The sequence below is a fragment of the Moschus berezovskii genome, chromosome 1, assembly GCF_049115385.1.
Source record: "Moschus berezovskii isolate FMDL1 chromosome 1, NW_MosBer_1.0, whole genome shotgun sequence".
Classification (NCBI taxonomy): domain Eukaryota; kingdom Metazoa; phylum Chordata; class Mammalia; order Artiodactyla; family Moschidae; genus Moschus; species Moschus berezovskii.
This window is the reverse complement of record NC_142460.1, coordinates 3,249,646-3,390,186: the sequence shown is the minus strand read 5'-3', so window position 1 is coordinate 3,390,186 and position 140,541 is coordinate 3,249,646. Positions and strand designations below refer to the sequence as shown.

At 56.6% G+C, this 140,541-nt stretch overlaps 2 protein-coding genes and 1 long non-coding RNA gene across 11 annotated transcripts; 1 reads left to right on the top strand and 2 right to left on the bottom strand.

Moving 5' to 3' along the window:
* Nucleotides 1-4,459: 4,459 nt before the first annotated feature.
* Nucleotides 4,460-13,254, bottom strand: LOC148778646 (uncharacterized). Its single transcript, XR_016035405.1, has 3 exons — nt 12,157-13,254; nt 6,365-6,650; nt 4,460-4,692 (listed from the first exon to the last, which is right to left on the bottom strand). It is a non-coding gene; the product is annotated as an uncharacterized LOC148778646 (long non-coding RNA).
* A 15,326-nt stretch (nt 13,255-28,580) lies between these two features.
* SLC19A1 (solute carrier family 19 member 1) lies at nt 28,581-50,816 on the top strand. 8 transcript variants are annotated; one of them, XM_088834864.1, is made up of 8 exons: nt 28,581-28,720; nt 29,105-29,258; nt 31,329-31,443; nt 32,774-32,991; nt 36,951-37,719; nt 37,788-37,980; nt 40,737-40,878; nt 49,984-50,816. In XM_088834864.1, exons 4-8 carry the CDS (start codon nt 32,803-32,805, stop codon nt 50,215-50,217), a joined length of 1,527 nt encoding a protein of 508 aa, XP_088690990.1. In that variant the 5' UTR covers nt 28,581-28,720; nt 29,105-29,258; nt 31,329-31,443; nt 32,774-32,802; the 3' UTR covers nt 50,218-50,816. The 8 variants fall into 8 exon arrangements, with proteins under 8 accessions (XP_088690990.1, XP_088690982.1, XP_055271328.2 ...); XM_088834856.1 differs by lacking the exon at nt 31,329-31,443; XM_088834858.1 differs by lacking the exon at nt 31,329-31,443 and having other exon boundaries at nt 28,666-28,720; nt 29,112-29,258.
* Nucleotides 50,817-53,930: 3,114 nt separating this feature from the next.
* COL18A1 (collagen type XVIII alpha 1 chain) lies at nt 53,931-105,154 on the bottom strand. 2 transcript variants are annotated; one of them, XM_088834852.1, is made up of 41 exons: nt 104,335-105,154; nt 91,688-92,235; nt 84,352-84,441; nt 83,463-83,522; nt 81,293-81,422; nt 76,957-77,033; nt 76,255-76,440; nt 75,926-75,952; nt 74,749-74,811; nt 74,561-74,647; nt 74,192-74,245; nt 73,893-74,051; nt 72,967-73,029; nt 72,139-72,165; nt 70,686-70,817; nt 70,279-70,341; nt 69,074-69,100; nt 68,320-68,355; nt 67,902-67,973; nt 67,558-67,593; nt 67,176-67,265; nt 66,715-66,744; nt 66,614-66,640; nt 66,362-66,424; nt 66,054-66,128; nt 65,227-65,253; nt 64,971-65,024; nt 64,606-64,680; nt 63,200-63,268; nt 62,575-62,617; nt 62,014-62,076; nt 59,616-59,659; nt 59,230-59,352; nt 58,600-58,753; nt 58,443-58,516; nt 57,954-58,085; nt 57,476-57,508; nt 56,142-56,387; nt 55,800-55,997; nt 55,251-55,366; nt 53,931-54,377 (listed from the first exon to the last, which is right to left on the bottom strand). In XM_088834852.1, the coding sequence occupies exons 1-41, from the start codon at nt 105,152-105,154 to the stop codon at nt 54,164-54,166; spliced, it is 4,707 nt and encodes a 1,568-aa protein (XP_088690978.1). In that variant the 3' UTR covers nt 53,931-54,163. The 2 variants fall into 2 exon arrangements, with proteins under 2 accessions (XP_088690978.1, XP_088690979.1); XM_088834853.1 differs by having other exon boundaries at nt 57,954-58,082.
* Between the last annotated feature and the right edge of the window lie 35,387 nt (nt 105,155-140,541).

The following is a 140,541-nucleotide window of genomic DNA, read 5'->3' as shown; positions in this document are numbered from 1 at the left end:
ACAGGGTGGAGATTCCTTAAAAAACTAGAAATAGAACTGCCATACGACCTATCAATCCCACTCCTGGGCATACACACCAAGGAAACCAGAATTGAAAGAGACACATGTACTCCAATGTTCATCGCGGCACTGTTTATAATAGCCAGGACATGGAAGCAACCTAGACGTCCATCAGCAGACTAATGGATAAAAAAGCTGTGGTACATATACACAATGGAATATTACTCAGCCATTAAAAAGAATACATTTGAATCAGTTCTAATGAGGTGGATGAAACTGGAGCCTATTATACAGAGTGAAGTAAGCCAGAAAGAAAAACACCAATACAGTATACTAACGCATATGTATGAAATTTAGAAAGATGGTAATGATAACCCTGTATGCGAGACAGCAAAAGAGACACAGATGTATAGAACAGTCTTCTGGACTCTGTTTGAGAGGGCAAGGGTGAGATGATTTGGAAGAATGTCATTGAAACATGTATATTATCATATGTGAAACGAATCAACAGTCCAGGTTTGTCACCTGATACAGGATGCTTGGGGCTGGTGCACGGGGATGACCCAGAGGGATGGTATGGGGAGCGAGGTGGGATAGGGGTTCAGGATGGGGAACACATGTACACCCGTGGTGGATTCATGTCAATGTATGGCAAAACCAATACAATATTGTAAAGTAATTAGCCTCCAATTAAAATAAATTTATATTAAAAAAATATTAGCGCGACCTTTAGCCTACAGGCTGTTTTTCTCCTCTACTGAGGCAAACCTGTCTGGATACTCCTCTCAGTGCCCCATGAACTAAGAGGTGTCCCCTCTGGCTGGAGGAAGCAGGCACCATTCCTGGTGCCATGTGCTCTGAGGACTGGCTTCTCATCTGCACTGCTGGTTCTCCCTGTCCCTGGGCACTTTCCTTGCACACACACACATTAATTGGTTGTGTTCACTTGACTTCTGGATGGGGATCCTCTTCAGATTTCTGGAATTTCCTCTATGCAATTCTTTTCAAAATAAGACTGTCCTGTGGTTCCTACCCACATTTTCCTCTTGAACATGAAAGTATTAGTCAGTCATGTCTGACTCTTTGCAACCCCATGGACTGTAGCCCTCCATGATCCTCTGTCCATGGAATTCTCCATGCAAGGATATTGGAGTGGGTAGATATTCCCTTCTCCAGGGGAATCTTCATGACATCAAACCTGGGTCTCTTGCATTGCAGGCAGATTCTTTACCATCTGAGCCATCAGGAAAATCCAGTTTTTTTCCTCAGTTGGGAAACCAGCAGGCTTTGCTTGGACTTCCCTTTCCTGTGCTGCAGCAGGAACTCTCCAGCCCCGAGCTCAGGCACTTAGGGGACTCACCTCAGGAAATACTCCTTATGCCTCATGTTTTCCAATGTCTGAAAACTGTTGCTTCCTAGATGTGACTGTTTTTTCCATTGTTTCATGTAGGAGAGTAAGTCTAGGCTCTGCTAGTCCCTCTGAGCTGAAACTGGAAGTTGTCAGAGCTAGATTCTTAAAAACCTTCTGAGAGGCCATCCTAAGTCTTACATGGTTACGGGGTTTCCCTTTAACGTGTGCGTGTACACATGATAAGAGTGTGTGTGTGTGGTGTGTGAGTGATGAGGGCCGACTGGATGTCATTTTCCACAAAAATGACTTTTGGTTCAGGCTTGATCTGTCATTGGTAATTTGCTTTACAGTCAGGGGGAAACCCTGCTGATTTAGTTCACGTTTCTGGAAGTTTCATCTTCCTCAGCTGCACAGGTGCTCCCACCCCTGGCCCTAGCACAGAGTCCTGCAGCTGTAGCTCATGTCCACTGGGCAGTGCCGAGGAAGGGGAGAGCGTCCATGTTTCAGACATGCCATGTGCAATCCTGGTTAAAAGGACCCCCTAAGACCAACATCCCAGTGTCATCAGGAAGGACAAATGTGACTATCCTACCCCAGCAGAAATGCGTTTCATACAAATAGATGGCAAGCTATTAAAACAGAAGTTTTTACATTTTTATTTTATACTTTGTTATTTTCAGCACATATATGAGGTCATTATTTGTTACTTGTTTTTACCTCAACTATGATTATCAGAAGCCATCTGCCCAAAACTGTGTGCTATTCAGACCTCACACTTCCTCTGGCTGACAAATACCATGGGGCTCATGTGGCCGTCCACACTTTGGGCAGATTAACTGCTGCAGGGCCCCACTGTGAGTGCCCAGCACGTCCTTGTTCAGGTGATAACATGAGCCAGTCCCATGCCCGTGGTCCCATCGTGCTGTGGTCTGTGTCCAGTGTGGCTCTGGGCAAGGAGGCTCAGGACGCAGTGACCCCAGAGCTCCAGCTGATCATCAGTGCCAGGTCTTTCTGCAGGATGCTGCCCACTTCACACTGCACCCCACCAAGGGCTCCTGGCCCACATCCCAGCCTGTGTCCCATGTTGCTAGTCAGCCAGGTGAAACGTCCTATTATTAACCTGCACCCTGATCCTCCTGGTCCCCCTTACTGGTCAGTTAACACACATCCCTGGCCATCGATCGGGGCTGCACCCTCTCCACAACTGTGTGGGTGTTCTCACACCAGTAAGCGCCAGTGCTCTCTGCCCAGAACTGGGTGTCATGGTTAAAACAAACCTCTCCACACACCCCCAATCCCTACCCCCACTGGGGCCCCTTTGACAGCAAACTTTTATGTCCAGGAAAGGGTCTTATAAATATCCTTCTGTACCAGCAACAAGAGACCTCTTCAAGAAAATTAGAGATTCCAAGGGAACATTTCATGCAAAGATGGGCTCGATAAAGGACAGAAATGGTATGGACCTAACAGAAGCAGAAGATATTAAGAAGAGGTGGCAAGAATACACAGAAGAACTGTACAAAAAAGATCTTCCTGACCAAGATAGTCACGATAACGTGATCACTGACCTAGAGCCAGACATCTTGGAATGTGAAGTCAAGTGGGCCTTAGAAAGCATCACTACTAACAAAGCTAGCGGAGGTGATGGAATTCCAGTTGAGCTATTACAAGTCTTGAAAGATGATGCTGTGAAAGTGCTGCACTCAATATGCCAGCAGATTTGGAAAACTCAGCAGTGGCCACAGGACTGGAAGAGGTCAGTCTTCATTCCAATCCCAAAGAAAGGCAATGCCAAAGAATGCTCAAACTACCGCACAATTGCCCTCATCTCACACGCTAGCAAAGTCATGCTCAAAATTCTCCAAGCCAGGCTTCAGCAATATGTAAACCGTGAACTCCCAGATGTTCAAGCAGGTTTTAGAAAAGGCAGAGGCACCAGAGATCAAATTGCCAACATCCGCTGGATCATGGAGAAAGCAAGAGAGTTTCAGAAAAACATCTATTTCTGCTTCATTGACTATGCCAAAGCCTTTGACTGTGTGGATCACAATAAACTGTGGAACATTCTGAAAGAGATGGGAATCCCAGACCACCTGACCTGCCTCTTGAGAAACCTGTATGCAGGTCAGGAAGCAACAGTTAGAACTGGACATGGAACAACAGACTGGTTCCAAATAGGAAAAGGTGTACGTCAAGGTTGTATATTGTCACCTTGCTTATTTAACTTATATGCAGAGTACATCATGAGGAACGCTGGGCTGGAAGAAGCACAAGCTGGAATCAAGATTGCTGGGAGAAATATCAATAACCTCAGATATGCAGATGACACTACCCTTATGGCAGAAAGTGAAGAGGAACTCAAAAGCCTCTTGATGAAAGTGAAAGAGGAGAGTGGAAAGGTTGGTTTGAAGCTCAACATTCAGAAAACAAAGATCATGGCATCTGGTCCCATCACTTCATGGGAAATAGATGGAAAAACAGTGGAAACAGTGTCAGACTTTGTTTTTTTGGGCTCCAAAATCACTGCAGATGCTGATTGCAGCCACGAAATTAAAAGACACTTGCTCCTTGGAAGGAAAGTTATGACCAACCTTGATACTATATTAAAAAGCAGAGACATTACTTTGCCAACCAAGGTCCGTCTAGTCAAGGCAATGGTTTTTCCCGTGGTCATGTATGGATGTGAGAGTTGGACTGTGAAGAAGGCTGATCGCCGAAGAATCGATGCTTTTGAACTGTGGTGTTGGAGAAGACTCTTGAGAGTCCCTTATACTGCAAGGAGATCCAACCAGTCCATTCTAAAGGAGATCAATCCTGGATGTTCATTGGAGGGACTGATGCTAAAGCTGAAACTGCAATACTTTGGCCACCTCATGCGACGAGTTGACTCACTGGAAAAGACTCTGATGCTGGGAAAGGTTGGGGGCGGGAGGAGAAGGGGACGACGGAGAAGGAGATGGCTGGATGGCATCACCGACTCTGTGGACATGAGTTTGAGTGTACTCCGGGAGTTGGTGATGGACAGGGAGGCCTGGCGTGCTGTGATTCATGGGGTCGCGGAGAGTCGGACACGACTGAGCGACTGAACTGAACTGAACTGAACTGAACCAGCACAATGGTGACTGTTCAAGGTGATTAGCTCTTCGCCGCCACTCAGAAGAGAACCTGAAGCTCCGGTGTACGGGTTTAGAGCCGTCTCCAAGATTTATCCAGAAAAGGGGGAAGTGTGCCCAGTCCACGCAGAAGAGAGGGGATGTGGACACGTGTGCTGCTGCGTGTTTGGTGTGGGTTCTCCCCTGGATGGAAGCTGCCTGTTGGGGGTGGGGTGGGGATGGCAGGACCTGCATGGAGAGGGGATGGGCATATAATTGCATCACTTTTTATACTTTTTGACATTTGAATCATGCAAATATACTACCCATTCAAAAAAAGAAAGACAACAAACCCTGAAAAAATAGGGTAAGTTTTTTTAAAAACCTTTGCAAGCTGTCAAACAGCACTCTCATGACTTCAGCATGTCTATTTTTAATTCTTATTTTGAGTAGTCATCAGCTCTATAGCTTGCCCATCTTTCATAGTGCATGTTCCTCTTTTCCTTGTTGGTCCAATAACCTCATCAAACATAGGATCATGCAAATATGTGCACACACACCCATTGCCTGAAGACACCAGCCCAACCTGGCAGGTCCGAGCAGATGTGTTCGCAGTGAGGCTTGGGGTTGTGGTCCCTTGTGGAGCTCTCTGACCTAAAGGTGTTTTCAGTTGAACAAGGACCCTGATACTGGGAAAGACTGAAGGCAGGAGAACACGGCGGGCAGCAGAGGATGAGATGGTTAGATGGCACCACTGACTCGGTGGACATGAGTTTGAGCAAACTCCAGGAGATGGTGAAGGACAGGGAAGCCTGGAGTGCTGCAGTCCATGGGGTCTTAGAGTCAGACACAACTGAGCAACTGAGCAACAAAGGCATGCCCTGCAGTCCTTCCCTTTGTGATTCCTGCCTTCGGCAGCCCCAGATCTCTGTGGTTATTGATGTTTATGTTAAACTTTGACTTACCTGGAACTGTTCCTCTGATGTGAGTCTACCTTCGTTTTATCCCCAGTGGCCATGTGTGCCAGCCCTGCCCCTTTGCCATGGACGTGGCCCTGTGCAAGCAGCCTCCACCCAGCCCGTCCCAGCTCCTCAAGTCAGCGCCACTCTCTGCAAACAAAAGTAATCCCATCATACATGCGTATCATAGAGGCGAGCTTTAGAGACAAATGTGCTCCTTGTATTTTGATGAACTTCCTGCTATTTCTACAGATCCATCCTGGGGAATCGACTCAGCAACATGGAGCCATCCCTGAGGCTCCGGGTACATTTTCCCTTATTGAGATATCCATCCGAAAATATCTTTTGTTTCCCTATGTATGCTCTGTATGTTTCTTGCTGTGTATTCCTAGATATCTTATACCTTATTCTACATACATCCATGTGCTGTGTGTGCTAAGTCGCTTCAGTTGTGTCTGACTCTGTGTGACCCCATGGACTGTAGCCCATCAGGCTCCTCTGTCCGTGGAATTCTCCAGGCAAGAATACTGGAGTGGGTTGCCATGCCCTCCTCCAGGGGATCTTCCAGACCCAGGGATCGAACCCAAGTCTCTTGTGTCTCCTGCATTGGCAGGCAGGTTCTTTACCACTAGTGCCACCTGGGAAGCCCCACATATGCCCATACATATACATATCATATACATAATTTTTTAGCCAATTACTTTACTTAATTCTCTTATAATGCTAACATTTTTCCATGTTTCACTTGGCTTTAGTGGGTGGTCTAAATCCGCAGCCAAAGGCAGGAGTAACTCCAGTGTGGGTCACGGGACCTTTGGACACTTCCTGGTATTCCCGTCCAGCCACACGTTGGGGCGCCCGTCAGAGCCTCTGCTTACCCACCTTGGTAGCTATCTTCTCCTACCCAAGAGGAGAAGCCACAACCCAAGCATAGGGCAGAGGCAAGACTTCCAGACACTGACCTCTGGGCTCATGTGCTGCACCTTGAAAGCCAGGGTCCAGCTCCTTGACCCTGTGTCCCTGTGGTCACCTCCTGCATGGTGTCCATTCTCATCTCTTCTGCTGCAAGAAGCTGGGTGAGGGTGGGTCCAGATCTCGGGCATAGGGAGGGCTGGTGGCTCAAGCCTCAAGGGAGCGTTCTGGGCAGCCTGTTGGGGGGGCACGCTGTAGTCAGTGATGCCCACAGAGCTCTCCACAGCGATATAATCGGCCCACACCTGCACTGTCCATTCACAGGTGACCAAGGGCCTGAAATAGAGGAACTGGGTTTCAAATTCTGCTTAATTTATTTGTCAGGACACGGTTAGTGGCCACTGCGGTGGAGAGAGCAGGTGTGATGACAGGAAGCCTTAGACGCCAGGCTGGTCCAGGCAGGACCGCAGTTGATGCAGCCTGGCTGCAGCTGGGTTTGGGCGGAAGGAAGAACTTGTGAATGCAGAATTTCTCAAGAGGCGGAGGGGGCGGGGCCCTGCGGAGGGGCGGGGCCATGCATCTAGGCACTGCACGCTTCTCTTCTCTGACTCTGGCCACATCTAGGGCCCCAGGAAGCGTACAGGCCAGCCTCCTGGATGTCACAGCTGGTCCTTGGGGTCCCCTCTGTGATCTCAGGTCTCTGATGACCGTGTCACAGCCCTCATGTGAAGTGTGGGGTTTGGAGACCACCTCGGGACTCAGCGGGTTCCCTATCTGAACTGACGGGAAGGCCGTGTCACCTGCCAGGGCTACAGTGGGGCCCCGGGGCACAAAGCCTGAGGCTGGAAGAGGGGACACGGGTCCCAGCTGCTGGTCCATGGTCTGCTCCTCTGCACTGTTTGAAGATGTGAGAGTCACTTCTCCAAGTTGAAGATGCAACTGTTACCTTGATAAAACTGCACAAAAGGTTCCAGAGAGTCAAAACAGCATGGTTGGGGCAGTGGCTTCATCCTCTAGTCTGAGGGGAAGCTAGCCGGGGTACCCCACTAACGGGAGGTGGGCACGGGACTGGGTGGCCACCCCCACCTGCTCCTGCCCCCTGCCTCACTTCCTTGCGTCCAGCCGGCAGACCCTAGAGGCAGAGGCTGAGAAAGGATGGGGCCATCTGTGCCCCACAGCTGGATCCTCTCAGTTCCTGTTGACCAAGGGCTGGGCAAACAGGACACAGCCACGGCCAGCTCTGCTCAGAAGGAGCCATGCAGGCCAGGCAGGCCACTCCATGCTAGGTGTCAATTGCTTAGAGAGGTCTTTGTACCTGAGAGCACCCTGTGGTGGGAAGACCCTCCCCCAGTTTCCACCCCTACTCCCTACCCCCAGGAGGAATCTAGTGATGTCCCCCTCCACGCAGATGGCCCTTGACCTGCAGCCGGGCTTACAGACCTCAGCTTGTCACTGACCCGCGGCTGTGTAGGTGGGCCCTTCCAGGATAGGAGACAGTGCCCCAGCTTCTCCCACAGGTGCCCCAGCTGGCAGGGTGGAGCCAGCACCCAGGCAAGACACTCATGCCCACTCTGACCAGGTAGAGGGGCAGAGAACTGGGTGCCAGACACTGCCCTTGGTGTGCACAGGCCTAAGGGAATAGCCAGCACTGTTTCCCTCCATGCCCAGGGTCCCTGGAGATGAGAGGCCCAGGGAGGTCAGAGCTTCTGAAGGGGACTCTGGGCCAGCCTGGGACCATCTTCAGTGGTCACATTATGCCCTAAATAAGCCCAGTCAGCATCCCATCCATGTGCTCTGTGGGCCTCCGGCTGGCTGTCCAGCACCCCACTGCCCCCCAGGGCTCTGGGGGCTGCACTGTGGAGAGACTGCTGGGGTATCCTTCCCACCCTTCCCTGCGGACCCAGTCCAGGATTTCTCGGCACTGGAGCTGGATGCCAGGGGCTGTCACCCGGCTGAGATGGGCCTCCCTACCCTCTGGAGTTTGCAGAGCCCAGCTTGTAAGCCATCCACCTTCCCAGCAGTAATGAGCACTGGACACACTCATGGAACAAGGGCGTACTGGTTGTTTACCAACCCACTGGCAGCCTCACTTTAGAGGTGCAGCTCTAATTATACCCTGAATAGGTGTCCCCAGGGTGTGCCCGCCAAGGGTAAAGCTACTGCTGAAACAGTGGAGAACCCTGCTTCTCAGAGGTGGGAGGCAGCTCCCCGCCCCAACCCTGTCCACCACCTCACTCTCCAGGGATGGAAACCCAGGGCAGTGGGGTACGGTTACAGATATACCCACCTTCCCATGGGCACTGCTTTCTGTTCACGCTAAGGGCTGGTGTTGTCGCCTAGACCACCAGCTCCTCATCTGAGCTGGACATGCTCACCCTTCTTGTCACCAGTGGATCATCAGATTCTCCCAAGACAGAAGGGCAGAGGGCAACTAGGACAGAGGTCACGAGGGCCCTGGCACCTATCAGGGTGAGTGGCACTAGCCTGTCCCCACCTACCCCAGGTAAGTCACCTGAGGGGGAGAGGCCCTCACACAGCTCCATCTACATCTGTGACCTCACTAGCCCTGTGGGCCCCACCAGACAATCAGCCAAGAGACCTAGTCTGAGTCAGCTCGGGACATGAAATGTGCCCCCCAGCTCTGCCCCAGCGCAGAGCACCCCTCCGCCTGCTTCTGCAAGTGACCACAGGTGGTCTCTGCACCCCAACCCCCAGCTCCTCTGCTGGGGCTACACCCCTCTCAGGACTAAGACCAGCGCTGGTCACTTTCTGCACATGATCCTATGCCACTGGCCCCCCAAACCCCCCCACCTGTCTTTATGCTGTTGCTTTCCCTCCCCTGTGAGTGAGCAGAGACCAAAAGGTCATCCCTGTTTCCAATGGAGCCAGGGGACTTGAACTGGTGACAGGACCAAGTGGACAACAAGGCTGCCGACCAGTGCCTGCTGGGACTCACCCCATGAGAGGCCTGGGGACTGTGGAGGGGGACACACAGAGCCCTAGGGGGTTAGGAGGCCCAGGGGCCCTGAAAGGGTGAGGGACTTTGAGTGGGCAGTGGCCCAGAGACCAGACTGACCCCCAGGAGACTATGTGGAAGGGACCAACCTCACTCAACCAGCCAGCAACTCCAAGATGACCCCCATTTCCCATCCAGGAAGGACTGGGGAACCTGGCCGTGACAACCAGTTCAAGACTTGGGCAATGTCATGAGACTTATCGGCTGCAACTGGACCCAGATCATCTCTCTCCTACTGTCTGGGATCAGGCCCTTCGCACTGCCATCCATCTGCTGCCCACCTGCTGCCCACCTGCCAGCAGATGTGTGTTGGTGTGTCAGGTGCTTTAGTCAGCTCAGGGCTTTGAAGAGAATTCAATTAGTTTTAATTAGTACAGATTTAATCAATTTTAATTAGTTTTAACTAATTTAAAATTTTTAATTAGTTAAAAATCAGGGCTTTCACATAAAACATCAGACAGTAGACCCTTGGCACCTCTTCCACATCTCTCTGCCCACCTCCCTACCAGCTTCTTCTTACTCTGAGGCTCTGACCTGTGACCCAGGCAGCCTTGGGCACTGGGCTCCCGTCCACACAGAGCAGAAGTGTCAGGGAGACCACCAGGTGCCTCTGCTGTAGGCCCTGCCCTCTGACCCCAAAACAACAGGTAACCAGCAGAGAGATGGCAACCCTGTCTGGGCCAAGATTTGAGGCATCACCTGGGACAGGTGAGGTGAGGCGTCACCTGGAGACACTGGGTCCCTGCCTGGCTCTCTCCCCGGCCCTGTCCCCTGCCCCCTGCCCCTGCCTGGCCACTCAGAGTCCAAAGAAAGAGGTGGTTTCAGGAGTCAGTAGGTGGTCTGGCCCCTGGGGACACCCCATCCTCAGGCCACCTCACTGCCCAGCCACCCACAGTCAGGTCCTAGGGCCCCAAGGCCAGGAGCCGGGAGAGCGAGGGGCCCAGAGCCAGGAGGGCAGTGAGGACCATGAAGACACGTGAGGGAAGGTGAGCGCCAGTGACAGCAAGTGTATACAGGTGAGGGCACAGGCCGGCGAGGACAGTTATAAGCAGGTAGGGGCAGGTGTGGGCAAGGGAGGATGGGTGAGGGTTCGGTGAGGGGCAGAGAGGACAGGTATCGGCAGGTGAGAGCAGATGAATGCCAGTGAGGACAGGTATGAGCAAGTGAGGGCAGGTGTGGGCCTCTGAGAGCAGGTGAGGTGGAGGAGGGCAGGAGTGAGCAGGTGAGCAGATTAGGGCCAATGGGTACACAGTACGGGCGGTGGAGACAGTGGGAACAGGTATGAGCAAGTGAGGGGAGGCAAGAACCTGTGAGAGCAGGTGAGGTGGAGGCAAGGGCCTGTCAGAGCAGGTGAGAGGGAGGAGGGCAGGCGTGAGCGGGTGAGGGGGAAGAGGGCGGGCGGGTGAGGGGGAGGAGGGCAGGCGTGAGCGGGTGAGGGGAGGAGGGCAGGCGTGAGCGGATGAGGGGAGGAGGGCAGGCGTGAGCGGGTGAGGGGGAGGGCAGGTGTGAGCAGGTGAGGGGGAGGAGGCCAGGTGTGAGCAGGTGAGGGGGAGGAGGCCAGGCGTGAGAGGGTGAGGGGGAGGAGGGCAGGCGTGAGCGGGTGAGGGGGGAGGAGGGGAGGAGGGCAGGCGTGAGTGGGTGAGGAGGAGGGCAGGCGTGATCGGGGGAGGAGGGCAGGTGTGAGCGGGTGAGGGGTGGAGGGCAGGCGTGAGCGGGTGAGGGGGAGGAGACCAGGTGTGATCGGGTTAGGTGGAGGAGGCCAGGTGTGAACAGGTGAGGATCAGTTTGGACTCCCAACCTGTGCTCTTCCACAGCCATGTCTTCCTCAAACCCTGCTTCTGAGGTTCTGAGTGCCACTCCTGCCCGTGGGCTTTTCTGTGGGTATCGTCTCAGTCCACTGAGCACCAACCGCCTCTGCTGGCCGACTGTCCTACAGTGACCACTGGGCTGGGTCCCAGCCTCCAGGTCTGTGCTGCCCCCGCCACCAGCATTGCCATGTGCAGAGCCCACAGGGACCTGTGACAGCTGTGCCTCTAGGCAGCAGCCTATCATGGGGGGTGGACCCTGTCCACTCTCCTTCCTACAGGCAGGAAAGAGCCCCTCACTGGGCCCCTCGGCTTGAGGAGTACGCCCAGGTGGCCACTACCCTTGAGTGGAGCACCCCTGAAATGTAGGTTGCGGTCACATGCCCCTGGCGCCCTGCACCCCGTTCGGCGGCCACTGGTGTCCCTGCATCTGCTCAGGGTTGGGGGGCTGCTGCTTGTGAAGGGAGCTGGTGTCTGCACCCCACCCACGTGGGGGTGCTCTGCCCACTCTCCTCTTCCCACTGCCACACGCCACCTTCTCCTGATCCCCCAGGGCCGCTGGTTCCAGGGCCAGCAGGGTGGGCATGCCTGGCACTGCGCCCAGCCTGACTCTTAGGCTCCAAAGCACATCTCTTGTGCCTGGTTGCCCACGAAGCCGGGCCGCAAGGCCAGCAGCCACCTGCCACCTGGTGGTCAAATCCTGACAGGGCACATCTCAACAGCCTCGCCATCAGAAAAGGCAATGGAAGATAAGCCAGTTCCAGGGCTGTTTATGTAAAGGTTTAAATGGGTCCAGTAACAGGGTCAAGGATTTGCAGACATGAACCCGTGGATGAGACTGTAAGTCCTGAATGCACGACAGGGTCCTTGGTGGGGGAACAAGAGGGGTGAGGTTAGGGAAAGTTGGCTCCCTGGGTTTTCTAGTAAAAATGGAAGGTGAGGCAGGAGATGGATGGACTCTAGGCCTCCTGCTTACATTTCTGGGGACAATAAAGAGATGGACTTCAGGCCAGACACTTACATGTAATCTCCTGCTTGCATAGCTTGAGACAGGTAGGCTCCAGGTTTGGCATTTACAATCAGGTTCCTGTTTGCTCTCCGAAAGGGAAGTAACACCAGAAATAGGGTAAACAGCAAGGTTTTGTCTCTTGCAGACACCTTGATTCAACAGGAACAGAGAGGGGCTGTCTGAGCAAAGGATTAGGAGGTCGCATATTTCGCATCCTCGGGGAACAAGGGAGACATTGCACAAGCGCAGAAAGGCTCCTTGGGGGTCAAAATGAGGAGGCACCACCCCATAATATGTGATGCTAATCTGTGATCCCATAGGCCTCGGGGCTGGACTCCATCATGCACACACAAGTTGGGGAGGGCCCTAGGGTAGGTCAGGCATGGAGAATGAAACCACATAATTAGCCAAGGTTGAAAAAAGACCCAGAGAACCGTCCTGTATAATTGACTTAACCACCTCTGTACTGCGTTCCTCCTCACTGTGGGGAGGCCCACAGCCTTTCTCTCCCAGTGCACATCTCTGCCTTGCTTCTGTCTGAACTACACTCGCTGTTTCTCTGGGAGCTGTCCCACTTGCTGTTGTGCTATGTCTCTGATAATAAACTTCCCCAAGGGCGACCTCAAGACCCTGTCACAGAGCGCACTCATGCGTCTTTCCGCAGGTACTCTGTTTTTTTCCAACAAACGTGTTACTTTTCTCTCTTATCGTCTGCCTCCAAGTCAGATTTCCTTCTTGTCCAGACAGGTGAGGACTGGAAATTTAGGCCTTACCTACTGGGCTCTGTGGTCCAGTAGCTAGTAATCCTGGGCAGGAAATTAATGTTTCTCTTCCAGCCTCTGCTCACTGCTGCGTGTGTACAAAATCATAGCCAGCACGAGTGCTCAGTCATGTCAGACTCTTTGCGACGTATGGACTATAGCCGAGTAGGCTCCTCTGTCCATGAAATTCTCCAGGCAGCAATACTAGAGTGGGTTGCCATGCCCTCCTCCAGGGCATCTTCCTGACCCAGGGATCCATCTTACATCTCCTGAGTCTCCTGCATTGCAGGCGGATTCTTTACTGCTGAATCACCAGGGAAGCCTGTTCAAAATCATTCAGTTCAGTTCAGTTCAGTCACTCCGTTGCGTCCAACTCTTTGCGACCCCATGAATCACAGCACGCTAGGCCTCCCTGTCCATCACCAACTCCCGGGGTTCACTCAAACTCACCTCCATCGAGTAAATCTGGTCAGTGGGTTAATAGTAAAATAAGAGTAATAAAAGTTTTAAAATGTATATAAAAGTAAACTAAGGTAGCGAATTGATGCTTTTGAACTGTGGTGCTGGAGAAGACTCTTGAGAGTCCCTTGGACTGCAAGGAGATCCAACCAGTCCATTCTAAAAGAGATCAGTCCTGGGTGTTCATTGGAAGGACTGATGCTGAAGCTGAAACTCCAATACTTTGGCCACCTCATGCGAAGAGTTGACTCATTGGAAAAGACCCTGATGCTGGGAGGGATTGGGGGCAGGAGGGGAAGTGGACGACAGAGGATGAGATGGCTGGATGGTATCACCGACTCGATGGACTTGAGTTTGGGTAGACTCCAGGAGTCGGTGATGGACAGGGAGGCCTGGCGTGCTGCTATTCACGGGGTCACAAAAAGTCAGACTCTACTGAGCGACTGAACTGAACTGAACTGAAAGTAGGGAAAATCCCAAACCCCAACAAAAATGTTTGACTTCAATTTGTCAATGGCAATAACGGCATAGCAGCTGGACAGTCAGAAAGTGGAAGCGACCTGAGCGCCCCCTGGAGGATGACGGACAAGCAGAACATGGTCCATTCACTCGATGGAGTATTGTTCAGCCTCAGAAGGCAGGACACGCTGACCCCTGCTGTGACACAAGGGAACCCCAGTGTGATACTCTAAACCAGTCACAGAAGGCCAGACGCTGAATGACCCCCTGATACAAGGTTCCTGGAGGAGTCAGATCCATAGAGACAGAAGGGACATGGTGGGGGAGGGGGAGTGTTTCATGGGGGTAGAGTATCCATTTGGAAGATGGAAAGTTCTAGAGACAGACAGTGGCAATGCTTGCTCAACAGTGTGATTAACTTAATCACCCTAAGCTGTGCACTTAAAATCAGTTACAATGGTACATTTCATGTTATGTATGTTTTAAACACAGTAAAATAGTAATAATAAGGACTTCCTTGGTGGTCCGGTGGCTAAGACTCCACGCTCTCAGCGTGGGGCGCCCAGGTTGGATCCCTGGTCAGGGAACTAGATCCCACATGCTGCAACTAAGATCCAGCCACGGTCAAATAAAGATTTTTTTTTTTAAGTAATAATAATCGCCAGGGCTAGTGATGTTGGTGCCATGGGGACCCAGTGGGGGTGAGTGGAGACAGGAGATATGAAAGCACAGCCCCCAGTGGTGACTTCTCTGGGACTGCATCCTGGGGTTCAGGGGAGGTCCTCCAATGTGGTCACTACAGGTAACAAGGGGCTTGTCACTCAGCAGCGTCTCTGCTCCCTGGGGTGGGGGGCCGGAGGCTCACAGTGTGCAGTGCCTGCCCCCAGGACCCCCTGCCCTCTGACAAGGCTGCACTGGTCCTGATCATCGGGATCTGGGTCTGGTCACCAGCCTCACAGCTCGGGAGGGCCAGTGTTTATCACCTCTTAGGTGGGCTCCCCCTCTGAGGCAATGTGAGGTAGTGAGATTCGAGTGCTGAGAATATGCGTGCTTTAACATGAGAGAATCTGTTGGCTCCGCATTGCTGAGAGAAAGAGTTCCTCGTGCCCCAGCTCTGTGCAAAAGCCATGAGGCAGGGGTACATATCGTCCCACCATCACTTGGGCATGGGGCATGGCGCACAGGCAGGCAGGTAGGCCCTGGGTCCAGCAAAGCCTCCACAGGAGTGTTCTCAGCCCAGGCCTGGCCTGAGGACAATGGGGGTGGGTACCCACAAGGGGCTCAGCTGGAGGGATTGCTGAGGAAGTGCTGGGGCCCTGGGACTGCTCCAGGCAAGGTGCCTCCTCCTGACCCGGTCCAGGCACAACAGTGACACGCCTGTCCCTCCACCCAGGGACCCCCTCAGTGTCCCCAGGCCAGACGCATTACACAGCTACATGCAGAGCCGCATTGCCCCCTTGTGGCCGGCCACTGGCCCGAAGCTCTTTCCAGCATGGGTTCTTCTGGTTCCTTGCTCTCACTGGACAGAGGAGCAGAGAACAGCACCACAGAACACCGGGCCTAATCCGAGGGCCCTGCTCACTTGTTCCATGCTCCTCCCTCTTCTGGGTCCTGGGACCCCCAGAGAGGACAGTCTCTGCCTCCTGAGCTGCAAGAGGGCCTGGGGGGACCAGCAGCTGACACACACAGAGACGGACAAGGGAGAGAACCAGAGTGTGTTCCTTGAAGCAGGGGGAGGGCTGGAGGGGAGAGACAGGGAGGGGAGGGGTGGGGAGTGGAGAAGCGGGGAGGGGAGCGGAGGGGTGGGGAGGGGTGGGGATGTGGAGTAAGCATTACTGACCCACCTGACCCTGCAGTCTCTACGGGCTGGGCCTGAGATCATTGAGTCCTCTCAGTGTCTTTACACACTCCCACTCTTGCACACGTGTTTACACACACCCTGCACACACAGAGAGGTAAGATCAGAGCAGTGACACGTGATCAGTGATTACTGCAGCGGTTGCTGCGCACGTGTCGGGATGTGGTTCTGTAGCCTGTGTTGTCTCGCTGCAGCACCCTTCCAACTTGTGCAGCCCAGTCAGGTCCTCTGAGTGGCTCCAGGGTTTGCTTTTTAAACAGCAGTCCTTCACAGCTTTGTGGAGGTGTGATTCACCCGATGACAAGGTCTTCCATTGTTAGCATGGGCCAGCAGTGAGGGGTGGTTCTCAATTGTTTACCCGCAGCCTGGAAATGGGCCTTTCCCCTTATCTTGTCACCACCTCAGGCCCACAGGTTGAGGCCACCCCCAGCTCTGCAGAGGCCATGCCTGGGTCTCTCTACCACCCCTGCCCCCAGCAGCCTTCAGTTGGATGGTTTGAAATCAGCTGGGCCCGTGGCAGTGTGGGGGAGGGGGGAGTGCGGACGTCAGGTCCTGGCACAAGGATGGGTGGCAGCAAGCCCCAGAGGTCTGGAAAGGGGGCAGGGGAGCACTGATGACATGGGGCATGTCCCTGTCCCCACCCTGGGCTTTTGAGCTCATCAGGCACAGCCCCCCTACCAGCCACCCCCCCCCGCCCTGGCCCTCAGGAGAGATACAGGGGTCAACTCTGGGAGGCTGAGCCAGGTCCAGCAGCCTTACCGCCTCTCCATGAAGCTCTGAAGTCAGTGGTGGCTGAGCTGGTCATCCACCCTCCCAGTGAGCCACAAACTGAGGGCCATCCCTGTCCCTTCCTTGCATGGTGTGTCCTCCACCCTGGCCTGCCACTGCCTCCACCCCCTTCCCCGACCCAGAGCAGAGCACAACTACAGCATTCTTATAGTGTCCCCCTGGGGGACCAGGCCCTGTGGACAAGTCCTGGCCCAGCAGGTCCAAAGGGTCGACCCCAGCCTGTTCACATGGACCCCTCCTCCAAGTCTCCCAACAGTCACTATTATAAATTCGTGGCTGAAAGACCCATCTAATGAGAGATGAGAAGTATTTAGACCTCTCTGGAAACATAAAGAACCTGCTAAGAATAATAATACTAAAATCAAATAACAATAAGAAAGTGCTCAAAAGACATTAAAATAACCAGTGGGAAAAGGGCCAGTGCAAGGTAGAATTTGCCTGTTTGAATTTGCTTCCTGCTTAACACAGAAGAAGCCTCCTCACCCCCAGGAGCATCAGCATCCTTAGCCTTCTCTCCCACATGGAGTTACACCAACTATGTGAAGCATTTGGGGTTAGAGGGGTTTTCCATCCAGCAGCCCTGAGATCACTGGCAGTGGACACTGGGCACAAGCTATTTTTAAAATGTCCACATAACATCCTTCTTAGTGGCGAGAGACTAGATGCTCCGAGGCTGGGAGCAAGGCAAGGATATTGTCTCTCACAAGAGAGTCAACGTGATAAGGTAAGAAAAAGAAATAGAGGCAGAACAATCGGAAAAGAAGACGTGAAATCTGTACTAACAGATAGTATGATTGTGAGTGCAGTAAAGTCTAAGGAATCAATCCAAAAATACTAACATCAATAAGTGAATTTACCAAGGTAACAGGGCAGAAAGTTCATACAAAAAAGTGTTTCTATACATTAGCAACAAATAATAGGTAAATAAAAATTGGAAAACACACTACAGTCACAATAAAATCATACGTGCTAAGTTGCTACAGTCGTGTCTGACTCTGCAACCCTATGGACTGTAGTCTACCAGGCTCCTGTCCATGTAATTCTCCAGGCAAGAATACTGGAATGGGTTGCTATACCCTCCTCTAGGGGATCTTCCCAACCCAGGGATAGAACCTGCCTCTCTTGAGTCTCCTGCATTGGCAGGTGGATTCTTTACCATTATCACCACCTGGGGAGCCACATTAAAATCATAAAATGCCTTCAATTTCTCACAGCAATGTTTTGCAGTTTTCAGGATAAAGAACATGAAAGTTTTCAGTAAGTTAATTATTTTCTTCTTCTTCATAAAATACATAATTTAATGAAAAATTTCAGGTTCTTTAACTGAGAATGACAAAGCACTGCTTTGAGAAATTGAAGAATATCTAAAAATTGGGGCGATGTACCACGTTCATGGATTGAGAGGCTCATTGCTTGGGTGAAAATTCTCTCAGAGTTGGTGTATAGATTCAATACAACCCAATCAAAATCTCAATAGGCTTTTTGTTTTGTAGAAATTGAGAAGTTGATACAAAACTCACATGGCAATGTAAGGAACATTCAATAGCCAGAACGATTTTGAGAAAGAAGAGGGAAGTGGGAGGGCTTGTACACAGAGAAACCAAAGGGCATGGATAGAGTCCAGAAAGAGACCTACATGTACGTAGACAACTGACTTTCAACTAAGGTGTCAGAAGAATTCAGCTGGGGGAAGACCAGCCAAGGACAGCTGGATATCCACTGGGTACCTGCATTCACAAACATTCATCTGAAAGGGGCATGAACCTGATGGCTGAAGGGCCTGTTGCCATCTAGTACCGTGAGCATCTCGTCACCGGCCACGGCAGTCTTGACCTTTAACACACCCTGAAAGAAGTTCAGGGTGGAGATGAGGAATGAGGCACTCTGGGTGAAAAGCTCTGGGAAAACTGGAAGAACAGGACTTCAGAGAGTTAGATACTTTCAGGAGAAAATGTTATGAACACAATTTCTTGCATCTTCTCAGATCTAGAAAGCACGAACGCCACTAACAGAGGCATCTGCCCCTGGTGACCAGTGGGGACCTTCTACTTCATGGCACAGGTACCTTCGCCAAAATCACGTATGTACTGATCCTCCCCCGTTACCCCTGCAGAGCAGGTCCTCAGAACTGAGAGGCTGTCCCCTGGGCTCCAGTCCTCCACAAGTCTCCAAATAAAGCTGAACGCACGGCTCTCACATGGCGCTTTTATTTTTTGGTTGACAAACCTCAGTTTAAAACTTAATCTGTAAAACTTCTAGACCCGTGTTGTCCATTTGGGGAGCCACTAGCTGTATGTCATATTTAAATTTAAAGTAAATAGATGGGGGGAAAATTGAAACAGTGACAGACTTTATTTTCTTGGACTCCAAAATCACTTCAGACAGTGACTGAAGCCATGAAATTAGAAGATGCTTGCTCCTTGGAAGAAAAGTTATGACAAACAGACGGCGTATTAAAAAAGCAGGGACATTTTGCTGACAAAGGCCCGCTAGTCAAAGCTATGGTTTTTCCAGTAGTCATGTATGGAATGTGAGAGCCGGACCATAAAGAAGGCTGAGCACCAAAGAATTGATGCTTTTGAAATGTGGTGCTAGAGAAGACCCTTGAGAGTCCCTTGGATAGCAAGGAGATCAAACCAGTCAATTCTTTTTTAAAAAATTTGTTTATTTGTTTTAGTTGGAGGCTACTTACTTTATAATATTGTGGTGGTTTTTGCCACACATTGACATGAATCAGCCATGGGTGCACATGTGTCCCCCAGTCCCAAACCCCCCTCCCACTTCCCTCCCCATCCCATCCCTCTGGGTTGTCCCAGTGCACTGGCTTTGACTGCCCTGTTTCATGCATTGAACTTGGACTGGTCATCTATTTCACATATGGTAATATACATGTTTCAATGCTATTCTCTCAAATCATCCCACCCTCGCCTTCTCCCACAGAGTCCAAAAGTCTGTTCTTTGTGTCTCTTTTGCTGTCTCGTATATAGGGTCATCATTACCATCTTTCTGAATTCCACATATATGAATTAATATACTGTATTGGTGTTTTTCTTTCTGACTTACTTCACTCTGTATAATAGGCTCCAGTTTCATCCACCTCATTAGAACTGACTCAAATGCCAAACCAGTCAATTCTAAAGGAAATAAATTCTGAATATTCATTGGAAGGACTGATGCTGAAGCTGAAGCTCCAATACTTTGGCCACCTGATGCAAAGAGCAGACTCATTAGAAAAGACTGATGCTGGGAAAGGTTGAGGGTAGGAGCAGAAGGGAGTGACAGAGGATGAGATGGTTGAATGGCATCACCGACTCAATGGACATGAGTTTGAGGAAGCTCCGGGAGTTGGTGAAGGACGGGGAGGCCTGGCACTCTGCAGTTGATGGGATTGCAAAGAGTCAGACATGACTGAGAGACTAAAAAACAACTACAATACCTGGAGGAGAATATTAATATTCCATGTATCTAACATAGAACTGGTAACCAGAATACACAGTAACCTTTACAACTCACCAAAGAGAAGACAAATATCCTATTTTTAAAATACACAGAAGGTTTTGATTTTGGAAGCCCACAGCAGTAAATGGCAGCTTGCAGCAAGCAGCAGTGTGCGGTAGGTGGAAGCAAGGTCTCAGTTTTCCAGATGGGGAGTCCTAACCACTGGACCACAGGAGCCAGCAGTTAGGGCTGAGTCCCTAGTCCTTGCCTAGTCAAGAACGAATTCAGGCAAGGAGGCAGAGGGTAAAGAGTAAAGTAAGACATTTATTGAAAAGAAAAGTACATACAGAAAGGTGCATGGGCAAGCTCAGAGAGAAAGTCATGCCTTTGGTAAGTTTAAATCCTTTATAAGGAGGCAGTTTTCCAGATCTGTCTTCCCTCAGGCCAATCATCTTGCTTTGTTCCCCCCACCACCACCCTGGTTAATCTGTCTCAGGACCCTCCCCTGGGGAGCACACATTCTTGAGCCAAGATGGATCTCGAAGTGAAGGCTTCTGGGAGGAGCAAGACTCATTATGGCCTGGAATTATCCTCTGATTTTTTTACCCCAAGGAGCCTTTCTGCACATGTGTAGTGTCTCCTTTATCCTAAAATGGGGAGGCGGAGAGCTCTTAATCCCTTACTCAGACAAGGTTTTGCCTCCCTTTGTCCTTGCCATTGGCTTCCCTGGTGGCTCAGAGGTTAAAGCGTCTGCCCGTGTTCAGTCCCTGGGTCAGGAAGATCCCCTGCAGAAGGATATGGCAACCCACTCCAGTATTCTTGCCTGGAGAATTCCAGGGACAGAGGAGCCTGGTAGGCTACAGTCCATGGGGTCACAAAGAGTCAGACACGACTGAGAGACTTCAGATTATTTCCTTGAGATGTTTACAAGGGACAAAGACTATTTACCCTGCTTTGGTTGTTACTTCCATTTTGGAGGGCAAGCAGGAGACCGATTGTAATTTTCTCAACTAGAGCCCACCTATCTCTTGTCTCAGGAAATGCGAAGAGGAAACTGGCTGATTACAAACGTCCAACATGGAGGCTATCAATCTGCTACCTCAATTTGAACAGCACTTAACAAAGATACACACAAACAACTAATGAGGACATGGGAACATGCTCCAGGTGAGAAAGGCTGACATTTAAGGAGTTGACAGCACTCAGCGTTGACGAGGCTGTGAAAAAACAATGGTACCATCTTGGAACACAGCCAGGCAGTTTATCGCAGAGTTAGATGTGCACCTTCAGTAAGACCCCCCAGTCCACTCTTGTGCATCTGCTCACATATTCACCAAAAAACTGGTGCACAGATGTTTGCAGCATTTTATCTATAATCCTTAAAACTGTCAACCACCCAAACAGCCACTAAGGAGTGGAGGGTGAGCACGGGAGGCGTGTCTGTGTATGCAATCTACTCAGAGCCCCAGGGAGGAGCCTCTGAGTGGGTCCCAGAAGCACTACCGAGCGCACAGCCCAGCTCGATAAACCCTCAGCCCTCAAAACCGTCCCAAGGGGAGTCGCTCAGTGCCCACCTGCATCCGGGGTGGGGACAGTGGCTGAGAGGGGGCTGGGGTCTCTCTGGGTGGATGCACAGCGCTATTTATGGGGTGGCTGGAGAGGTGGGAGCTGAGCTGTCAGAATGCACTGAACTCCATACTTCCCAGTATGATTAATTCATGTAACTTGCATCTCAATGAACTTGATTCTGTAAACCTTGTCCTGCTTAAGTGAGTTAAAGACCATGGGACCCCCGATCCCAACCCCACCCCGTCGTCTCCCTCATCTCCTGGGGGTCCAGCCCCGGCTGGTGGTGACAGGGAAACAGGCAGCTGGAGAAGAGGGTGGTGGGCAACAGGGTCTGAGGGAGCAAGAGGAGAGCCAGGGGAAATGCCGTGGGTGATGGCAACTGGGGCTGTGAAGTGGACGGGGTGCCGGCAGCCTGGCCCTCAGTCACAGGTCAGTCCCCTTGCCCTGGAGCCTTGAGCTGCGTGGAAGGAAGGTCAGGTGTGCGCTGGGTTGGGACACACTCTCAGCCTCACAGCCTCCAAGTGACTTCACACCCATCTCCCACGGCGACCATTCCCTGCCCCCCACCCCCCACCTTCTCAGCCCCCAAGGCCGCCCTCCCAGACCAAACCCCTCCTGTGCTTTGGGGTTGGTCTCTCCCCACAATGCAGGTTGATGCGCTCAGATTTTCCAGGGGGATCACCGGTGGTCGGGGTGGAACCCTGCCCAGCGCCTGGCCTCACCTCTCCATCCTCCCGTCCCGGTCTCCTCATCGTTCCAACTGCATCCCCCCAACCCCCCTCCAGCCCGCCTTGCATCCAAGTCTCCCCCCTGGTGTGGGTCTCCCACCTCCCCAAGTGCCCCACGGTTGATGCGGGCCGGCTCAGGGGACCCCTCCCCCCGCAGCAGCCAGTGGTCCTTGCCCATCCCTCCCTCCGGGTGCCGGACTAACACCACGGAAGAGGGAGTTCCTCGGCTGTCCCGTCTCATCTAGTCTCAGAGGTGAACTGCAACTGTAATTTGCCAAGTTTCATAGAACAGACAGCTCCTCCTGAGACATGAGCGGGACTGCATTAAATGAAGAGGCAGTCGAGTCTCTGTAGATGGAGGTTCTGACAAAGGTGAAACGAGGTCGGGGTGGGGGCAGCCAGTGCTCCGTGTCCATTTTCCTGGACATCACAGTCGTCCTCGGGGAAGGGAGCTGTGCACAGACCCCGCAAACTGTAAGCCCTGTCAGTACCGTTCGTTTTGGGGGATATCTGCTTTTACTCTGCTTCTTGGTCAAATTGACCAGAGCATTCATTATGCCGTGTTATTTTAATCTTTTGAGGAACTACCTTTTGGATTTTTTTTTTAAAAAAGTTGTTTGTGCTTTCCAGTTAATGAATTTCTGTTTTTCTCCTTACTTCCTTCTTTCCGTACTTTGCTTGTCCATTTGGTCCCATTTCTGAGTTAACTGCTGTTTCTTTCATTTCAGTAGTAGAGGAAATGAACAAGCTCTCACAGGGAATTCTCCTTGGGCCCTTTCTCGGGGCCCCGCCCACTCTGGTGAGGGGTGTTTACCCCCAGAAGCCTGACTTCCTCTTTGACCCGTGACTCCTTGGGAAGAACAACTGAAAATTTTCAACCAGTCAGGTTTGACTGCACTGTTTTGTATCATTGAGTTTTAAGGAGTTAAGATCCAAGAACCTGGCCTAAGCGATTTTTCTTGTCTTCAAATTGGTTTGAACTTTGATTTGCAGCTTGATTTGGTGTCATCTTTTAATCTTTTCTACTAAATTTTTTGGGGAAAAATGTCTGTTCTTTCTATGCATACTGCATTTTATATAAAAATAGTATCAAAAGCGCTCATCGTGGGATTTAAGTCTTCTACACACTCATGCATGTTCCATGGATCTCTCAAATATTGCCACAAGAGTCAGCATTCCCTCGTGGCTGGACGTGACCACGTCACCCTGCACATTTCTGTATTCCAGTGCAAAACCATGTGACTGTCAGAACCTCTCCACCAGGCCACGTCTGAGAGGCAGGAGTGCGCTGGGCAAGTCTTGCACGACTCAAACCTCCCCGTTATCTCCTGTTCTGGGTCAAAGTCAAGGGGTAACCCCACCACTGCTCTCCACCCCCACCCCAGGCCATGCACACCTTCAAACAGAGCTGTGCTCCAGACAGCTGACTCCTGCCTGCACTGACAAGGCTCAGCTTGTTTGCACCTGCCCTAACACAACCTCGCCAGCCCAAGGCTCCGTGGCCCTGGGGTGGAGCTGAGGGCACTCAAGCCTCCGTTTCACCCTGGGAGAGGACGAGGCCCCTTACCTGACACCCTGAACCCCCAGCACAGACTCCTACGCTCTGAAAGCAATGCTGCGTGACTGTGTGCTCTGAGCCCAGGAGGTGCCCTGTCCCCACGTCCCTCTCCCCGTGCAGTCACCTCAATTCTCCTAAGACCTTTGTCTGAGTCTTCTAGGCACAGAGACCCCAGCACACGCTCCCGGGGGGCAGGACCCTTGGGGCTGCTCCACCGCAGAGCAGTGCTTCAGAGCTGGCCCCTGGCCTGACCGCGTGCTGGGTGGCTTCCTGGGCACCTTGGAGGTACCCTTCCTAGAAGGTGCACGTTGTGTGCCTGTGTGTGCATTGGGTGTCTGTGTATGTTGGCACCTGGTCTCAGCCTTGCTTCCAGAGGTGACATGTCACCAAGGTTGAGGTTTGGGGGAATGCACTGTCCATCCCACTCACCTTCCAGGCCAGATGCCATAGGTTCCCCAAGGGGTGGCCAAGGTGTGCGGAGCAGGTCCATGGCCCTGTGCCCCTTCTGTGCTGAGCACTGCCACCTGGCCTGCACCCCCCGCGTCTGTCTTCCTCCCTCCTTCTTGCTTCCCCCCCACCCAGCACATCTCTCTGTCTCTCCATCTCTCCCCCTCCTTCTTGCTTTGCTCCTGTCCCTCAGTCTCGTCCCATTCAGCAGAGATCTCCTTGGCTCCTGTCCCCTCCCCGCCCGCCTTGCTGGGCATTTGCAGTTGAGATGGTCAGCCCCTCTGGTCTGTGTGATGATAACATTTGAGGAATGGAGTATCAGTAAACAAGGATGTCACAGTTATTTGGGACTGTATCCCTCCAACCTGAGTAGGTGAGCCCTGAGGGAACTCAGGAAGGAAAGAAGGCCTGCCATCTATCAGCCATCAGACTGCAGCCACGCCCCCACGGTGAGCCCTGGGGAAACTCAGGGTGTGAAAACATGGGGTGCTGGCCCCACACAGCTGAGATGCACATCAAAGGGATGAGGTCAGTGAACCCAGACTCTTGCATCACCCATCCACAGAAAAGCACTGAATTCCTTGACTGGGGCTATCTTGTTTCCTTTAATTATCAAACATCTTTTGATGTTCTGACTACCTGCCCTTTGTTGCAAAACTTCTGCAGAAACTGGCTCTTTTCCCGCTCCACCCACCTCCTCGGAGCTGTTCTATTAGGGTTACTTGAGATGCTGCCTCCCAGGCTTAAGTCTTAAGAATTCCCACAGAATAGAATAAAACACAACCCTCAGCTTTTAGGTTGTGAATATTTTTTAAGTCTACAACACGTCCTTCCCCACTCTCTCCTCGGAGCAGTTCAAGGTCTCCTACAAACCCCATCCCTGGGCCCTCCTTTTGGGAATGCACTGGCTCCTTGGGTTAGGCTATGGTGTTCCCACAGAGCCTGAGAGGCCTGGGCAGGAGCTAGCAGCTGGGAGAAGTCCTTCACCCACTCACAAATCCTGGGAGAAGTCCACCACCCACCCACCCACAAAGCCTGAGAGAAGTCCATCACCCACCCGCCAAGTCTGGGAGAAGTCTACCACCCGCCCGCGAAGTCTGGGAGAAGTCCACCACCAGCCCGCGAAGCCTGGGAGAAGTCTTTTGGAATAGCCATCCCAAACCTTTTCGACACCAGGGACCAGTCCTGTAGGAGACAACTTTTCCATGGGTGATGTGTGGGGGGGATGGTTTCAGGATGATTCAGGAGCAATACAGTCGTGTGCACTTTATTATTATATCAGCTCCACCTTACATTATCAGGCATTAGATCCTAGAGGTCCCCTGCTTTGGCAGACTGGGTGCCATGGATCCCTAAGGATGAGCCTCCCTCTAAGTCCCCTCTAAATCCTCCTGAAGGAGCAAACAGATAAAACAGGCTCCATCTTGAAAGCAGGACTTCATCTTGGGCCAGACTGTGGACTTTGAGCTATATGCTCAGTATCTATGGAAATGACATACCAACTGGAAAATCCAACTGGACATATGAACTGGACAACCACCCCTGGATGGAAGAGCCCAAGGGCTCATACCTAGCCTCTCCGTTGCCTAAAAGAATACCCTAACTATCTGTGTAACCGAATAGAATCATAAATTCTATTATGCTTATTGGGGTATGACCACAGGCCTATTGATAATTGTCCACTGTTAACTACCTAGGCTTAAGGCATATGAATCACGGGTTAACTTTGATTGTATCTTTCTTTTCCTTTATTCAGATTAGTTTCAAGGAATTTGGGGAGGTGAGTTTGGGCATGTACACTTAAGAGTATATAAGGTTTTCACAAAAATTGGTTGGGGTTCTTGGCTAAAAGGAGACTCTGCCTTGGGCCTGCTGGTGTAATGAACTGCACTCCACTATCTGCGTTGTCCTTCTGAGTGAGTTTGTTTCCTGGAACATGTGGCTACAACACTCCTAGGAGGAGCTGTGTTCCAGAGGTGGACAGGCAGGCTGGTCGACACGGCCATGGGCAGGCCCTTAGCTGTCTCAACCTGGACGTCGAGTATCGGGCTCTACCGGGTTCTGGGGAGGGAAGGGGACAGAAGGGGGATGGGATATATTTGGGAGGGGGGTCGCAGGAGGTGGTGAGCTGCGGACGCCTGGAGTTGACAGACTGGGGCACCACACTGCAGGGGAGACAGGGCTGGGTGGGCCAGGTATGGGCTGGGGGCAGCCGTTCACTACAATGCTGAACCCTCCTGAACACCCCTTCTGGAGGGGAGGGCTCTTACAGGGCTATAGACCCTGGCCATCTCTGGGCAGACATAACTGGAGCCTACGGACTGGTGAAACTGTGGTTCAGTGCTGTGGGCCCATCCTGATCCTCCAGGTAAGGGTCCACCTGGGGACCCACTCCCACTCCCTCTGCACCCCCCACAGCAGCTGCCTTGACCCTGTGCAGAGCAGGTACATAAAAATCTGACACAGACTGTTAAAGCCAAGAGCATCCCTTACAGCCATGATGACTGGAGCATAAGACCCATCCCCCAAAATGAGCTGGCCCCCAAACCATCTGCTTTTGCACATCTCTCTGCCTGACACTGGGAAAGTCTGAGGGCAGGAGAAGGGGGCGACAGAAGATGAAATGGTTGGATGGCATCACTGACTCAACGGACATGAACTTGAGCAAACTCTGCACTGCCATCCATGAGGTTGCAAAAGTCAGATAAGCCTGAGCAACTGAACAATGAACACCAACTGTTTGGCAGCCTCACTTTCCAGCCTGCTGCACCTGAAGGGCCTTAGCGAGCCATGGTCCGGTGCCCAGGCCACTCCTGGCAGCAGAATCACATCCTGGACTCCAGAAGCCCTTCCCTCTTCCTGCCAAGTAGCTGCCCACCCCCACCCAGTGACAATGCTCACGGCCCAGCAAGACACGGCAGCCCTGGCCAGATCTTGGGTGGTGGGTGGCAGTGGTGAGCGTGACCCCTCCATCCACCCAGAGCCCAGCTCCGGCCAGCTCCCTGGGCTTTGTGTGGCCAGGGACCAGAATGAGGCAAGGCATGGGCTCCACACACGCCCAAGTGCCAGAGAGGGACCACCAGGTGAGGGACATGGGAGAGAAGCTCTGATCCCACCTAAGGGGGAAGCCACTTTCTGCACACCTGCGCACACCAGGTCCCCGGGTGCTGTCTGTCCTGCTCTCTGAAGGGCTGCACTACCCTTCTGGGCTGGCCCAGTTCCCAAACTTGACCAATTGTGATGGCTGACTAATGCTGGGTGCCCGATGGCTATGCTCCTTGGTGCCAGCTTTTTGGGCAGAGAGAGGGAGCAGCCACTTTCTGAGGTTGTGAGGCGCCTCCCACAGGAGCTGCTTCTCATTGCTCCGGGCTGAGGGTCACAGCCTGGGCACCTGAACCTCCCTGCTCCTCACTCACAAGTATCCTCCCTGCCAGCGTCCTTCACTGTCAAAGATTGCACAGCACAAGACAGGCCACATCCAGGGGGATGGTCTTGCTGTGATCAGGGTCGGGGAGGCACTGGCCAGGAGGCTGTGAAGCCAGACGCCAGGACTGGATGTTCCCTTCCTTGGATCCCTCCAGGGACCTTCTGCTTGGTCCAACTGGGCCTCTGGGCCACTCCTTTGTCTTTGCACCCCTCCCCCAATCTGCTCTGCCTCCGGGCGTTGTGGGGGGCGGGGAGGGGAGGGGGAACAGAGCCTGTACTTGCTGGAGTCCCACATGATTGATAGAAGGAGCTGATGGAATCCAGAGTCACCTACCAGACCAAATGTGGGGCAGGATGAGCCACACAGACATCTATCTGCAACAGGGTGCAGGGGCTCCTTCCAACCCCAAAGTGCTGTGCTGCCGGGCTCAGTGACCAGTGCCCCTGGCTGGAGTTTGTGGGTTGGCGAGGGCAGGCACGTCTCAGGATAAATGAACCTAAAAGACAAAGCTCGAGAACTTCTTGCTGGGGTGTCTGCGCGACACGCGGTACACAAGTCAGGGGGCGGCCCTCGTCCAAGGGGCACTTGCAGCCAGGTGTTGGCGGGGCGGGCGGCGGGGTGGGGACGCCTCTTTCCAGGCCCGGTGCGGAGATGTCCGGCACAGCCGCGAGCTGTGACCAGTGTGACGGGAGTCCGGCTCTGGGTGGGTAGGCACGAAGGACGCGCGAGGAGCTGCGGGGTGGGAGGCGGGGGCTGCGGCCGGGGGCGGGGTGGACGCACGGGGAGCAGCCAGCACTGGGTGACCAGGGGCGCGTGACCAGGGGCCGGCCACTGGGTGGGCTGAGTAGGGGTTGTGTTCCGAATTGCCGCAGGCCGTGCGCGCGGGACCTCCGAGACCGCTGGGTTCGGATCCCGGGTAGACTGTGAGAAGCGTGTCGCAGACCTTGCAGCTGGTGTCCGGGCAACGCGTGGCGGGGCGGGGCCAGGTGCGCCCCCTCCCCCAGCCGGCCGGAAGCGAGCTGCCGCGGGGCATTGTGGGCACTGTGGTCCCCCGCCCCTAACCCGGAGGCCGCGAGCGTGCAGGTACTGGGGCTGCCGCGGTCCGAGAGGGTTGTGAGGGTGCGGGCCGGGCTGCAGGGAGCGCGCGGCGGTCACACGCTTCCAATGCCGTAGAGCGCGCAGGCCGGGCTTTGGGCCTCGGGGAAAGCACTAGGTGCAGGAGCTGCGGGTGCTGGGGTGGGCGCGGAGACACGAGCAGGGGGCTCCTGGTCCCGGGATGGGGTTGGGCGTGGGGGCGCTGGAGATGAGTGCGGGGGCAGTGAGCCCCACGTGCAGCCTCGCCCCACGTGGCAACCCCGGCGCACTCTCCGAGTCTCTGTTACCTTACGCGCGGGCTCCGGGCAAGAGGGGGAGCAGGGCTGAGCGTCTGGTCTCCAGCCAAGCCATTGTCGTTTCCTGCGCCCCGAGTCTGTAGGTGTGAACAACTTCCCCTTGGAGCAGCTCCTGGCGCGGTTGGAGCCGGCGCTGGAGAGTGTCCAGGGCCGTGGGACACTCTGCACCTCTCCGGAAGGCACGCTTTCCCCCGACCTGTGCTGGAGAGCCTCGGGAATGCCCATCACACGTGTGTTCATGGGATTCCTCGCCACTGGGGTGTCCGGGCCGCAGGTCTCAGAAGACCAGTGGGAATCTGGAAGCAGCTATCTTCCAGGCCACCCACAGCGTGCAGATTCCATAGTCCTTGGAGCTCCCTGCTGGGGCCCCCCCCCCCACTAGCCCAGACCGAATCAGCAGAACTGCCTCCCCCTGCAGGTTTGGGAGCCAGGTGCCCAGGCCCGCGGGGTTTGGGTGGGCAGCCCACCCAGCGGCCTCTGCTGGACTGCAAGAACTCACACTGCCAGGATGCTTACTTTCAGAGGGTGCATCGGTGGGTTTAATGACCCCAAGTTACAGCTATCTGTGCTAGGCAAAGATGACCAGCGTGTCCAGGGGTTTTCAACTTGTGGGTTTGATGTCCACAGTAGGGATCGCCAGATGGTTTTCCTTTTTACTCTTTGGAACACAGACTGTCATGTGATGTGGGAGGGCACAAGGCTTTTCTCTGTTCAGTGAGCAGATGGCAGCCTGAGACAGTGGTGGCTCTCCTGAAGCGCCAGATGAGAGCCATGGTGTTTGGTTTGTCTTGGTCTTGGGTCTCCATCCTTCCCAGGTGCTGGGAGCACAGAACTGGTGGGAGCAGACGGGAGCATGGGCTGTCAGAAGGGGCCTTCCAGGGCGACGGTCAGCTCCTTCTCCTGAAGGTCTTCGTCCTCCCTGCGGCCTGCCCAGGTGTCGGGCAGTGCTTCCTTCAGTGGCCCACCTACCCCCTTGCCCTGAGCTCGGGCACCTCCCTTGCCCTGGGTACCCTGTTTCTGTGGCCGTGGGTACACGACGGGTCCCTCCAGTTCAACTTCCTGGGCCTGAGTGTTTGGAAGAGGTCTTTAATCTTAGCCATGGCAGTGCCCTCATGTGGGTCTAATAAATGAACAGGGTGGGTAATCCTTGAGGCCTCCCAAGGCTGCCAGGAACACACGCAGCGCCAAGCCCCCTGGGGAGAGCCCAGCTCTGCATCCATTCTTTCTTCTGCACCCCTGTCCCGGCCCCACACAGGGGTCCTGTGCTCTGGTATGGCTGCCTGTGTTCCCTGGATGGGCCCAAGCCCTCCCCGTAACCCTGCAGTCCAGCCATGGGTGCATGTGCTGGCTGCCCTCCGCCTGCTTTGGAATCTTTGGGAAGTGCATGGGCGGTGCATGGGGGGACACGTGTTCCAAAATGGGCTCAGCCTCCTGGCCCCTCCAGTGCAAATCAGTGCCGTCGCTTATGGCCCTGGGTGGTGGTCTCACAGCAGCCAGGACGGACGCCAGCCCCTTGAGCCTAGCACTCTGTCTTTAGTAAGTCCTGTGATGAGTCACAGGTCAGCCTGCCTCAAGGCCCGCTCCCCACAGCTCTGACCTGGGTGCCTCTGCAAGGCCTCTTACACGAGGAGTCACCAGAGGTGCTGGCACAGGACAGGCCAGGACTGTGACCCCCACCCCCCCAAAGTTGGAGGAGGGCCTCGTGTGGGTGCCAGGGGCAGATCTTTAAGCTACACTCAGGAGAAAACATAAAGCAGAAATGAAAGTGACCCACCAGCCAGTAGGCCGCAGCCCAGAGGGACGGGCCACAGCTGACCCTGGGCCCTCCTCATCCTGTGGTCCAGGAGCTGAGGAGCCCAGGCTTCTGTCGCTGGCTAGGGGAGGAAGGTGAGGGACTCCAGCAGCGAGCTCAGCCCTCCAGATTGCAGGGATGGGGTGGGCTGGAGGGGAGCAGCTGGTGGGACACTCCCAGAGGCCCCATGTAAACTCTAGGGGTCTGCAGACCTGCCCCCAACCCCCTCACCAGCTCCCTGGCCATCACAGAGTGTGGACTCTTGCAGAGCTGTGCTCCTGGGGAGGGCAGTGGTCCACCATTGTGTTGTGACCCTGAGATCACTTGGGACCCTCAGGGCTGGGCGCGGGGGTATCTGAGCACTGGGGGTTGTGGTGCTGGCCTCAGATACTGGGGGTGGAGCTGTCATCAACTCCTGTTGTTTGGGAGTGTGGGGGAGGGGGGGCGTGTCAGGGAGCAGAGTCCTGCCTGCCCCAGACCTACTGACATGCTCTCACGGGACTCTCAGAAGCACCGCCTTGGGGCTTCAGAAGCTGTGGGAGTCAAGGAAGTAGAAATGAAGAAGCCGGTGTGCTCTGGAGTCTGAGATTTCTGCCCTGGGATTCGGGATTCGGGGGCACCAGGTAGGGAATCTCTGTCATCTCTGGAGACAGCACCTTTCAGAGCAGGGGCCCCTGAGCCCCTGGGGACAGGGAGCATGGGGGCTCCTGAGCTTTTGAGCCTGGGGACTGGGAGCATGGTGGCCTGTGGGGGACCGCTCCTGGGATCCCTGGGGACAGGGAGCATGGTGGCCTGTGGGAACCTGCTCCCGGGGACCCTGGGGACAGAGAGTGTGGGAACTGCTCCTGGGGGCCCTGTGCTTTGTAAGTTCCTGGCTGTTCACCCCATGCTGGGTGCTCAGCTGACTGAGGGTCTCTGTTTTCCTGGCACTCAGGCAGCAGTGGCCCAGGAGTCGTGAGTGAGCTTGAGGGGAGTCCTGGGGCTGGAGTGGGGGCCGTGTGCCCGCCTCAGAGTCTTTCTGCTGGGGCCATTTGGCCTGTGTGCTCTCCAGGAAGCCGCATCTCCCGGGGGCTTCTGGCTGCCTTCTTGGCTGGTGCTTCACTTAGCTCTTGAGAAGGCTGGGACCAGGTTCTGGGACCCAGTAACCCCCGGGCTGCTGCTGCCCCTCCCTGTAGCCTCATGAACAAACCCGCCAACCCCAGCTTCTCCAGGGGGTTACTGCTGTGACACCCCTGCCCCGTTTTCCGTGAGTCACGGAAATGAACGAGAGAGGAAGGAGGAACCTGCTCGTCGGACCGTAGCTCCCCTGCTGAGCGTGGCCCAGGCCTGCCCCGGGTGGTGGGGGGTCTTCCTGCCCCCATCATGGACCCCAGTGCTGTTCCCCGGGTGTGTGCCTGGCCTCCCTGAGGGGCTGTGTGCCCGGCAGGGCCTCTTCCTACCCGGTCCCTGGCTGTCTCGGGACTGCTCCTCTGCTGTGCCTGGCATGTGGACATGCCTGGTGCTGTGACATTGAGACTCCAGCCACAGGAGCAGTCGTCAGACCTTGCGGTGGGAGGTCCGGCAGAGGGGTCGTGTCTGCCTCGGGCCTCTGGGGCAGGGCTCAGGGGTTCTGCCCGCCCCCTGGCCCACAGTGGGTGGCACTGTGAGAGCATGACTAGAGCCTGGGGTTCCTGGGGACCTGGATCTTAAATTGCATTTACTTTCAGTTATTTAGCATTTATGGGCCCCATGTGGTTCCCGCCACCCTACGGAGCTGCGGCCCTGGAGCCCCCAGAGGTGGTTGGGTTGTCACAAGCTCCAGGTTGGGTGTGCAGGGCTGGGGGCCCCCTCCTCCGTGTGATGTGAGTTCTGGTTGAATGGCTGGTGTGGTGGGAAGCCCATCGCTGCAGAGCATTTGGGGGAGGCGGCCGCAGTTGCCTGCTGAGCTACCCTGACTCTGGCTCCCCCCTTCAGGTGCGAAGTCCTGTCCGTTTCCTGGCAGCATGGCGCTCTCTGGCTCGGAGGTGGAGAAGCAGGCGCCGGTAGAGCCCCAGCCCGGCCGTGAGCAGCAGTCCTGGTGGTGCCTGGTATTCTTCCTCTGCTTCTATGGCTTCATGGCCCAGATGCGGCCTGGGGAGAGCTTCATCACGCCTTACCTCCTGGGCCCCGACAAGAACTTCACACAGACGCAGGCATGTTGGGTGCGCATGCGGGTGGGACGGGCTGGAGCACGGGGGCTGCATGGCTGCAGGCGCAGGCAGCCACCAGTTTCCCGTGGGGTGGTGGCAGGTCTGGTGGAGGGGTCCTGACCACTGTGGGCCTCTAGGGCAGGGCCCAGGGGCCTCGCCTGCCTGCCCACCCACCTGTGGAGCCCTTGCTTCCAGCAGAGACCTGTTTGCGGAGAGGGATTACAGAAGGAATTTGCCTTTTGCTCAGCAACAAGGACAAAGGATCTCATTGGAACCCAACTAATAAGCTTATACCCCATGGGAGTCTTGCTTCAGACACAGAGTAAAAGCAGCAGCAGGCAATGTCCCTGCCGGTTTCTGTCGCCATAAAATAAAGCAAATCAAGAGGACTCAGAGTCCGTTGGTTGATGAAACATATGGTCGGGGTCTGTTCACCACACCTCCTTGTCCTGCCTTAGGACCACCTGCCACCGCAGAGCCTGACCCCAACCCTGTCTGTCCCCTGCATGGTGACCTTCGCGTCCACACCCCTTGCTGCTGGTGCTGGACCCCACTGGGTCCCACGGGGATTTCCCACTTGATTTCTTCAGGGAGCTCCTGCCTCCCTCTGGTCCCAGGCTTGGCCCCCACCCCTCAGTGACCCCAGGATTAAGCCATGTGGAATCACCTTGCACACGAGCCTGCCCCCTCAAAGTAGCCCTCTTGGAAAACAGACACACCCGTGTGCCCCGGCGTCATGCATGGGCTCAAAGCCATGTGTGTGTGAGGGCTCCAACCCACAGCCAGAGTGGTGACTTCCCAGGTGAGTTTGGGGTGGGGGGCCTTGCCTCCCTCCAGCACTGGGTGTGGCATGTCCCTCATTCGCTGACTGGCCAGTTTCCCGGATGCCAGTCTGTTCCTTAAGGGCCCATCGTCCGCTGCCAAGATGACTTGGGAGTGAGCCCCCGTGGGACGCGCCCTTAAAATAACTATAAGGAAAACCTCTGTACTAAACTCCCACTTGCCTGCCCTCTCAGGTCACAAGTTAGCCCTTAAATAGTAGGTTCCAGAAATTAAGCCGCCCACCAGGCCTTGGATGTGACCCGAGATTGGCAGAGGCCTGTTCGGGGACAACCCAGCAGGTCAGTGGCCACGGTCACTTCTCCCACATAGACACAGGGTGATACTGCCCAACTCGCACCCAGGGCCTCAAACCACCAAGAACCGCCCCCCGCCTTGCTCCAAGGGTCTCTGAGGTCTCCAGCTCATCCCATCCCCCAGGGGAAACACTGCCGCAGTCACGTCCACCCTCTGCAGTGCGAGGCCGGGCCCTGACTCCGTTTCATCAGCACCCACCAGGCGCTGTTGGGTTTAAGCCCATCTGATAGACAAAGGGCTTGCTGCCAGGCTTGGATTTCCTTGCTTTCTGCTGTGGTATCTTGTGTTCCTTGCTGTCCCCAAGCCTGGCCTTGCCAGCTTCCCCCTCTGCGGGCGTCTGCCTTCCTGTGCCTGGTGGGCTTCTGGTGCTGGGGGCCTGGTGTCTCCTGTCCACCAGCTTCTTCCCCACTTGCTGCGTCCTCTGGGCTGCAGTTTCACTGTGAACTCAGCCCCATTCTTCCCGGTTTATGCTGAGTGTTGCCTGCACACACATTCGACCCACCCTCGCCCTTTGGTTCATGAAGCACTTCCTGGCGGGTATGAGGTTTGCTTTGCACCTTGGGGCCTGTGACTTCTCTGTATCTGAGCTGCCTAGGTTGGGTCCTGCAGCCCCCACCCCAGCTCCATGATGACCCCGGCCCAGGACATTTTACACAGCAATCCTTGCTGGCCTGCGGCTGACCCTGCCTGTCGCTGGTGTGACAGCCCCTGTCCTGCCCTTGCTCCCTGTGCCCCTTTGGGTGCAGCCAGGTGTAAGCTGTTGAAGAATTGGAATTCTGGTCACCTATGCCCCTACCCTGCCCGCCTCGTCCCATGGTCCTCAGAGCCCATGGCATCCTGTTCTTGTCCTGCCTGCCATGGGGCCCTGGCTAAGCCTCCTGTTGGCTGCCGTGAGGCCACCTGGATCCTGGTGTGGGCATGGCTTCCTCGTCCTGCCTATCAGTCTGGATCTAGCCTGTCCACACCGAGGTGCTGGGAACGTAGCCCAGCAACAGTGGCTGGGCCAGGATGAGGCAGCCCTCATGTCAACTGCCACAGGGACTTTGTGGGTGCTGTGCTCCCCATAGTGCCCAAATATGACATGGGTCCGCCCCCCTGGCCTGCATGCCTGCCCAGCAGGAGAAAGCGGATCTGGGGCATGGGCAGCAGTGAGGGGACAAGAAAGAAACGGCTGGCCTCCCGCGGTTCTGACCCCATGGCCCCGCAGCTGTGCAAGCCGCCTGCCAAGAGGGCTCGACCACTAACTGAGAGGTTGTTTGATGTTCCCGGAATTTTCCATAAACAAGGCTCTGACCCTGCAGCCGGCCCCCATGGCTCTGGGACCAGCACTGGTTTTGCAGCGCCCCTGAGAACAGACTTGCACCAAGACTGTCTTGGACTGTCCCGAGGCTCTAGTGCTCAGTACTGGGTGGCTTCCAGTGGGCAGGGGAGCCCTGGAGGCAGTGGGTGTGTGGCCAGCTTGGAGTCCTGAGCACAGACTCAGAAGCAGTGCCCGGGTCTAGCCAGTTAGGCTGCAAGTTCTGGGTGGACAGACATGACAGCTGCAGAAAACCATGGGTGAGCCTCCAGGAAACAGTGGGCTCAGCTGGGCCCTGCATGCTGACCTGGGCTCAGCTCTGGGCCCTTGGTGCATCTGTGAAGTGGGCCTTGGTGTTAGCAGGCGGTCAGGTGCAGTCAGGGTTAGCGCCCTGAGTCGGGTGGGAACTAAGGGAGGCCGAAGCCTCTGACAGCCTAACAAGGCCAGAGGCTCACCTGTTGCTGCCCCTGGATGATCTGAGCCATGGCTAGGCCCTGGGAGGGTCAGTTGGGGTCAGGTGGAACTCCTGGGAGGGTCATTTGGGGTCAGATGAAGCCACTAGGAGGGTCAGGTGGGGTCATTTGGATTCCTGTAGGAGACCACCTGCTAAACACCCAGCTGGGCCTCGGGAGAGGCTCCGAGCACAGGCTGCCTCCCGTGTGCATCCCCCAGGAAGGGCGGGGGGGCGGGGGCGAGGCCAAAGACTTGGGTCTCTCAAAAGCTGGGACCTCTTCTTGGGGGACAGGCCCAGGGTGGCCCTTCCTGGGCAGTGGGAGGACGTCTGGCTTGCATCCCAAGGGGGTCTGTGGCTGTGGCCTTGCCCTGCGTGCCCAGGAGGGAGTGTCCTGCTGGGTCGGCCCTGTCTGAGTGGACAGCTGAACGGCCAAGGCCATAGACAGCTCCCTTGGTGAAGCTGGGAGTCCTGGCTCCAATGGAGGCAGCTCCTAGTCCTGCCTGACAGGCGGGGGTGAGGGCCCAGCTTTGCTCTTGTGAGTGGCTGGTGTGAGGGTGGCTGCAGCGTCCCCTGTGCCCTGGGACCGAGTGAGACCTGCCCACTGAAGGCCTTCCTCGGCTGCTGGCAAGAGTGTAGATTAGTCACAGCTCTGTTTTCTATATCGTTAGATTTAAGGTGAAATCCTATCATGTTGTTATTTCATTAGAGACAAGCCTGGATCAACTGCTTAGCATGCAGTTACTGATTATTTTTCAGCATCCTTACCAGCACTCTGCAGGTGTCAATACCAAACAGCTTCCTGAGGAGCACGCCCTTGGGGTTGGGGTCAGAGAGGAACACGTTTGGGGGTCTGGTTGTGCTTCTCTCTGTTTCCTCGGATGCCCTGGGCAGCCCTCAGGGCTGCACGTGTTTGGAGGACAATACTCGCCACCTAGTCCTGGTGGGGCACTGTGGTAAAGGGGCACAGGAGACGGGGTGACTTGGGGGTGCGTGGGGCCCATGTGCTCGCAGGTGCTAGGCCCAGCCCAGGGACCGCGCTCTGGGGCTGGGAGTCACGCATGTGCTGTCCTGCAGGTCACCAACGAGATCACGCCGGTGCTGTCCTACTCGTACCTGGCCGTGCTGGTGCCCATCTTCTTGCTGACCGACTACCTACGCTACAAGCCGGTGCTGCTGCTGCAGGGCCTGAGCTACGTGTCTGTGTGGCTCCTGCTGCTGTTTGGCTCGACCGTGCTGCACATGCAATTCATGGAGTTCTTCTTCAGTATCACCATGGCGGCCCGCATCGCCTACTCCTCCTACATCTTCTCGCTGGTGCCCCCTGCCCGCTACCAGCGCATGGCCAGCTACTCGCGGGCCTCGGTGCTGCTGGGCGTCTTCACCAGCTCGGTGCTGGGCCAGCTGCTGGTCACCCTGGGCAGGGTCCCCTTCTCCACGCTCAACTACATCTCGCTGGCCTTCCTCACCTTCAGCCTGGTGCTGGCGCTGTTCCTGAAGCGCCCCAAGCGCAGCCTCTTCTTCAACCGCGGGGCGCCCGTGCGAGCCGGGGCCGCGCCCTCCGAGCTGGACCAGATGGACCCGGGCCGGGCGCAGGCCGCGGGCGCGAGGCCGGGCTGGCCGCCGGCCGCCTGGCGGGACGCGACGTTCGTGCGCGTGCTCGGGGAGCTGGGCCGCGCGCTGCGGCTGCCGCAGCTGCGCCTCTGGTCACTCTGGTGGGTCTTCAACTCGGCCGGCTACTACCTGATCGTCTACTACGTGCACATCCTGTGGAACGTGGTCTACCCCACCACGGACACCGCCAGGGTCTACAACGGCGGGGCGGACGCCGCCTCCACGCTGCTAGGTACGCCCCGCCCCGCGCGGCGGCGACCGCGACGCCGGGGACGGCCGTGACGCGACTTGTCTCCCCAGGTGCCCTCACCTCCTTCGCCGCGGGCTTCGTGAGGATCCGTTGGGCGCTGTGGGCCAGGCTGGTCATCGCGGTGGTGACGGCGCTGCAGGCGGGGCTGGTGTTCCTCATGCACAAGACCCGCGACATTTGGCTGTGCTACGCGGCCTTTGTGCTCTTCCGCGGCTCCTACCAGTTCCTGGTGCCCATCGCCACGTGAGTCGGGCTGGGGCTGGCGGGTGGCCTGAGAAACTGGAAGAGGTGTGGGAGTGGGTGGCTGGAGGGCCATGGACGGTATGTAGCAGAAGGCCTCCTTCCAGAAGGTTCCATGGGGAGCAGCAGGGTATGTACTGCTCATGTCGGAGCGTGAGCCCCAAGTACCTTTAGCCGGGAGCCCCCTTGCCCACAGCATGCCCTGTCCCAGCTGCCAGGACCCTAAGGCTGGGCGAGGAGCCTGGCCTGTGTGGGCATCCCCTGTGTGCCCGCCTTGAGCCTCTGGTGTCCACAAGATTGGACCTCTGAAGTCCTGCCTCCCGGCCCTGAGGTCCTGTCATGGGTGACTCTGAGGCCTGTCATGGGCCACTTTGAGGCCCTCTCCTGCTTCTGGGCAGGGCAGCTCACGGCAGTAACTGGGTGACCCAGCTGGTGACCCAGCTGGCCTTCTGCCCAAGGGAGACTTTCCCTGATACCCTTGCGTTCCTCACACCCCTGGTGACGCTCCTGTACCCGCCCGGAGGTGTCCCAAGAACTGCCTGCTGACCCATTGTGCCTTCCAGAACCTTCCCCAGCCACGTCCTGCTGGGTGGGTCTGGCTCCTGACCCCCAGTGCACCCTCTGAACTGGACCTCTCCCACCATGTGTTCACCCCAGACACACGTGTTCACACCGCATGTGTGACACACAGCACATACCCAACACCCGTACCTGGCATTGTCCCCAGCTGTTTGGCTCCAGTTCCCCACTGCGCCCTGTCTCCCCCAGGGCACCTCCGTCCAGACCATCCACTCCAGTCACAACCATGTGAGAACATCTGCCCCCTCCTTCTGCTGAGCTTGGATGGCGCCCCAGACTCCTACCCCTCTGCAGCCTGCAGCCCTCCCCCCTGCCCACAGCATGGTGGCCGGGCTCCCCTGCACCGTCTCACAGTCCCCCTGCACGTCAGACCCATTCCTGCCTTGGTCTGTGGGAGTGAGCCCGGATCAGACCCAGTCCTTGCCTTTCCCGGGCCAGTGCTGCCCAGGTGCCCAGACCACACCCTGGCCCTGCTGGCACGGTTTATGCTCCGCCGCCCTCTTGCCCCTGTGGCCATGTCCCCATTCCCCAACTGCCTATGGACGTGGCCCCAGGCCTGGCCTCCCACACAGCGGGACGCTGCATCCTCCCGTCCTGACCTGCTCTCAGCCTGTAAGCCCCACCTCTCCCGCTGCCGCCAGCATTGTGGAACGGGCGCCAGGGCCCTTGGTGTCTTCCCCTCACTTCTCTCAGGACACCTAGTGTCTCATGTGTCAATTGTAAAAGCCATGGGTGTTTGTAGCAGAAAAATACGATGCAGAAAAGGTCAAATATAAGACACAAATGTGAGAAGGAGACAGCAGACCCCCCCTAGGCGCCGTGGCTGACATGGGGTGTCAGGCTGCTGGGGTCATCACTCCTGCACCTCATAAGCCTGAGGCTCTGTGTCCAGAGGGCATTGTTTTTGGTCTTCCTGGTGACAAGGCCACCGTCTCCAGTATCTCCCTGAGACGCCTAGCTCAGAAGCCTCACCCTCTCACCTACATTTTTCTTCTGAAGTTCTGATAATGGCTTCAGGTGGTTCCGGAAGTGGGCCAGCCAGGTCAGAGTTCATGTGCTTTAGGAAAGGGTTTAAGAGATGCTGCAGACACGGCCAGGCAGGCGCACGGCTAGGCAGGCACAGAGCCTGCACAGCGGGTGGAGGGCAGCTCGTGGGCCAGTGGCCTATCCCTGGTGTCCTGGCCAGTTCGCAGCTGAGGGCAGCCCAAGGGCCAGTGGCCCTTCTTGCCGTCCTGGCCAGTTCACACCCACGGGTTCTTTTCCCGCTGGGATTTCCTGTTCCCCGGTCGTCTGCAGCCCACGTGTGGGTGTGGTGGCAGGGCCCTTTCACGGTGTGTGTAACCGTGTTACCGTTGACTATAATCCCACTTGTGGAGCTCTGGCAGCATCATCTCCACCAGTCATACAGGTGGCATTTTGTTCTGCCTGTACCGGTGGGACCTGGCTGGGCTCCTGTTTCCCAGGAGTTAATCTATTGCTCGAGTTACTGTGCACCTGCCCACCCTGGCACTTCATGTATTTCTTGTCATCCCAACCCTCCCGCACCCCCAGCAGAAGCTCCCCAGCCTTTGTCATTCTCTGGAAGCCTTCTTGGCTATATTTGTTCACTCATTCTTCAGAACTTGAGAATGTTTCCTGTCTAGTTTCTTTTAAGGCACTTTGGGGCTTTTAATGGAAAGTGTGTTCAAATGTTAATTTCTGTGCAGAGCGCTGGAAGCACTGAGCATATTAATTCCTCTTGCTTCTTTGTTTTATGGGTCTTTTTCTAATTTACTGACTTACTTAACGGCAAAGGACTTTAAATCCGTAATTTTCCCCGTGCCCACCTGTGCCTGTGGTTGTAACACCCTGCTTTCAGGGGGACGGTCTTCTGAGAGCCCTGTAGTGACGACAACTTACTTTGCCCTGGGGTTTCCAGGAGACTTTGTCTCCCAGGGCTGCCTTCTGTGCCTGGCTCTGCGCTTCCTTTATGGGTCATCAAGGGAGGATGTGCAGCTCAGAGCACAGGCCCAGGGCGGTGGGCAGCCCAGGCGCTGCGTGGGTCTCATGGTCGCCCTGCAGCCTCGGTGGACCCGCGGCTGTTCCTAGCTGCCTAAGAGCACTGCCACCTAGCTGGGTCCTCTGCACCTGTGGGCACATCTTGCCCTGGCTGTCTGACCTCAGCCCGCTTCCCTGTTAAGTTTTCAGATCGCGGCTTCTCTTTCTCAAGAGCTCCGTGCCCTGGTCTTCGGCATCAACACGTTCCTCGCCACCGTTCTGAAGACCATCATCATCCTCATCGTCTCCGACAAGCGGGGCCTGGGCCTCCCGGTCCACTCTCAGGTTAGCTCCGCTTTTGGGCTCACTTCCTGGAGGAGGGATGCCTCAGGGTGCAGGCCTCCTGGTGCCCGTCCAGCCAGCAGTGCCACCCCTCCCGGCACCCAGACCATAGACACGCTGCAGGCAGGGGCATGTCTAGCCAGACTCTCTGGACTGAGTGGGAACAGGGAGGGAAGGGTCAGAGGGCAGGGAGTCTGAGGGCCACAGTCTGGCTGCCTGCTACCAACCTGTGCAGCTCCCTTGCAGGGTTCAGGTTGGGGCAGCGAATGCTGCCCACATTGGGCAGTGCAGTAGGCATGTGCAGTCAAGTTCACTGAGACCTCTGGGGTCTCCGAGGCCAGCCTGGGTGCCGGTCACTTCTGCAGGAGCTCTCAGGGCCCTGGATACCCCCTACACTGGCTGAGGTCCTGGGAAAGCTAGAGGCATGGTTCTGAGCATTCCCTGTGCCCTCCTACAGGCCTTCTTGCAATGGGTCCTGTTCATGGGACAGCTGTCTATGGGGCAGACGAGAGCAGAGCTCCAGGGTTGATTGACCTTGGTGCCTGTCAGTCCCTTTCCTGACCCCTCCCTCCATCCAGTCTTCTGTCTCCCAAGAAGAACGTGAGACCCAGGACACGCTCAGGCTGGACTCCCGGTACCTTGGCCAGGGCAGGACCTTTGAGTGAGCTGGACTAGCCAAAGAATGGGCCTGCGGGAGGGTTGTCACCGGGCTCCTCAGTGCAGCCTCCACCTGCTGGGAGCTGGGCCTCCCTGGGGTGTGGCAGCTCCACGGAGAAGTCCAGCCCTCTGTCCAAGGGTGCCGTGTCACCCTTGCCCTGGTGACTCCCTTGCCAGAGCTGACCAGGGAGAAGGTTCCAGGCATAAGAGACCCTCATGTTCAGAAATGGGATTTTTGGCTGGGGTCCAGGAAGGACATAAGAGCCTGTGGCCGTTTGTGTCCATCCGAGCAGGCAGGTTTTGGCCTTGCTTCCCCAGGAGGGCCCCCCAGGCTGAACACTGGGGACTGTGGCTGAGCAGGGTGGCCGAGCTGGACTTGGGTCCACGGGGCGTGTGTGACTGTGCCTACAACTGGGCGGGAGGGGCAGTCCAGAGGCACCAGACCTCCGTCCAGAAGTGGTGGGTTGGACCCTCCTTCACTGGGACCCTCTGGTGAGACCCCCTCCCCTCCGGAGCGGCAGCCTCCGCAGGGAGCACGTTGCCTCCTGGCTTGTTTGTGGGCCTTGCTGGCAGCCGTCCACATGGCCTGCGTGGGGCCTCCACACCCAGGTGTGTTCCCCCTCCCTGGAGCCCAGGTCATCCCAGCTCTGGGCGGTGGGGCTTCTCGGGGGCTCCAGGCTGGGGACAGGGCTGGACTTTCCTCCCGTGTCTCAGCCCAACCCCACCACGTGGCACTTTATGGCCTTGCCTGGTCAAGCTGACGTTATATTGATTTTTGTCTGGCTGCTTTAATTTCCTGGTTAAAAGGGAGCTCTACAGGCTTGCTTGTAATTAGAAATTACTGATCCTGGTGGTGTCCGGCAGGAGAGTCATCCCTGCTCCTCTCACCCACTGTTTGCACGTGCAGTGCACTGGGGGCCCATCCTTCCATCGTGGGTAGTGAGAGCTGGGGTGGGGAACGGAGCTGGTGGTGGGAACCAGCCCAGAGCATGTGGGGAGCTGGCTTTTAAGTTAAACAGTATTTCTGGGTTACCACACACTCACTCGCGGAGTAACAGGTAATGCAGAGACTCACATACCCAGCCTCCCCATTGGCCACATCCTGCAGTTCTGGGGTGCAGGCACTAGGGGGATGTGGACCCCACAGTCGAGATGGGAGCATGCCTGCTCATCCCCTGCGGCCACACTGGGCCCCACTCCACCTCCGCCCCAACCCCAGCAGCCCCAGTTTACCCCCATTTCTGTAGTGGTGTAGTCTCGAGAGTGCCCTTACGTGAACCCTGGGAGTCAGGATTGACTTTGAACCACTCGTCCCGGCTCCTGGAGACAAAGAGTTACTCCTGTCGGGTCCTGTGCTGTGTGAGTTCCCTGGTGACCAGACCCAGGCTCTTGCCTGCTTACTGCCAGGAGCCCCAGCCTGGTCCACTTGGCGGCTGCTCTAAACATTGGTGTCTAGCTTTCTGTGTGAACCTGGATTTCCGTTTCTCTGGACAAACACCCCGAAGTGCAGGCATTGAGTCCTCGGGTGGCTGCCAGACTGTTCTGCAGCGTTTTTTCATTCTCACCAGCCATGCCTGAGGAAGCCGGTTTCTCCAAATTCTCACCAGCCTTTGATGGGGTCACCATTTGTTAGCCATTCTGAATGGTGTGGAGAGCTGATCCCTGTGGTTTTAATTTGCATTTCCCTGATGACTATGATGGGCTTCCCTGATGGCTCAGACACTAAAGAATCTGCCTGTAATGCAGGAGACCTGGGTTCTATCCCTGGATCAGGAAGATCCTCTGGAGAAGGGAATGGCTACCTACTCCAGTATTCTTGCCTGGAAAATTCCTAGGACTGAGGAGCCTGGCAGCTACAGACCATAGGTCGCCAAGAGTGCAACACAGCTGAGCATGCACACACTCGCTCCCTGATGACTGTGAGGCTTCTCTTCTCATGTGCAGCTGCGTCTGTACATCCTCCTGGGTGAAGCGTTTCTGCCTTTTCCTGCCCATTTCCTGGCTGGGGCCTTTGTCTTTTTATTCTTGAGTTTGAGCATGTCTGCTTATTCTAGATACCAGTCCTTTGTTGGACGTGTGCTTTGCAGGCATCCTCCAGTCTATAGCAGACCATCTCGTCTTCTTAATGGGGCTATTTGCAGAGTAAAAGTTTTTAATTTTGATGAGGTCTGATTCATTCCTCTGTCCTTTTGTGGATCTTAGTTTTGGTATTACGTATAATAATTCTGGGCTTCCCAGGTGGCACTAGTGGTAAAGGACCCACCTGCCAATGCAAGAGACACAGGAATCCTGGGTCGGGAAGATCCCCTGGAGAAGTAAATGGCAATCCACTGCAGTATTCTTGCCTGGAGAACCCCATAGACTGAGGAACCGGGTGGACTGTAGTCCGCAGGGTCACAGAGTCAGACAGGACTGAAGTCACTTAGCACATAACATATAATGACTCTGTCTGGTCCTGGGTCCCCAAGATTTTCCCCAGCTTCTTATTAAAGTGTTATAGTTCTGCACCTAAGTCTGTGACTTGTTTTAACTTTCGTGTAAGGTGTGACATTTGTGTTGTTTGATTCCTTTGTCTGTGGATGTCTAGTCGCTCCAGCACCATTTGTTGAAAGACTGAATTGCTTTTTCACCACTTGTATGAGCTTGCTTCTGGGTTCTCTGTTGGTTCTGTTGGACTGTGCGGCCACCCTTCCGCCACCACCACACGTCCTGCTTGTGTAGCTATGTGGTAAGTTTTAAAATTGGGTACACTGATTCCTCCAACTTTGAAATTTTTTTCAGAATTCTTTTAGCTATTAGAGTTTCTTTGCCTTTCCCTCTACATTTTAGAGTAATCTTGTCTATATCTACAAAAATTTTTGTTGTGATTTTGCTAGGAATTGCATTAAGCTTGTTTATCAGTATTGGGAGAATTGACATCTTTTACTCTGTTGAGTCTTCAACCTGTGAACACGGTATGCCTCTCCATTTACTTGGAACTTCTTTGGTTTCTTTCAGCATTTTGTAGTTTTTGATATGCATGCAAGTACTGTAGTGCTGTGCATCTTTTCTTAGGTTTATTCCTAGGTATTTCAGTGTTTTGTGAGCAATTGTTATGTGATATTTTTAGTTTTGGTGTCTGCATTAATCTACAAGGGCTGCCATAACAAAATATCACAGGCTGGGCAGTTTGTGCAACAGCAATCTATTCTCTAACAATCTGGAGGCTGGAAGTGTGAGATCAGAGTGTTTGCAGGTTTGGTTTCTCCCAAGGCCGCTCTCCTCACTTGGTCTTTCTTCTGTGTGCACTCCTGGTGTCTCTGTCTCTTGGAAGGCAGCAGTCATACTGGATCAGAGTTCTACCCTCATGACCTCATTTAAACTTAATCACTCCTGAAAGGTCTTATCTCCACATACAGTCATACTGGAGGTTAGGGCTTCAACAATGAATTTTGAAGGGAGACAGTTCAGTCTATAGCAGTGTCCTGATGTTCGTTGCTAGTTCAAGAAAGAAAGAAAAAAGAAAGTGAAGTTGCTCAGTTGTATCCGACTCTTTGCAACCCCATGGACTGTAGCCTACCAGGCTCCTTCATCTGTCCATAGGTTTTTCCAGGCAAGAGTACTGGAGTGGGTTGCCATTTCCTTCTCCAGGGGATTTTCCCAACCCAGGGATCGAACCCAGGTCTCCCACATTGTAGGCAGTCGCTTTTACTGTCTGAGCCACCAGGGAAGTCAGGCAGACCTCATTTTATTGTACTTCACTTTACCATGCTTCGAAGATACTGACATTTTTACAAGTTGAAGATTTGTGGCAACCCTGCATTGTCAGATGGCAGTTAGCATTTTTTAGCAATAAAATATTTTTATTAAGGTATGTACACTGTGTTTTTAGACATAATGCTATTTATTACACACTTAATAGACTATAGTATAGTGTAAACATAATTTTTATGTGTACTGGGAAACCAAAAAATTTGTGTGAGTTGCTTTATTGCAATATTTAGGGGGGTGGTCTGGAACTGAGCAATATCTCTGAGGTCTGCCTGTATAAGAAATACATTGACTTGTGTGTGTTAATGTTGTGTAATCTTGTTGAGGTCACTTATTTGTTCTGGGAGGTCTTTTCTTAAATGTTTTTAATTTACTTTCTTGTCTTATTGTACTGGCTAGAACTTTTGCTTTAACTGTTTCCTTTGTTTTACTTGCTTTGGATTTATTTTGCTCATCTTTTTCTGGGTTCTTGAGATGGAAGCTTAGATTAATGATTAATGATTTGAGACTTCTTCTTTTCTAATATTTGCATTTATTGCTGTAGATTTCCCTCTGAGCCTGCTTTAGCTACATCCTACAGATTTTGATATGTTGTATGTATTTTTGTCTCTTTTCATACTTTTTCTTTGACCTATGATTATTTTGAAATGTTTTGTTAATTTCCAAGTGTTTTGTTTTCCTGTTTCTCCTGTTTTTTGGTTATTGATTTGTATTTTTGATTCTATTTTTTTGTGATCAGAGAACACAATCTGCATTATGTCGAGGTTTGTTTCATGGCCCAGGACGTGGTCTGGGACCGGTGCATGGACACTTGAAAGGAATGTGAATTCTGCTGTTTGTGGGTGGAGTAGTCTATAAATACCAATTACATCCTATTGTTGATGGTGGTATTGAATTTTTCTGTATCCTTATGCATTTTTTGTCTGGCCTATTGTTGAGAAAGGAATGTTGAAGTTTTCATTTATAATTGTGAATTTGTCTATTTTTTTCTTTCAATTAATCATGTTTTTCCTTCACATTTTTTACAGCTATTTGTTGTATACACATGCACGGTGTGTCTTGGTGGGTTGAGTCTTTTAACGTTATATAATGTCCTTCTGTGCCTGTGGTCATTTTCTTTTCTCTGAAGTCTACTTTACATGATATTTATATAGCCATTCTGCTTTCCTTTGGCTTTCTTCCCCCAATTTTTATTTATTTATTGGCTGTGCTGGGCCTTCATTGCTGTGCAAGCTTCCTCTCGTTGCGGTGCATGGATTTCTCATTGCGATGGCTTCTCCTGTTGCTGAGCACAGGCTCTAGGGCACATGGGCTTCAGTAGTTGCATCACGTGGGCTCAGCAGTTGCAATTCCTGGGCTCTAGAGCACAGGCTCATCCGTTATGGCACACAGGCTTAATTGCTCTGTGGCATATGGGATCATCCCAGATCAGGGGTTGAACCTATGTCTCCTGCAGGTAGATTTTTTTTCACCACGGAGCCACCAGGGAAGCCTCTGTCTTTTTATTTTTAAACTGACTATATTGTTATACTTGAGTTTCTTGTAGATAGCATATGGTTGTCATGTTTTTTTAACTTACCCTGCCAATCTGTTTTTTTGATTGGTTTATTTAGACCATTTATGTTTAGTGTAATTGTGCTGTCTTAGAACTTGCACCTGTCATTTCATTTTTATTTTCATTTTATTCTCTGCGTTTTGTTTCTGTTTTCTTTTCCCTTGCCTTTTCATATGTTATTTACAGATTCTTCAGAACTTCATTTTGGGTTATCTGTTGTATAATTTGAGTGTATCTCTTGTGATAACTTTTTTGATAGTTGCTTTGTGTATTCAATGGCCAGTTGTAGTTAGTATTGAAACCTCACCTCCTTTAAGTCACTTTTCTTTCTGCTGTTTATAGTACAAGTGCCTTATTTATTTCCTCTGTATATCATTAGAGCTGCCTAAGATGGGGTTATAAGTTTTACTTCAGCTATCAAACATTTAGGAAACTGGAGAGAAAAGTTTGTTTACCCATAATTTTGATCACTGTTGTTTCTCCTTTTTGATGTCACAGGTTTCTTATCATTTACTTTCTGTTTAGAGAACCTTCTTCAGGCATTCTTTCAGGGGGGGTCTGCTGGTGACAAATTGTTCTCTTAGTTTTTCTTGACCTGAGAGTATCTTGATTTATTTTTCATTTCTGAAGGATGTTTTCAGTGGAATAGGTTTCTGGGTTAACAGTTGTTTTGTTCACCCTGTGAAAAATTTGTCATTTCCTTGTGACCTTCCTAGTTTCTGATGAAAACTCCACTGTCATTCTAATTATTTTTCCCTTACAGTGTCATTTTTTTTCTGGCTGCTTTCAAGATTTTTTCCTTTTTCTTTGTCTTTAGCTTTCAAAAATTTGACTATGATCTGTGTTGGTCTGATTTGGGGTAGGTGTTTTGTTTTGGGCTGCCGTCTATGGTGTCACACAGAGTCGGACACGACTGAAGTGACTTAGCAGCAGCAGCAGCAGCACACTCTAAGGGGCTTCCAAGGTGGCTCAGTGGTAAAGAATCTGCCTGCCCATGCAGGAGATAGGAGATGCAAGCACAATCCCTGGGTTGGGAAGATGCCCTGTAGGGGGAAATAGCAACTCACTCCAGGATTCTTGCCTGGAAAATTCCATGGACAGAGGAGCCTTGTGGGCTGCAGTCTGTGGGGTCGCAAAGAGTTGGACGTGACTGAGCAACTGAACGTGATATACGTGCACCCTCTTAAATCCGTAGGTTTGTGGCCCTTGCCAGATTTGAGACATTGTCACAGCCGTTATTTCCTCAAGTACTTTTTCAGTTCCGTCCTTTTTCTTTCTTCTGGTTTTACTCCCGTAACAGTGTTTTATCCCCTAGAGAATGAGGCTCTGTTCTTTCCCGTCTGTTTTGTTGTTTCGATTTGCTCGTTTCTATTGTTGCATCTTCCAGTATGCCGATTCTTTTCTCTGTCCCCTCATTCTGTTGTCAGCACCATTTGTTAGGTGTTTGTATTGGTTACTGTGTTTTTCTTCTTTTCCTGTAACTTCACTGTAACTTTTCTTCTTTATCTCTTTCATTTCTGCAAAGCTTTATCATCCTTGTCATCTTGGTAACCGTGTCTGTTGATTGTATTTCATTCATTTAGATAACTTTTTCTAAGTTTGCTGAGTGATTTTTTTAAAGTGAAACCTGTACATTTTGGCCATTATGTTATGAGATTCTAGATCTTATTTTTAAAAAATACTTATTTATTTGGCTGCTTTGGGTCTTAGTTGCAGTACTTGGACTTAGTTACTCTGAGGCAAGTGAGATCTTGGTGCCCTGACCTGGGATTGAACCTGCATCCCCTGCATTGCATGGTGAATTCTTAACCACTGGACCACCAGGCAAGTCCCTCTGGATTTTATTTAATCCTCTATTTTAGTTGGCTTTTCCTGACACCACCCTCGCAGAGGACTAGGAGCTTGTACCTCTTTACAGCCAGGTGGGGTGGGTGTCCAGACTCCCCACTCAGCCCTCCTCACACTGAGGGGTGTGTGGGGGCAAGGATGGGAGTGCCAGCTCCCCACGTGGCCACCAGTGATTGGGAGGGGCCTGGGTGCCTCATTACCACTCCCTCTGTGGCCTCCAGTGATCCTGGTAGGGCCAGAGCATTCTTGCCACTGCTGGGTGGGCTGAAAGTCCTGACTCTTCAGCAAGTGGGGGGCACCACCTGGTAAGAGCGATAGTCCAGGCTTTCCGTGTGGTCTCTGGAGGGGTGAACATTCCAGCTCCCCACCGGGCCCTGACCAACACCCCCTGACCAGACTGGGGGCGTCACAGCCTAGGTCATGAGGGTGAGGTCTGGCTGGAGTAGAGTGGTTCCTATTCTTCAGTGTCCCGTCCTGCTGGGCTGGTGGTCCCTCTCCTGATCCTTCGTTTGGAGCAGCTTTTGTTAGTGTTAGTTTTTTCCCATGTGTTTTGGGATTTCTGGTTTGCTGGCTTCTTTGGTTCCTTTAAGAATACAGGCAGCAGAAAGAAGGAAAAAACCAGAGAACACATTGCCGTGTTGCTTCTCGGATTCCAAGGTCGAGGCGGGTCTGCCCGTCCAGCTTTCAGCCACCTTCTGAGTGCTCTCTGTGCAGCGTCCAGGGCTTCACTCACTCAGAGAAACAGGCACGACATGCCAGCCCCAGGTTCCTGGAAGTGAAGTCTCTGATGGTTCACTTGCTGGTTTTGCTTCTGAAAATGAGCTTTCCTAGGAGGGCTGAGTGTGCTGGTGCCAAAGGGGGTCTTAGGGAGTCCCCCTGGGGGAGTAGAGCTCCGGGGCCTTGGGCCACAGATGAGGGAGACACCCTGGCCCCTTGCCCCCAGTGATCTGAGATTCAGGTGGGAGGTTCCCCTGTGCTGGGCCCAGGTCCCTGTGCATCACTGCTGGGCAGCTTCACTGGTCGCCAGGTTCAGGGCTGCCCAGGCCTTAGGGCTGTGGGGGCTGCCCTGGGCGACTGGATGGTCTGTTCCCCTCCACTAGGCTCCACCCACACACGTGTGAAGACTTGGCCCCAGAGCCAAGCGCACATTTGCTGTCACACCAAGTGATCAGAATGCCTCAGGCAGGATCGCAGAGGCTCAGAAGTGCTGGGTGTGCTGCTGCTTGGCTGGGAGGTGGAGGCTTGGGTGCCCCCTCCCCCCAGGTGCTCCCGTGACCTCGCCTGCTCCTCTCTTCCAGTTCCTTGTCTACTTCGTGTACTTCCTGGTGCTCTTCGCTGCCTACTTCCTTGCCGCTGTGCTGGTGGGCCTGCGCCACTTCCAACAGAGCCGCCACCAGCCCCTGCCACTGGCCCAGGAGCTGGTGAGTCCCATGCAAGAGAAGGCCACACAGGATGGAGCCCCGCTCCCAGCCTCGGAGGATGGTGTGTTTGCCTTGGGGGAGCCGAGCCCACAGTCTGAGGCCACGGCCTGACCTCACCTGACCTGCTGCCCCACCTGGTGGGCAGTCAGATTCCTGACACCGCAGGCCGCAAGCCAGGCCTCGACCTCAGGGCTCCCTGTCTTCTCTGTGTCAGCAGCCAGGTCTCTGGCATCGTGTCCACATCGTCACCTTGTGGCAGCTGTGACTGAGGCCCTGGTGGTCTGTCCTTGGGACCCACGGTCTGAGGGCCAGTGGCCTCCACGAGGGGTCCTTGACTTGTGTTATGGCACCCAGAGCATGGCACCCCTCAGCCCTACTTCATGCCCTTGCTGTGACCCCCAGCCTGCAGGGCATCCTGGCCACAGGGGGCTGGTTTGCTCTTCCTGCCTACACGGGACCAGTGGTGGGGGTCCAGGTGCCCATCAGGCCTCCCTGCTTTCTCCTTGGGAGGCAGGTCCCACTTGTCCCAGGGAACCAGCAAAGTGGTCCCAGATGCCAGTGTAGGGCACCCGGCCCCCACGGGATATTCTGGGCTGTGGGAGCCATGTTCCTGGGCCCGTAGCTAAACTGTGACATTTGCAGTTGTCCAGGTGATTTCATTTTCAGTGATGTTCTGTACCTTTTTTTAAAAAAACAGACATAAGTGCAAATCCTTGTCTGGCTTGTTTCTGGGGGAGAAGCAGGGCACTGGGGTGGTGGTTCTGTCCAGTGGAAGCACCTCAGTTCCAGACTTCATCCCAGATCCTCTCCCTCCTTTGCTCAGAGCTGGGTTGATGCTGTCCCCATCCTGGGGGCCGCTCACGCATCTGCCCCAAGGGTACTTGCCTGTGCCACCCTGGGTGCTGCCCTGGCGCTTGAGAGCCAGTCATACATCCTCTGAGATGTGATGCCCAGACACGTGATGTGGACACACAACCCACATGAGGGGGCACCTGACTCCATGTGTCCACCAGGCCAACGGAGGGACCCAGCCCTGCCCCCAGCCACAGGCATGGACCCGACCCTGACCTGAGCTGATCCCGGCTTCTCCTGTGGTCTCATCCAAGGCCTTCATCCAAGGTCCACAGAAAAGGCCGCAGAGCAGGGTGCCTGCTGGAGGCAGGGCTTCCAGAACTGGCTGCCCGTGAGGTCCCCGAGGTTGACTTGGGTGAACGGTTGAGGAAGAGGCTGGACCTGCGGTAAGTCACAGCCAACAGGTCAGTCAGGACGGATGGTCCCCTGGTGGTTCCGCAGGAGATGCCACAGCCGCCCCCAGAACCCTGCCGGGAAGAGGCAGCAGCCAGCACAGGTTCCTCCATCCTCAGGGAACCAGTGGGGCTTGAGGGAAGAAGGCTCACCTCTGCTACTGACCCAGGAGGCAGGGCTCTGCTCCAGGCCCCCACGACCTGCTCCTGGACGCCAGGAGCGCCCTCCTGGTGTGGCTGGCCCAGTGGCCTGGTCCTCCTCCTCCCCCTGCAGCCTCCCACAGGCGCTGGCCCCCTGCTCGGTCTCTGCCACCCCCAGTGCTAAGCTCCTGTTCAGTGCAGCGTGCATGCCCCTCGGGGGTCAGACACCTACAGCAGCCGTGGGACACAGGGCCGGGTCAGGAGCCCAGGGCACAGACCACCTGCACGGCTCTGAGGGGCTTGTGAGGCTGCTGGCCGCCCCCACGGAGACCTGAGAGAAGATGGGTGTGTGGGACCTGTGGCTTCCGCCAACGACCGTCACATGCACGCATCTGTACCTCACATCTGTGTACACCTCCGTGTATTTGCTCACATCCGTGTGCCTCTTGTGTCTATGCACACCTGTGCACACCTGCACACGTGTGTGTGTCCATGCGCACCAGCGCACACCCGTGGCAGCTCTATATCCTTGCACATCTGAGGATTCAACTGTGGATTGAAAATTTTCTCTTTTTTAATGCAGAAAGTTTCAGAAAGCAAAATACAATTTGCCATTTTCCAGCCTCTATTACCATGGTGTTTACATCGAATTTACAACTGTTTCTATAGCATTTTTGGGGGGCTACCCTGATGACTCAGCTGGTGAAGAATCCATCTGCAATTCAAGAGACCTGGGTTTGATCCCTGGGTTGGGAAGATCCCCTGGAGAAGGGAATGGCCAATATTCTGGCCTAGAGAATTCCATGGACTCTATAGTCATAGGGTCGCAGTATTAGGTATTAGAAGTAATCTGAGATAATTTATGGAGAAGGAAACGGTAACCCACTCCAGTATTCTTGCCTGGAGAATCCCATGGACGGAGAAGCCTGGTAGGCTACAGGCCACGGGGTCGCAAAGAGTCGGACACGACTGAGCGACGGAATGGAACGGAGATAATTTAGAATATGCAGGGGGATGTGCATAGGTTACATGCAAATATCACACCATTTTACATAAGAATTCCTGAGCAGGTTTTGCTATCTGTAGGATTGTCGGGAGCAATCCCCGTGGGGCTGAGGGACAACCATACATCTGAAAACCCTTGTGTATCCATGTGCATCCGTGTACATCTGTACACCTGTGTATGGGTGTGCACACCTGTATGCACCTGTGCATACCTATGCATATCCGTGTGTGTCTGCACAACTGCGTATACCCCTTTGGCAGGATCAGCCAGCTGGGCGGTCCAAGATAAGGACTCGCCTCCTGACAGTGAAAGTGAGAACAAAAGTCAGTCGCTTAGACGTGTCTGACTGTGTGACCCCCTGAACTGTAGCCCACAAGGCTCCTCTGCCCATAGGCTTCTCGAGGCAGGAGGAGGGCTCCTGCAGACCCAGCATCCGTGTGAATGACCGCTTTTATTTGGAGGCTGTGGGGCTCCCAGGACCAGTCCCTCCCAGGTTTACTGCCACAGTGCTCGGACAGCAGGCCCTGGGGCAGCTGGGCTCCGGCCTGCAAACCCCATCAGCTCCCCCAGAGATGCCCGTGTCCACCCCCAGATGTCCCCGCCTCTCCTCCCACAAGGAGGGCCACGCCACGCGTTTCCCCAGAGATGTGCTGGTGCAGATCGTACTGAGCAGGGACCAAGCACACATGGCCGTCACCGGTCCAGGGCTGGCCCCACTCCTCCATGTAGCCTTGCCCATCTCGGAGCTGGCTGGGTAGGCGTGTGTGGCCATCCCCTTTGCCTCCAAGTGTTTCTGCCTTCATGTCCAGCAAAGGTGGACCCGGAACCTTGGTGCCAAGCTCAACCAGAGGCAGTTCTGGCCAGGACTTGAAGGGGCCTGGATCTGGGCCCAGATAGGTCCTGGACATGCTCCTGGGCAGAGCTGGGCTGGAGCTGGAATCGGTGATCCTCACCCTGGTGAAGGGACGCTAGTGCTGAGTCCAGGTCCAGGGACTGAGTGCTGGGTTTATGGACCCCTCAACAAGTACATCTTGGACCAGGGCCAGGCTCTGTGCCTTAGGGGTCACTTACTGTAGACGATCCCCACCCACCGTGGCAGGACTGGCCACACACAGCAGAAGCAGGAGGAGATGGGGGCCAGAGCCCAGGGAGGAGGGGCTGAGGAGCCCGGGTCAGCGGTGGGGCGTCAAGCTTGGAAACTTCCACAGGATGGCTGCTGGGAGGAAAGGTGGTGAAGCCCCAGCGCCCCCTCGTGGTTTCTCTGTAGATGGCCCGGTGTTGGCAGGACAAGGGTTTCTGGGAAAGAGAGTAGCTGGGGCAGTTCAAACACCACTCCCCACCCTGCCCCAAGGTACCCAGGAGGTCTGGACCTCACTGGGCAGAAGTTTCCAGAGCTGGCCTCTTGCCAAAACAAGGCCAAAAGGAAATCTGAGCACCAAGCAGTTTTAAACTTTTTAAAAAATACACTCTTTGGCTTCCTTTTATTTCTTGAGGATTACATGAAACGTGAACCATACAGGCAAGTGTCCCAGCCAGATCCCCTCCCTGGGGTGCCGGCAGAGGCTCTCTGCCCAGGCTGAGAGCATTCTGCTCCTCCTGCCTGGTGCCTGGCTCCTCTCTGGCACTCTGTTCGCCAGTCCACCTGTCCACGGTGCCCGCAGAGGCCCTACTTGGAGGAGGAGGTCATGAAGCTGTTCTCGATGCAGAGGACGATGAAGGCGTTGTGGCACCCAGCGGCTTTCTGCTCCAGCAGCCGGCCCGCCAGCAGCGAGGAGGCCTGACCCGTGGCCGCCCTGGTGTCCGTCCGCCATGTCTCACAGTAGCTCTCGGTCAGCCGGCGCCCGCTGGGGTCTGAGCCATGCCACACGCTCTTCTGGGGCCTGCAAGATGCAGCAGCTGTCAGTCTCACTGGGCCCGCCTCTTCCAGGCTGTAGCCACCCCAAGCAGAAGAGGGTGTCTCCCGCTGGTGGAGGTTTGCTGGGGTGTGGGGGCCGCTGGGGAGCAAACACTCGGGCTGCCGGCACTCAGGCCCACCCAGTCTTGGGGCTTTAGCCCCCAGATCACACCCTGTACTGCTGTTGCTTTGGGGGGCACTGCCTGGTGAGCAGGCCTGGCAACATAGACGGCTGGCCCTTTGGGGTGGGTGGACTTGGCATCAAGTGGCCATGCCTGATAAAGGCTGCCAGCTTCCTCACTAGTAACTAGGTGTAGCCCCTTGGCCGGTGGAGCCCACAGGGGCCAGGTCACAGTCCTGGGCGGTGCTCCCTGATGAAGGCCGATGAAGTCATGTGACACCTTGAGCCCCCTAAGTGTCCGCGAACAGGAGTCCTCACACCTGCCAGCAGAGCACGATGGGCATGGGGCCAGCCTGAGGGCCACCCGGTGACTTCTGCAAGCATGTTGGACACACATGTTCTCCAACCCAGAAATTACACTTTGAGGAATCTACATAAGTAATTCACTGTGATGATTAGGTGACAGACTGGGGCCAGAGCCTGTGGTCTCCCAGACCCGCCTCCCCAGCAGGACGTGGGGGGCACTTGCTGGGAAAGCAGGCCAGATGAAGGCGTTTCAGGTAACATCACAAACAACCACCTTTACCACTCCTCCTGTGATCTTGCATTTTGTGGATTTTAAGCTGCAAGCGTGTGTCAGGACTGGGTCAGCCTGCAGGCTCGGAGCCGGAGCGTCCCCCTTTGCTCAGGACTCTCAGATCCAGAGGACCTGAGCCGCTGGCCCACATGGAGACCTACCAGGCAGGATGCTGGAGGACATCTCTGCCATCGAAGGAGAAGATGCGGGCGCCAGGCTTCAGCTGGCCCTCGGAGCCTGAGAACAAGGCTTCCCAGCTAGGAAACAACACCTCGTCCTGCGGAGGAGAGGGGGTCAGCCAGTGTCTGGTCACCATCCGCCAGGGGCAAGGGCAGCTGGGTGGTCTCAGTGGTCTCCGAAATACTCACCCATCCAAGGGTAGGTTGGTCCCAGGCCTCTTGCTCCCCAGGATGGCAGGCACCCACCCCCGGCCCTGGACCCTGAACTGGACCAAGTCTACCACCTCTGGGCCTGAGGGACGTGGGCACTCAGAGGATAAAACTCGGAATATCTAGGAAGCACACTGTTCCCTTGGGGAAGGAGCCACCAACACAGCCCGGTAAAGGGCACTGTGCGGGGGCGGGATCCACAGCAGAGCATAACGGCCTGGGGGGACCCGGCTACCTCCCCCAGCTGGTGAGGCAACAGCGCCCCTGGCAGATGCGGGCAGGGCCCCCAGAGGTGAGCCCCGAGCAGGGCCGCGCACGCACCCTGAGGTTGACGACGGGCAGGGCGGCGCGGTCGGCTCGGCGCACGATGCTGTACAGGTCCTGCAACCGCGAGGACAGGAAGGCGCGGAAGGTGCCGGCCAGCCCCGCGGCGCGCGCCTGCTGGAAGCACTGGAAGTCGGCGCCGCGGATGCCACGCAGGCCGCCTGACTGCGGGCTGTTGAGCGCCACCAGGTGTAGCTGCGGGGGAGCCTCGGGTCAGCGCGGCCGGCCGGGGTCGTTGGTGGGTCTGCGCGGGTCCCCGTCCGCCCTCTCCCCAGCACCCTACCCGCCCCGGCCCGCCGCCCACGGCTCCGGAATCTCCAGCGCGCCGGCGTCACTCACCACCGGCTGGAAGTCGTGGTGGGTGTGGGAGGGCGAGGCCGTGGGGGGCAGCGGCCGGAGGTGCGCGTAGGCTCCGTGGTGCGGGGCGCCGGGGTAGGGCTGGGGGTGCGGCAGGCGCGGGGGGCTGGCCAGGATGTCGTCCGCCCGCCAGGACCGCGCTGTCGGGTGGGGGGCCTCCCGGCGTGGGTAGGGATTACCCTCATGCAGCTGCACCAGCGGGGGCTGCAAGACGGCCACCTCGTTGTCCTGCAGGGGGGAGAGGCGGTCTGCGTGGGGCCGGGCCTGCTGCGCCCGCGTGGACCCCGTGGTGAGGCCTGTGGGGTTGGCCGGGCTGGGGCGGGGGCGGGGGGTGGGGTGGGGGGGGTGGGGGGAAGTGAGGGAGCGGGTGTGGGTCTGCTGCGCGCCGTTCATCTGCACCCAGCTGTGTTCTTGGGCAGCCGGGGCTGGACTGGAGGTGGTGAGCTGGGCGCTGCACCCAGACCTGGGGGCATCTAGCCTGTCCGGAGGGAGCTGGCCTGCTGGTGGCCCTCTGCCCAAGCCCCCAGCCCTCACCCTCAGAAGCCAGCTTCTCCCCCGGCCCAGGGAGGGACTACCCTGCCCCCACAGCCTCCCTGCCCTCCCACCACAGCAGCGGAGGCACCAACAGCTCCTCAGAGTGGGACCTGGACCACCAAATCCTAGCGTGCCCCTCCCCCTTCCCGACTCTGCCCTTCCCCCAGCACCCAAGCCTCTGACACCTGCCCACTGGTGCCTGGCGGTAATCTCTAGGGCAGTCGCACTGCTGTAACCGCCTCACGTGTCCACATGAGGCATGTCTATCTACATTACCATGTGATTGCCCATCGCTGACTACCTTGGTGCCTGTCTCCCTGAACAATGCCACCTGGGGCCGGGCGCCAAGCCTGCTCAGGCGCAGCTGTCCCCTGGAACAGCGCCCAGCAAGTGGGAGGGAGGGGCACAGCTCGGTGCTGAGTGGTAGTAGGGACTCCCAGGCCCCCGCGGGAGCACACAGACCCACACAGAACCCCACGCCCACAACCCAGGACAGAGCCCACTCCTGAACCATTTGAGAAACCGTGACTTCTACTCAGAGGAGCCGCCGCGGGTGACACAGCCCCTACTTAGGGAAACTGGACTATCCACCCCCCACACCTCTCCCCCTCCCCCCACTCGCACCCCTGAAGGGTCTGTTCCTGTGCCGGCCCCGTGGACGAGGGCAGACAGACCAGAACTCAAAGGAGCCTCGCTCCTGGGAGGGCAGTGAGTATGGTCTGAGCACCTAGCTCCGGCCCTCCAGCCCTGAGCTGGTTGTGGGAAGAAGGGGCGCTCCTTACCGTCCCACGGGGGAGGGGTGCGTGGGCCTCCAGCTGGAAGAAAATGGGAGGGGGGTCACCTCAGTACCTCTGACCCAGCTGGCTCCGCTCACCCAGGCCACCCCACCCCTCAGTGGAAGCCGGCGTGGCTGCGTCCTGGCGTCCCCCCCACCCCGTCCCCCTCCCTCGCCCCGTGCCCGGCACACAGTAAGGACATCTGTCAGTTTAAAAAAAAACAGCAACTTGTCTATGAACCTAAAACTGCTACAAAACAGCTTCTAATAAAAGATGGAGAGGGGCAAGCAAGGATGGGGGCTCACTGACTGTCACCCCCATACCCAAGGGGACCCCATCTGGCTTGTGTGGTGCCTTCACCCAGGCCTCACCAGGCCTCAACACCAAGCCTCCACCTCCCATCAACCCAGAGCGAGGCAGGAAGGCTGCCCCGCCACCCCCCGCCCCCACCACCATGTGCAAGGAGAGCGCGTGCAGGACTCACCAGAACCTTCCGGAACCCATTCCGGACCCGGACATACAACTCCTCCCTGTCCGCCACGTAGATGAGCCAGCCCTCTGGCACCTGCGGCACCTGGTCCACCAGCATCTGGTACGTGGCCCAGACCCTCACCTGCTGGAAGCCCAGCCCAGTGGATCCCTGCGGAGGGGCCTCAGGGCTCACAGGGAGGGGTGGGGCTGGGACATCTGAAGACCTAGGTCGCCCCTCCTCCCTAGGCTGGCCCCAAGAGCACTCTGGGAAGATGTCAGCCCCCGAGGCCCTGGGTCACACAGCCTCTGCACAGCAGAGGGACCTTCTCAGTGGCTCCCATTCGCCCCTGCCCATCTCTGACCCCAGCCACACCTGGGCCCCCACTTCTGCTTTGGAAACCATGTCTCGGGGCCCTCGGTGCTGGGGTCCCCTGACAGCCTCTAAAGGGAAGGGCAGCCGGGCAGTGAGGGTCCCATAAATCAGGAGCAGGGCGGTGCTTACCCCTGAAGAAGTGCCCATGGATCCAGGGGGCCCTGGGGGCCCAGGTGGGCCTGGCGGGCCAGGAACACTGATGGCTGCAAGAGAGAAGCCAGAGGTAGGGAACACTGGCCCCGCCTAGAGTGGGCCGGAGCCCAGGGCCACTCCTCACCCTACTTACTCTGCCTGTAGGGGCCAGGAAAGGAAGGGGGTCCCGGGGGCCCTGGGGGTCCGGGGGGCCCAGGAGGCCCCTGGCGTCCCTCGTAGCCAATGCCAGGAGGTCCCTGAGGTCCCGGAGGGCCGGGTTGGCCGCGGATGCTCTCTCCCTTGGGGCCCTGGGGGGAGACAGAACACGGGGCCTTGTCACCCGTGTCCCCAGGTCGGGGACAGGCAAGCCTGAGGGGCTGGGCTACATCTGCCACGAGCCCATGGTCCCCAAACCACTGTCCCCTCCCTGTTCCCGTCCTGTGCACCCTCTGCTGGGAGGGGACCCTGGGATGCAGGCAAGGGCAGCCCCACACAGAGGCACAGTCCCAGGGCCCCCAGACGCTTTCAGGACAGAGGGTCTCCCTGAGGGGATTCGGCGGAGGACAGCACCAGCAGGAGAGGAGGTGCCCCCAGGTTAGGGCCCGATTGGGAGGGTGGCCGCTGTGAGCCCACCAGGCCTGACTCATGGGTGCCCCTCATGTGGGTACCCCCACTGGGGCAAAGGACCAAGGTGGGTGCTCAGGGCCCAGCCCGCAGCGGGGACCTCCCTCAGCTCCAGGCTCCTGTATGTGGGCAGCTGTGGGCGACCTGGGGCCACACTCACCGGAATCCCCGGGTAGCCGGGCGGGCCGGGGGGGCCAGGCACACCGGAGCTGAAGAATCCTCCGCCCCCGGGCTCACCCCTTTCTCCTTTCTGCCCAGCGGCCCCTCGGTCCCCCTTCTCCCCCTGTGGATGGAAATGCTTGTGGGTGACAGGCCAGCTCCTAGTGGCGACCAGCGTGGGGAGGGGTGGGCACAGCGGCCCCAGGCCCAGGCGAGGCAGCCAGATGCTTTGCAGCCCAGGCCTGGCCAGCCTGCAGAACGGGACTCAGCCTCCCAACCTCCCACTGCGTCCATCAAGTTCCCGAAAAGTGGAGCCAGGGATGGCAGGTCCTGGGTGCCCTCTGGGGCCCCGTGGGGGGCAGTGTGAAGATGAGGGGTGTTACCCACCTTCATCTCGGCACCCAGCTGGAGGAGGTCGAACGGGAACTGCCCTACGGAGGGATTTGGGGGGGTTGCTTGGTGAGAGGAGGCCTTCCTCCCTTATCCCCCGGCCCTCAAACGTACCCAGGTCTCCTTCTCTTTCTATAACTTCGTTATTTCTGTGCAGAGATCTCCTGCATGTTTTGTTACACTTATTCCCAATTACTTGATACTTTTTGGTGTTTTTGTTCAGTTTTATTGCTGACACACAGCACTGTGGATGCAACGGACTGATGTTTACTGTGAAATGACCACCGTGGGATGTGCAGTTAACAGCCACCATCTCTCTCTCTCACACACACACAGGAGAAAGCGCGGTTGTCCACGCTGTGGCTGTACACGATATGGTGTCTTCCACACTGACTCCTGGTCGCTCCCTTCAGGACAGACACACCGCGGGGACTGGCCATGCACGGACAAGGGCCTGGGGGCCCCAGTGCCGGTGGGGGCCGCTGTCACGGCTGTGCCGCTTCTCCACCGCGGGCCGGCCCGGCCTCTCATCTGCAGCCTCCCTCACTTACACATCCCCCGCTCTGATGACTGATTGTGTGTTTTTCCATTCAGATCTGTTGCTTTTTGCTTTCTGTATCTTGAAGTTATGTTGTTAGGGGCACAGAAATTTAGAATTGCTGTGCTTTCCTGGTGGATTTACCCTTGATTATTATAAACTTTTCAAATAAATTTCGGGGAGTTTTTCCTGCCCTCACATAACTTGTCTAACTCCTCGCAAGCACGCACAGGCATGCGCACATACCCACAGCTCCCTTCTCACCAGACCACGACCCGCTTTCCCTCAGCTCTCACATCCTTGCATTTGGGAGTGTCTCTTGTAAGCAGCCTAGTTTTGTTTTTGTCCCGTTGACGACGTTTGTCCTTAAACAGGAGAGGACCCACTCTCTGAACGTACACGCCGATGGATCTGGGTTGACTCCATCTTCACTGTGTTCTGTGCCTCCACAGTTCCAGGCTCCTCTCCTCTCGCGCTAACTCTGAGTCGAATGTTTCCTATGCTTCTCTACCTTCCCGCTGCACCATCAGGGGCATGTTCCTTCTGTTCTTGGTTGGTCCTAAGGTGTGCCCACTGTGGGGCTCGTGTCCTGGGCTGGCCTCGCTGCCCGCTTCCTCTTCCTATAGGATGTCTTCACCGGATGCAGAATTCTAGTGAGAGTGTTAGTCCCTCAGTCATGTCCAACTCTTTGCAACCCCATGGGCTGTAGCCCACCACACTCTTCTGTCCGTGGAATTCTCCAGGCAAGAATACTGGAGTGGGTAACCATTCCTTTCTCCAGGGGATCTTCCCAACCCAGGGATCGAACCTGGGTCTTTGAATTCTAGGCGAGCTGCTAATTTCTTCCAATGTCTTGAAACCTTTGCACCCTCTGGCTCCTCCCGTCCTCATGAGGGATCAGCCGTGGGTCGTGTGGACTCTCTGCGTGAACACGACCTTGAAGCCTTCCCTGGTCTGGAAGCTCAGCCATGACGCCTTCAAATGCTCTTCTGCACCCCGTCTGCCCCTTGCCTGAGCCGCGCGTCCTCACCCACACGTCTGACCTCCCTCGGCTTGTCCAACTTCCCAGCATGTCGGCCAAGTTCTGTGCCAACCCCTCCCCTCACCATCTGGGTCCCAGCTGCTGAAGTCACACAGGATCTTCACATCCAGAGGCTGTGGTTTTTCAGCCCGACAGTTAAACCCTACTCTCGTCCACGGCTCCACTCTGCGCTGGCATCGCCTCCCCTCGGCGTCCAGGCACCATCATCATATTAAATCCAAGCCTGGAAACTCCTGTCCATGTTGCCCACTTCTTCCTCAAGAAACCCAGGCCCTCGACGAGCTCACCTTTCTCAAGAGTAAGGTTAGTTTCTGCTTCGGACAGCTTGAAGGGCAAACTTGAGCTTGCCCTTCCCCCAGATCCCTGCCCTCGGTCACCCTTTGTCTGACAGTGCCCAGGGGTCCAGCTGTCCCGGCTTTTGACCCTGCTCCCAGAGCCTACTTGATCTGATTTCACCCACCTGAAGATGCAGGATTCAGCTGGGGATTCTTACCATCTTAGGGGACATTGAGATGCTGGGGCTTTACCCCCTTGGAGGACCCCAGCCGACAAGGTTCCTGCAGTGCACTGGGGATAATGGGTCTCCCCAGGAGGCTCACATGGGGGCCCAGCCCCACTCCTCAAAGGCTGGGTGCGGGGACACCCTGCCTGGCCGTCACCTCAGCCCTGAGATCCTTTCCCCCTAGCCCTGCCCCGGGGCTGTTCAGGAAACCAGGCATCCCATCAGGGCCCGAGCCCGGGAGGGAACCCTCGCCTCCAGGAGGCGGGCGGGCGGGCGACCACACACGCAGCCCCCCAGCTCAGAGCACTCTCACCTGGTGGTCCGGGCGGGCCCACGTCTCCTTTGTCACCCTTGGGTCCAGAAGGCCCCTGGTGCCCTGGAGAGACAGAGACCCCAGTGCTTGTTACTGAACGTGTACAGAGGCTGCTAGGACACCCTCCTGCCCACATACAGCCTGACCCTGGGGGGCGCCAAGTGCACTGCAGGCCCAGGCCAGGGAGGGGGCAGTGTGTCAACCTGGAGACCCTCAGAGCAAGAGCCTGTGAGCAGCCAGTGCCTGGTGGTCATGGCCCATGGGCCGCAGCCTTTGCTCCCAGAGGCCACATCACCCCTGCCAGGAGGGGCTGGGATGAGGAGCTGGAGCTGGGCTGTGGACAGCCAGCGGGTGGCCACTCAGTGTCCACTCCTGTCCACAGCTGGACCTCCTGGAAGGCTGTACACGTCGGACCCTGGAGCCCAATAAACGGGCCGTGGTCAACTGGGGCTGGCGGTCCCAGATTATCCAGCTCCCCCGTGAGGGCCGCCCCACAAGAGCTGCTCTGAGTTGTGGCCGGAGGGGCCGACCTGCCCTCCCTGAGACCCCAAGACCCCTCACCTGGCAATCCTGGGGGTCCAGGGCGGCCAGAGTCCACAAATGCCTATGAAGAATGGGCCGAAGCTGGCCATCGAGGAAGGCGCCCTGGATTTTGAGGGCACCACCCACCCAAGGTCTCTGCCCAGATTCCCTGGAAGCCCCTGTGAGGTCACACAGGCCCCATCCCTCACACCCGTCTCCCCAGGAAAGAGAAGCAGGGAGGTGGGGAGAGGGTACAAGACTTGGGGTTGGAGCCCTGGTCGTGACATGACTGCCCCACTCACTGAACCTTCTGAAATGGGGGTGTCCACCCCCCAGGACCACAGGGCTCATGCTCAGGAGCCCAGATCCAGAGAGGACTCCCTTCCCCCACTTTCACCTCCCCCCATGGGCAGGGGGCTTGTCTTCTAACTGACTGCCCACCAGGTGCAGCCTACAAGGCGGATGGAGCTGGGTCCCACTGCCCTGGCCCCTCCCAGGAGGACCCCCAGCATGGACTCAGAGGTCATGGCTTGGCCTGCTCCTGCCTGGGGCTCAGACCCTCTCCAGGGCTCAGATCCTCTCTGGGAGTCAACCTCCCTGGGGTCAGGGAGGCCAATGTAGAGAGGAGTGTGGGGAGGAGTGTGTAGAGAAGGGTCTGACTCACATTGCTGTCGTAGACAGGAGTTCCGGGAAGGCCTGGGGGCCCCGGAGGCCCAGGTGGGCCAGGTGGACCCTGCGTCGGGGGAAGAGAAAGATCTGGTCAGTCACGCTCCCAGCCAGGCCACCGACACTGGACAGGATGGCAGACATGGGCGGGAGCTTTTCTGAAAATCACAGTAAAGCCAGAAAACGTCTAATCAAGAAGGCACCCAGTTTACTCTGGTCATGGCTGTGCCCTTCCCATCCCCAGAAGATAGTCCTCCTCAAACCGTCCCACGGGAGGCGTGCGGGCGGCCATCTGAGCTGGACATGACCTCAGACATAGCTCGTGTGGTACTGCCAGCTTGAAGGTCGGCCATGTGTCTCCAAGGTCAGAGGGAGCCCACGAGGCCAGCGCCTGCGGGTTTCACTCGTGGTGCATGAACGTGCCTCTCGTCCGTTCACCCACTCTCGGAAAGAGGAAAGACAGCCCATTCATGCAGCATCCGAGTGCCTGTTCCGAAAGGGCTCGTCTGACAAAGGACCAGCCTGAGTGAGGAAGGAACCGGGCACACGATCCCGGGACCTCATGTGCACCCTCTCTCAGCCCCTGGGCACCTCTGCCCCTGCCCTGAGGCTGAGGAGGGAGGGCTGAAGCAGAACAGAAGCACGAGCTCAGGTCCATGAAGCAGCCGGTCCCACTGGACTCTCTGACCAGGGCAAGCGCACAGCGGCTGAATTCTGCCTTGGGGACTCAGAACCGCAGAAAGGATTGGACAGCCCCCGACCTCCTCCTGGACAGAAGTGACCGTCCCCCTCCATCACGGAGCTCCACAGGTCGCTGCCCTGCATTCTGAGTCTTCATGAAATGTCCACCGAGGTTTGGTCCATGAGGAGGTGGTGACAGGATGAAGACACGGTGGTGACAGAGACACCAGAAGAGCAGAGGCCTCAACCGCCGCCCCCAGGACCCCGTGCTGCTCGGCCAGGCTGGGACCGGGGTGGGAGGGAGGCGGTCCGGGGAAAAAGGCACCGAGTGGCCACGGGTTCACTAGGAGCCCAGATGGGTCCCAGAGGAGTCTTGCATCTCGCTGCATCGCAGATGGAGATGACACAGGGCCTAACTGGCGACCTTACTGAGCCGTGACCCTGGGCTCAAAAATCGGCAGAAACTGGAGCCCCACAGGCAGGAGGTGCCCACCCCAGAGCCCACGCGGCCTGCAGGCCCTTTCAAGAAAACCACGTTGTTCCGTGGCCTTGGCTCATGCATGTGTATGCATGTATGTGTGTGCTTGAGGCTCTGCATGTCCGTGGTCACACGTCGGGGCCACTCAGAAGCCTCTCAGGGTTGAGCTCTGAGACCCAAGCCCTGAGACCAGGCCCCCTGGCCTGGTTGCCCCATCCCTTCTCGCACGCCCCATCCTCACTCACCCTCATGCCGAATCCCACGCTGGCGTCCCCTGGCTCCCCCTTCTCTCCTTTCAGTCCATTCATCCCGGGACGCCCCTGCGGCAGAGCACAGTGGGTGGGGGGCTGCAGGGCTCTGGCCAGCACTGCTGCCGTGGGCCCTGGGGTGCTGACCCAGCAGCTCCTGTCCCCACCCAGGCCCTCCTCGGGGTGTCTGTCCCTCTGAGGCCTGAGCTGCCTGTGAGCAGGGCTGGAGAGAGCCATGCTTGAGGGGTGGGTGGTCTCCAGGGGAAGGGCAGCAATGGGGCTGTAGTCCACTCCCCTCTGGGTCCACTCTCCGCACGGGCCTGGGCTGACACCCGCACCTGGCATCAGACCCAGGGACCTACCGGCCGTCCAGGAAATCCAATCTCTCCTTTGTGCCCGGGCCGCCCGTATGGACCCTGTGCGGGGGAGGGGAAGACCAGGTTTCAGATGGGCAAGAACCAGACTCCTGTCTGGGGTCTCCCTCCTAACACCCGCCCCCATTCAGAGGTGCAGCTGGATGTCAGCTCAGTTCCCCGCCCACCCAGCAGTCAGGCAGGCAGCAGTGCCCTCCGCAGCCTCCCGTGTGCTTTCACACCCAGCACAAATGTGTCTACTCACCGGGGGTCCTCGGAAGCCGGGCTCACCCTGAACAGAAAATCAGAGGCACCGTTAAGTGGCTTCAGGTCACCCCCCAGCAGGCAGCCCCGAGGGGTCCCTGTGTCCATCTGAATGCCTGCAGTGGAGCCCAGGAAGGGAAGGAAAGAACTAGAGGGAGGGGCCTGTGGGCTGGGGGTTGTGTCCTGGGCACGTGCACGGGGCACACGCCAGGGGTCCTGAAGCTTGGGGGGCCGGCCCTGCAGTCCAGGCTGGGGTTTGCAGGCCCCCCTGTAGGCCTGTCCCCAATAGCCTGCTGGTCTGGGTCCAGCTCTCCCCAGGGCTGGGGGTCACCTGCTGGGAGTTGGAGACCCAGGGCACAGGCTCCCCAAGGGACCCACTCCTGAGCTCAGCCATTCTTGGCTCCCTCCTGAGGAAGGAAAGCTGGACCCCAGCCCTAGTGGTGATGCCTCCAGAAGCTGAGGGCCCGCTGGGCACTGCAGGGGGTACAGCTCTCGGGTGAGGCCCAGGCCAAGAAAAAAGGCCCCCGAGAACCCCCAGCCCCTCTGCAAGGTGGGTTCAGCTGACGGGCAGAAGACAAAGGGCCAGCCAGGCCAAGGCTGAACTGAGGTTTAGGCTTTGGGGGCCCTCCCAGCAGGTTTGTGGGAGAGGAGCAAATGGGTGGGCGAAGGACCCTGGCTGCAGAACTTTCTGGAAGCTGACCTGGAGAGACTCCCACACACGGGCAGGACCTGCCCCCTTAGGAGGACACTCCTCTGTGCCATCTCCATGGCCCCAGCCCACTGCCCCCAGCCTGGACAAAGCCTCGCGCTCACCCAGACACCCCTCACCTTGGCTCCTTTCTGGGCAGGGGTCAGTGCTCTGCCATCGGGGCCAAAGAACGTGCCCGGCTCTCCTTTCTCACCCTGGAATGGAGCAGCAGCTCAGAAGGCCAGCTCAGGGAAGAATGGGCTTGGCAACCCCCTGGAGACTCCTCTCGGCACCACTCGACACCCAAGAACAGGAAGCCATGAGTGGGGTCTCCACTGGTCCAGGGAAACAACCAGAGGGAATCCACCAGGCACAGCCCCCCATCCCCAGACCCCCTCCCCCCGAGCAGTCACCCAGTGACCCCAGACAGCCCCTTGGGGCTCCTCACCTTGGGTCCCGGGATGCCCTGCTGGCCTTTGGTGCCCAGTTCTCCCTTTGGCCCGGCTGGTCCCTGTGGGGAGACACAGAAAGTTGCCCGGAACTCCCCTGCTCTGGACCAGTGACCCACGTCCCAGCCCCAGACGCCTGCCTGAGACCCCTGGCCAGACAGGGGCTCCTGCTCCAGGTCCTTGGCCTCATGAGCTCCCCCAACCCCCAGTGCTGGGAGGCCCCACGGCCGCCCCCCCCCAGAGGTACTCACGGGGAAGCCAGCGAAGCCCGCACGGCCCTGTGGAGAGAGGACAGTCAGGACTGCCCCCTGGAGAGGCTGCCCATGCCCAGCCCATCCCGGGGTGCATGTACCTCGGGACCTGGCACACTCGCCAGCACTCTCTGTCCAGGGGTCAGCAGAGCCATGGAGAAAGAAGAGTACCACGTTTACTAGGACGTTAGCCACAGAGACCCACAGAAATTCAGCATAAAGGAAATCCTCCCGAGGTCCCTGAGATGAGAAGCGAAGCCCCTTCCACCTCCAGGAGCCTGCCTCCCACACCAAAGAAACTGCCTGGGACCCTGGGACTGGGTGACAGTGCCCCGCCCTGGGGGGACATGTCACAGCAGAAGCAGGTGACATGCAGACAAACTGCACGAGTTGGGGGCAGCTCTGGAAGGCCCGACCTCCACCCGAGAAGCCCCTCGGAACCAGCAGAATGGGGCCCCGTGTCTCTGGAGGTTGTCCCACGGGGGAGGACCGGCGGCCCTAATGACCGCAACCAGCCCTGGGGGCCCAGGCAGAGCGTGTGCCCACCCATGCAGGTCCTTACGTCCTGCTCCGACACGTAGACGACAGGCCCTGGGGGTCCAGGGGGTCCTGGGAGTCCTGGCTGCCCCACTCCATCCTTCCCTGGGTCTCCCTGGAAGAAAAAGCCAGTGATGCACACTTGCGTTTCCTGTGGGGGGTGAACTGCAGTCCAGCTGGCACTTGGGAGGGCTCCCGGTGCCCACGGGGTGTGAGGAGGTGCCTGGGGGCTGAGCACAGTGGTCTCGAGAGCGCCCCCCCACCCCAGGCAGGGCAGGCTCTGAGCCTGGATCCCAGCCCCAAGTCTCCAAGGTCACATGGGTGGGCCTGGGGCAGAGGACAGCAGCCCTGGTCCTGCCATGCACCGGCCAACCCGTCCATCAATTCCCACAACCCCCCACACTCACTTTCTCTCCCTGAGTCCCTTTTTCTCCTTTTGGTCCCTGTGGAGACAGAAAAGAAACAGTTTCTCATACACAGAACATGAGCCCCGCTTCCTGGAGACCCCAGGCCTCTGGGACTGGCCTTGAGTGAAGACGTGGGGTTTTTCTTCACTGACCATGTGGGGCCAGGAGTGGGGTGTTAGCTATGCAGGAAACCCCTCTGGTAGCCTGGAGCCCCAACTCATGTCCCACAGAGCTGGGGTCTCTGGTCCCTGAGGGGACACTGAGATACACGCTGGGGCGCCAGGTCTCATCCCTGTGTGGCAACCTTGGGGATTTCGGCCCTACAGTCCTGGGCGGTCACTTACCTGGGGTCCAGCTACACCCTCTTTGCCTGGGAGGCCGGGGAAGCCAGGTGCTCCGTCTGCTCCAACTTCTCCCTGCAGGGACACAAGGACAGCACACATGTCAGCCACGGCCCAGTGGACACTATTTCTGGGAGCCACAGTGTCTGGGAGCTGGCCAGGCCATGGTTTCTAGGGGTGATTCAACCTGATCAGCCTCCTTGGGGGCACCATGGGGGGAGGGGTCAGAGGCCTCTATGGCAGAGCTGAGATGGGAGGGAAAACCTGGGGGACCGGAAGGGGGTGGGGATGGGGGTGGTGGGAGGACAATGCTGGGCCTGGTGTGGACCAGTCAAGCCCTGACCTCAGCCTGGGGGCCCCTCCCTGTCCCAGACCAGGGCTGCTCACTGTGGATTTCCTGATCCCAAGGAAACATTCTTACCTTGGTTCCTGGTGGCCCCACAGCTCCAGGATCCCCCTGAAGTGGACAAAGGGTTTTGTGGGGTTGCGAGCACTGTCCACCCACCCTTCCTCCAGGGAACCACTCAGGTGGCCCCAGACCGCAGCCTCAGCTCAGATCTGAGGGCTGGGACCCTATGCCCCCACACGAGGAGCCCCAGCCTGGATGGTGCGTCAAGCCAAGCCACTGCACCCCTCTGAAGAGTAGCTGCACTCAGGGGACTGTCACAGCTTTAGAAAGGCAAGAATTGCAGCCTCCTTAAAAAGCAGTTCTTTGAACTGTCCCAAAGTCTTGCAAATCAAAGCAGAATGCTCCAAGGGACTGTGTGGCAGTGACACTCAGTGGACCCTGCACAGCCGGGGAGGCTTGAGTTGGGGGTGGGGTGGGGGGCCACTGTCCTCCAGGGACAGAGAGAGGGGACAGAGCCAAGTGAGGATGACCGAGAGAAGCAGCCAGGTTCTGCCCAGCACCACCCACTGCCCTGGGCTGGGGCTCCTTCCCTGAGCCCCACTCCCTATCCTGTCCATCGGCACAGACCTTGGACATGTGGAGCAAAGGATCCGGATCCCCGCAGTCAGAAAGATGGCAGGGCCACCGCCCCCAACCCCAGCCCTGTGCACCACTTCCCTATTAGATTTTCTTGTGTTTTGCAAATTCCCCACAAGGAACACCAGGCCACTGAGCAGCAGCTCCTGGCAGCAGCGAGCACCCCCAGGCTAACAGATCTCTCACTGACCTTGACTCCGGGCGTGCCAGGCAGTCCCTGTGGGTGACAGAGAAGGAACAGGGCCCAGTCAGGGCTGCTCCTGCCCCTGAGGGTGAGCCATTCCCCATAAGAAAACCAGCCCCGCCTGTGCTCAGGACTTTTAACAAACATGGGGGAAAACAGCATTTGTCAACAGGGACCTGCACACCCCCATACTCCCAGAAGTGGTCTGTTCTTGGCACCACCCTGCAGATGACGAGCATTGAGTCACCCCAACACAAAGAGACTTGCACTTTATTAACGAGAAACAACGCTGCCACCCAACTGGCTAGTTCAACCTCACTCGAGGGTCTCCATCACTGAGGCCATGGAAGAGCCCATGGACCCGTCCAGGGTCAAGGGGCACTGCAGCTCTGTCCCTGGACCTAAAGAGGGGACCCCAGCCCCCACAACCCTGCCTGGTCACCTCACATTTCACCTGATGCCAAGGCAGCCAACCACTAACCCCAAACTAAGCCTCTCTGCCGCATAAAGGGGAATGTGCCAACTTAAAGGGCAACACTGCTCCACTCTCCAGTTAGCTTCTGTCCAAGTGAGGACCCTCAAGCAATAGTGCCCAGCACAGGAGGCCTGATCCGCCACCCCCTCGCTGGGCTGAGACTCCAAGGGCCCAGCTGGACACCGGTTCCAGGCCCCCCAAGCATCCCCAGTGGGGTCTGTGTTGGCTCCTTGGGCTCCTGAGGGAAGGGAGCCCCTTCTCTGCCCATCCCAGGTGTCCTGTCCCCTGAACAAGCCCCTTGCACATCCGTCTGGTCTAGGCCCCGGTTATCTCTGGATACCAGGCTCTCAGCTGATCCTGACCAGTGCACACGCTGATGGCACAGCGCAGTGGAATAGCATAGGACTGGCCCCATCTTCATTTAATTAAGGTTCTGCTCAGGTCAAAAACCTGCAGCAGTTAGAGCCGTAAGGAGACATGGGTGGGCAGTCCTAGGAAGAAACACCTCTAGGGTCCAGCCTGCCATGCGGTCATTCAGCTCCACCCCCAGTGGCGCTTCTCACACTGGAGACTTGACTCCCTCCCCAGTGGCCTGAGGTGGACACTGTCCTGGACGCAGGCAGCTCGCCACCCTTCACGGGGCTGCTCCTGGTCCCCACCAGAGGCCAGTCCCAGGGACGCCCTGCCCCCAGGAAGTCCCGTCCCCAAGCTGACCAAGCCCAGCGCTGGCGCTTACCTGCAGCCCGTCAGCACCTCGGGCTGTTGACCAGAAAGGGCTCCCAGAGCCTTCCATGTCGTCCTAGAGGAGAACAGAGGGACCCTCAGGTCTGTGTTTTTCTCACAGGCCTCAGAGACGTGCAACCCCGAAGAGGGTGGATTCTCAGGGCAGGGGTCACCTGTTGTAGGGCTCCTACTGGGTGGGGTCCCAGGACCCCAGACACACTGGGCTGTAAATGCCCCCCATTCCGCTCTCTGAGGCCGACCCGCCCGTCCTGGGTGACACGGCCAGGGGCTCCCCTGTGAAGAGTCCGCCCCCCGCCAGCTGAGACAAGCCCAGGAAGGGGTGGCGCCACTGTGGCTCCAGCAGTGCCAGTCAGTATGGGTGTCCGACGGCATGGGGAGCCAGGAGCAGCGGGTACTCACAAACCCTGCGGCGAATCCTGGGCCTGGGGGCCCGGGGGGGCCAGGGGGCCCTGGCGGGCCTGCAGGTCCGGGGGCTCCTGCCAGGCCATGCTCCCCAGGAGCGCCGATGGGGCCAGGGTCTCCCTTGCTTCCCTGTGCAGGTGGAGAAAGTTGTCACCCTCAGCTCCGGGTGTCGCTAAACTCCAGGCACCCCAGCATTCTGGGTGCCCCGGCCTCATCCTGCATATGGTTTCCTCTGAAAAGCCAGGGAACAAACAGCCCAGCAGGGGCTGTGCAAATCCCATGGCACCTTTGTGCTGGCCCCACGAGACCCTGCCCACTGAACATGGAACCACCGAGTGAGTCCCAGACGGTGCCTGAGATGCTCCTCCAGGCCCTCGGAGCTCAGCGCGCAAGAAGGGGACGCTCCACTAGGAGGAGCAGGCAGGGAGGCTGGGGGGGAGCCTTGGGAGCTCCTGCATCTCGCTCTAGATGCTTGCTCGCGTGAGCTCTCAAGTCCGAGTGGCCCCCGCACCTGATCAGCGTCTAGTTCTAGGGCCTGGGGTCTCAGCTACAGTGGACCCGACCTCACCCCTGCTGAATTTCACCCCTGGCTGTGCCTCTTCCCTCCCTGGAAACCTCACTAGCTTTTCCTGGTTATCACTGAAGCCTGTGAGTGTGCAAGCATGTGTGTGTGTGTGTGTGTGTTTACACACCTGCATTTCCATTTTGAAACCCGTCCCTCCCTCCAGGCTCCTCCTGACCGTCTGTCTAATCTCTTCCCAATCCCACTGCCATCCTCCCCTGCTCCCCACAGGTCTCCCCAGTGGACGGGCCTGGAGCTTCATCACCTAAGCAGCATCCTGGGGACAGGCGCTCACACCTGGGGAGGTTGGGGGTCAGTGCCTGCCCGTCCACCTCACACCTGGGGAGGCTTCAGGTCAGCGCCCGCTGGTCCAGTCCATGGATGGGCTGGGGCCTCGGGGAGGGGGGCACAGACGTGGCCATGGGGGTGTGGAACCCCCACGACCAGCTGTGTGTGAGAGCACTAGGGACCTGCTCCGGACCCACTGGGGTCCCAGCAGCAGCCCCCTCTCCCTGGCAGCCCCTCCCCACGCAGGCTCCATCCCCCCTGCAACCCCTCCCCCTGCAGCTCCTCCCCCATTCCCGCAGTCCCCCTCCCCCCTCAGTCCCCCTCCTCCCTGCAGCCTCCTTCTCCCCTGCAACCCCCATCTCGTGGGTTTGGCTAAGTTACCAGCTCCTGAGCACATCTACTCTCACGCCATCCCTAGACTAGAGCTTAGGTGGAAACAGCCTTACAGGGCAAACATGGCACCTACTGCCGGGCAGTTCAGGACTGGACCCCACGATCAGCGCCTGGGGGTTGACTCTCCTGGCTTCCATGCCCCCAGCCCGCACCCTTCCTGGGTCCACCCCACTCAGGTAGAACAGCAGCACCGGGCTTCATCTGTACCTTGGGTCCTGGGGCGCCCGCCTCGCCCTGCAGGAGGAGAGAGCAGTTACTCCACAGTCAGACCGGGAGCTTCATCCCAGCCCACCGACTTTCTCTAAAACTTCCAGGGTCTCCTCGTTGTCCTCGAGCAACCCTGGCTCTTCCTGACATTGTCCGCCCCACTCCTCCATTTCAGATGGGAATGGAGGCTCCAGGGGAGGCTCAGTCGTGGGGGGGGCAGAGGTAACCTGGCTGCCCATTGGTGAACACCACGCCCTCCCACACACACCCAGGAGGAGAGTCCTTCTAGCTCAGTAGCTGCACAACTCTGAGCACAGAGGGTTTCCCTAACACCAGCTCCTCTGCTGAGCCTCAGATGGCCAGGTTCTCAGGAAGGATCGTGGGGAGCATTGTCTCCATATGACTGTGTGGGCTCCTCCCCAGATCCACCTGCCAAAGCCATGTGGAAACCACAGGCCCAGTTACAGGTTTGTGCAGCCTTTAGTTTCTCTGTTACTAATGCAACCAAAATACAAACTGGAAATAAAATGTTCAAACCAAGTAAAGCGTCAATATTCTTCAAAACTCTTAGGCCAATCACTGTTGTGAATACATAACATGAACAAGGTCCTGGGTTTTTACAGGAGCCCCAGCAGCTGGTTCTCAGCCAGTGTGAAAACCCAGGGGTCCCCGGCTGTCAGGCTGTGATAACCACAGCTCCCAGGCGGACTGAATCCTACAGCCCCTGGCCTGCCATTTCTCCTCCCTGCTGACCTGGGGCATTGCCATCCAAACACCCACACGCTATGGAGCTGGGTCAGCACCCCGGGCGCTGGGGGAGGGACTTACGAGGCTGCCTTTCTGTCCAGTCAGTCCTGGTTGTCCGTCTTTTCCTGGAGTACCTGGGGGTCCCTGGCGAGAGAAGAACAGAGTGTGGGCAGATGGAATTCAGTCACCGAAAAGAATTCACGGGTCAGCAGATGACCATCTGTGTGTCCACAGGTTTCCTGGACAACACCAGAGACGCTCCTGGCCACGCCCTTGGGAGACCCGCCTACGGAGCACAGTTGAGGGCGCTTGAATAACTTTAATCAGGTTTTTATTTATTTCTTCCACGTTTTTAGTTTAATTTGACCTGACAAATTGTGGGGGATAAGCAGGGTGGCCAGCCCCACAGGGAGGGGGCAGCCTCACGGGCTGAGGTTGGGCTGCTTGTGGAATCTGGGCAAAAGGTCCTCAGGCCTTCTACAGGACAACCGTAAGACACTGTGAACTCTGTCCCTGAGCACGTTTCTGGTGACAATCAGGCTGCACACACCCGGTTCCTGTGACCCAGCCTCAACAGCGACGCCCCCAGGCCCCTGCCTGGCCACAGCACAGTGTCCCCTGTGCTGGGGGCTGGGGCAGCGGAATCCTGAGGGCCCTGTGCACAGCGAGTCGGCCAAACATGGGCCCCTCTGGGCCCCCTGTTCTCCGGGCAGCAGGGCCCACTCATGCCCCATGAGAGTAACCCCTGGAAACGGCCTCTGCCAGGCCAGCTGACCTGCATGTGGCCAGGGAGGTGAATGGCCTTGCATACAGTCACCTGCAGCTCGGCACCCAGGACCACAGGGCTGCCCACTCAGGCGCCTCACACCCAGGGGGGCCCAGAGAGAGGAGCCCCCCAGGAGGATGTGGGGGGTGGGGAGTACAGAGCTGTTGAAGGGGACGTGCGCCCACATTTAGTGTCCCTCGCAGGCCTGGACATGAACAAGGGCGGGCGAGAGCAGGCTTACCGGGGGCCCTGGAAGCCCAGGCAGCCCATCCCTCCCAGGCACGCCGGGCAGGCCTGCGGGTCCAGGGACGTCCGAGCTGTTCATCCCGAAGCGGCCTGGCTCTCCTGGCAGGCCTGGAACGCCAGGGGGTCCCGGGGGGCCGGGGAAGCCGCGAGGGCCCTGGACATGGAATAACACAGCACGGTCACTGCACACAGCACCGGCTGCAGGGTGCCCCACCAGGCCTCACACCGCACCACAGGTTCCCCTGGCGCTTGGGGACAGCAGAGTCACAGCCACCACAGCCAAGGGACACTCACACGGAGGCTCTCCAGGTCGCCGCCAAAACCGGATCCCTCCATGTCGATGAAGGTCTGAGGAGGGAGACCAAGTCAGAAGGGGCCCTGGCCGTCCACCTCCAGTCACTGGTGAGGCAGCAGCCTGGCCAGCGCTGGGCTTCCCTGAGCATAGCCCCTCACTGACGGCCACGCAGGACTTTCCTGGTGACCCCCAGCACCACTGCATAACAACCCCCACAGGGGCAGGAGCTGAGTCTCCGGGCCTGGACGCCCCAGGGAGGCCAGGTCTGGACTGAGCAGCACGGCCTCAGAAAGCTGAGGTCTGCAGGTGGGCAGGTGGCCCCTCTGCTGGGACCGGGCCGACCCTGAGGTGGGAGAAGCAGGACTCACCAGCCTGTCGGGTTTGAAGGAGGGCCCTGGGGGCCCCGGAGGCCCCTGGGGTCCTGGGGGTCCCCTTGGTCCAACTCCAGGATCCCCCTGTGAACAGATGGCTCAGTTATACCAGGGTGCATGCCCCCACATTGGATCAGGCTGGAGAACAACACACGCCCCCCACACCCATCCTGGTTACCACTCACCTTCTCGCCCTTGGGGCCCACATCTCCTGGGGTTCCTGGGAAGCCCTGTGGCCCAGTGTCCCCCTGGAAGACAGAGGCCAGGCGGCTCGGTCAGCAGAAGGCCCTGGGCCTTGTCCCCAGCCGAGCCACCACCAATATGTGGCTTTGTGCCCACAAAGCAGTGCAGAGCAGACGGGGTAGGATCCCCAGGGGTGGTGGGGACGTCATGGGGGCTGCAGGTGGGCACCACCGACCTCGGAGATGTGAGCCCCTCCAGGGAGAGGCGCCCCACAGAGGTGGCCACAGCGTCCCGTGCACCCCAGTCTGGAGCGCAGCACCCTGCCCGTCACGCGCGTGCTGTGGGGGCACCGAGGACAGGAGAGCCGCGTGCGCACTGCCCGGGTGAGCGGGCTGAGGTCGGGCGGCCTAAATTGCCCTCTGTGTGACTAAGTGTCCATGCCCAGGGCTCTTCTGACGCGAGGCCCAACGCACCCTGATCTGGGAGCTAGCTAATCCAGTCATTGGACCCTGGATTACACACACACACACACGAATCCCGCTCTGCCGAGGCCCCCACCACGACTGAGCTGAGCTCCGGTCTCAGGTGGAAAGAGGCTCCTGCAGGACGTCCCCCCGCCCCATCCCTGCTGAGTCTCTCCCGAGGCTGTGAGTCTCCCTTAATCCCACGCGCCTCCCCAGGCCTCCTCGTCACCGTTCGCTGGTCTGTTGTTTCCTAAATCTTTATCTGAACCTTCATGAGTCATACTCTGCTTCTTGGAAATGGCATTCCATCATCTGTAAATTCCAAACAAACTCTGACCCATGAGTAGGCTGACGAGCCCGCCATTCCTGCTGCGAGAGCGCCTCGTCTTCTCCACGTGCCGTGTCCCCAGCCACACCCAGGCTGCTCCTCTGCCACCTGCCGTCTCCTCTAGGATCGGAAGCTTTACCTTTCATCTCTTTCCTTCTCTTTGTTCCTAGTAGTCTGCGTGTCTCAATACACCTGCTTAACTTTATGTTTCTCTATCAACAGTTAAACTTACATTTTGTTAACAAAAGGTAAGTTTCATTTTCAAAATATTTTGAAATCTCTCCAGTAGGCTGAATTCAAAGAATCCCAGGGGTGGGGAACCAGAGAGCCAAAGGCCTCCTTCAAACATCGCAGATAACACAGGTTCTGAACGAAAAGGCAACTTACGGGCTTCCCATCTTCACCAGGATCACCCTGGAAGGCAGGAGAGAACCATTAGTGACAGAAAATTACAGCCCTGACCCTACCCTGAGCTGAACATTGGAATGGACTCCAGCCCCGCAACCAGCCCCCAGTGCGCTGACTCCCACAGGGCTGGGAATTTTCCGTCTGTCCAGGGCACTGTGTCCATGCCCCCTGGCCCCACCCCTGCTCCAGCCACCCTCCCACTCCAGCCAGGGAAGGAAGCCGCAGTCTGGGCCCAGGACCCGGCGCCACCCCAGTCCTGACCTGCCCAAGCCCCACCCCCAGCTAGACAAAGGGGAGACAGTACTCACGGGTTCACCGTCCCTTCCAGGGGTGCCGTCCTTTCCTGGGGGTCCCGGGGGCCCAGGGGGTCCCTGTGGTCCGGAAACAGGCTGTGCCTCATGGCTGTCTGTGGCTGGGCCTGCAGGACCCTGGGGGCCGATGGGGCCGGGGGGGCCCTGAGCGCCAGGCTCTCCCTTCTGCCCCTTCAGGCCTCGCTGAGGACAAAAAACAGAGGGAACAGGCTGGGGAGGCAGGTGCAGACACACTCACCTGCATCCCTGGCGTGGCCCAGGCCACACAGAGCGCACAGACAGGCACAGTGGACAGGCAAGGGGGCCTGAAGAGTGGACATGCTTATGGACACACATGGGGCACTGCCACGGTGGTGCAGTCGCCGACACAGGTCTGCCAGTCATCACCCACCCCGCCCACATGCTCTGACTGGGGGCCTCCCCAGCTGTGGATGTACTGCTAGAGACCCCGAGCGCAGGTACAGGAGAGGGCACAGGGGGCAGGCGGGAGCCAAGAGCTCCACCAGGGTCCCCAGGGAGTTGGACCTCAAGGAGCGGTGTCCCAAGCAGCAGGACCCCAGGGAGCAGGGTCCCCAGGGAGCAGGACCCCAGTGAGCAGGGTCCCAAGGAGCAGGACCCCAGGGAGCGGGGTCCCCTGGGAACAGGTCAGGGGCACTGACTGCACTGGGGCCCTGTGGTTCTGGGTCAAGGAAGCCTCACCTCTTTCATGCTGCTCCCAGGGTTCCAAACACTCTCGTCCCACGAGCCGACTGTGCCCAAGCTGGAGAGGGTCTGAGCTGGGGAAGGCAGAGGTGGCCTTCAGACCCTCTCCAGGGCTGCCCACCCACCTGGCGCTCAGCCCCAATTGGGTTCCCCGAGGATACACTCTTCTCCAGATGAACCATCTGAGGGCTGGTGGCACCCCACGACCCTCCTCCCCTGAGCGCCAGGCCTCTCCTGGGAGCTAGGGCCTCTGAGAACCTGACCCATGTGCGGGAAGTCAGCACTGTTCTGTGAGGTGACCTAACCCAGGTCTCCACGGGCCCAGCCTTGTCCTTGTGGCTTCTTTGGGGAGATGGTGATGGTGGGCGTCCCAGGACCTATCGGGGGTCTGCCCACAGGCCAGATCTGGTCAAATCCAGCCTCGGCCCGAGCCAGGGACGGTTCCGACAGAACCCATCAAAATACACAGAAGAGTGGATGTGGAGTGAGCACCCGCAGCTGTGATGGACAGCACTTTTGGGGTGAACTTTGAGGTTGTTCCCCTAAAGTTGTCACCCGATATGTCAGCATCATGGAGTCAGCCAGAAAATAGGATTCAAGCTGCGCTCTGATGTCCTGCCTCCTGAGGGTCTGCCCTCGCCGAGTCCTGATCACGTTCTGACAGAGTTGGATGCTGAGCCTGGGGCTGGATGGGACCTGGGGCCTGTGAGCTGACCGTGGACCGGCCCACTCAGGAACGGCTTGCCTTTCTAGGGTCCCACAGCGCTGAGGGCCACCTGTGCCCTTCCCAGAAGAAACTGGGGTCACGATCTCTGTGCCCACGACCCCTGGGCCCACCTGCCGCCACCTCTGGGTTTGCCTTGCTCAGTAAGGGAGCCAGCCAGTGCCTGCTGAGGGCCCCGTTACCCTAACCAACCCCACCCCACTCCCAGGGACTCACCAAGTCAGCAGTTGACCACTAGAGGGCCCCCACACTGCCCAGGATGGCCCAGGGAGGAGCCCTCCCAGGTGTCTACTGGTGACAGCATGGTTGAAGGCAAAATTAAAATCCCCGCCTCAGAAAACATTTAAAAGCGGCTAAACATCGCTCAGAGAAAGTAAAGACCTAAATAAGCCAAAGGAGACAGATCCCTGAGCGCAGGGCCAGAAAACTGGACATTAGCTGATGTCCAGGCCTACACTGGCCTGCACTGTCAGTGAGGATCTAAAATTCATACAAGGTCCAAAGCACACAGAACACCCAAGTGGATTCATGAAGGAAGAGCAAGGCTGGAGGATCTGCACCACCTGGTCCAGGGTTATCCTAAAGTGGTCAGCCCCATGTGAAACGACTGTGAAGACGCTGAATAGGGTCCCTACAGAGCAGAGTCCACACACGCGCACGCATGCGCACGGCTGTGCTCAGCAAAGGCCCCGGGGGTGATGCAGAGGCGGGGAGACGGTCCTTCCAGCAAACGTGCTGGAGCCACCTGCAGAGCCGCATCCGTGGGTCACAGCCCCAAGTGAAAATCTGAAACTGTGCCAGCCTCTCAGATGTGACGCCAGCACTGAGACCCATAAAGACAGACTGATACAGGGGCTTCCCTGGAGGTCCAGTGGTTCGGACTTGCACTTCCACTGCAGGGGCACACGTTCAGTCCCTGGTCAGGGAACTAAGATCCCACAAGCCGTGCGTGCATGCTGAGTCGCTTCAGTACTGTCCGACTCTTTGCGACCCTATGGACTGTAGCCCATCAGGCTCCCCTGCCCATGAAATTCTCCAGAAAAGAATACTGGAGTGGGTTGCCATTTCCTCCTCCATGGAATCTTCCTGACCCAGGGATCGATCCTACATCTCCTGCAATTCCTGCAATGCAGGCAGATTCTTTACCGCTGTGCCACTGGGGAAGCCCCACAAACCAAGAGATGGGGCAAAAAAAAAAAAAAAAGAACAAACAGATAAATCTAATCTCATCAAAGTTACAAGCTCACACTCTTCTAAATCACTTAACAAAATGAGAAGGGGAGCCCCGGACTGAGAGACTCTCCAGCAGAGGAGGCGTGTCCAGAGTACATGAACTCTCAGGAGCAGTGCGCCCAGTAAAATGAAGGCATGAGGATAGGACAGATTCCTCACAAAGGAAGACAGAGGAACAGCAGGTGCGCCCACAAGAAGATGCTCCACGGTGCCCATCATGAGCAGGATGCAAACTAAAGCCAAGGAGATACGGCCACACCACCGTCGGGACAGGTACAGCAAAAGGGCCGAGGTGCCAGGCACAGGGCAGACCAGGGAGGTTACATGGGGCAGCTGCCATGGCAATGTGTGGCAGTTCCCTGTGACACACACTCCTGCCACTCCACCCAGGTGCTGACCCATGGCAAATGGAAGCACGTGGCCAGGGACCCTGCACACAAACCCCACAGCCACCTTTCTGTGACAGCCCCAAGTGCCCACCTACCCAGAGAAGCTCTACTTGGCCACAAGATGGTGACTCTCAAAATACTGATGCTGAGTAAATGGATCAGACAAAGTCCTGGATTCCCTTTAAGTCAAATTCTAAGAAGTGACAACACCTGCAGCAACAGAGCAGGTCAGTGGCTGCCCGGGAACGGGGGTGTGGAGTCGGGGGCCTGCAAAGGGGCTGACAGAGCCTTCACGTCTTGCCTGAGGCGATGGTTTCAGGGGTGGACACGTAGGTTGAAACTTCTCAAATTGTGTGTTTCAAATATGTGCAATTTCACACACTACCATGTACAAAATAGATGACTAACAAGGACCTACTGTATAGCACAGGGAACTCCACTCAACATTCTGCGATAACCTATACGAGAAAAGCATCTGAAAAAGAATGAATAAAAGGGACACACATAACTGAGTCACTGTGCTTTGTACCTGGAATTAACCTAACAACGCACATCAACTCTACTTCAACACAATTTTAAAAATGTGCAGTTTATCATATGTCGATTATACTTTGAAGCAAAGGCAAACCAAAAAATAAAGCCAGACCCATCATGGAGCTACCAAGGGGTCTGGGATGGCCCTGACTGGGGCCCCAGGAAGCAGAGCAGAGCAAAGCAGGGGTGGGGCATGTACCTCACTTGCAATGCTGGGGCTCTGGCAGTACCCTAAGTGGCTCTGTGACAAATGTAACATGCACGCGTGCCCTGAACACGGGGTATGAACACTGGGACCTGACCACAGTGGTCACTTCTCTTATCTGTTCTTTCCTGCTTCTAAGTTGGCTGCATCAAACATGTAATAGTTCAGTAATTTTTAAAAGTGATAAATGCTCTTCTCCAAAAAAAAAAAAAACTATACAATTTTCTAGACCTACTAAGTGTTGCAAACAGAGCTCTACAGGTGTCTCCCTAAGACCTCGGTTACCCATCAGACACTGACCTGGGCACCGGTGTGAGGGACTTTGGAGATGCTGGTAACTAAGGAGCTGACGTTAAGGTGGGGAGAGTGTCCTGGGTTATCGAGGTGGAACTCACTCATCACACGAGGCCCCCAAACAGACGAGCAGGCAGAAGGACCCCCCCGACAGGGCTGGGCCAGGACCAGAGGAACACAGTGGTCTCTGGAACCTGAGGACGACCCCTGGCTGGCAGCGGTGAGGACCCAGAGCTGTGGTCCTGCAGCCGCCAGGAGTGGGATCCTGCCAGCTGACTGAGTGAGAGGAAGCCAGTCTTCCCGGAAGGAACGCAGCCATGGGCATGGTGCAGGACGAGCTTCCCCCCGAGACAGTGAGGGAGCCACCGGCCCTGCCACAAGAACTAACTCCGGGGGCGCCCGTCACACCGCGATGGGCAGCTGTGCACGGGCACACGGCCCACTTCCCAGTGTGTCCCGGGCGCCCGGCCTGAGCACACTCTGGGCCCAAATGCTGCCCAGCTTCACAGAGGGCCAGTCAGAGGCACCTTTGCCCCTCCTCAAAACCAGCTCCTGTGTTCTCCTGGTGACCCCCCTGGCCCCAGGCTGGGGACTGGCAGCACCCTCAGGATGGTTCTGTGACCCCCAGGAAAGCAGGAAATGAGAAACAACACAGGGAAGACCATGTCCATGGGGCAGCAAGGGGGCAGGGTGGGTGCGGAGCCCCCAGCAGTGGGGCATCCATGTGACAGACGGGAGCCCCTCACCTTCCACGCACATGGGCCCACATACTGCCTGCACATGCACACACCGGGGACACGCACACACCAGGGACACGCACACTCTGGGGACGTGCATAGACCAGTAACACACATACCACTAACATGCACACACCAGCTACACACACCAACAAGACACACAGCCACGAACATGCACACACCACTAATACACACACACCACCTCGGCAGGCTTTACCTCCTAACGAAGACACCGTGGTTGACTCCTCTACTTCCTCAGTTCTCAAATCCTCCTCATTGCCGACTCCGGCCAAGGGTGGAGAAGTGACTGGAGGAGCCTCGGGGAGCCTGGGCCCCAGGGATGCGCCCTGGTAAGAGTGGGAAGCAGCTCCATTACTCAGCGACACGTGTGGCCCGCACGCTGTCAGGTTTACACACGTTTGGTTGTAAAATGAGATTTTACAAAAGTTAAGAAGAAACCATCAGGGACTCCATCTTAGAAAAGAAGAAGCTCCAGGCCCCTCCAGGGCCGTTTTCTTCTGAGCAGCTCACGCAGTGAGGGTCTCCTCGCCCTGAAGCCCCCATATGGTATCTGGAGGGATGGACGAGAGCCTACCCTCCCTCATCCCCCATTCAGAGCCCAGGACGACCCCTTGGAACTCAGGGAGCCTTGGCTCCTGCCTGTGGTCTTGACAGTGACGGGCACGTGGCCATCACCATGCACCAGAGGAGGGATGGTCGCACGTGTCCTCGGCGAGGGTCCTGACCCGGCACCCAAGGCCCAGTGATTCCACCTGCTCCCCACCCCAACCCCAAGGGACGAGGCCGACTCTGCCCTGAAAACTCTATTCCCTGTCCCCAGAGAACCTGGGGCTTCAAGGGCTCTGCCCTGAAAACTCACTTCCCTGTCCCTGGGGCCCTCGGGGTTTTAGGGCTCTGCCCTGAAAACCCACTCCAGTATTCTTGCCTAGAGAATCCTGTGGACAGAGGAGACTGTTGGGCTGCTGTCCATGGGGTTGCACAGAGTTGGACACAACTGAAGCGACTTAGCATGCATGCATGCATTGGAGAAGGAAATGGCAACCCACTCCAGTATTCTTGCCTGGAGAATCCCAGGGGCAGAGGAGCCTGGTTGGCTGCCGTCTGTGGGGTCGCAGAGTCGGACACAACTGAAGCGACTTAGCAGCAGCAGCCCTGAAAACTCACTTCCCTGCCCCGGGGCCCTCAGGGCTTCGAGGGTGAGTGCACAGGCACAGGTAAGCCACTTCCTGCACTCCCTGTCCGTGCTCAGCACATGCTCCCTGGGCATACTGCTCCCGAGGCGGTGCTGTCCATGTGCCCGGAACCAGTGTCCCCATGAGGCTCGTCCAGTGGGCGAGCGGCCCCTGGGGCAGACACAAGGCCTCCCTTGCAGCCAGAACCCTCTGGTGTGGGCGAGGTCCTCAGGGACCCCGCGTCAGTCGGTCACGCTGACACCCCAGACCCTCTGAGTGTGGGAGAGCGGAGCCCCAAAAAACCACGAGGGCGCACAGAGGGTGCTGAGAGACTGAGCAAGCCCAGGACCAGGCCAGGCCTGCACAGCGGCTTCCGCATGGCCCCTCCGACTCCTCCCCGCGGCCTCGGCCGGGTTATGTGGAGCTGGAGCTGGCAGGGGCAGCCAGCTAGTTAGCGCACTTCAGGCTGGATGACTCCCTCTCTGACCACCCCGCTCCCCTAATCTGTTGAGAGGTTGCATGGCTGCAGCACTTGACGCCTTGGCACCAGCATGGTGGGGACACTGCTGTCTCCGTGGTTTGTGCCCAGGGCCGCTGGGCAGAGAGCTGAGAGGACAGGCCACGTGACAGGCAGGGATGCTGTGGGTACCACCCACTGACACTGTCCAGGGGTCTGCCAGGCACCAGAGCCAGCGCTGGTCTAGCAAGTGCAAAGCCAGGGAGGCCTCAGTGGCCCTGGAATCAGGGGGTCCACTGACCACTCACCCCAGGGCAGCTCATCACTCCACCTTGTCATGGCCCCATGACGCCCGAGCTCTGGAGATAACACTAGGGGTGGGGTGGGGGTGGGACACACAGTGGGTCCAGGCGGGAGAAGGGGGCATCCTTGTCAATCCTGAGATGCCCCAGCCTGCGTGCTATTCCAGGCAGTGGGGGATACACAGCAGAGTCACCCCTGGGTCCCCTATGGCCCCGCGAGCTGACAGGAGATGCAAACACAGACACCTGAGGAAGGCCTGGACCAGGCCCCAGGCTGGAAAGGACATTCCCTCCCAGGAGGGAGCACAGATGGGAAGGTGCAGCCCTGATACAGCCTGAGTCTGGTACCCCACCTCCAGCGGGAATGTCCTGAGAAGTCGCACACACACGTGCACAGGTGTGCCCAACACCTCATGCGCAGGCCCCAGCACTCACCAACTCCTCCCGGAGACGCTCCTGGGTCTCCACGAGCCCACTGCCCAGGTCTCCGGACGCCTGCAGGGTTGACAGGAAACAAGTTGATGGCTGAAACCCCCAGCCCCCGGGAGCTCAGGGTCAGGGGGAGGGCAGGCCATGAGGAGGTCAGCCGGTCATCGACAAGGCTCGTGTCCATCAGACTTCTTAGGATGAATGGCTTTTAGGAAATCAGTGTGGCCCCTGGCCGGACACCCAAAGACCTGCTTGGAGGGTATCCCTTCCTCTCCTGTCCCGGGACACTATCCTGGGAAATGGTCTGGAGCGGAGGCCCCACACAGGGACCCTCGGGGCTGGGACATGGCTGCAGGCCCCACCCCCTGGACCAGTCACTGCATGCGGCTGGACAGTCTCCCAGTTCACAGTGCTGGGCTCACAGGAGCTGCTGGGACCTGGGGCCACCCTGGGGACACAGGTCTTCTGCCCATCTGTCCTTCACACAGAGAACCAGTGTGTCTTCTGCCTTAGGCCCCAGGGACCGTGTGCATGCATACACGTGACCGCACACACACACACTTTTTGCTCTGGCAACTACCAGTGATGCTATCACCCAGTGGGCGCCCCAGGCATGATTTTTAACTTTTATGTTCCATGCATGTTTCTATGTGGAAAGTTCCAGGCAAGGGAGGCTCATCTGGAGTCCCCAGGGTGATGTTATGGGGCAGATAGAAACGTGATCATGGGTAACATCCACCCAAATTGGCAACTGTCAAAGACCTCTCTGGTCCCAATCATTTTGGGGCTTCCAGGAAAGGCCCATCGCACCCTGGCCCGGGCCCCTCCTCCCACAGAGCAAAGGAGAGGGAGGAGGAGGGGGGCCCCCCGCCCGAGCCCGGCAGTGGCCACTCACCCCATCATCATCGTCATCCTCGTCCTCGTCCTGACACTGCCGGGGGCTCACCCGAGGATCCCTGCGCAACCTCAGCTCTGAGATCAGACCCTGAACACAGAGGGAGGGGAGGGTCACCAGGGCTCCTGGACAGAAGACCCTGACTCAGGCTGGGCCCAGCTCAGAGCCAGGCACGTCTGAGGTCGGGTCCAACGGAGACACCTCAGGGGGCGATGTCGCAGCAGGTGACACCACCCACTCGCTCTCTCTTCCCAAGTATGCTCATCACCCAGAGGGTGCCACGCACTCCCTCATGTGGTCCCAGCGCTGCATCGGGCGGCTGGACACAGCACGAGCAGAGAAGAGGTCATCAGAGTGCAGCGTTCCCGGAGGCAGTGTCCCCTCGGGGTGTGAGGTGAACGGCACTGGGCAGGGGGAGGTCGGGGGCAGCAGGCACCTGCTGGGCAGTGTCCTGAACCATGAGTGTGGATAACAGCCTGTGGAGAGGACTGGGATCCCCACTCCGACAGGAAGCCTGAGGCAGGGCAGGGCCACGGCCAACTGGGATAGCATGATGGCCAAGTACCTCAGCCCGGCCGCACCGGGGCCTCCACTGCAAGGCGTCCTGCTCCCAGAGGCCAATGCGACCGCAGGTTCTGAATCGTGGTTGAGATCTCAGGCCTATGTACGAGGCCACAGGATCCAGGCCTTCAGTGTCCTTTCTAGAAACTTTCCTGCCTGGAGGTCCTGAGTGTTCACAACGTTTTTCTGGTATTTCTTTTGTTTTCTACTTAACATCTTCATCCATGGGGATGGATCACTGCATCTTCTAAACAGAGACCACACTGCATCGCTTCGAAGAGGCACATTTTCACAGCTCTTAAACGGGCCAGCTAGGTCAGGAGCTGGTACATTTCCTGCGTCAAGGGCCAGATAGCAGCTGTTTTCAGGTCTTTGTCGCTGCTGCTCTGCGGCTATGTTGGGACGTGAACCAGCCTGTGGACACTGGATGCGGCTGCTCCAACCAGACTGCGCGACACTGAAACGTTCCTGCATCACAAAGTAGTCTTCTTCTTCGGTTTTTTTGAACCACTGGAACTCGTAAAAGCCTTTTGAGGTCGTGGCTGTACAGAGACAGGCAGCAGGCGGGATGTCCTGGGGCCACATGCTCACACGACCAGGATACGGTTTTTCCTCTAAGTGCCCTTCAGACTCCCTTTATCACTGACCTCCGCCTCATGGCCCTCCTGCTCCCACATGACAACAAGCAACTGACAACCCGAGGGTCCCCATGAGCCCTCGCCTGAGGGCTCCACTCTTCTCTCCAGGCTCAGCTCAGGCCACCTCCTCCAAGAAGCCCTCTTGGACTCTCTCCCAAGGATCAGCACCTCCAAGGGCCAGGTCTGCCCAGTTCCATATTCCCCCCTGCATCTCTCCTTCCACTGATAGTGAGGTCTGTGTGTGTACACGTCATGCTTGTGGCATGTGTGCAAACGGATGTGCGTGTGTGTGTATGAGTGTATAAATATATCATGCAGGTATGCACGTAGTTGTGCGTGCACCTGCATCCATGAGCTCGTGCGTATGTGCACATGTGTGTGTGTGCATGTTCAGGCGTAAACACCTGCTCCTGGAAGGCGAATGAGGTCAGCTGGCCCAGGGATGGGGCTGAGGGAGACCCCCGCATCCCCCAGCTACCATGGGGGTAAGTCATCATGTCCCCAGTACAACTCCCAGCCAGGCCTGTGAGGAGAGGAGGCCTGAGGGCACAGGTTGGGGGGCAGGCAGGCAACTTCAGCATCACAGCGCACTACAACAGCCCTTTTCTCAAGCAATCTCGACAGCTGACCCGGGGTAACTTTGGTAGTCCACTGCTGGGCTTCCCAAAGCTGCCCTTGCCTCACCAGCCGACAGGGGAGGGGGTGCCGAGTCACCAACGATGGTTTCCTATTGCTCCTCAGTCTCCGCAGGCAGCGAGAACAGTGCCCACTGGTGGGACCACAGGCCATCTTTATTGTTTTTTCCACTTGACCACAGCTCATTCCAGAAGCTCAAGGGCAAAAGTGCCTGTGGCTTCGTGGTCAAGGCCCATCTTGCCTGGGGAGCCCGCAGCTCTGACCCCAATGCCACGGCAGGAGGTGGCTCGGTTCTCAGATGCAGGACACCCAGAGGTTCCAGAAGGTTAGGCAGGATGGCCTGGCGGGGCCTCCAGGGGAAGCTGATAGCCCAGGGGGCGTGGGCTGGTGCAGCGTGGGACAGGGTCAGCCCTGCTGTCCACGGCCTGTCCCCTGGCTGGTGGGTGATCGCACTGCAGGAGCGAGGCGGCCGTGTCTTCCTGGACGTGACCGGGCACAGAAGCGCCAGCTCCATCTGAGGTCAGCCCATGGCTCCAGCTGAACCAGAGCAGATGCCGCGTCCACAGCTGGGCCCAGCTGCTTCTGCCCCTTCAAATCCAACTCCACCCCTGCTTCCCTCAGTCCCCTGTCACTGCCCCCAGGACAGAATGCCACTGTCTTTCTTGGGATCTTGAACCATCCGGCAGATCCCTGGAAGGTCCACAGTTAAGAGTAGGGCTGGCCCCTCACAGTGTCTGTTGGGGAGCCCAGGCTGTGTCCAGGGCTGAGGTCACTGGAGGGGACACAGGACAGCCTGATGGCTCAGGACAGTGCAGAGGGCTCAGGCAGCAGGTATCGGGGTCCCTGGCCCCGTGCAGTCCATGGAACCCAGGGGCAGAACCCAGCTGAGGGTGCGGGAGGCTGAAAGGGGCCAGTGGCAAGCAGCCCAACCATGGCTGGAGCTCCGGTCTGAAGACGGACGGGCCACCTGGCTGTGAGGAGGGGATGTGGCGGGAGCGGTGTTTGGTCTGCTCCATGGAGGATTGTCCTCCCGGCCCGCCCCCTGAATCCAGAGATGCTCCAACCACTATGGAGGGCAGTGAGCTGCCAGGAGTGTCGTGTGGAGGGCCTGTTTGCGGGAGGGCACATGTGTGTGTGCTCAGAGCATGTGTGTAAGGGGGCACAGGCCAGGAGTAGGAACACAGTGATTACACCTGCTGTCCTGCGTGGGCAGCACACACAGGCGCCCCCACTCTCGGCGCCAGCACACCACCGCCTGTGGGAAGCACGAGCCTTTCTGGGCTTAAAAAGGCAGGGGGTTGGCCCCGGGGCTCGGGGCAGAGGCAGCAGTGTGTTAGGGATGGAAATTCTCAGCCTGCACAGCTGAGGGTGGTGCTGAAGGGGGAACAGGCATCCCCAGATGACAGTCATCAAGATTGAGCATCCGGGGGAGGCACAGAGGTTAAGAGTCCAGAAAGCCACACTCTGAACACCCCGGGAGACACTGTGAGGCAGCAGTAGGGGGATGGGCCACAAGGCTCCCGCAGGTACAGGTCGGGGCACTGGACATCTGGTGACCGTCCCCACACTGATACTGTCCCGTGAGGCCAGGCTGCCACAAATGCAGGCCAGCAGGGTCCTGGCCCCCACACTGCCAGCCATCAGGGTGGTCGCTCAGTAAGAGGCCGCCAGACTCAGCTGGAATGGGGACTAGAGGAGCCAGGCGGCCCGCCCACTGGGGCTTGAGCCATGGTCAGTAGCCCAAAGGTCACCGGGCCCACTGCAAACGCTGGATGGACCTGACAGATGTTATGAAATCCAGACCATTTGAAATCTGTCCTGTCACTGCCTCACGAGGGCTCCTGGTCTTAGAGCTGTGTGCAGACAACCACAGCCCCATGCCATGAAAGCATGTCCCTCGTCACCAGTGCTCGGGCTGCCTCCCTGGGACCACCCTCTGGCAGTCCAGGGTTCTCTGGGTCCCCTGACTCACCCCTTCTGCTCCTTCTGGAAGGGCCGTGTCCTGGCCCCAGGCCATGGGGCTGAATGTACCTGTACAGGGGTGGGTGAACTGCAGCCCCCAGGGACCTGACTGCCCCATCTCACCTTCCTCTCCTTCCTCTGCTGGCTGACCCCCAGGCCGCCCACTCCCTTGTCGCCTACCCCAGCTGTCACTGTGACTGGGCCACACCACGACTGTCCCATTCTCCACACGTCCCGGACCAAGTGGCGTCTCACTGGTTTCCTGTATGAAGCCCCAGCTCCTGGACTATTTGCATGAAATTCTATTAAAAGCATCTCTTTCAGGGCATGGCGTGACTACTGCAGGACTATGAACAGCTATATTACCCGTTCAGGTCACTTCGGATGATTGACAGACGGGTACGAAGCTGGTGACCATGACCTTGAGTGCCCCGAGCTGCCCTCAGTCAGCAGCAGCACGTTTGGTGTGGCTGGACTTGGGGGCCACAGCAGGAGAACTGGGGGTGTCAGAGGCCACCAGCACTTTCCTTGCCTGCTCTGCTACCATCCTGTGCTCTAAGTCTGCCCAAACCTAGTGTGGCCAGTGGGCATCTCTTCGCTTCAGTGGATCAATCATTTCTGAAGATCAAACCAGTTCATCCTAAAGGAAATCAACCCTGAATATTCATTGGAAGGACTGATGCTGAAACTGAAGCTTCAATACTTTCACCACCTGATGTGAAGAGCTGACTCATTGGAAAAGACCCTGATGCTGGGAAAGATTGAGAACAAGAGGAGAAGGGGACGACAGAGGATCAGATGGTTGAATGGCATCACTGATTTGATGGACATGAGTTTGAGCAAGCTCCGGGAGACAGTGAAGGACAGGGAAGCCTGGCGTGCTGCAGTCCATGGGGTCGCCAAGAGTCAGACATGACTCAGCAACTGAACAACACTGTTTATATAATGTGGCCAGCACAGCCATCTGCTGAGGCAAATTCACAGCCTCCAGCACCATCGTCACACAACAGAAGCAGTAAATGTTCCACACGAGGAGCACAGCTGGAGCACCACCCAGGAAGCCCAGGCCAGTCCTATCCTGGCCCAGTGTGAGTTTCGGACGAGCGCCCCGGGGTCTGAACAGACACGTGACTAAACCTCCACGGAAGCCTGGGTAAAGAGGAAGGTGGCTTCATACAGAGAAAAGCAGACAGGAATGAGAAAACAGGGACACCTCCAACAAAGAGAAACTAAGTCAAGAAAACCTGACCAGAGTAGCTGAAATAGTTAAGAAAAAGAAAGGATGAGGTAGATAAATACTGAAAAAGCGCTGAGTTAATGTTTTAAGCAAAACACTATAATAGCTGGGTGGAATCAGGAATTTCCTAACAGATATTTATTACCATTTAAGCTCCAGGAGAAGAATGAACCTGAAAACACCAAGGACGCTCATAATTTGGGGGCAAAAACCACAAAGACTCCGCGAGCATCTTCAAAATAGGTGACAGGCTGGGCGTGGGGGTCAGCAAGGGGCTGAGCACCTGCTCGAGACCACTGGCTGGTGGTGACACTCTGGCTCGTCCCACCCTCTGAGCTCTGTGCTCACCTACGCCAAGTCCTGCCTGTCACACACGTGAGTGGTTCTTTCCCAAGAGTCTCAGTTCAGAAGAACCAACAAACCCTATCCTAAGCGGACCTATCGACTCCTTCCCAGACAACACGCTTCACCTCTCGCCCGGCTGGAGGCTGATCAAACACCCACAGAGAGAGTCCTGGAACTGGAGTCTGAGGAACAAAGGCGCCACACCGCACTGGACTTCTCTGGAAGTGACCAGGCAACATCAGGGGGGACAGCAACTTCACGGTAAGCAGGGCCCCAGACAGAGCCAGATGGAATGACCTTACAGTCCCCTCTGCTCTGTCTCTCTAACCTTCAAAGATTTTTCTGGGTGTCTTCTACAGGCCAGATTTAACCACATAAACAATTTAAATATCCCAATGGTGGGGAAAAAAAAGACTAGATGAAAAGGCAAAAGAAAAACTGGGGAATAAAACTTACAGTGTATAAAACAAATGATCAGTATCTTAAATATATAAAGAGTTCACACAAACTAATAAACAATTGAAACCATTAAAACAAAAATGCAAAGGACACGAACAGACACACAAGAAGAAATACAGATAACCAGCAAACATGTGAAATAGTACAGTTTGTTTTCACTAACAACGAAGAAATGCAAATTAAAACACCCAGACACTGTTAGTCTACATATATGACCAGCAAGTGTGTTTTAAAGAGATGAGCACAGCCTGGCAGGGCTGAGGGAAGAGGCATCTGAGTGTCCTTGCTGCAGAAAGGTGGTGACCTCCGTTAGCACCAGGAGACAGGCAACCCCTGTCCCCACCTGCACATGAGCAACTTTTCAATTGTTAAGAAATATAGAACGCATGGCAGGGAGTTCCAATCTAGAAAAGCCCAGGAATTCTCACAACCAATCACCAGTAATCACAGCCCCTCTCCCATGGCACGGCTCCCTCTGACTTATCTCCACTTCATCCAGTTTGAGGATCAAAATGAAAACACAAAGAGGCTCAGTTTGGTATCAAAGTCTTACTGGCTGCCAGACCCCTCGGGTGAAAGTCCCTGCCAAAGGTGAAAGGTCAGCTTTCAGAAGCGAGTCACCAGGACTCAGGACAACGTTAACCAAGCAGCCTTTGTCTGGGCAATAATTAACGTTCTGTCCCTTGTGGACACATCCCCCACTAGCACACACAGGGCACCCTGTCTGAACTGCTGGGTGGGTGTGCCAATTGCAGTGTTTGAATTCAAGGACCTGCTAAGGTCTCAGGGTGGCCATGCACTGTTTCCAGGAGGCAGGATTCCGCTAAAAGTTCTGAAAAGTGTGGTCACCGAGGACCCAGGAGAAGGACTCCACTAGCATCTGGGACCCGCCTTCCCCAGAAATGAAGGTTGGGTCCGGGCCTGAAGGAGGGGCTTCCCAGGGGACACGACAGGGACCATCTCTCGCCAGTCACCACCGGGGAAATTCTGCCCCTGCTGTCCTGAGGAGGAGGCCTGCCCTGGGGCTCACCAGCCATGAGGCCACTGCACAGTTTGGCCAAAAACAACCAGCCTGAAGCCTCTGGTCCGGCCAGGGTGGTGTGCAGACGACCCCCAGACAGGCGCCCACTCTGCACTCCATTGCTGTTCTGAAATTCTTTCACTGTGCGTGGTCTGTTGACAGGAGAATAAAGCCCCTGCTCACTGATGGGGTGGGGTGGGGCCCGGAGCCAAGGGTCACCACAGGGCACCACGCACCCATGTGGATAGGTATATGCACACACATGGTGGGGGCCTGGACGTGGCAGACATGGGCATCCCATGAAGGCCGTGGTCTCAGAGCAGCAGGGAGTGAACGCCCAGAGGGAGCAAGGTGGGCCGAGGGTCCTGATGGCTGTGTAACCCGGGCTTTGCCTGCCGCAGCAGCAGGCAGCAGTAGCCATCATCCATCCCCAGCTCCCTGGCCCCTGGCCCCGAGCATGGAGGCCATCATAGTTACCTGGAACTTTTCAGGGTCTGCTCCGCCGGCCTGGGCCACGAAGAGGCGGGCGTCCGGCTCCAGCTGCAGGTCGTGCAGCGAGTGCGCCAGGGGCTGGCCCTGGATCTCCTTACAGTCCATGAAGAGCCTGGCATGCGGGCCATCCACGCTGAGCGCCAGGCGCGTCCAGCGACCATCCAGTGCTGGCAGTTCGAAGCTGGCGGCAGTGCGCGTGTGGGTGGCTCCGGGCTCCGTGTACAGCAGCTGCACGTGCTGCCTCCCCCCACGCACCGCCGTCAGCTTCACGCCCACCGAGACCACTGCCTGCGCCGGGTCTGTGACTGCAAAGAGCACACCCGCGCGCGCCGAGGCCGGCCGCACACGCACCAGCAGAGAGAAGTCCTGGAAGAATGCGCCGGGCAGGAGGCTCCGGGCCGCCTGGCCTCCACCGCTGCCGTCCTCGCCGAACTCATAGGCGGGCCCCACCTCGGGGTCGTGCACCACGGCCACCTGCCAGGGCGGGGGCTCCCCGAGCAGCTGCTGGAGCCCCACCTCCACGACCTCACCGTCTGCAGAGAGAAAGAGAGCAGTAAGGCCGCGCCCACTGGGGAAACCAAGGCCCAGGCCATCTCGTGCCTGCCCCCATCACTGCCCCAGTGGGGACGGACAGCCACCTGTTCCTTCAGGCACCACGCCCTCCTCAGGAGTCAATGTCACAGGCACACGTTCTCCAGTGATACCCGACCATACAGAGCCCCCTTGGTGGCACGGGCTAGGGCTGGGACACAGCGCTGGTGCCTGGACCTGCCCAAATGGGGCTGCTTCCCAGGTGTGCAGGTGCCATCAGCAGCCTGGACTGGTGACCTCTGGGACCAGGGCCATCAAGGCTGGGGGAAAGCAGGGCCTACCTCTCTGTCCAGGGGCTATGGTTGCGACCCGACACAGGACGGTAAACACCAGCTCTGGGAGAGGCCCGCTCACCAGTGACTTCCCTGGACATTGCCAAGCAGAGGGGCAAGGAGTCTCCAGGCTTTTCCTCTCAAGGCCCTCCCCCCACAACCTGGGTAGGCTCTGCCCCCCAAATGTGGTGCACAGAGCTCTTCTGGGAGGCAGCTGCTGGTGTGTGGGTGTCCTAACTAAGATGAGTATGCACACGGCTGTGTATGCAGGTGACACTGTGGCCCTGTCAGTGTGTCCGTGTGTGGTAGGGCCTGGAGTCCGTCCCCAGAGTGCAGGGTCAAGCTGACCCAGACTCCCTGGAGCAGAGGGAACAAATGCTGGACCCCAACTTCCAAAGACAAGCCGTGTCTCTCAAAGAGTCCCCAGAGGACTACAAGAAGAGACCAGCAAGGTCTGGTCTCGAGGACGAGGGTTTGGGGTGCCTGCCAGACTAGCCCCACCAGGACAGTGGCGTCTTGCCTCTGAGCAGCCCTGACTTCCCGCAATGTGGGCTCCCCTTCAGCCTCACTGTACCCCTTGCAGGTGAGATCCTTATGCAGATGAAAGTGGGGAACCGCCAGGGCAGACAGCAGCACCCGCGAAACAATGGCCTGCCTCAGCACCTGCCCGGGGTGGATGGACCCTCACTGGGGCAGGGGACCTTCACAAAGACCCTGGGCCCTGGGAGGTCAGCTGTCACTTTCTGCTCACAGACGGACACCACTGTCCACCCAGATGGTGTGGCTGTATGGTCCCTTTGTATCAGATATGCCCGGGACCCCAGTGTCCACGCAGGGAGATGTCCTAAGATTAAGGAACAAGGGCCTTCAGCAGCCTGAGTGCCAGTAGCCCCAGTGCCCCATCTCAGCCGTCCCCGAAGTTAAGCGTGGATGTACCCCAGCTGCACGCTTCCTCCTGGGCAACTAGAACTTTTCCAGATTGATTAAGGATGCTGAGACACAGCAGTCCTCGGCCCCTGGCTGGAAGACAATAGCCTGATACAGAGACAGCCCCAGGGACCCCAGAGATGCATGAGCAGCTCCTTCCCAAAGTTCTCCCATTTCCTCTCCTTGCAATTCTCCATGGTTCCCATCGGGAGTAATCTTCAGAATGCCACGGCCCTGAGATCACTGCTCCAGTCTCCAGTTACAGGCATCTTGAGCAGGGGTGGGGGTGGGAGGGTGGTTGTAGCCACACCTCCATGCAGATCTGGCAGCTGCTGGGCTAGAGGCGCTGGCCAGAGGCACTGGCTCAGCTGTCTCAGGGCAGAAACCAGCACCTCTCCAGCTAGTGAGCGCCTGAGCTGGGCTCTGGGAGCTCCAAGTAGCACACTCCTGGGAGCACAGTGGGTGGCACCTAGGCAAGCTGGGGCCCTCTGGACAGCCACACCCGAGTCAGATCAAGGAATCAGGCAACTTGCTTAGCTGAAGACAGTTTCCCTTCCAGCAAATAGACCAGCCAGGGCCCAGTGGGCTTTAGCCCAGCTACATAAGATTGGCTCAACATAGCTATGACAAACCTAGACAGCGTATTAAAAAGCAGAGATATCACTTTGCCAACAAAGGTCCGGTTAGTCAAAGCTATGGTTTTTCCAGTGTTCATGTTTGGATGTGAGAGCTGGGTCATAAAGAAGACTGAGTAGCAGATAAATGATGCTTTCAAATTGTGCTGCAGAACACTCCTGAGAGTCCCTTGGACAGCAAGGAGACCCAACCAGTCCATCCAAAAGGAAATCAGCTCTGAATATTCATTGGAAGGACTGGTGCTGAAGCTGAAGCTCTGATACATTGGCTACCAGATGTGAAGAGCTGACCCACTGGAAAAGACCCTGATGCTGGGAAACATTGAGGGCAAAAGGAGAAGGGGTGACAGAGGATGAGGTGGTTGGATGGCATCACTGACTCAATGGACATAAGTTGAGCAAACTCCAGGAGATGGTGAAGGACAGGGAAGCCTGCAGTCCATGGGGTCCCAAAGAGTCGGACACGATTTGGTGACTGGACAACATTTGAAATCAATTAATGGAAACTATCACGTCGATACGCTAAAGAAGAGGAAACCACACGGTCGTATCATAGATGCAGAAAAAGTATTTCATAAAATCCTACACCTATTATGATAAAAACCTTCAGTAAACTAGGAATAAAGGTGAACTTCCTCAACTTGATAAATTTTTTTTTTAAGCAACAGCTAACATCATACTTACTGGTGAGAAATTTTAAGCTTTTTTACTAAAACCAGGTACAAGGTAAGGATGCCCCCTCACCACTCTTTTTCAAATCATAGATGATGCCATAAGACAAGAAAAGGCAATAAAAGCACATAGGTTGGGGAGGAAGAAATAAAGCTGTCAAGCTGCAGATGACATGAAAATCAAACTGTATAAAATCCAAAATAATTATTCAAAAAATACTCCTGGAACTAGTGATTATAGCAAGTTTGTAGGATATAAGATTAATGTACAAAAGTCAATCATTTTCCTATATACCATCAATGAACAAGTAGAATTTGATATTAAAACACGATACCATTTACATTAGCACCTCCAAGATGAAATATTTATATTTACACTACACATGAGTATGACAAATATATGCACAAGATCTACAAGAGAAAAACTACAAAACTCTGGCAAAAGAAATCAAAGAAGAACTAAACAAATGCAGAGATATTCCATGTTCATGGATAGGAAGATTCAATATTGTCAAGATATCAGTTCTTCCCAACTTGACCAATAGCTTCAACACAACCCCAATAAAAATCACAGCAAGCTATTCTGGGGCTTTCAACAAGCCAACTTTGAGTTTATACAGAGAGGAAAAGACCAACTCAATACCTGAAGGAGAGCAAAGTTGGAGAAGTGACACTATCTGGTTTAAGACTTACTATACAGCTATGGGAAAAACAAGACCAGGAGCTGACTGTGGCTCGGATCATGAACTCCTCATTGCCAAATTCAGACTGAAATTGAAGAAACGGGAAAACCACTAGACCATTCAGGTATGACCTAAATCAAATCCCTTGTGACTATACAGTGGAAGTGAGAAATAGATTTGAGGAACTAGATCTGATAGAGTGCCTGATAAACTATGGACAGAGGTTCGTGACATTGTACAGGAGACAGGGATCAAGACCATCCCCAAGAAAAAGAAATGCAAAAAAAGCAAAATGGCTGTCTGAGGAGGCCTTACAAATAGCTGTTAAAAGAAGAGAAGTGAAAAGCAAAGGAGAAAAGGAAAGATATAAGCATCTGAATGCAGAGTTCCAAAGAACAGCAAGGAGAGATAAGAAAGCCTTCCTCAGCAAACAGTGCGAAGAAAGAGAGGAAAACAACAGAATGGGAAAGACTAGAGATCTCTTTAAGAAAATTAGAGATACCAAAGGAAGATTTCATGCAAAAATGGGCTCAATAAAGGACAGAAATGGTATGGACCTAACAGAAGCAGAAGATATTAAGAAGAGGTGGCAAGAATACACAGAAGAACTGTACAAAAAAGATCTTCACGACCAAGATAATCACGATGGTGTGATCACTCACCTAGAGCTAGACATCCTGGAATGCGAAGTCAAGTGGGCCTTAGGAAACATCACTACAAACAAAGCTAGTGGAGGTGATGGGATTCCAGTTGAGCTATTTCAAATCCTGAAAGATGATGCTGTGAAAGTGCTACACTCAATATGCCAGCAAATTTGGAAAACTCAGCAGTGGCCACAGGACTGGAAAAGGTCGGTTTTCATTCCAATCCTAAAGACAGGCAATGCTAAAGAATGCTCAAACTACCGAACAGTTGCACTCATCTCACATGGTAGTAAAGTAACGCTCAAAATTCTCCAAGCCAGGCTTCAGCAATATGTGAACCGTGAACTTCCAGATGTTCAAGCTGGTTTTAGAAAAGGCAGAGGTACCAGAGATCCAGTTGCCAACATCTGCTGGATCATGGAAAAAGCAAGAGAATTCCAGAAAAACATCTATTTCTGCTTCACTGACTATGCCAAAGCCTTTGACTGTGTGGATCACAATAAACTGTGGAAAATTCTGAAAGACATGGGAATACCAGACCACCTGACCTGCCTCTTGAGAAACCTATATGCAGGTCAGGAAGCAACAGTCAGAACGGAACATGGAACAACAGACTGGTTCCAAATAGGAAAAGGAGTACGTCAAGCTTGTATATTGTCACCCTGCTTATTTAACTTATATGAAGAGTACATCACGAGGAATGTTGGGCTGGAAGAAGCACAAGCTGGAATCAAGATTGCCGGGAGAAATATCAATAACCTCAGATATGCAGCTGACACCACTCTTATGGTAGAAAGTGAAGAAGAACTGAAGAGCCTCTTGATGAAAGGGAAAGAGGAGAGTGAAAATGTTGGCTTAAAGCTCAACATTCAGAAAACTAAGATCATGGCATCCAGTCCCATCACTTCATGGCAAATAGATGGGGAAACAGTGGAAACAGTGGCTGACTTCATTTTTCTGGGCTCCAAAATCCCTGCAGATGGTGACTGCAGCCATGAAATTAAAAGACATTTGCTCCTTGGAAGGAAATTTATGACCAACCTAGACAGCATATTAAAAAGCAGAGACATTACTTTGCCAGCAAAGGTCCATCTAGTCCAGGCCATGGTTTTTCCAGTGGTCATGTATGGATGTGAGAGTTGGACTATAAAGAAAGCTGAGCACTGAAGAATTGATGCTTTTGAACTGTGGTGTTGGAGAAGACTCTTGGACTGCAAGGGGATCCAATCAGTCCATCCTAAAGGAGATCAGTCCTGGGTGTTCATTGGAAGGACTGATGTTGAAGCTGAAACTCCAATACTTTGGCCACCTGATGTGAAGAGCTGACTCATTTGAAAAGACCCTGATGCTGGGAAAGATTGAGGGCAGGAGGAGAAGGGGACAACAGAGGATGAGATGGTTGGATGGCATCACCGACTCAGTGGACATGGCTGTGGGTGGACTCCGGGAGTTGGTGATGTATAGGGAGGCCTGGTGTGCTGTGGTTCATGGGGTCGCAAAGAGTCAGACACGACTGAGCAACTGAACTGAACTGATAAAGCTATGGGATTCAAGACAGTGTGGTCTTGGCAAAAGAAGAGACAAGTAGATCGATGGAACAGAACAGAGAGTCCAGAAAGAGACCCATATAAATATAGCCAACCTTGAATTAAAAAATCAAACACAGCATAATGGGGAAAAGATAGTCTTTTCAACAAATGGTGCTGTAACATCTGGACATCACATGAAGAAAAAAAAAGAATCTAGACACAGACCCTACACCCTTCACAAAAATTAACTCACAGTGGATCACAGATCTACATGTAAAGTGCAAAACTATAAAACTCCCAGAAGATAATAGGGGAGAAATGCTTAATGATCGTGCTTTTGGCAATGACTTTTTAGATACAACACAGACACAATTCATGAAAGAACTGACAAGCTGGACTTCCTAAAAATGAAAAACATCTGTTCTCCAAAAGACGCCGGTAGGAGAATGAGCAGACAAGCCGCAGACTGGGATGGAAAAAAACTGCAAAACACGCATCACACGGAGGACCCTCATCCAAATATACAAAGAACACTTAAATCTCAACCACGAGAATGAGAACAGCTTGACTGAAAAATGCACAAAAGATCTAAACAGACACCTCACCAAAGAAGAGGCACAGACGGCAGATTGAAAAGATGCTCCACATTAGCTGTCATCAGGAAAATGCACATTGAAACAAGGGAATTCCCTGGTAGTTCAGTGGTTAGGAATCCTCACTTTCACTGCTGGGTGTGCAGGTTCAATCCCTGGTCAGGGAACTAATATCCCACAAGTCACATGGCACAGCCAAAAAATAATATAGAAACAAAATAAAACAACAATGAGATATCACTACATATCTACCAGAATGGCCAAAATCTGGAATAGCGACAACACCAAATGCTGGTGAGGATGTGGAGCAACAGGAATTCTCATCACTGCTGGGCGGGGTGCGGGGAGGCATGCATGCAGAATGGTGCAGCCACTTGGGAAGACAATTTGGTAGTTTCTTAAGAAACTAAAAATACAGGAAACAGCAATCATGCTTCTGGGTATTTACCCAAAGGAACTGAAACCTGTACCCACACTAAAACCAGCACATGGATGTTTCTAGGAACTTTACTCATAACTGGGGGCTTCCTGGATCGCTCATCAGGTAAAGAACCCACCTGCAATGCAGGAGACACAGGAGATGTGGGTTCTATCCCTGGGTGGGGAAGATCCCCTGGAGGAGGAAATGGCAACCCACTCCAGTATTCTTGCCTGGAGAATCCCACGGACAGAGGAGCCTGGCGGCCTACAGTCCACGGGGTCACAAAGAGTTGGACATGACTTAGTGACTAAACAACGATAACAGCTCATAACTGACAAAAGCTGGAAGGAACCAAGAAACCCTTCAGTAAATGAATGAGTAAGCAAATTGCAGTCCATCCCTACAGTGGAATATCATCCAGCTAAAAATAAGCTACTAAGAAAGCCATGGAGGAACCTTGAATGCATAATGACTAAGAAAGAAGCCAGTGTGAAAAGGCTACAGACTGCATGATTCCAACTATATGACTCTCTGGAAAAGGCACAGCTATGAAGACAGTAAAAAGATGGATGGTTTCCAGGAAGTGGTGGGGATGGGGGTGAACGGGTGGAGCACAGAGGGTTTGGAGGGCAATGAAGATGTTGTCCGGCACTCAGCATTTGGACTCTGGTGATTCTGACAGCTCAATGCGGGCTCATCAGTGACAAGCGGGCCATCGAGTGAGGGTGCTGACAGTGGGGGCAGCAGATGGTGCATGGGTACTCTCGGTGCCCTCCTCTCGAGTTTGCTGTCAACCTAAAACTGCTCTAAAAAGCACGGTCAACACATCAGGCAAAGGATAACAAGAAAAGTAAGCAAATATTGCAACACCACATCAAACCAAACGGAACTCTAGATGAAAGCCGCTAAGTGGGACAAAGGGGATGGTTATTTTGGCAGCCCACCGAGACGCAAGACGCGATAAGCCCCATCTCGCCCCAAGCACACAGCAGAAAGGGGACAGTCCTCATTCAGGATGCCGCTCCTGGGGGCTCTCTCCCCGCCCACTGTCCCATGAGACGGGATGCGACCACTGCAGTAAGACAACCTGATCACGTGTCTAAAGAAAGGCCATCCTGTCCCTTCCTCACACATGGCAGTGATCACCGAGTCAAGAAGGCTGTGGGGTTGGGGATCCTCACCCAGCAGCACAGAGAAAACACATAGATGACGAGCATCTCAGGGGCACGCCGGGCTGGGAGTCCTCCTGAGGGGTGGAGAGGTGACCCACATCCCCGCCAACATGCCGGCAGGCTTATTACACTAGAAGCTGCACACACGTGCACCGCGGCCTTGGTGGTGCACAGTACATGGTGGTGGTGACATGCAGCCAGTGGCCCTGGGGCTCAGGTAAGTGGTCAGGAGGGAGCCCTGGGCTGGGCCCCAGTGCCATAGGGGCTCCCCTACTGGCCCTGGGGAATGTGTCTAGTGATCTGGCAGAGAAAATGCCAACGACATCCAAGCAGCCCTTCAAGAAGGCTCTGCATTCCACGTGGGGTGTCACCTAGCACTCAAAGCCAAGCCACACAGGGGCTCTCAGGCCGCAGGCGAGTCATTAACACAGACATGAACACGCGAGAAACAAAGAAATGCGGAGGATGAGAGGGGCCGCCCCGCCCTCCAGTGACACGGGGGGACGTCCCAGCCTGTGCAGGAAGAGGGAACGTTCAGAGACACAGAACATGTGCCCACGCCCACAAAGTAAGAGTCTCACGTATGTGTGGGCACACACACATGCGCACCAACACGCTAACGGAGCCAAGTAACGGGCTCCAGGATGTCGGTCCCGAAGCATCAGGAGCCTGGGGCTCTGCAGGTGTGAGAGCTGTTCCAGCCCTCAGGATGAGGGCCCCACCCAACCCCACCACGCCCTGAGCAGAGGGCTCTCCCAGCCAGGAGGGAGCCAGAGCAGCCTGGGAAGGGCTGGCCGACTCCGCAGGCTTGACGATGGAGGGAGGGCGGTGAGCCAAGGAATGCAGGCGCCTCCAGAAGCTGAAGAGGCAGAGACCGAGCCTTCCCTGAGCTCCGGGAGGAACGCAGCCTCCCACACCTTGCTTTCGGCCCCAAGAGACTGATTTCAGACTTCTGACTCCAAAGGTTACACATCTATGTTCACTGGAGCCCCCAAGTCTGTGGTCCTCTGTCCCTGCGGCCCTAGGACACACACACCACATCTGTGTGAATCCACAGACGCTCCATCTGCAGGGAGCTGAGTCCAGCCCTCTCCTGTGAGGCCTGGACCTTGATGAGTGTGCTCACAACCGGCTTGGGATGAAAATCTAATGCAGAGGAGAAGCAGCCCAGGATGAGACAAGCGCAGTGGCCCCAGAGGCTGAGAGGCAGGTGTGGGTGGCTTGGGGCCAGCGTGTGCGGTTTGCAGGAGGAAGGGCCGCTCTGAGCTCTGGCCACTCTTCCTCCAGGCTGAGCCCGCTCATCTGCAGAACCTGCCCCTTTCAGGCAGGGCCCCCGCCCCATCCCTCTGACCCCAGGTTGGTACTCACTCACTCACAGGGGGACAGCCCCCTCGCTGGCCCACTGGCAGGGACCCAGAAGGAGCTGGGATGGACATGTCCCACTCTCCCTATGTGGGGCCTCACTCGCTTTATTCTGAGGGTCCCCAACGGTGTGCTGCCCTCACAGAGAGGGGAGGGGACCGGGACACTCCCAGCCCAACTCCGATGGGCCAGGCTACCCGGCGGGGAGAGGGCACAGCTCAGAGCCCAGCCTGACCATGGACACAGATGGTGGGGCCTTGACGGCTGCAGCCACTCCCCTCCCCTACCGGTCATATGGCCCTGGGGCCCGGCACAGGGGGCCCATCTCTGCTGGGAGGTGGGGGAAGGACAGACGGAGATGCTGGTGCCATGGAAGCGGGGATGAAGCCCTGCGGGGAGTCTGCTAGGGCCTGGGGAGGCAGCACCTGGCACTTGTGGCTTGGCCACCCCCCAGAGATGCCCTGCACATCCCCCAGCCCACCCTGCAGCCCCAACACGCCAGCAGCCTGAAGGACTCACTCAGTCAGAGACAGTCTCATCCCAGGGCCCCTTCCCCAGCACACAGGGGCAGAGGGACCGTCCAGCCCAGTGCAGGGGACTGGAGTGGGTGGGTGGTTGCCACCAAGACGCCAGAGGAGGGGAAGATGCTCCAGCCATGGGCCCATGGGTCCCGGGGGTGATGGACATCCGAGTGCAACAGAGCATCTCCCAGGCTTCCGCTCAGAACACGGCCTCCCTCACAGGCAGGGGCCCTGCCAATGTGAGCAGATGTCCAGTGGGAAGTCCCCTCGGGCCACTCCTCAGGCCAGCTGCGGTCAAGGAAATTCCACACCCCACGCAGCCTGGCCGAGGCCTTGCCCGCACGAGGCCCACCCCTCAGCCCCGGGCCTGCTACAGCTGATCCCTGACCCAAAGGGGACCTGGGCCCTGCCCAAGGCCCAGCAGAAGGATGTGTGTGTGTTCAGGGCCCTGGAGGGCATGCCGGGCCCCGCCCTCACCCCACACACTATGGGGCAGGAAGAGGAGGTGGGCTTTTGGGTGGCACTGGGGTCCTCCTGGAAGGATACCTCCCTGCAGGGCTGCCCCGGCCCCGTGGACTTGGCAGGGACAGGGCAGAGAAGGCCCAGCATGCGGATGTTCCGAGCAGTGACTGGGGGGGGTGCGGGGGACACGTGGTTCACTGCAGATGACCCCCCCACAGGGGTGAGGTCAATGCCCTCTGTGCCGACAGCCCTGCTCTGCCCTCAGCCCTGCTCACAGGGGCCGCTGCAGGCCCTGGGCTATGCACACACCTCAGATGCCCTCCTGGAGCAAAGCCTGCCCAGGCTGCTCCCAGGACGCCCTTCTTGCCACCCTGCTCACACACAGGGTTCAGCCACCATCACCCTTCAAGCAGTGTCCCATCCGTCTGACTGCAGAAGCCATGGCCACTCCCCCCTCTCCCTTGGTTTTCTCCTTCCTTGGGGTGGACTCCACCTGTCGTGGGCACTTGTTCCTGCCCAGCCCTGGCGTGGGCAACTCCTCGTTGCATCCCAGAGCTGGCCAGCGAATCACCCAAACACATTCCCCAGGAGCCCAGCAGGTGACACTCCCTCTTGGGATCCAGGGCAGCCACCCCTCCCTGCACGAGGCCAGCTCCAAAGCCCAAAGACTCTGCAGACCAATGAGCAGGTCGAGGCTGTTCCCCACAGCACCACAGGGTTGGCGGGGCAGGACACACACAGCAGGGCAAGGACAGGACAGGCCAGGAGGGCAAACCGACAATGGGCTCTGCTCGAGGGCCCAGCCCCACCATGGACACAGAGTGAGCTGGGGGGCCTAGCAGCTGTGGTGGCCTGTCCACTCCCTACTGGCCACATGGTGCTGGAGGTGCAGTCCCAGTGGGGACATGGCCCCCAGGAGGGAGTGGCCCTCCTGCTGCCCAGGAATGGAGAGGCTCTAGAGCTCACAGGCCGGCTGGTGGGTCCCCTGTGAGCTCCTCAGACTCACTGACCACTGGGTGGTCAAGACTTCTGAACTTTCAGAGAAGCAAGCCCCCCACCCCTGCGGGCCCCTCGATCATGCAGGCTGGGACACTGCGGCCAAGTGACTGGCAGCAGCAACCAGAATTCAGTGGTCTATCTCTGTCTGTGCCTCTGTTTCCCCTCTCTGGCACGCATGTGACATGTGATCCTGGGGCCAGGGGAGACCTGCAGTCACACACAGACCTCTGGTCTCGAGCCTGCCTCTCGGCCTCCCCAGACCTCCGCCTCCTCCTGGAAAGGAGGCTCTGTCCGGCCTCCTAAGGGCATGACATCAGGGCCAGCAGGGCCTCCGAGCCAGGCTCACATAGCCCTGGCCAAGCTCTCCTGACTGGACCGATGGGAAAGCAGGTGGCAGGCGGACCGTTACCTGCTGGTGGCCCTATGAACACGCAGTGCCCGTCCTCACGGGCTGGGAGCGAGGCGCAGGGGAGTGGCAGCCCGCGCCCGTCCAGGCGGCTCCAGCATGCGTCCTCCAGGGCCTCGCAGAACTGGCGACAGGGTGGTGGGCCGGGCGGCAGGCCAGGCCCACAGCGGGGTGCCAGCAGCAGGCAGAAGAACCAGGCGAGGAAGCGGTGGCAGGGGGTCTGGAGCAGCGCCCCCCAGGCTGGGACTGCGGCCTGCACCTCCTCCCCACTTGCATGGCGAAGGTGGTTGGGCCACCAGGAGCGCCTGATGCCCAGGTGGCCGCAGAGAGCCAAGGAGGGCGGCAGGGGCAGGCAGCGGCCAGCAGTGGTGGGGACAGGCTGCCCGGTGGCAGCCGGCTCAGCAGTCCCGAGCAGTGTGGACTTGTTAGCAAGACCGGGCCCCGCAGAATTAGCCACGTGGGGAGCCCAAGCACCACTGTCCACAGTTAGAGCTGAGACTGCGATGGGAGACAGCCTGGCAGGGGGGTCAGAGGAGAGAGCCCAGAGGGCAGTGTGCCTGCCCAGGGAACCCGTCACCAGGGGAGGTAGAGGCGGTGTGGGCCTGCGGTCATCAGGGTGCTGCTGGCCGGGACGGGCTGCTGCAAGCAAGAGTCCTTCATCGTCCAGCTGCAGGGGCTGCCCGAGGGGCAGTTGGCTTCCCCGGGGAGGCGCCCGGGCCGGCATGGAGGAAAGAGAAAATCTACCTGGGGTCGGTGGTACCAAGGACTCCCTGAACCAGGGTCTGCCAGGGGAGGGCGGCGGCTGGGTGGGCACTGGCAGGGTGCCGGCCTCGGTCTTCTGGGTGTCTGGAGAGCTCAGGGCCGTAGTATTTGGCTGGAGGGTGGTCCCGCTGTTCTGGGGGGTGCTGGAGGGTCCAGGGGTGGAGAGGAGGTCCGTGGTGTCTGTGGGGGGCAGCATCCCTGCCTTGGCGGAGCCCTCGGCCGGGGCGGTGGAAAGGGAGTCTGTGGGAGTTGCGGAGGCCGGCATCCCTGCTCTAGTAGAGCTCTCAGCAGGGGTGGTGTCCTTAGTGTCGTCCCATAGCTGGACAAAGCTCCGGATGCCCTGAGCCACATTCAGGATCTTGGCTCCAACGCCGGCAATGTTGTCTTCCTTCAGGTCCAGGCTTGCAGTGGAGGCCGTGGGGCCAGCGGGGGTCTGGCCCTGCCCCTCCTCCAGCCTCCCCAGAGGGGCTGTGGGGCTGGCAGAGACTTTCCACCAGTCGGTGGGAGCATCCCGGGGGGCCACGTGCGTGGTGGTATCCTCCGTAGGCCACATAGGTGAGTTGCTCGGGGGCTTGGAGGCTGGCGCGGCTGTGGGCTGGGCACTGTTTCCGGACCATAGCCAGGACAGCAGGTCAGCCTGGGCGGCCGAGAGGCAGCAGGCAAGCAGCAGGAGGCCGTGGTGGCCGCTGCGGCTGCTGGGGTCGGGAGCCATGGGGCTGTGTGCTCCGCGGAGCAGCGGGCCGCCTCTGCTGTCAGGAGGTGGGGCCAGCCCGCTCCCGCCTCCCGCTCCCCGCCCCCCCATCCCGGCCAGCAGCCATCTCCCCATTCATGCATCTGGGCGGCTCCTCCTTCTACCTTTCTACTTCAAGAGGGAAAACAGGCAAATCTCCACGCAAGGCTACAGGCCGCCCCCCCCCCAAGAATGCCTCACACTTTCTAGAAGCAGTGGAAGACCTCCCCCGCCAGAGGCCAAAGGGCACTGGCAGAGAGATCAGAGGAGTTCCCGGCTCCCTCTGCTGGGACCCAGAGGAGCCCTGGGCCCTTCCAGACTGCCATTCGAGTCCCTTCTCGGGTGTGTGGGAATTGGGTGGGCTCCAGGCCAGCACCTTAGTCCCCTGAGGGTAGGGAGGGTTCCTGCATGCTCTGGGGCTTCAGGAAGGATCCTCCTCCTCGCTCTGCAATCTGCAGAGCCCAGACCTGAGAAAGCACAGGGCACAGGCCCTCAAGGGCATCTGCCCTAGGTAGGGATAGGAATCTCAGGAGACTAGGGTGCAGCTCCCAGTCCCCCGTGCCCACCACCCTCTGCACTTGGAGCCACTTTGACTGGGAAAAGCCTGGAAGCCTGGCCTTGGGCCACAGCTCTGGAGCAAAGCTAGAGCTTAGAAACCACTGGGCTCGCTGTGAGTCCTTCCTCCTGCTGCAGCTGCTGAAATGGTCAGTGTCCGGTCCCTGGGGCCTGCTCGGAGTCGCCTGCTCCCTGACCCACCTGGCTCTGTCCCCGCAAGGACACCTGGCTTCCCTCACTCCATCTTGCCAGAGATCACAGCCTCTTTTTCACTTTCACTCTTAAAACCTGCTCAGTCATACCAGCCCTCTGTCTCCACGGGCTGGAACCAAGGTCTCCGGCAACCCTGCCAGTGTTTGAGTTCTCATGACTATTTCACTCAGGCCTGGGAGTTTCTGATCAACTCTTGAGACCTGCCTCAAAGGGACAGCACGGCAGTTGAGAATCTACATGAAAGCAAAGGAAGATTATGGACTTGATGAGACCAAAGACTCTAGACAAACGGAGATCCTCCCCACTGCTCCCACTCCTCAGAGCTCAGCCTGAGAGCAGGGAGGAGGGCTGGGCGAGCATGCCCTGCCTGCAGGCCCGGGCACCAGCCTCCTCTCGACATTGCTCGGTGCCCCTTTCAGGGGAGTCCCACTCTGGGGACTGCTAGGAGGCTGGGGAAGCCAGGCCGGCCTGCAGCTGGACTCCTCCCACCCAGTTCTGACTCCTTCCTTCATGAAACCTCAAACCTGCCTGCTCAGTTGTGTCCAACTCTTTGTGACCCTGTGGACCGTAGCCTGATAGGCTCCTCTGTCCATGGGATTCTCCAGGCAAGAATACTGGAGTGAGTTGCCATTTCCTTCTCCAGGGTATCTTCCCAACCCAGGCAGATTCTTTACCACTGAGCCACCAGGAAAGCCCTCAGGTGACACAATTCCTCATCCAGGACACTAAGGAATGTGGCCTCAAGACCTTACATCCTCCCAGAGCCCACTTTGGGGGTGTGGGAGAAGGCCCCAGTGCCAGAACAGCCTTGCCAGGGACTCACGGTTGGTGTGGGTATCTGACTTGGAGGACTCCGCCCCCTCCCCACCCAGCACCTGCCCTCGGTGCTGCCCCTTCAATCCCCCCCAGGAGAGGCCCCGGGCAGCAGCAGCAGGATGGGTGTGGGGGTGTTTCCCCCAACAAGAGGGCCCCGGGGTAGGACCAGCTCCAAGCTCTGTCCCATCCTGACTACCTGATGGGCGGTCTGTAAAGCAGTGTCCACAATCACCAGGCCAAGGCCCAGCTCCCACCTTCACTCTGGGCCTTCACACAGCGTGACCAGCAGTGCTCACGGTAAGGAATCCTCGGCTAGCTGACCAGGGGCCAGAGCCTGGGAGACGGGAGCCCAAACGGAATCCAAGTGACCCACACACATGCCCACGTGCCTGCACATGCCCAACACTCACTTAGGCAAACACACGTGCTCCCCCCTGCAGGCTCACATCGTCACATGCAATCTCATGCCTCCCCCCCACACACAGGTCCACACACACACCACACTCCACGCTAGACCCCGTGTGTGCCCTGCACGCCCGGCATGCCAGCCGCCCCTCTGCCCAAGTTCCCGAGATCCCCGTCCACTCCAGGCTGCGGCTGGGCCCAGTTCAGGACAAGGATGCGGTCGATATGTGCAGTCCAGGGTCAAAATCAAGGCTCAGGACAGCAGGACACGGGTCTCCTCTGGAAAAGGCCAGGGCAGCACCATGTAAGCCAACATCTGGGTGCCACCATCCACCCCAGAATTCTCAGAAACTCCCAGAGAACGTTCTTGCTATTTGCTGCCACTAATGGGATTTTATGCCTGAAAGTCTCTGGAAAATCTCAGGACAGAAATTCCAAAGGCCCTTCCCTTTCTCTGGGCATGTCCTGGAGGGGGACTCTGGGCCCAGTTGAGGGAGAGCCCCTCCGCCGTCAGCGTGGGGCTGCCCTGTTCCCCCTGGTCCCGGGCCTCAGCTACTCCCTGGGGCCCCTAAGCAGCCCCAGCCCCGCAAGCACTTGTTCACCTAACCCTGCTTGGGAGAGCCAAGAGCACGGAATCGTGCTGCTGTGGTCCCCCTGCACTGAGCACCCCACACCATCCCTGGGAGACACCCCCACCCTCCCCCCCAGACCCCACTCTCCCTGCCCACCTTCTGCAGGCCAAGGTCACCTCCCAGCACTCTGATAACGTCACACGTCCGCCTCCTTTGAGAACACCAGCACGGCTCTGCCCCAGGCCTTGGCTCTTACTGGGAAGCAACCTGGCGAGGTGCTGGTCTGAGAACCCCCTCCCCCATCACACACCTGTACACACATTCACGCGCACACACCCACATGCACACAGGCACATGGGCACAGCAGCATTCGGAAAGCCTGCGGTGTAGACCAGGCTCCCTGCTGGCGGGTGCTGCCACAGGCCTGCCTGGGCCAGCCCATCAGGACACACAGGGCCTGAGCCTCAGGGCCCTGCAGAGGGTCCTGTGGGCGCTGGTTCCTCCGGAGTCCGTGCTCAACGTGGAGCCCGGATAATCTTCCCTGAGCTGCCCATGGAGATGGAGGATGGGAAACGGGGTTTGAGGGAGACCGCTGGAAATGGCTGAAACACAAATACCTCTGGGTCAGGGGCCATGTTTCTGGGCCCCCAGGTTAGGCGTGACCGGGATCTGGGAATTCCTGGTGAGCTAGGAATTCACTGGGTCCAGGACCAGAAACCAACAACAGCACGGTTCCTGCTGAGTCTCCTTCTGCAAGCTCTCACGCACCCCTCAAGGTCTCATGCCCCGTGCTCACTGTCTGCAGCTCCAGACAGGGCTGCCCTGCCTCAGTGACGACACGCCCCTCCTCCATGGGGTAGCTTCCGTTCTTTATTAACCTGGTGACCTCCTGTATTCAGATTCCACGTGGCCACTACTTAAGTTCTCCTGCATGGGTTGGTTCCCCACCCCACTCCCTCGGCCCCACCTGCAGAACTGTCTCTGGTGACCTCTGACCCTTGCAGGACATGGAGTTTCTCTCTGAAGTTTCTTGGACACTATCGAATACAACAGGGTATTTTAATTTATAGAAGAGAATTCTTGACCCAGTGGAGAGAGGAAAGTGGTGTTGGGAATAACAAGATGGCTTTCTCTCTCACAGGTTCTGGGAAATCTTGGGAATCTTGCAGGTGTCAGGGGACCCCTAGCAAAGCTTCAAGTGGATTCCCGTCTCTCCTCATGCCTGGAACACCGCACCCCCACCAGGACACCCCATACTCCCAGCTGAAAGGCCCTCCTTGCTCCTCTGCCCATGCACAAACCAAGCAAACGCCTCTACCCTGCTGATTCCCCAAAGGGCTCACCAAGTGCACCGGTGCCTGAGTGTCCATAGGCGTGTGTCTGTGTTTCTGATGGGCGTCTTAGCACTCTGTACATGCAAGTGCATGTCTGTGGACCCGCACGTGTGCACGTGTCTCAGGTCTGAGTGCACTATATCCACTCCCCTGTGCACACGGCTGTCTCGGGTTTCCAATGCTAGGGAGGCTCCCTGACCAGCAGGGAAGTCCCACCAGGTCGGGGTTTGCTAGCCGCCCCTGGGGTCTGCACAACCCAGGGACGGGCATGAGGACTTGCATGTGACAGGGGCTGAGCTCAACCTTTTCCTTGCACCTTCTCTTCAGAATGATGCCCAAATGACGCCCAAATCCAAAGCCATCTGAGTTGCTCCCTCACTGGGCCGCCTGGGGCCTCTCTGAGGGCACCTGGGCACCATCCTTGTGGGACAGGTCTCTCTGGTTCAGGATCACTCCCCCTCCAAGCACCAGGGGGGCTGAGGGGCCGGCCTCCCGCTAGAAAACGACCCAGCACCCAGAACTTCCGAAAGGTTCTGCCTCACGCCCCTGCCTCGCCCATTGTCCCGCCCCGCCTCCGACATCACCACGCCCACTGCCCCGCCCCGCCTCCTGCCCGGCTCCGCCTCACCCTGCAGTTCACCGGTTCACCGGGGTTTGTTCTGTCTTGTTGGCCCGACTGGTTTGGATTCCTGAATAATGTGATCTTTCATTTTCATTTTTAAAAAAGCACAGACACCCACATGTGAGCAGAACTAATCTGAGGAACAAAGAGATGAGCGTGTCCAGGACTGAGGCCCAGGGCCACAAGCTCAGAGGAGGGCCTTGTCTGCCTGGCTCTTGGGGGCACTGCTGCTGGGGCCTCAGACATCCTGGGCCTGGGCGGGGTCTCCCCTGAGGCCCTCCAAGTGGTCTGCCTGGGGCCACCCACACCTGCCCAAAGGCCCCCAAGCCAGCACATCCTGCAGGGACCCCCTCCTCAGGTCACCTGGGGTTCTCTCTCTTGCCCCTGAGGACCAGACACTAGAGATTGTCCAATATGCATGGGCCTGCAGGAGCTGGCCAGCCCTGGCAGGTGTCCCCAGGCCCCTACCTGATGACCAGCCAGCCCTGGGAGGTGTCCCCAGGCCTCCGAGGACAGGGCTTGAGAAACAACTGTTCCAGCACCCACTGCTGGGGCACAGGCCCCAGGGCAGCAGCACATTCAGTAAAGACCTGTATGTGGTTGGCGCACTGTTTCCAGCCCTTCCAAAATGGAACATGACCCCTCATCTCTCTGTGTCCAACTAGTGTGTAGTGTCCGGAGTGTCTAGACATCCCACCCCAGCCCTGTGTTTCACGGCGACCCTTTCGACCCACAGGGATAAAGGCCCTGTTGCTGGGTGGGATGGCGGCAGGCTCTGTGCAGACCACTGGTGGGGCCCCTGCCCCAACCTTTCCTCATGGCTACTGTCCACCCTCAGGTTGCTGGGAATATTGAGTGGTCAGGCATTGGGAGGCCAGGCAGCCGGGGCTACAGGTCAAGGCCCATTGGTACCGTCCCCACTGTGGGTGTCGGTCACCTGAGGACCCACCTGGCCGCACGGCCAGTGAGAGCCGAGCACACAGACTCAAGGACCAAGGGTGGCAGGCACGTTGCAACACTCTCTAATTTTTAACTGCCAGGCTGTCTGGCCCTGCCCCCTGTCCTCAGGCGTCATTTAACCTAATTCTTCCCTCAAGGGCTGTGACCCCAAGGCCGGGCCAAGCAGGGGTGGGCGAGGGGCCACCTGGTGGGAAGGAGAGCCCCAGCCTCAATCCCAGACTCCTCTGTGGGTGACATCAAGCCTTGGGAACCCTCCAGCCCCTAGATCCACACCAAGCATGGCCCTGCACTCAGAGGAGTGGGCCTCTCCTGCAAACCCACCACTGGCCTGAGGGTGACAAGAAACACTGGGGCCCCTCCAGCCCCCACAGAGCCAGTTCTTAGAGAGGTGAGCATGGCAGGTGGAGACCCCTGCTGGAGGGGTCATCAGGGAGGTGAAAGGTGGTCTCAGAGCAGAGATTCTCAAGACATGGACACATGTCAGGCAACAGGCACCTTCCCGAAGGGGCCACGCAACAACCATCAAGCACTGACGCCCTCCCAGCTCCCAGCTCCCGGTGGAAGGCCACATGGAGGACACGTGCACGCCTGTCCAGGGCACGCCCCGAAGCTGAAATCTAAACATGAGGAAGCAGCTGGACAAGTCAGACAGAGTGTTTCACAGGACAGTGGCCAGACTGTTCAGAAACATCCGCATCAGGAAAGCGAGGTGAGAGGGACTGTCCAAGCTGAGAGACTGAGGAGCCACGGCCACCAAGGGCCACATGGTGCCTCGATGCGCCCAGGTCACTGGGCAGAGACAAGGGCCAGCTTCATAAAGGATGTCACTGGGACCTGGGGGGCCCTGTGAGTATGGCCTGTTCGTCAGAGAACAGGCGGACAGGTGTGATGTCCCCGCTGCAGGAGACACACTCGGGAAGGCCAGGCAACAGGTTGGGACGTGGCGCTCACAGCAATGCGAGGAGCGTGTGCACCTGCACGGGGATGTGAGTGTGGACACACTCGTGGACGCGTGTGTGTGGCCCTGCGACAGACATGGACAGGCCTGGGGAAGAAGGGGAACCATGACGAAGGGCGCACGTGAGCAGACTCTGCACAGTCCTTCCGACTTCTGCAGGTTTCCATGATGAAGGGCGCACGGGAGCAGACTCTGCACAGTCCTTCCGACTTCTGCAGGTTTGCAAGGCTCCCACAAGAGAAGTTCACAGGGAGAGCAGAGCTCACCTCCTGTGTCCACCTGGAGCACTCTCTCCACCGCCTGTCTCCGGAAATGCAGCTGGCTCAGCAGAGGGGGGTCAGACCTGCTTTCCAGGCACATCCCCTGCAGCCACATGTGGGAGTTACCCTGCCGAGCCTTCAAACCCCCCTAGCAGGTTGCCCACCAGCTGGAAGCAGTTCCCAGCTTCCCTGAGCACCCAGCAGGCAACACCACCACCAATTTCCCTTAATTGACATCGTATGCTTTTGAACTGTGGTGCTGGAGAAGACTCTTGAGAGTCCCTTGGACTGCAAAGAGATCCAACCAGTCCATTCTAGAGGAGATCAGTCCTGGGCGGTCACTGGAAGGACTGATGCTAAAGCTGAAACTCCAATACTTTGGCCACCTCATGCGACGAGTTGACTCACTGGAAAAGACTCTGATGCTGGGAAGGATTGGGGGCGGGAGGAGAAGGGGATGACAGAGGATGAGATGGTTGGATGGCATCACCGACTCGATGGACATGAGTTTGAGTGAACTCCGGGACGTGGTGATAGACAGGGAGGCCTTGCGTGCTGTGATTCATGGGGTTGCAAAGAGTTGGACACGACTGAGCGGCTGAACTGAACTGAACTGATGTTCAGTTTCCAGGTAGCCCTAGTGGTAAAAGAATCTACCTGCAATGCAGGAGACACGGGTTCAATCCCTGGGTTGGAAGATGCCCTGGAGGAGGAAATGGCAGCCCACTCTAGTATTCTTGCCCTTAGAATCCCATGGACAGAGGAGCGTGGCGGCTTCAGTCCATGGGGTCACACAGAGTTGGACAGGACTTAGCACATCAGCACGGCACCATGAAACAAAAGATCTAAGCATGCTTCCTCAGTCAGGCTGTAGACTCTTCGGGAATCATCCAAACTCCACCCCCCAAAGCAGAGCAGACATGTTTACAAGCTCTAAAACTCCTTTAAGAATGAGGGGTACTTCTATACTTTGTTCTTCTTTTACAAGATTGCTATGCTGGGTGCCTTGAAATCCCACATGGATATGAGGGTTGGTTGGCCGGTTCCTACAAGGATACCAGCGGGGTCGGGTGGGGGCTGCACTGGCCGGAGGTGGTATCAGGGGGTGGCGCCACGTTAACAACAAGAAGTCTTCCAGGTGGAGAACGTGTGGTGTTTTCCCTTCATTTCTGTCTACGTTGGTTTTTAGTTTTCAGAGTATACATGTTACACTTACTTCTTTGTTAAACTTATTCCTAAATATTTTGCTCTTTTTAATGCTTCTGTAAATAGCATTTTTTTTCTTCTAAATTTTATTTCTGGATTGTTCATTGCACGTTATTGAGAAATACAACTGGTTTTTACACTGATATTGTATTCTTGCAAACTTGCTGAATTTATTTCTTGTGATAATTTTTAGCTGGTTCTTTAGGACTCTACATAAATAAGATCACAGCATTTGTGAACAGAGTACAACGTTGAATAGAAGCGGTGAGAGGGGATGCCTTGGCCCGATCTTTTGGGAAGTGCCCAGCCTCTCACCAGTAAGTACAATGTTAGGCATGGGTCTTCAGAAATGCCTTTTAAGCTGTGGGGGTATAGCTCAGGGGTAGAGCATTTGACTGCAGAAATGCCTTTTATTGACTTGAGGACATGCCTGCTTCCTAGTCTGTTGAATGTTATTATCATGAAAAGGTGTTGGACTTTCTCCAATGTTTTTTCTGTATGTATTGAGATGATCATGTGATTTTTATTTCATTGATTTTATATATTGCATTAATTTTCAGACATTAAACAAAACATGCATTCCTGGGATAAAGCCCGTGGGTCATGACATAATTCTTTCTCTGTGACTAGATTTAGTTTGCTAAGTCTTCTAAGGGCTTTTGTGATGTAAGAAGTACTGGTCTGTAGTTTTCTGTATTTGTGGTATCTGTACAGTTTTGGCCTCATAAAATGAGCTGGGATGTGTCCTCCCCCACCACCCCTTATTTTCTGAAAGAGTTTGTGAAGAACTTGTTTTAATTCTTCTTTAAAATGTTGGTAAAAATCAGCAGTGAAGCCGGACTTTTCTTTATGGGAAGTTTACGGATTACTAGTTGAGTCTCTTCATTTGTTACAGATCTACTCAAATAATCTATTTCTTATTGAATGTCAGTAGTTTGTCTCTCTAGAAATATGTTCACTTCATCTAAGTTGTATAGTTTGTTAACATATAGTTGCTCACAGTTTTGGGTTAGAACAGCATGTGGGGTTAGAACAAAACTGAAGGATTCACATTTCCCTATTTCAAACCTTCCTAAAATGCTAAGCACAGTACTGGCATGCAGACAGGCGACAGATGAGTGAAACAGAATCAAGAGTCTTGAAATAAACTCACACATCTATGGTCAGCTGACTTTTGACAAGGTTGCCAAAACTATTCCACGGGGAAAGAATACTTTTCAACAAATGGGCTGGATAGCCACAGGCAAGAGATGTGGCTAGACCCTTATTTCACACCATGTACAAAAATCAGCTTCAGATCAACATCTGAATATAAGGGCTGAAAGTAAAAGAAAAACTCTTACTGGAAAACACAGAATAAACCTTCACAAGCTTGGATTTGGCAAAGGATTCTTAGATATGACACCAAAAGCCTAAGCAACAGGAGAAAAAATAGATAAATTTGACTTCATCAAAACTGAAAAACTTTGTGCTTCAAAGGACACAAGAAAGTGAAAAGACAACCGCAGAATGGAAGAAAATACTTGCAAATCACATACCCAGGAAGAGATTTATATCTGGGACACATAAAGAAGACCCACAACCAACCCAACAATAAGAAGAAAATCCAAGTTTTTAAGTGGACAAAGAGTCTGAGTAGACATTCCTCCGCTGAAGACATAGAAACAGCTAACAAGCACCAGTCATCCGGAAAACATAAATGGGGGCTACATAAACCCACTCAGAGGGCGAGAGTCAAAGATATCATCGCAAGTGCTGGAGAGGTGCAGGGACGTCACAGCCCTGATCCCCTCCTGGCCCGAGTGTAAGATGGGCAAATGCTTCAGAAGAGTCCAGCAGTTCCTCAGATGGTTAAGCAGAGTTACCTTGTGTCCCAGAATTTCCACTCTGGATTGATATTGAGAGAGATGAAAGCATGCGTCCACACAATATCTTGTGCACGAATGTTTACAACAGCACCATTCGCTTCAGTCAAAAGGAGGAACAATGAAGTGTCCCCAGCTGCCAATGGACACACGGGTGGCCCACCCACACAGCGGAGTGTGGCTCAGTCACGAAAAGAAGGAGGTCCTGACACACACCACAACACAGATGATGCTTGAACACACGACGTTCAGTGAAACAGCCACACACAAAGGTCACATATAAAGACTCCATTTACATGAAATAGAATAGGGACATCTATAGACCCTGATGCTGAGAAAGACTGAGAGCAGAAGAAGGGGATGACAGAGGATGAGACGGTTGGAATGCATCACCGACTCAATGGATATGGGTTTGAGCAAGCTCCGGGAGATGGGAAGGACAGGGAAGGCTGGTGTGCTGCAGTCCATGGTGTTGCAAAGAGCCGGACACGATTTAGAGACTAAACAACAATATAGAAAGCAGATTAGTGGTTGGTTAGGGCTGGGAAGAGACTGATGCTGGGAGGGATTGCGGGCAGGAGGAGAAGGGGACGACAGAGAATGAGATGGCTGGATGGCATCACCGACTCGATGGACATGAGTTTAAGTGAACTCCGGGAGTTGGTGATGGACAGGGAGGCCTGGCGTGCTATGATTCATGGGGTCACAAAGAGTCGGACATGACTGAGCAACTGAATTGAACTGAACTGAGGGCTGGGGTGACAGCTGTAAGGTTTCTCTTTTACTGAAATGTAGTTGATGTGCGATATTATGTAAGTTACAGGCGTACAACATAGTGATTCAGAACTTTGAAAGGTTATGCTTCACTCCTGGTTATTGTGAAGCCCATGTTGACAATACAGCCTCAGGGGCTTACTTTGTGCCTAATAACGTGTGACTCTTAACCCCAACCCCTGCCCTGCCCCCTCCCCTCCCCTCTGCTGATCTCCAGCTTGCTCTCTGCATCTGTCGTCCTGCTTCTTTTCTGTATGTTCACTAGTTTGCTGCATTTTTTAGATTCCACATACATGTGGTCTGCTTCCCTCATGGCTCAGACGGTAAAGAATATGCCCGTTACGCAGGACACCAGGGTTCAATCCCTGGGTTGGGAAGATCTCCTGGAGAAGGGAATGGCAACCCACTCCTGTATTCTTGCCTGGAGAATCTTATGGACAGAGGAGCCTGGTGGGCTGCGGTCCAGGGGTCGCGAAGAGTCGGAGACGACCAACACTTTCACCATACGTGGTATCACACGATGCCATGTATTTTAGTGGAGTAAGTCTTTTTCTGTCTGACTTATTTCACTCGGCATAATGCCCTCCAAGTCTATCCATGCTGTTGTAAGTGGCAAAATTAAGGCTTCTTTTTTAAAAGATAGAAATGTTCTGAAATTACGAACATCTTTGAACTAAAACCTTCTGAATCAGACACTTTAAGTCAGTGAATTTACAGCATGTGAATTATGGCTCAGCAGAGCTGTTTAAAAAAGAGTGAAGGGAGACTGTCACATTTTCAAACCACAAACCCTAACACTACTTAATTTGCATTTATTTGATGGTTCCTGAGATTGATGTTTTGAATACAGTCAGTGAAAATATTTCTTTCCTTTATAAATTCCTGTGCACTCTTACTCATTTCTAAGAGAGTATTTAATCTTTAAAAAAAAAAAAGAAAAACTCAGGGATACAGTCAATGGTTGTCTTTGCTACTAATGATGTTTTTCAAGCTTATCACAAGCCTCTTTTACAAAACCCAGGTTCCTATTTTTAATGAGCTCCATCTGTGCCCGGGGCGGGGTGGGTGCCTCTCTGGGCCTGGATGCCTGACAGGTCCACAGAGCTGCCAGTTATTAGTTCCGCCGGCTCGAGGCTGAAATTCACGCCTTGTGCTTTGCTCTGCACAAAGCACATCGAGCAAACTCACAGCCATCCTGCATCTCCTCAGGAGCCCCGGGAGGAGGCAGGCCAACCCCAGAGGGGACATGGGACAAGGACTCTCCGGCTCGAGGCCCAACATGTAACCACGGCCCTGTGCACGCGTGCTCCACCTCGGGGGACGTCGTCCTTCATTCAACAAACATGCCTTGAGCTCCTCCTACGGGCCCAGCCTGCTCTGGGCACTGGAGACGGGTCAGCCTTGGACAGGAAGAGCCAACCACCTAGGGGTCGTGAACCAACTGGACAGCAAGGGGCACAGGGGGTGAGCGCCCAGGACTCACCTGGGGCACCAGGACCCCGCCTGTGACAGGACGCGGGGCGGGGGGTGGCGCCTGGCGGGAGGTGAAGAACCCAGCAGTGCCCCCCTGCACTCGGACACCAAGTCCTGTGCAGTGACCTGGCCTCCCCCGTGGAAGGATCAGACTGCTGCTTGGCCACCCGGCGGGACAGGCAGGCCCTGCACCAGTGGGGAGGATGGTCCCCTTTCCTGGAGTCTTAAGGTCACTCAAGCCAGTGTCACCACAAGGCCTGGGTCCTTTAGCAGCTGTGGGTGCCTTCAGTGTCTGCGGTTCCAGGGTCACGTCTGCGACACACACGACAGGGCACCAGGGGGCTAGCGTTTCAAATAAAGGCCCTTGACCCAGGAAGTTAACATTTGACTAGTGTTTCCACCGAGGATCACATCGCTGCACCATCCTTCGGCGACAGGGACAGCGGGGAGCTCTGAGCAAGGACTTGTCCCCATCCCCCCCCTACAGGCACAGGGCAGCCTCAGCCCCCCATGACCTTCTGGAACCCATAAGAACATGCTGGGGGGACAGGAGGTCTTGGACCTGAGAGCTGGACTCCCGTGGGTGGGGGCCACAGCGGGAGTGGGGGGCAGACAGAACACAGAGGACCAGCAAGGACCTTAAAGCAGCAAGCTGCCTGATTAGTTTTTAAGGGCCTGACAGTTGCTCATTAACTGGATTTTTCATGGCCGACTGGAGGGCAGGCTCTCGTGGCCAGGTTCCCACGGCGGGGGGAAGCGCCAGGGAGCAGCCGCCGGCTCGGTTGGCCCCCACCTGTGACCGCTCCAGTCAGGAACAGGCCGCGCTCTGGGACGTGCAGCCCGGCCGGTCACGGCCGGAGCCCCCCACCCCAGCGCCTACAGCTGCCCTCCTGACTTCACGTCCACAGGCCCCTCCTGGATGGCAGGCCCCTCGCCCCTTTCTCAGAGCCAAGCCCTCAGGCTGGGGTGGGGTGGGGTGGCGGAGCAGCCATCTGCCACTGGAGTGTGGGCCCTGAACATGACCTTATTAGGAAGAGGTCACGCATGTGAAATTAAGGATCTCAAGACAAACTGGGTCCCAGATCAACAAGGAGGGTCCTCAACGAGAGACACAGCACAGGGGGCAGCACGTGGAGATGGAGACAGGGGTGAGGCAGACGACCACCACCCAGGACGTCCAGAGCAGTGGGAGCTGGACAAGCCAGGAGGGTGCCCCCAACCCTGAAACCTGTGAGGGAGTGCCACCCCTCCCTCAGACTTCCGGCAGAGAGAGATTTCGGTTGTTTTAGGCCCCACAGTACGTGGTCATTTTCGACAGCTGCCCCACGAGACCCAAGGACAGGTGGGAGCAGTGGGGGAGGGTGGGGGCGGGCAGCAAGCCCACCCAGAGCATCAGGGCTTTCCCCCGTGGCCAGGGCTGCCGCCTGTGACCTGCCCGCCCGCCCCCAGGGCTGGGCTCACGTCTGTGGTAGAGGCAGCCCCTGGCCAGGCCCACTGGGTCACGATCATCCACACAATGCCGAAGCCCATAGGGCAGAGGGAAGGCTGGGGGTCGGCACAGCCTGCCCCCACCTCCACCTGGTTGACCCTCGGCCGGGAGGAGACAGGACAAGTCTGGTCACAGCCGTCCATGCAGGCTACCCAGGCACCTGACCAAGCTCAAGGCACTATGGTCATCCCTCCCTGGAGGCGGTCTGCAGTCATCACCCACCCACGTCACAGGAACGACCTCACCTATGGGGACCTCGGCTGGCCCGGGTTCAGGACAATGGGGTTGGGAAGCAGAGACAGCGTGAGCCCAGGCCGCCCGTCAGGCTCCAGGTCCTGCCAGGGAGGGCTCCACGCAGACAGGACCCGAAGAGAGGTCGGCCCTGGTCCAGAGCGGGGACCCCACCCAGCGCCTTACACAGGCCATCAACTCAGGGTTTCGCTCCACAGGCTGAGGTCAGAAGGGGACGTCACAGCCCCTGACCCCATGGCATCTGCTGAGAGAGTACAGTCAAGTGCCCCAGAGTCCAGCAAGCCAGAACTTAAGTTGATGCCAGAACAGTCACGAAATAGCTGGCTTGGGTCCTGCTTCCGGCCCTTTCAGGGCCGCGGGCACACAGACGAGTGGAGGATGCGTCGGGCCACAGCTCTCACAGGCAGGTGTCCAGACACCTTGTCCAACTTGCTCCAACTTTTCCTTCTGGCTAAATTCACAGCTGGAGCCATAAATCCGTTCTCAGGCTCGTTCCTACCGACCACCCCTCAGACCGCCCCTGCACAGGCTCTGTGTAGACGAACTGCCCCCCAAGCCCTGAGCCATGCTTCCCCCACAAGCCCAGAACTGTCCCGAGTGGCAGTAACTAGAGGAAGATCACACCGTCCTGTGAATAGGCTTGGGCAGAGAAAACGCCCTGGTCTGTGAGCACAGGGCTGTCATGTGGGGCATCAGCCGCCAGGGGGAGCCACGTGCCCAAGGATGGGAGGCGGCAGTGGTGGGCCCAGAAAGTTCGCCTTGGGGGATCATTATAAAGAATAAATGTGCTGCCTGTGTTGTGAGGGACACAGGACCAGAAAGCATCCCCTCCCACCCACAACCCTAACTTCTCACCCCTCGACCGATACTCAGTGACTGAACGTTGGGGTCCCCAGGCTGGCCAGCTCACCAGCCCACCCGGAGAACTGGGTCCCTGTGGGTCTCATCTGGTCTGGCTGCTCTCACGCTGCTGAACTTATGCCTGCCAGGAAGCACATCCCCAAAATGGGGTCACAGGGTCAGAGACAAGCCCCCAGAATTGAGGTAACGGTGAGGGTCAGGTCGGGATCCACTGACAGCCCTGTGTGTGGGGGGGGGACGGCCCGTCTCCCCCACATGGGGTGTAGGCAGGAGGTAATGTATCTTCACGGGAGGACACGTGGGGCCAGAGGGAGAGGCAGGCGAAGCTGTGCACCCCCAACCCCACCAGATGCACATACGCTGCTCCCCAGACCTGTGACCACGGTAGGGAATTCGGACGCAGGCTGCCGGTCAGCTGACCTTAAAGGGATGATCCTGGCTTCTCAGGCCAGGCCAACTGTGCTCCCAAGGGTCCTTACACGGGGAAGAGCCAAAACCAGAGAGATGGCGCCACGAGAAAGACTGAACCGGGGCCCAGAGAGCCAAGGGAGATGCTGGAAAGGGGATTCTCCCCAGGGACCCCTGGAAGGACCAGCCCTGCCCACACCCCGATTTCAGTCCAGAGAGAATCATGTCAGACTTCTGATTCCCACGACGCAGAGAAAACACCTCTGCGTTACTTTATGGCACGCACCCTGTGGTCACTGGTCACAGGGGCCGCTGGACCTTCATCCACTCTGCATCTCCTGAGGGGCCCACACCTGTGACCCTGGCACTGCACCTTCACGTTTGGCCCAGCATGTTCATGTTTGGGGGTGCAAGCGCCTTTTGTTATGGGACGCTCTCTTCCTCCCGACCCAGCTCTGCAAACACCTCTCTGGTTTGTCCATCCATCTCTGGTTCGCCCCTCCATCTCTCGCTCTTGCCTGAGGGTCCTTTTCAGCCCCCTGACTGTGAAACCACCGACATGTCCTGACTGACAGCCTGATGTTTGCAGTTTCCCTCTTTACTCCAAGACCTTCAGATCACTGCTTCTCAAACCACCAGCCAGGACCCCCCCTTCCCTGACCAGTCGTGGCCAACACTTTGTAACACACAGTGAGAATGTCCCAGTGATGCTCCACACAGGGACTGTCACTTTCTGTGCTCAGTGCCCTGTCCCCAAGCCGCCTGGGAGCCCTGGGTCACCACAAGCAAGGCATCTGAACCACCTTCTTCCGGCTGCATGGACAGACCTGCCCTGCCAGCCAGCAAGCAAATCGCCACTTCCAAAGAACGACCACGGAGGAGCTGGCGGGGCCATGGAGGGCCGAGTGCAGGGGCCTCCAAAGCAGCCCCACAGGAGAGCAGAGCCCTGGGCTGCAGCTGGCGGGGCCACAGAGGGGCTGGAGCAGAGAAAGCAGGGGTCAGCCAAAAGGGCAGGATGGGCAGTCGGTGTGCCCACCCCCACAGCAGCTGCACCCATGAGCCAGCTTTGGGAGCCCCCACCCAAGGCATGTGTGTGTGGATGACACACACCCCACCTCCAGAACGTGGGCAGCTGGACCGGCCCAAACCTGGGAGGGGACATTCCTTCTCCGTCTGGTGTCACTGGGGGACAGCCGCTTTCTGGCTGAGCCTGGGCAGCAAGCTGCATCCACCGCCCCAGTCCAGCCTGCGTCCAGCAAAGGCGACTTTCCCAATTAATAGCCCCTCTTGTTCCAGATGGAAGTTGAAAATGGAAATTTCACTCAACTCTAAACTATAAGAAATGTGGTCCGTGGGAAGTTATACAGTGAACGTGAATTCCTCTGAAGACAGTCTGTGTCCCTGGGCGCAGGTCACAGCCCTGCCCACACCCTCCCATCATGTGGGTATCCGCCCTCCAGGAGTGCCAGGCACAGCCCCACTCACACCCTGTTCCCCCCCATCACGTGGGCATCCCCCTTCAGGGCTCCAGGCTCAGCCCCGCCCTTGCCCTGCCCCCATCACGCGGGCATTCCCCTCCAGGCGGCTGGACAGGTCCAGGATGAGGTGGCTGCTTCTGGGCTGCGTCCTGCTGGAGGGTGAAGGCCCCCCTCCTGAGGGGTCACCTCTCAAGGTTCTCAGAGGCATCTATGAGGTTTACAGAGCACCCCCAGAAGAAAGGCAGGGGCCCCAACACGTGTGATGTGGACCCACCCACCTGGGCCGCCAGGCCCGCTGCACCCACGAGACAGGCAACAGGAGAGATGCCCACAGGTGATGGAAGGGTTGCGGGTTCATACGCACATGCCCACTCGAGGGGACCCCGTGTCATCACGCCCCCCAGAGCCCCAGCCCTGGCCACACGCGACCCCCATGCCCCGCGGGAGCCTCCTCAGTGGCGTCAGCCCCGCCCACCGGCCACAGCGTGGGACCACCGCCTCATTGCCCACTGGCACCCTGCAAGCCCCGCCGATGCCCCTCCACGAGTCGGCCTGTCTGTCCCTTGGCCACAGGTCTGGACAGGGCTTCAGGGCTCACCCTGTAGCTGCCTGACACTCAGGCCACACTGGGCTCCCTCTGCCAGGACGGGGAGCACCCGTCTCCAGTGCTCACCAAATCCAGGGCCACCTTTTCTGGATGGTTCTGGGGCACAGCTGAGTGCCAGGCACTGGTCCTCCAACCCACCCTGACCACCTGGCCACCCTGATCACCTGGCCACCTGGCCAGCCTGACACCTGACCACCTGGCCACCCTGAAACCTGACCACCCAACCATCTGGCCATCCCGACACCTGACCATCTGGTCACCCTGACAACCTGACAACTCTGACCACCTGGCCACCCTGACCACCCTGACCACCCAGACCACCCTGACCACCCAGGCCGCCCTGACCACCTGACCACCTGGCCACCCTGACCACCTGGCCACTCTGGCCACCCTGACCACCTGATCACCCTGACCACCTGGTCACCCTGACCACCCTGACCACCTGACCACCTGGCCACCCTGACCACTTGACCATCCTGACCACCTGGCCACCCTGACCACCTGACAACCCTGAGCACCCTGACCACCTGGCCACCCTGACCACCTGTGCACTCTGGCCACCTGGCCACCCCTGACCACCTGACCACCCTGACACCTGGCCACCTGACCACCTGGCCACCTGAAAACACTGACCACCTGACCACCCTGACCACCTGATCACCTGGCCACCCTGACCATCAGGCCACCCTGACCACCTGACCACCCTGACCACATGGCCACCCTGACACCTGACCATCTGGTCACCCTGACCCCCTGACCACCTGGCCACCCTGACCACTGGACCACCTGGCCACCCTGACCACCAGACCACCCTGACCACCTGGCCACCCTGACCACCTGACCACCTGGCCTCTCTGGCCACCTAGCCTCTCTGGCCACCTGGCCACCCTGACCACCTGGCAACCTGACCACCCTGCCACCTGACAACCCTGACCACCTAACCAGCCTGGCCACTCTGACCACCCTGACCACCTGGCTAGCCTGACCACCTAATCACCCCGACCACCTGAACACCTGGCCACTTGACCACCTGGCCACCTGACAACCCTGACCACCTGACCACCCTGACCACCTGGCCACCCTGACCACATGACCACCCTGACCACCTGGCCACCCTGACCACCTTACCACCTGGCCACTCTGACCACCTGGGCACTCTGGCCACCTGGCCACCCTGACCACCTGAACACACTGACACATGGCCACCTGACCACCCTGACCACCTGGACACCTGGCCACCCTGACACCTGACCATCTGGTCACCCTGACCACCTGGCTACCCTACCACCTGACCACCCTGACCACCTGACAACCCTGACCACCTAGCCAGCCTGACCACCTGGCCACTTGGCCACCCTGACCACCTGACCATCCTGACCACCTGGCCACCCTGACCACCTGGCCACCCTGACCAGCTGGCCACTCTGGCCACCTGGCCACCCTGACCACCTGGCCACCAGGCCACCTGACAACCCTGACCACCTAGCCAGCCTGACCACATGGCCACCCTGACCACCTGGCCACCCTGACCACCTGGCCACCTTGACCACCTGTCCACTCTGACCATCTGACCACCCAGACCACCTGACCACCTGGCCACCCTGACCACCTGGTCACTCTGGCCACCTGGCCACCCTGACCACCTGACCACCTGGCCACCCTGACCACCTGGCTAGCCTGACCACCTAATCACCCCGACCACCTGGCTAGCCTGACCACCTAATCACCCCGACCACCTGACCACCTGGCCACCCTGACCACCCTGACCACCTAGCCAGCCTGACCACCTGACTACCCTGACCACCTGACCACTCTGACCACCTGGCCACTCTGACCACCCCACCACCTGACCACCTGGCCACTCTGGTCACCTGGCTACCCTGATCACCTGACCACCTGGCCACCCTGACCACCTGACCACCTGGCCACCCTGATCACCTGACCACCCTGACCCCTGGCCACCTGACAACCCTGACCACCTAGCTAGCCTGACCACCTGGCCACTCTGACCACCTGACCACCCTGACCACCTGGCTAGCCTGACCACCTAATCACCCCGACCACCTGACCACCTGGCCACCCTGACCACCTGACCACTTTGACCACCTGGCCACCCTAAACATCTGGCCACCCTGACCACCTGACCACCTTGACCATCTGGCCACATGGCCACCTTGACCATTTGGCCACCCTACCACCTGACCACCTGACCATGGACCAAACTGCTCCCTCCGGAGGCCAGCCCAGGCCCAGGGCACAGGAGGTGTGTCCCCTCCAGCTGCTCCCCTGCTCCCATGACCCTCACCTGTGCCTGCGCCCCCGCCATGGGCTCACAACACCCACACCTGCTCGGGCTCCCACTGCGTGAGCATGCGCTCCCCCCGCACCTTGTGCCACTGGGGAGCGGGGGTGGGGGCGGGGGGGCTTCAGGTACAGGCGGGTGGGCCAATCAGAGCCAGGCTCCACTGAGTGCGTCCCCAGAAAACCACCAAGGAGCCAAGCCCTCTGGGTTCCCACATGCTCGCTATGGGGCTGGGGTTGCAGAGGCCGGTGCCTGACCCCCAGCTGCCCATGTCTCAGCCTCACAGACCCTCTGTGGCCCAAGGCACAGGGCAGGCACACAGCCAGTCGCCATGTAAAGAAACAAGCAGAGAATGGGCCCTGCGCGCCTCAAAGGTTACCCCAACATGCCCCCTGAGGGGACAGGAGGCCATGGAGGCCTAGGGAAGGGATCTCCTCGCAGGTTTGTTAACTTGAAACCAGCCCTGACGCCTGCAAAGGCCAGGTGCTTCTAGGCCTCCCCACCTCCCAGGAGCAGCTGTGGCCCCAGCAGCGCTGGGGCGGGGCCATCCACCGAGCCTCAGTCTCCCTCAGAACACAGACCGCCCCGTTAGCATACCTGGCAGGTAGCGACGACCTAGTGTCTTAAAGCCTATTCACAATGCACCTATGAAAATAGAATTTTTTAATTTTAAAAGATCGAACAAAATGTTCCCTCCTGTCAGCCAGTCTTCCTCCTGACATCTGAACAAATTCAGCACGTTTCTGTCTCCCTGCTCTTCTACAATACTCAGAGGGTCAAAAGAATCAAACATTAAAAAGGACTGTGTGACCCCTTTTAAAACGAAACCACTGTTATTTTCTTTGGCTAAACCGTCAAGGCAAGTTTCAAAGATTAACATCTGCACAGCCCGCTGTTTGTCTCCAGAGCCTTTCTGGCGTGTTCTCATGCGGCCATCACAGGAGGGGCCCGGGGTGCCCTGCGGGGGGCATTTCTGAGCCCACAGCGACATACAACTGGAAGTTGGGCAGGCAGCCAAGCAGTCTGATTTGTGCAGCTTTTGTCCACGGAGAGGGGAGCAAGCCATGGGCAGGGGTGAACGAGACTGTGCCCTTCCCAGAGGGCACCTCAAGTGGGTCCCACGTCAAGTCTTCGCAGCGTGGAGCCGCCAGGGGTGTGAGAGAGGGGTCCTGTCCTGGTGACCTGCTCCAGGGCCATTCGAGGAGCCTGGAAACAATGCGGGCACGGCAGAGCCCAGGCCTTAGGGAGAACTCTGCTGGGCTCAGAAATGCACCCAGAACAACTACTGGGGCCTTGAAACACCACGATCCTCCGCGGGGCAGCGGGAACCCCATCAGAATGAGCCTCCCCTGCCCCCACCCCTCTAACTGGGGTGGCCCCGCCCACCTGCCTGGGGCGGGGGCGGGAGCAGTGCAAGGGGCGGGACTGCGGCTCCTTCCCAGCTCACAGGCGCTCCGCGGAGGTGTCTGGAAACGCCCTTGGCTCCTTGAGAGTTCTGCTCTGTCTCCGGCCCCCTCCCAGGCTGCCTGACAGCCCCGATAAGCTGCTGTGCCTGGAATGTAACATTCCGGGGGCGTCAGGTCCCAGCCTGGCAAGAGACCACCTGGAAGACAAATGACCGGACGCCTGCTGGACACAAAGGTCCCCGCGGGTTACAGACGGTGGACCCAGTGGGCGTGGCCTCTCTACTCATTTCTGTGGGTTCCTTGCAATCCTGGCCTCAGGCCCCACGATGCCCGGCAGACCCTTATGCGGGGTGACCCTATGGGGTGAACGTGCCTTGGAGCCTGCTGACTTGGGCTTCCCGGCCAGCCGGTCCCGGCTGACCAGGCCCTGCATGAAAGGGCCAGGCTGGAGGTCCCTGCCAGAAGAGTGTGTGGCCATTACAAGTCTCTCCATGTGGCCTCTGCCTAGATATCAAAGCAGATACACCGCGAACCACGAGACCCGAGGCCAGGACCAGCCGCCTCCGCATTCCTCAGCTTCCATCTGCCTTTGTAACCAGACCGAGGGTCACCAGGAGCAACCCCCAAGTCAGCCCTGGGCGGGCCCAGCCCCCATTCTACAGTCTGCACAGGCCAGGTGTCTCAGGAGACCCAGGCGCCCCACCTAGATCCCCCCTCCCGGCACCCAGGCAGGCGGTTGAGACCTCCCATTTCTGCCACATTAATCACTTCAAGCTGCCTGCCCTGAGGCGGGGGTGAGGAACTGGAGCTTGGAAGGGGCCTTCCTCCTGCTCCGGACTGTAACTGGGACTTCCCCACAGAGGGTCCTGGTACGAGTAGGGACGCAGTCAAGATCCCTGGGCCCCCACACCCCCACCTCATGGTCGCCCCACTGCTGGCCCCACACTAGTGTAGAAGCCTCAGCAGGGCAGCAGGAACCCTTCCTCGGGACCAGGCTGCCATCAGGTGGGGTCAGGGGCAGCCATCTGGGAGCTGGGCACAGGTGCTGATGAGCCCCGAGGAGGTGGGTGAGGGGGGCAGTCGAGGTCACATAGTGGCCGTCACATAGCTCATGAAGGAGCTGAGGGAGCACCTGTGAGATGCTGATAATGGGGAGGCAGAGATGTTGGTGATGGGGAGGCAGAGATGTGTGTGACAGGGAGGCAGACAGACACCCACAGCGTATCTGGCTGCAAGAAGGACCCCGCCATAGACAGTGATGGAACAGCTTGAGTGACCTCGGCCCAAGGCACACTGGGCTCCACGCCGCTCCCCTCCCTGCTCTCAGGCGCTTCATCACAGATGTGGGGTCTGCTCATCTGCTCAAAGCTTGAAGCAGGATGATGCCTCCAGCCACTCCAGGGGCCATGGGGGGTCAGGGGGAACATAGGGGACCCGGAACAAAGGCTCCCAGATGCTGCTGTGGCACTTGGGGCTTGCCATGTTGCACACAGCTGAAGGACGAATGAATGGAGGGTGGATCCTGTGGGAAAGGCTCTCTCCACAGGGAGAGGTGAGGTTCTCACCCGGGCCGCCCCGTGCGCTGGGGAGCCCCTCCTAACCAGCTCTTCTTTCTACCCTGCCCGGAGCAGTGACTGTCCTGCCACCCACCCACACACCTGCCCGACGGTGGTGAGCAGAGAACAGGGAACTTCTGCCCTCACCAAGGGTTCTCAGGAGGCCTGGGGCGGTGTTCACACACGTTCCTGTGGGACTCGCAGGAGAGGGTTCCGAGACTCAACCTGGGAAAAGCACAGTCCTGAGTCCGGAGCCCCAAGTCCAGAGATGGTTCAGTTACACAAGATGATGTTGTAAATGTGAAAGGACCCACACCAAAGTGTTATTAGCCATAAAATAAACCCCACAAAGCAGTGACCCACAACAACACAGATGAGCATGGAAAGCATGGTTCTCAATGAGAGAAGCCAGACGCAAAAGGACACACGCTAGGATTCCACCCACGTAAAACATCCAGAGCAGGGGAGTCCTGAAGCAAGGAGCAGATACATGGGGGCCAGGCGCTGGGTGGGGGGTGGGGTCTACATGAGGAGGATGCTCTCCAGCTGCACGGCCAGTGGTTGTGCAACAGAGTGAATGTACTAAACATCCCGAGTTGTTCACCGTGAAAGGATTAGTTTTATGCTGTGAATGAAAGAAAGTTAAACAATAAAAGTTAAAATGATGAAAAAGTTAAGGACCGTGTTCTCCAGCCTACTGAGGAGAGAACATATGACACCACATCCTTGAATGTCCTGATCTCAAGTCCCAGCCCCAGCCTGGCCAGGGATCAGTGCCTGCACGTGGTGGGACAGGGCGGCCCACCTCCCTCAGTCTGCTTAGCCCGTGTCCGGGTGGCCACCCCATCACACAGCACATTCACAGCCCTGGCCTCACTCACCCACAGGCTCCTGAAGCCCTGAGGGCACAGTGCGGTGAGAGGCACCCTCGAGGCTCCTGGGGGGACCAGAGGGAGGCAGTCAGGAAGGCTGCATGGGGGAGGTGGCGTGGGTGCATCCACCCACCTTGGTTCTGACCCAGGAAACCTGGGATCCTCTGCCTCCCAGGATGATGCCAGGAAGCAGCCTTCTCCATGGAGAGGCTGGGGCCCTGGAGGCCTGGGGGCCTTGAGTCACTGCGCTTCATTGCTCAGCCGTGAGCTCACCACCCAGGTGCCAGCCTGCGCTCGGAGGCCGCACCCACTCTGCCTCCCCATCAGCCCCACGGCACCCGGCCCCGAGCCATGAGCTGGGCACAGACAAGCCAGGGCCCATGTGTCTGGAGATGGAAATCAGAATCCAGATTCTAGTGGGACTCAGGCCACTCAGACCTCACCGTCCAGCAAAGGGCTGGTGCAACACATGGGCAGCTCCACCCAGACATGTCTGGCTCAGCCCCAACATGCAGGCAGGCAGGTGAGGTCATGCTGGGTGGGCATAGGGCAAGGAGGGGCCTGCCCAGAGAAGGCAGGGCTCTTACCAAGCAGTGTCCTAGAGGCATGGGCACAGTGGGGGTCTGGGGTCTGGGCAGACAAGGCAGTTCACCCCGGGGAGCAAGGAGTCTTGGGGCTGCCATGAGTGAGGGGCCTCACACCTGCCTTCTGGGGTCCATGCCCAGAAGGCATGGGCAGGAGGGGGCTCCAGGCCTGGTGTATCTGAGCACATTGGGCACATGTGGGAAGGAGAGGTATGGGCTAGGGGGACATTCTGACATGAAAGGTTCAGTGAGATGGAGACAGATGGGAAGAAACATCAAAACAACAAGCTCGGCTATCCCCACTCAGGGCCACACGTGGTCACGTGGCATCCAGGAGGCCAGCAGACCTGGTCCTACAAATGCTCCATCTGGAGAACCCTGGTTTAGCACGCAAACACACACACACATGCACGCACATGCTCCTACACGCACACACACAAACACATGCACACGTACATACTTGTACACACATACTTGTATATACACGTGTGTGATTGTGCATACACCTACATGCACACTACACACTTGTGCACACACGCACCTACAGTATGTCATGGACTTACACACATGCACACATATGCATGCATACATACATGCACACAAGCACCTTCATACACACATGCACCCACACAAACATGCATACATGCACCCACATGGAACATGCATACATGTGCGCATACTTCCACACACGTGTCCATGTATACATATGTGTGCACACATATACTCATGCACCTACACAAATGTATACAGTAGTAAAGTCATGCTCAAAATTCTCCAAGCCAGGCTTCAGCAGTATGTAAACCGTGAACTCCCAGATGTTCAAGCAGGTTTTAGAAAAGGCAGAGGCACCAGAGATCAAATTGCCAACATCCGCTGAATCATGGAGAAAGCAAGAGAGTTTCAGAAAAACATCTATTTCTGCTTCATTGACTATGCCAAAGCCTTTGACTGTGTGGATCACAATAAACTGTGGAACATTCTGAAAGAGATGGGAATCCCAGACCACCTGACCTGCCTCTTGAGAAACCTGTATGCAGGTCAGGAAGCAACAGTTAAAACTGGACATGGAACAACAGACTGGTTCCAAATAGGAAAAGGTGTATGTCAAGGTTGTATATTGTCACCTTGCTTATGTAACTTTTATGCAGAGTACATCATGAGAAACGCTGGGCTGGAAGAAGCACAAGCTCGAATCAAGATTGCTGGGAGAAATATCAATAACCTCAGATATGCAGATGACACTACCCTTATGGCACAAAGTGAAGAGGAACTCAAAGGCCTCTTGATGAAAGTGAAAGAGGAGAGTGAAAAGGTTGGCTTGAAGCTCAACATTCAGAAAACTAAGATCATGGCATCTGGTCCCATCACTTCATGGGAAATAGGTGGAAAAACAGTGGAAACAGTGTCAGACTTTATTTTTTTGGGCTCCAAAACCACTGCAGATGCTGATTGCAGCCATGAAATTAAAAGACGCTTGCTCCTTGGAAGGAAAGTTATGACTAACCTTGATAGTATATTAAAAAGCAGAGACATTACTTTGCCAACCAAGGTCCGTCTAGTCAAGGCAATGGTTTTTCCCGTGGTCATGTATGGATGTGAGAGTTGGACTGTGAAGAAGGCTGATCGCCGAAGAATCGATGCTTTTGAACTGTGGTGTTGGAGAAGACTCTTGAGAGTCCCTTATACTGCAAGGAGATCCAACCAGTCCATTCTAAAGGAGATCAATCCTGGATGTTCATTGGAGGGACTGATGCTAAAGCTGAAACTGCAATGCTTTGGCCACCTCATGCGACGTGGAAAAGACTCTGATGCTGGGAAAGGTTGGGGGCGGGAGGAGAAGGGGACGACGGAGAATGAGATGGCTGGATGGCATCACCGACTCTGTGGACATGAGTCTGAGTGAACTCCGGGAGTTGGTGATGGACAGGGAGGCCTGGCGTGCTGTGATTCATGGGGTCGTGGAGAGTCGGACACGACTGAGCGACTGAACTGAACTGAACTGAACTGAACACACATGTGTTCACACAGGCATGTGCACACGTGCACAGGGATACACGGACACATCCACATACAAATGTACACGCCTGCATCTGCATGCACGCTTGCATATGCACATACACACATGCACACATGTACACACAAGCACATATATACATAAACAACAGAATGGGAAAGACTAGAGATCTCGTCAAGAAAACTAGAGATGCCAAGGGAAGATTTCATGCAAAGTTGGGCACAATAAAGGACAGAAATCGTATGGACCTAACAGAAGCAGAAGGCCAGAATGCACAGAAGAACTATACAAAAAAGATTTTCACGACCCAGATAATCACGATGGTGTGATCACTCACCTAGAGTCAGACATCCCGGAATGTGAAGTCAAGTGGGCCTTAGGAAGCATCACTACAAACAAAGCTAGTAGAGGTGATGGAATTCCAGTTGAGCTATTTCAAATCCTAAAAGATGATGCTGTTAAAGTGCTGCACTCAATATGCCAGCAAATTTGGAAAATCAGCAGTGGCCATAGGACTGGAAAAGGTCAGTTTTCATTCCAATCCCAAAGAAAGGCAATGCCAAAGAATGTTCAAACTGCCGCACAATTGCATTCATCTCACACGCTAGTAAAGTAATGCTCAAAATTCTCCAAGCCAGGCTTCAACAGTACGTGAAGCATGAACTTCCAGATATTCAAGCTGGATTGAGGAAAGGCAGAGAAACCAGAGATCAAATTGCCAACATCCGCTGGATCATCAAAAAAGCAAGAGAGTTCCAGAAAAACATCTATTTCTGCTTTATTGACTATGCCAAAGCCTTTGACTGTGTGGATCACCACAAACTATGGAAAACTCTTAAAGAGATGGGAATACCAGACTACCTGACCTGCCTCCTGAGAAATCTGTATGCAGGTCAGGAAGCAACAGTTAGAACTGGACATGGAAAACAGACTAGTTCCAAATTGGGAAAAGGAGTATGTCAAGGCTGTGTATTGTCACCCTGCTTATTTAACTTCTATGCAGAGTACATCCTGAGAAACACTGGTCCGGATGAAGCACAAGTTGGAATCAAAATTGCTGGGAGAAATATCAATAACCTCAGATATGCAAATAATACCACCCTTATGGCAGAAAGCAAAGAAGAACTAAAGAACCTCTTGATGAAAGTGAAAGAGGAGAGTGAAAAAGTTGGCTTAAAACTCAACATTCAGAAAACTAAGATCATGGCATCTGATCCCATCATTTAATGGCAAATAGATGGGGAAACAGTGGAAACAATAAGAGACTTTATTTTGGGGGGCTCCAAAATCCCTGCAGATGGTGACTGAAGCCATAAAATTAAAAGATGCTTGCTCCTTGGAAGGAAAGCTATGACCAACCTAGATAGCATATTTAATAAGGAGAGACATTATTTTGCCAACAAAGTTCCGTCTCGTCCAAGCTATGGTTTTTCCAGTAGTCATGTATGGATGTGAGAGTTGGACTATAAAGAAAGCTGAGCATCGAAGAATGGATGCTTTTGAACTGTGGTGTTGGAGAGGACTCTTGAGAGTCCCTTAGACTGCAAAGAGATCCAACCAGTCCATTCTAAAGGAGATCAGTCCTGAATATTCATTGGAAGGACTGATGATGAAGCTGGAACTCCAATACTTTTGCCACCTGATGCGAAGAACTGACTCATTTGAAAAGACCCTGACGCTGGGAAAGATTGAAGGCCAGAGGAGAAGGGGACGACAGAGGATGAGATGGTTGGATGGCATCACCGACTCAATGGACATGAGTTTGGGTAAACTCCGGGAGTTGGTGATGGACAAGGAGGCCTGGCGTGCTGCAGTCCATGGGGTCACAGAGTCAGACACGACTGAGTGACTGAATTGAACTGAACTGATGCACCCACATGTACCTACATATATGTATGCACACACACACACACCTGTATACACACATGCACTTGCATGCATATACACACACATGCACACATGTACTCACAATCTTTGAAAAGAGGTCTCATGAAATGAGGGTTGCTCTCCTCTTCGGAGACAGTTGGACAGCAAAATGGGAGATGCTCGCCTGCTCCAAGGACACCTGTGTTCAGTGACTGTCACACCCTCCTACCTCTGCTCAGCCCAAACTTCTCTCATGGCCACCAGGCAGTTCCTTCCACCACCAGGGATTGTGACGGAGTCTCTGCCACTCCCAGGGTCTGAAGTTCTCCCACCCCTGCCTGAATGGCAGTCCTGGGGCTTCTGAACACTGTGAGGAGGCCAGCAGGGAGGAACCCTGAGCAGCACATGTCTGCAGGGGGACAGGACAAGTCAGGGAAGAAGAGGTCAGAACCCAGGAATCTGAGGTCAAACCTTAAATCTGATGCTGAAACTGAAACTCCAGTACTTTGGCCAGGGGTGCCAGAATCTCCACTAAAGGGACAGCGTCTCTGTGGCCGGCAGAGGCAGGGACTCCTCTCTGCCAACCAGCCCCGCCAGGGCCCCTCCATGTGTCAGGCATCAGAGAACAGGAAGGACCCTGACAGCAGAGTCATGAGGTTTAGAAAATGAGATACCACAGGCAGAACCAGGATCACATGCTGACCGGGAGACCTGGAAGAAGGCCACAGGCCAACCATCACAGGTTTCAAAATCCTTCCTGGAAGTGGCAGTAAGACTGAAGCACCCAGCTGCAGCCTCGGCACCTGAGGCATCTCAGGCTTGTCATCACGGTCTTAATCCCTATGGACTCTGCTGGGACCTGCCCGCCAGCCCAGCCCAGGCCCCCTCCTGGGGCTGCAGGCCCTGCCCAAGAATGGACATGGCAACCTGTAGGGTCCTGTAGATCCTGCTGTGACACCCAGGTTTTCAGGGGGCTTTAGAGGGCAAGGCAATAATCTGAGACCCTCTGGGGACTGTCCAGGGCCATACTGAACTAGGTCACCAGGCAGGAAGGGGTGGACAGCCTTGGGCCCCATCAGACCTGTAGGAGACTGGGAGTCCCTGAGCGGTGGGTCCCACAGAGGAAGCTGTGGGCAAAGGACATGCCCTGTCCTTCAAAACTGCACAGCAGTGAGGCCACGATCCACCTGTGCTCTGGACTGAGGGCTTGGTCCACACCTCGGACGGGGTCCCGGGGGTTGACGTCAGAGACAGGCCCACCTCTTCCTCTGAAGTCCTCTCGGCCAGCAGCACGAGACACAGAGGTTACACCCCTCCCTGCAAGTGGCCCTCTCTGCAGGACACTCCAGGCCAGCGCAGAGCCAGCCCCAGGCAGTCCCGACACCATGGTGTCCCCTGAACCTTCACCCGGCTCCACAGCTGTCCACATGGAGGTGGGTACCAGACATCTACCTGCAGCCTGCCCACCTCCCCCGCCGCTGCGGGGCCTCCCGGCGAGATGGATCGTGTGTCCATTCCCAAAGTCCAATGTGTGATCTGTGCGCGCTTCCCATCAGGCCACAGCCCAGACCCCGCTGTGCAGAAGGTGCCCAGTAACGTGGCCCTGCTCCTCAGTTGCTGTGGGGCCGGGCGCTCCCCACCCCACAAGTGCTAACTGTGTGACCATGGGCATCGTATCAGGCACCAGGCAGGGAGGCGGTCAGCCCAGGACCTTGAGCCAGACACTCTCCCACCCCACAGCACCCAGCACTGGCCCCTCATGGGCAGCCCAGCTCCCCCAGACCCAGCCCAGTTTGTGAGACCATTCCGGCCAGATGGCAGCTGAATGGCCAGTCAGCCATTGGCTCCCTGGTCACATACACCCTGGAGGAAGTTCCTCTGTCCACCGTCCCAAGCCTCTTGCCTACTATCCACCTTAGATTCCCAAACCAGACGTGGGGCAGGAACATCTGAGTTGAGGGAGCTGGGTATGTCCAGTCACTGCCCAGGGAGACAGAGTCGCAGAGCCTGGTCCCCAGATGGCCCGAGGTTCTGGCCCCACCTGGAGACCACAGGCCGTGGGGGAAGGCACCTCCCAGGGCTGAGACAATACACCTGGGGTGACAACAAAGTCATACTTCCGGAGATGAGGAGTGGTTCGGGGCCCTGCATGTTCATACGGAGGAGCTTGGCTCTGCCTTGGCCCCATGGCAGGGCCGGGACGAGGCATCCACACAGCCGTGAGGGCTGCCCTGGGCTGACCCTATAAGACCAGGACCCACAGAAGGGGGCAACTGTCACCCAGCGAGGCCGGTGGCCCAGGGCAGTCTGCAGCCTTGACCTCCTACCTAGAAGCACACAGGACAGACGGCGGCTCACCAAGGTGTCCCCCTCCCCACCCCAGCAAGAGCTCCCCCTCAGACCCCGAGGCCAACGGACCCCATTTCCCAGCCTGGTTTGCCCTGAGGATGAGAAAGAGGCAGCAGTGACAACTGGCCCCTAAAACCTCTCAAACCACCCAGAAACCGCCGTCCAGCCTGGAGGGGTCTGTCCCCGATCCTCCCCTCCCCGGGGACAGTGCCCCTGCTTCCAGGCAGGGGGAGCCTGTGAGCCTCATGCCCACGACGCCACCTGAGTCCTCCTGGCACCGCCTGGCCTCAGTCTGCTGATGACCGCACAGGCGTGGGCGAGAACCCCTCACGCCTAGGGGTGCAGGAGCCCCTCTGTGTCTCCAATAACTGCCCAATAAAGCCACCACGCCCTCCCCCCACCCCAGCCCTATGAACTGCACCACCCAGATCTGAGGCATGGCCGGCACTTCTGGCCAAATTCATGAGCTCTGGTTCGCATGAAAGCCTCAGAAGTCCGTCCAAGCATTAGGGAAGCTTCTATGAGCCCCAGCTGTACGCCAGGCATATTACCTGCCGGGGGCCTCAGGTGCCCTGGAGGAGGACAGCAGTCCAGGGCACTTATGCCTGGGACACCAAGCAGAGCGAAGGTCAGTGGCCGGAGTGGAGGTGCGGGGGCCAGGTCTAGGGGTAGACGAGTCCGCCAGACAGGGAAAGGGCAAGAGAAGCAGGTGGAAGCTCAAGGTGGGTGTCAAACAGGAGGGGGTCCCCAGGGGCATCCCAGTGCCCCTTGAGCCACTATCCACCCTCTCCTTCTCAGGCAACAGGGAGGCTGATGTGGAGGCAGGGGTGGGGCCCAGAGCAGGCCTACATTCTCTCTCCTCCAGGTGGGTGCAGGGTTAGGAAAAACGGGCCAGCCAAACCAGCCCAGGAACCCCTGCCTGGCTCCCCAGTTCCCAGACTCCAGCCCCAAAAGGCTCCTCCCAGGACAGGCAAAAGAAGTACTGGGGAAGGTGATGAGGGGCCACCTGTCTCCCCAGGACGAGGGCCACGATGGCGGCTGCAGAGCTCAGAGGAAGCTGAGTGCCAGGGCGGAGAGGTGCCTGCGAGTAGCAAGGAGGGTGTGCGAGGAGCCAACCCCAGGGTGTGGGTGCTACTCGGATAAACCTCAGGGTGAGCCTGTGTGACGTGGGGGTGTGAGCATATCTGTACTTGTGCATATGTGTGTGTGTGCACGCACTGGGGTGGGAGGAAAGGAGCTGTGGGACAAGTCGAATGTGCGCCGGGCTCCACGGTGCCCACCCCTGTGGGTTTGAGAGTCATAGCCGCTCAGTCATAGCAGCTCTGGGCTGGTCACCCCAGACCTGGGGTCCTTGGGGGCTGAAGTCCCTTGCACGTAGTTCTCACTCCTCCAGTACAAGCAGGTCCCCAGCATGTGGTGCCCAGATCTTAGCAGTGCCCTCTCCCGACCCCAGCGCCCACCAGTCACTGCCCAGTTGCGGGGGCTCCGTGTCAGGAAGGCAGCACATGCATGTGGCTGAATTTAACACGACATGAACCTCGTTCAGCTCGGAGCAAAGATGCCACCTGCCAACCCTCCCGCCCATGAACCCAGCCCTTTTTGACCCCATGGGCAGCACCTGCAGGACCCGCCAGCCAGACAGGACAGTTCCTAATCAAATGAAATCGAAGCAAGTCAGGTGGTGGAGAATCCAGTGTCTCACCACCAGGAATGGAGGGTCTGGTGGGTCAGGAAGGAGGGCGAGCTAGGTGGCGTGCGCTCAGGAACCTGCACTCCACTGTCTCCCCCGCCCTGCCCCCGGCCGCATCAGGGGCCACGTGATGGAGCAGGGGTGGGTGTTACCTGCCTGGGGCCCCAAAAGACAGTCAGCAGGAGGGCCTGGCTGCCAGCATGGAACCCTGCTCTGCAGAGAGGGAGCCTGGACTCTTCTTTGCTCAGCACAGCCTCACTGCTCCACACACACGATGCCACTCACTGGGCGCACCTCCTTCCTTGTCCCCTCCGACAGCTGCTGACCCTGCGGTGGGACCACTTGTCCTGCTTAGCCCATCCACTGTCATTCCTGGGATCAGAGGCACGGGTGGTCTCTGAACTTGGGCCGAGGGTCTCTTCACAGGGGCAGTAAGTGCCGAGCACAGGGCTGTCAATGTCAGCAAGAACAAAATATAAAAATGCAAACACTTCCGGGGACAAAGTCCAGTCTCACCCGGAGCCCTCTGCCTGCCCGTCTGCCCGCAGGAGTCTAGAGTGTGCTAAGTGGGACCCGCAGAGGCAGCAGCTAAGCCAGATACAGAGTCAGCACCTGTGTAGACGTGCTGGGGAACCCACTGGGAGCCACAGAGAGGGGCTGGCTTTCCAGAATGGTTTTGGGGTGGGGGAGATGCTGAGGAGCACAGGTGGGCCATTGGCAGCCTTGCCCCTTTGGGTGAAACGCAGGGATGTGTAGCGGGACATGGAACCGGGCCTGGGGTCAGGGACCACACTAGCCGCACACGCTGCCTGCAGAGCCCCTGGGTCCAGAGCCTTGGAGCTTCTCGCTGGAGTCCTGCACCCCTGGCTCCTGGCAGCCTGAAGACAGTTGGCTCCACAGCTTTCCCTACCCACACCCACCACTGGCCCTGAAGGTTCTGGAGAGAGAGAGGACTGGGAACCAACTTGCCGGGGCACAGGAATGCCACTCCAGCTGGCCATAATAATCCTGTTGCCAGGATACAGGTGAGGAAGAAACACATGGTGCTGGATTAGTCTAGACGGTGTGACCTTTCTCCTTTTTCTCCAGAAACGGGGACCCAAATCACAGTGTCATAAGCTGATAGCTCAGATAAAGGAGGAGGATGCTTGCAGTGCCCTGTGGGTACATTCCTGTGGCAAGAGGGCCATCGTACCTGCCCAGACAGTGAGCGCCAGTCCAGGGCGGAGCCAGCCACAGGCCATACACAAAGGGGCTTTCATCCGAGGGGCCCCTCACGTCCTCAGGTAGCAATGACCAAGCTCGGAGGCAGAGAGGACCTAAATCGGGAGGAAAAAACTCCCGTGCTTGCCACAGACGAAGCTGGTGTGGTCTGCAGCCAGGCAGAGCCCCACGACCATCGTGGGCATCCCCACAACTCATGGTCGGTCACCGGGCCCAGGAATGACACAGGCCATAAGGCGACCCCTCAGCCTAGCCTTGGGGGCATGCAGCCTGGGGTGGAGATGGCACGGTTTCACCTTGGCGGAGGCAATCACAGCTTAGGTTTGGAACAGTTTACCCTACAGCCAGCATGCAGTCTTCCCAACATGCACACCCAAGTCTGGGGAGCTGGAGCTTACAAAAGGGCAGAGCTGGCCCGCTGACCACTGAGAAGGAGCAGGTGGACGGCAGGAGAGCAGGACGCACGGCCCAGACCCCTCGGCACAGGGGCAGTTGGACCCGGACCGAGAGCTCTGAGCCGCAGGGCAGTAAGGACACCCAGGAAAGAGGTCGCAGGGACCCCAGGCCCTGGCACGTGGACAGGCGTGGCGGCCATCCAGGGGCCAGCTAACAGGCACAGGGAAAGGGAGGCACCTTGAGGCTTGGGCAGTCACAGAGAGTAACCATCACATGATGTCCACTCAGGACGCCATGGCACACGCGGGTCTCTGCAGACCCCACCCGCATCTCCGTGCCTGGGGCTCCCAGAAGCTCAGGCCTGGCGCTGCCTTTAGGACGTGGCTCCAACACGCATGTCCTGAGCCAGGAAAATGGGAGACACTCCTCATCATTCAGACCTTTAGAAAAAGCACGTGGCGGCACAAGGGCTTTCTTGTGAAGAAAAGGGCAAAGATCAAATCAGACTCTTGCAAACACCTACACTCAGAGTGAGACAACGCCCCGGAAGCACTCGTCATCCCGGAATGTTCCCAAGGGATGCTGGTGTGTAGCTGGGGAAATGGCGGGAAAGCAGGATGGGGTGAGGGCAGGTGGGGCTGCGGTTTTAGAACTCAACCACCCAGTGTCTCTGGCTCAGCCTCTTCATTCTTTCTGGGGCTACCAACTGAATGGACATGAGTTTGAGCAAACTCCAGGAGATGCTGAAGGACAGGGAAAGCTGGCTTGCTGCAGTCCATGGGATAATAGAAAGTGGGACACGAGTGAGTGATTGGACAACAACTACCCAGTGTCTAGCAACTAGTTAGGATCCAAAACCCAGTTCAGCCTGCACTGAGCAGGGTCTTCACTGGGGACTGAACAGACCAGGGTGATCACGCTGCTGTGGACAATGCTGCCGCCCAAGGCCCTGGATTCTAGAATCTGGGCAGAGAAGTGTGCCTGCCCCTCCTTCGCTCCATGGCCTGGAGGAGGCGGGGAGTGGGGGCTACTGCACAGCCTCCCCACAGAGCCCCCTGAGGTCCCTGCCAGGAAGTGACCTTCGGGCTGGGCCAGCCCTGGCTGCTCCCGAGGTGGCTGGCAGAGGGCCTGGTGGGGGTTGGTCCACTTCTGGAAGTCAGGGGACAAGAAGGGGAGCAAACCAGGCCCCGGGCCCAGCACCCAGCCCCTCTTGGCTACCCGCCACCATCGCATGCTGCCCAGAGGCCATAAAGCTAGGCTTGCCGGAGTCAGGCCGACATCTCTGCTCTGCTGAGTACGCAAGCTCTCAGAGACGTCCCTGTGCCAGAGGAGGGGGTACAACACCCTGTATGTGGGCAACAAAGACAGCATTTACACGGCAGGAGCCCACCTCGCAGACTGGCCCCCAGCTCCCAGTGGCCCTTGAGTCTCTCAGCATCCAGATAACTGAAGGTCCACCCAGCACCCGGATAACTGAAAGCCCATCTTGGATAGCTGAAGGTCCACCCAGCACTCGAGATGGCTGGAAACAGACAAGCGCTGGTCCATTCGACGAGCTCTGAGTACTGTCCACTTGCTCAACAGCAGGTCAACTTTTCTTTATAAAAATCTTCAACATGCCAGGGTGCTGGGCAGAACTGGCACTTTTTGGGGAATGTGCTTTTGTGCCATTTGCCTCATTCTCCAAAAATAGAACAAAGCGGGTCGCTGTGGAGGATAACACCCAGCCCCGCCCTGTGAGGGCCCGGCCAGCCAAGAGTCCTAGGACAGCACCCCACACACAGTCCCTTTGCTCACAGGCCCATCCAGGCACTCTCGAGTGTTCCGCCGTCCTCCATGGCCACACTCATCTGCCCACCGTCCACCAGCTCCCCCCACATTCAGGCTTCCATCACTAGTCAGAGCCCAGCCCAGCATGTCAGAGCCTCTGGTGCCACAGGGGACACGCGAGGTCACTCTGGGGCTCAAACCCTGAGAGGTCCCTAGGACGGGCCCGTCTAACCTCTCCACAGAGAGCTGCAGCCCAGGGAGCAAGACACACAGGCCAGAGAGTGGACCCTCGGGACTCGGGGTCAGCAAGGAGACTCCAGGG

Coding starts and splice junctions, on each gene's coding strand:
- SLC19A1 (XM_055415334.2), top strand. CDS start 32,312: ATGCCTGGTGCTGTGACATTGAGACTCCAGCCACAGGAGCAGTCGTCA. Junction 32,376..32,773: donor GTCAGACCTTGCGGTGGGAG/GTCCGGCAGAGG, acceptor TCCCCCCTTCAG/GTGCGAAGTCCTGTCCGTTT. Junction 37,720..37,787: donor CGCCGCCTCCACGCTGCTAG/GTACGCCCCGCC, acceptor TTGTCTCCCCAG/GTGCCCTCACCTCCTTCGCC.
- COL18A1 (XM_088834852.1), bottom strand. CDS start 105,154: ATGGGGGGGCGGGGAGCGGGAGGCGGGAGCGGGCTGGCCCCACCTCCT. Junction 83,523..84,351: donor AGGATGACGATGATGATGGG/GTGAGTGGCCAC, acceptor TCAACCCTGCAG/GCGTCCGGAGACCTGGGCAG. Junction 66,745..67,175: donor TCTACGTGTCGGAGCAGGAC/GTAAGGACCTGC, acceptor ACCCCTGGACAG/AGAGTGCTGGCGAGTGTGCC.